The sequence below is a fragment of the Microcaecilia unicolor genome, chromosome 6, assembly GCF_901765095.1.
Source record: "Microcaecilia unicolor chromosome 6, aMicUni1.1, whole genome shotgun sequence".
In the NCBI taxonomy this organism is placed as follows: Eukaryota; Metazoa; Chordata; class Amphibia; order Gymnophiona; family Siphonopidae; genus Microcaecilia; species Microcaecilia unicolor.
Window position 1 is genome coordinate 309,644,181 of NC_044036.1, and position 144,179 is coordinate 309,788,359.

Below are 144,179 nucleotides of genomic sequence, written 5' to 3' on the forward strand. Positions count from 1 at the left end.
GTATCAGATTGTAAGTCCAGAAAGAAGAACGGCAGAAATAAACATTGACCGTCAAAATAAACACTTTATTAAGGGGTCCTTTTACTAAGCTGCGGTAAAAGGTGGACTGCGGTAGTGTAGGCACGTGTTTTGGGCATGTGCGGACCAGTTTTTACCGCATCTGCAAAAAAGGGCTGTTTTTTAATGGGACGGGAAAAGGGCATATGGTAAAACTGCAACCAGCATGCACCTAAAACCGGCCTGAGCCCTTAAAGCCACTCATTGATCTAACAGTAAGGGCTCACGCGCTACACACTCGGTGACCGGTCAGCATGCCAACTGCTGATTACCACTGGGAACGCCGTGTGTGGTAGGAAATAAATAAAGAAATCATCCAGGCATTATGGGTGTGCAATAAATCTGAAATTACCACCAGGGGGACGCAATAACCTGGCAGTAGTCTCATTTTGGTGTGCGCTGCACGCACATAGAGCCTAACGCAGGGGGTTTCAACTCATCCACGCAGATGCCCCACTCTATATGCTAAACCTAGTAGACCTTCCGCCCAGAAACGTCAAAAGATCGGCCCGCAAATTTTTAAACCTGAACCTCCCCAGTTGCAAAGGAGTGAAGTACAAACAAGCATATGCCACGACCTTTGCATACAAAAGTACACAGTGCTGGAATGCACTACCCAAAACCCTAAAAACCACGAACAATCTAACCAGCTTCCGCAAAGCTTTGAAAACGCATCTCTTTAACAAAGCTTACAAAAGTCTCCACCAATGATACAACTCTTCCCCAATTCACCCAAACACACCTAAACACCTCTCATATAATCTACCCAAGCTTCCGCCCAACTACCACCTCTCTTACCTCTGCTCTTGATCAATTGTATTTAAATTAGGCACTGTCTTTATCATAACCTACTCTGTAAGCCACATTGAGCCTGCAAAAAGGTGGGATAATGTGGGGTACAAATGCAACAAATAATAATAATAATAATAATTCCATCCCCTTAGCTTAGCCAGTCTAGTTTTCAGGATATCTACATTGGATAAGTCTGAGAAAAATTTGCATGCATTGCTTCTGTTATTTGTAAATGCATCTCATGCATATTCAATGTAAACCTGAAAACCAGGAGCAGTTAGAGGGTATTTGAGTGCAAGCAGAACTTCTTTGCAGGGGCTACCAGGGTACTGTGTACTGGCATCTTTTCCACTGCCTGATAAAATTGACCTATAGTCCTCTAATCATAGGCGGTCATTGGTCCAACTGTTTGGGGAGGCTAAAGGGGGCAGGATTAGGGGTGGGGCCAGGGGTGGAGCTTAAATCCATAATTGTCTGATAACACACAGAAAAAATAAATAAATAAAAATAAAAGTCACAATTAATACCTTTTATTAAATTTAGATATTAGATATGTATCATATGTCAAAGAATAAAGTGGTTGCTCAAAGCATATACTAACCACAATCGCTCAACTACAAAACACTATGCACAACTTTGTGCAAAAACACACTCAGAACCTTACTGTACCATAAATATTACACTGGGCAGAACCTAATACACCAATATACCACCCATACGGAAAATGCAGACCGTCAACAATATGAAACAAGGATCATAATATCACAATTCTCATGTAGAGCCACAAAACATCCTAATTTATGTTTAATGTGGGATAAAATGCCATACATAAGTAAATAAATATAAACATTTAATGTTGAGCACCTGATTCTCAAAGTGGACATATTCCAAACACTATAATGAAAATAAAATGATCTTTTCTACCTTTGTTGTCTGGTGACTTTGTTTTTCTGATCATGCTGGCCCAGTATCTGATTCTGCTGCTATCTGTCCTCTTAACTCCATTTCCAGGGCTTCCTTTCCATTTATTTCTTTACTTTCTGCCTTTCTTCTTCATTTCTTGTCCTCGCTCCCCTGCCCCCCCCCCCTCCAGCCATCCATGCCCACCCATTGATTCTCTCCTCTCCCCTGCCCCCCTCCAGCCATCCACACCCACCCACCCATTGATTCTCTCCTCTCCTCTCTGTTCCTGGGCAGATTTTCTAACAGGAGCTGCTCATCCAATCAGAGAGCTCTATTTGAATGCAGATTAACATACAGACACTCTAATGGGAATTTTTAGTCAAAAACACTAGCTAAACCCTTCGGTTTTGGATCAAAGTTCACATTTTTGATCAGAGCCATGCCCTAACATTAAGGCTGTAAACATTTCCAACAATTTTTCCCCTTAAATATGCAAATGAGAACCTCCCAAATATGGACAAATTTGCATATGGCTTGAGCAAATTTGAGTACATAGCATACCAATCCCACTTCCTAGCGCCTAAATTCTGCAATTAGATTAGATTTAATGCAAATACTTTTAAAACTTATTTTTAGCACTTTTAAAATTTCAGGGGTCAGTGCAAGTCTCTTTGGTGTGAACTGCTCATGTGCAGGAATTCATGATCCTAGTTAAATATCTCCCTGGCAACCCAGGACACCTCCAGCCAACCCCCCTGCTCTGCTCTCCCAGCAGAAAGATAATCAAATTAAAACTGGTTATACACAAGACTTTCACTGCCTGCAGCTGCTGCTATTTAACCCCCCCCCCCCCCCCCCCAGAGCAGCAGGACTAGCAGGAGAACTACTACTACTACTATTTAGCATTTCTATAGAAACAGCTGATCCATCCTAATGTGGCTGGGGAGGCATAGCCTCACCAAGCCTCTTATACCGGTTGCCTATGCCTCTAATATTAATGAAAGAGCCCTAACGCTGAACACCCCAAATGCAAACAGAAAGAACCAAATTCTATAAATAGCACCTAAAAAAACTGGCACTGAAAAAAACATGCCTAGTGCTGTTCTATAAACCTCACCTAAAGTTAGGTGTGGTTTATAGAATACGCTTAGCGCCTGTCCTCATGACTAAACTTTAGGCACAACCATTTCCACCAATGAAAACCGGGTGTAAATGCCTGTGGATCAGATGTATTCTATAACAGTGCAGGTAATTTTTAGGAACACCCACAACCTGCCCATGCCCCTCTCATAGCCATGCCCCCTTTTATGATCTGCACATTAAATACGTGCACCACTTTATAGAATGTATTTAGAAAGTTGCGCTCTTAAATTCTAATTAGTGCCAATTAGGTATGTGGGTCAGGTGGTGGCTACAGGGGGAGGGCAATGCCCTTCTTTCACTCTCTGTCAGGAATCGTGGAGCCTCCCTCAGAGCTTCTTATTCTCTTACATCCAGCTTAGGCATTACCCCTACTCTCTAAGAAACTCTGATAAGCAGTTTCCATCATTTAACTCTTTGGACATGGAGTTCATCATGCAGATGCCACATGAACATAACAGGCTCTCTAGGTGGTATAAGGTGGGCAGGAGTTAAAACCGTCTTCTTCTTTTGCTAAGCTGGCTGGATATTGGCGCTTTATGCTGGGGACAGAGGTGACATTGCAAGAGTTATCCCACTGCTTTGTGCTGGCCTTTAAGGTAACTCCTAATGTGGGACTGCATGAAATATAACTTAAAATACTGCACAATACGTACCTCACCAGATGTAGGGGTAAGGTCATGGGATTGTGGGAATCAGAGGAATTTAGTAAGTGTTCAGGGAGTAAGGGAACTATTGTGCATCATTTTTTGGAGTGCAATACACTGCAGGTATTCTGACGTGGAGTACTTGCCATATTGGAGAGGGTTGTGGGGGCTTCCCTGGAGTGGTCTTATGGGATCGTCAGATTCAGAATTGGCAACGCAAGGAATGTCTCCCTTTCAATGTAAGTTTATTCTCCTAGCTATAGTTCTGGCTAAAAAAGTTATACTGCAGTTATACTTGGTGGACAAGACTCCCCCTCCCCTTGTTAGATGGTATGCTAGTATGACGCAGATGGCAGAATGGGAGAGGGGTAGTGTCTTCAACCCTTCCAGGGGACCTTCCCATCCTAGTAGCCAACTCTGGCAGAGGTGCCAAGAGCATTTGTCGCAAATATTTGATAAGTAATGCTGGGTTGCGATAATCTGAGTTGTAGTCTAGCCTCAGGGGGAAGGAGGGACGGGAGAGGGGGTTTCAGTGTGTGGGTGGGGGGGGGGGGGGGGGTTGGTGGTTTTGGGGTTCCTTTTGTGGGGTTCTTTTGGGCTGGGCTGGGTTGACATGGGGCTTCTGGTCCCTAAAAATAAAAAAAGGCCAAGAGAGAGCATATGTTATGAGTGCTCAAGTGTTTATCAGCATTGCCGATCATATGTTCCAATAATTTTATTGGTTCGGTTACAACTGGTGGTAGCACGCTGTGGTAGTATTTTATGGTATTGTTAGTTTATTGGCAATTTATTTTTTTTATTACATTTGTACCCCCCACTTTCCCACTCATGGCAGGCTCAATGCAGCTTACATGGGGCAATGGAGGGTTAAGTGACTTGCCCAGAGTCACAAGGAGCTGCCCTGTGCCTGAAGTGGGAATCAAACTCAGTTCCTCAGGACCAAAGTCCACCACCCTAACCACTAGGCCACTCCTCCACTGTTGCTACTATTTCAGATTCTACATGGAATGTTGCTATTCCACTAGCAACATTCGCAACATTCCATGTAGAAGTCGGCCCTTGCAGATCACCAATGTGGCCGCGCAGGCTTCTGCTTCTGTGAGTCTGACGTCCTGCAGGACGTCAGACTCACAGAAACAGAAGCCTGCGCAGCCTTCTACATGGATGGAATGTTGCTAGTGGAATAGCAACATTCCATGTAGAATCTCCAATAGTATCTATTTTATTTTTGTTACATTTGTACCCTGCTCTTTCCCACTCATGGCAGGCTCAATGCGGCTTACATGGGGCAATGGAGGGTTAAGTGACTTGCCCAGAGTCACAAGGAGCTGCCTGTGCCTGAAGTGGGAATTAAACTCAGTTCCTCAGGACCAAAGTCCACCACCCTAACCACTAGGCTAAATTTCCATGTCTGAGTTGTATTTACCATAATGTGAAATGTGTTCTCCTCTTGTCAATAAAAATATTTTCAAAAAAAATGGGGAGGTGCAAACTATAGCTCATACATAACAGCTTAGCTCTTGCACAACGTTGGAGACATGGGCTACAGAGGCTGAACTGTCCAGACAATAATCCCTGGATTCTATAAAGCGCGCCTAGAGATCTGCGCAGAAATCCAGGCATTTTCTATAATAGTGTGCATAACTTAATTAGCTTAACAAGCTAATCAGTATTGATAACAGCACTTAACAAGCAATAATGAGCTCTAATTGGTAATAATTAGAATTTATGCGCACAGCTCACTGAGGGGCCCTTTTACTAAGCCGCATAAGCGTCTACACACGCCCAACATGTGCCAAAATGGAGTTCCCATTCGACTACCGTGTGAGTCTTGTGGTAATTTCATTTTTGGCGCACATAGGTCATTACCGCCCGGTTACCGCGTGAGTCATTACTGCTAGGTCAATGGCTGGCGGTAAGGTCTCAGACCCAAAATGGATGCGCAGCAATTTGATTTTGCCGCACGTCCATTTTCAGCAAAAATTTTAAAAAGGCATTTTTTACAGGTGTGCTAGAAAATGATTCCGTGTGCGCCCAAAACACGCGCCTACACTACCACAGGCCATTTTTCAGCACACCTTAGTAAAAGGACCCCTAAGCATTTTCTGTAATGAAATGTGCCTAAATTCTAATGTGTTCAAAAAGGGGCATAGTTATGGGTAGGGAAATGAGCATTTTTGGGGTATTCAAAAATTTACATGCGTAGTTATAGAATATGGCCCAGTGCACGTAAATCTATGTCAAGGGATTTACCCCACATTTTTGTTGGTGTAAATGGAGGCATGTAGTTTTAGGCGCTGGGATATCAATTAAGTATATTCTATATACCGCGCCTAAATCTAGGCACGGTATATAAAATACGCTTCAGCAGAAATGTTTACCGCATGGATGTTTTAGGCGTCTTATATAGAATCTGACCTTAAATGCAGAAAAAATGTATTTAGCATTTGTTAAGTGATTACAACATGTTAGCTTTGGGAATCGCTAATATTTTTGTATTTTGCACACTGGAAGTAGTTCATCATTCTAAGTATAATTAAGCTCTGGAATTGATTGCCAGAGGATGTTATGAAAGCTGCTAGCTTAGCAGGCTTTAAATGAGAATTTGGACAAGTTCCTGGAAGAGAAATCCATAACCCATTATTAACGGCACTGCACTGCACTGCACTGTTTGTGTTTCAGATTTTATAGTCTTTTTGGCATCTTTGTGCGGCTTTTTTTTTGTCACGCTTGGGTTTATAACTTGTGTGGGGACTCCTGGGGCGGGCGCTCTGGCTGAGACACGGTGCTATGTCGGGTCAGTATGTGCTATGAAATAGACTGAATGTGACTACCACCGTCTTTCTGGTGTGTTCGGATGTGTCCTGCTGGACCACATTACTCCATTGTTTGACAAGCTGTATTGTAGAAAAGCATTAATTAGATTGTAAGCTCTGTTGAGCAGGGACTGTCTCTTCATGTTCAAGTGGACAGCTCTGCGTACGTCTAGTAGCGCTATAGAAATGATAAGTAGTAGTAGTAGTATCATATCTGTGTCATTAGAATGTTCTAACGTGTGCTTATTAGATGTTTCATTAGTATTATGCTGACATCATATTATATCTCTGTTATTTGAATTTAAGTTCTGTTAAATGTTTATGTTTTTGATCCTGTTTCATGATAATCCTATCATTAGGTTTCAATGTGCTGTTTTCAAGTTTTCATTTATTGTAATTATGTTTATACTTGGACATTTTACTATTGTTATGCTGTTATCAAAATTGTAAGTTTTATGTTAAACGTACCTGCTGTACACTGCCTTGGGTGAATCTCTTCATAAAGGCGGTTAATAAATCCCAATAAATCAATAAATAAGGAGGACTTGGAGGAAATCCACTGCTTCTTCCTGAGTTAAGCACTATCAAATGTATTTACTCTTGTGGAATTCTGCCAGGTACTTGTGACCTGGATTGGCCACTGTTGTTAGAAACAGGAACTGGGCTTGATGGTTCTTCAGTCTGTCCCAGAAAAGCAATTCTTACGTACTTAAATGCATTTCTGTTTCTCTGATGTTGTTCTGCAAGCAGAATCCAGGTTCTTAGTGTTTCCAGTTCAATTTTTTGTGTTCACATTTTTAAATTTTCTTTGACATTTTAGTTTCTTATATGGGGTAATTTATTCTGCATTTGGTAAGACTGTCCATATTTGGCATGGGTGCCTAAAATGTTTGCCTGTGGGCACCGAAACCTTAAGTCCAGCCCTGGTTACATATATTTTATAATGGCAACAGATGTGCCTATTGCCTTATAAAATATTTTCTCTAACTCACTCTGGGGTCATCGATTCTCTTCTCTAGGTGGCTATTTTAGAAGCTCTATTCTTGTTTTGAACATCTGAAAATCAGTGTTTAGATGTTCATATTGCATGGGCATCCAAACTCCGATTTTATAAAGCCATAAAATAGATGTCTAAGTTTGCAGTACATCCATAGGGCAAGGAGGAATGTTCAGGGCATGTTTTGGGTGGGACTAGGATGCAGCTAAAATATTTACCACAAACTCCAATTTCAGAAAGGGAAGGGAGATCCATGTCCTAAAAGACCTGGTGCTTGCCACATCCACCAGGTTACAGAAAGGTGCTCCAGTTGAGTAATTTTTCACTGGAAGGATTGTGAGAAGTGACAGTAGGTATTTTCCTGTCCCTGAAGATTTACAATTTTAAAAAAGAAAAAAGAAAATTACAAAGGGCTACAGTGGGATTTGAACCAATGTCCTCCAGATGGCTTTGTAGATAGTCCTCTGCTACCACAAATACATCCATGCCTATTGTTTTGCCCGGTTCATAGTTTGGGGCAGTGACCAGGGGGGGGGTGTCTTGGGGGTCTGCCCCCCCCCCACTTTGGGCTCAGGCCCCCTCCAAACCTGCAGCACCCCCTTAAATGGCTGGTGGGGATGCTGAAGCCCCACCAGCCAATGAAATGAACTGCCCATGCCGCTCCTTGCCTCCTTGAGCTGCTTCTGTAATGCAGATGTCGGGACTTCTCGCTCATGCTCCATTCACATGAGGACTGAGCGTGCTCAGGGAGTCTTGGAGTTGGTGGCTGGAGGCACACCTCCGACTTCCGCATTACAGAAGCAGCACAAAAAGACAGGGAGTGGCTCAGGCACTGCATTTCTTTGGCTGGTGGGCCTCTGGCATCCCCCCACCAGCAAATGTATGTTTAACCAGAAGCGGAGCCAGGATGAGCCAGGTTGATGGCGTGGGGGAGTGAGAGCAGACTTTCGCCAGCGCACATTTTCAGTGCAACAGGACGAAAAAAATAGGCACCGGCAGAACTCCATCTGGGGAAGCGGCCGCTCCTCTGGCGCCCCACCTAGCATGTGGGAGGGGGAGAGGAGGAATGTATTGCCCCCCCCCTCAGTCTACCCCTGCGTCCTCCCCCCAAAAAAATAAAATTGGAGGGCTGGCTACACCTCTGGTTTGGGGAACATTTCAGTTTGTAAAATGAATGTTCAAGCTGGATGTAACCAGAACTTAGGCGTCCTTTTATCAGTATTTGTATATATGTTGGCAGATCCTGTTCTGAAATACATGAGAGATGGACATCCTTATTTTGAGTTGGACATCCTTTCTAAAATGCTGCTGCTAGTCTCATGCTTCAGGAAGACTTGCACCTGCATTTTCTTGCTGCTTGGCAGCTTTTCTCTTGTGTCCAGTGATTCTAGTGTTGTATGATATCAAAGCCTCTTTAAATGACTGCATTTGTGACTGAAACTTTGCTAATTGTCTCTCCTATGATGACTGTCATGCATTTTATCAGGTGCTTTGCCATTAATCTGATATCATGACAAACTGAGCAATTATACCAAGTGAACAAAACCACAAAAGTGGAAAGAACAACAGTGTCCCACGAAGTCACAGGAGTAGAAAAGGACTGGGAACAGAATCAGGCTGTTGAAAAAACAGACCAAAGGTATCCAGTGTAGATGTAGAATTTATTAAGGGATGACTCAACATGGTACCTTCATCAGGAGTCTCGGTCAACGTGTCAAACAATCTATTTGGACAATATCTTCAAAAATAAACCTTTGAAAAAATGCGGCCTTTAGAAAGACCTTTGTCGTAAGAAGATATCGTTAATAGTAGAGATTCTAGGTGCCACTGGTATGCATGCATGGGACACACCAGGCCAGTCTGGTTTTCATGATATCCACAATGAATATGCATGAGATAAATTTGCATGCACTGCCTCTGTTGTATGCAAATTTATCCCATGCATATTCATTATACTCCAATGAGATTCCACATTTTCACTCTAGTTACTACATTTTAAAATCTCTTCTTAGAAAGTAACTACATTATATAAATATTAATTCTTTTTTATTAGTATCAAAAATATTTTAAACCATTACATTTTAAAATTTTTCACAATACTACTACTACTACTTCTATAGCGCTACTAGACGTACACAGCGCTGTACACTTGAACATGAAGAGACAGTCCCTGCTCGACAGAGCTTACAATCTAATTAGGCCAGACAAACAGGACAAACAAGAGATAAGGGAATATTAAAGTGAGGATGATAAAATAAGGGTTCTGAACAAGTGAATAAAAGTTAGGAGTTAAAAGCACATAATAATGCTACAATGCATTTTACCCGGTCCTCCTACTTACCCTAACTTTCATATCCACACTTCTAACATACCTCTTATGCATTCTTCCACATCCATACAATTCACTTTAACTCACATAAACAACTTTTCATACCATAATGATGTTAGAAGTGGTTCTAAGACTAGCATTTAGTTTGCTGGGGAAAGCATACTGGTATTTCAACAACAGAAACATTAAACTTAAATATATGGCTATTTTTATAAGAAGCACTTCTGAAGACTGTTCTTTAACAACAGCAAGGAACCACAGAGGGAAAAACAGTAAACAACAAAATTATTTAAGAACTGTGTTGTGGTATTACAAGCAGTATTATCTGCATGGGATATTTCTGCATTTCTTCAAGTTGTTTATGTGAGTTAAAGTGAATTGTATGGATGTTGAAGAATGTATAAGAGAAGTGTGGATATGAAAGTTAGGAGGACTGGGTAAAATGCATTGTAGCATTATTGTGAAACATTTAAACATTTAATGGTTAAATTTTTTTATACTAATAAAAAGAATTAATATTTATATATTGTAGTTACTTTGTAAGAAGAGATGCATATTCATTGTGGATATCATGAAAACCTGACTGGCTAGATGTGTCCCGAGGACTGGGTTGAAATCCCTGCATTAAATTTGTGTGCAGCATTATAGAATTAGGGAGATCCACTCAATTTGCCTGCTGGGATTTACTCCAGGTTTCAGCTGGGGTAAAACTTGGTGCCCAAAGTTGAGCTGGATTCGGTGCTACTACTACACACTTTTCTATAAAGGGAACCTATCCTTAGGTGCTCTTTATAGAACGTGATTTGCACTGATATTTTGGAGCATTGTAGCCTGAATTTAGCCCAAAGTGACTGAGGACAGTTGGCCAGAGAGGGCTAAACATGCTTCCTTACTTTATGTTTTGAATGCTTCCGTGTAATGAGCTGCTATTAAATAACAACGCCTTACAATGTTTTATGTCGAGCAGGCATGCATTTTCTATGACATAAAAAGATATATTATCTAGAAGGGAAAGATTGAAAGTGAAAGTAGAAAGAAATCCAGACCGAAGTGCAGGCAGCAGACAGCAGACAGCAATTTCTACTGTAACTAGAGACACGACATCACCCTCAGTGTGTTCCCGAATGTGATGCCTTTAAGGTGAGTGTGTTAGAGAATTTCTGATTCGGAAGCAATGTTACTGCTTCTGCCTCTGCTCCCTGTGACTCTGTAATTCACCTGCTGCCCCGGTTTTGGGTTCTTTTAGAATGTCGAAGTTCTGAACGCGGTTTAACAGGGACAGTGAGATGCCCTCTGTGCCTCTGCAGTGGTTTTAAAGAACTATTCTACTGTCTAGGTGCTAAATGAAATGTTCAATCATGCCATTTCTCTTGCGAATTCTTGTCACTTCAACTTGCAAAACGTGTTGTGTGTTCATGTCAGTTCTAAGTACTGTGGGCAGCGATGTTCTTTTCAGGAAGGCACACGCTTCAGTTTCTGCAGGTCCTTCTCCCTTTTAACAGTCCGAAGTACACTGGCTGTGCCGTACAGAGATAAGATGAGGAAACGAGTTGTAGGAGGTATCTTTTTGTCGGACTCAAGTCAATACACCTGTGGCTAGCTTTAGTAAGATTTTGTTGTTGCTTCTTTTTGTGATTTGGTGTGTGTGTGTGTTTTTGATTTGCAGAGAAGTTATTTGACGTTTGAGCCCATAGGGGCAGCCTGGTAGCCCCCACTGCTCTTGCAGATTTTACTAAATAAATCAACAATCACAGTCCCCTGCTAAATATTTTCTGCCTTAAGGGTTCTGGTTGGGATGTGACTTGGTAGCAGAGTGGTTTTTTAAGTCTGTGTGTGTGACTTCAGAATGATCTTCCTGAGTCTTATCTGTCTAGTGGCAGAGAGGACACCTGCTGCCTGTCTGGGTTAAAAGTGACCAGAGGGATACTACTACTACTACTACTTATCATTTCTATAGCGCTACTAGACGTTCGCAGTGCTGTACACTTGAACATGAAGAGACAGTCCCTGCTCGACAGAGCTTACAATCTAATTAGGACAGACAAACAGGACAAACAAGAGATAAGGGGATATTAAAGTGAGGATGATAAAATAAGGGTTCTGAACAAGTGAATAAGGGTTAGGAGCTAAAAGCAGCATCAAAAAGGTGGGCTTTTAGCTTAGATTTGAAGACGGCCAGAGATGGAGCTTGATGTATTGGCTCAGGAAGTCTATTCCAGGCATAAGGTGCAGCAAGATAAAAGGAACGGAGTCTGGAGTTAGTGTAGGGAGAGATAAGAGTGGAGAGGTACTGAGGAGCTGCAGAGTGAATGCACTTGTAAGTCAATAAGAGGAGTTTGAACTGTATGCAGAAATGGATAGGGAGCCAGTGAAGTGACTTGAGGAGAGGGCTAGAAGGGATAAAGAACTGGAGCTGGAACATAACCAGGAGATACCCAATGGCGGGTTCATAAATACTAGTGGGGGGGTTGTTGGGAGGGGGGGGGGAGGAAATTCAATGTTGCCTTTTGGGGGGGGAGAGAAAGAAAATGGAGAGGTGCTGTCAGATCCCAGGATGGGAAAATCTGTACCATACTACTACCACCGAGGGGGGAGGGGGAATTGTCCCCAGGGAAAATTGTACTAATTTACTATGATAATATACCAAAAAGCACATTTTATAAAAATTTTGTTAACACAAAAGAAAGACAAAAGACTGTTACTATGGCCTATTTGAAAGAGAAAAGTTAGATGCAAGACTTTGAAATGGATACAGGATATTTACTCTGATCAGCTGTTAATTTATTTCTCAGGCAATAAAGTTTTCTAACCTTTGGTATCTCTGACTTGCTTGACTCTCTCTCTCTCTCTCTCTCTCTCTCTCTCTCTCTCTCTCTCTCTCTCTGATCAAGAACAGTATCTAAAGAAAAAAGAAAATACATGAACTATTCAAATTATCCAAATAATGATACTCAAGTCCACGTGGAGGGGCATAATCGAACGAAAACGTCTATCTCCATGGGCGTTTATCTCCGAGAACGGGTCCGTGAAGGGGCGGACGAACCGTATTTTTGAAAAAAATAGAAGTCCATGTTTTATTCGACAATTTGTGAGCTGGGCATTTTTGTTTTTCAGCGATAATGGAAAATGAAAGCGCCCGGCTCAAAAATGAATAAATCCAAGGCATTTATTCATGGGAGGGGCCAGGATTCGTAGTGCACTGGTCCCCCTCACATGCCAGGACACCAACCGGGCACCCTAGGGGGCACTTTTACAAAAACAAAAAAAAAGGTAAAAGAGCTCCCAGGTGCATAGCACCCTTCCCTTGTGTGTTGAGCCCTCCAAATCCCCCTCAAAACCCACTGCCCACAAGTCTACACCATTACTATAGCCCTAAGGGGTGAAGGGGGGCACCTACATGTGGGTACAGTGGGTTTGGGGGGGTTGGACGACTAAGCATTAAGCAGCACAATTGTAACAGGTAGGGGGGGATGGGCCTGGGTCCACCTGCCTGAAGTCCACTGCACCCCCTAACAACTGCTCCAGGGACCTGCATACTGCTGCCAGGGAGGTGGGTATGACATTTGAGGGTGAAAATAAAAAGTTGTGAAACATCATTATTTGTGGTGGGAGGGGGTTAGTGACCATTGGGGGAGTCAGGGGAGGTCATCTCCGATTCCCTCTGGTGGTAATCTGGTCATTTAGGGCGCTTTTTGGGGCCTTATTCGTGAAAAAACAGGGTCCAGGAAAAGTGCCCTAAATTCTAGCTACACACGCATACTTTTTTTCCATTATCGGCGAAAGGCGCCCATCTCTGTTCGGGTGATAACCATGCCCCCGTCCCGCCTTCACCACACCCCCGACACGCCCCCGTCAACTTTGTACGCTTCCGCGATGGATTTCAGTTGAAAACGTCCAAGTTCGGCTTTCGATTATACCACGTTATTCGTTTTTGTGAGATAAACGTCCATCTCCCGATTTAGGTCAGAACTTGGGCGTTTTTCTCGTTCGATGATAAGCAGGATAATATTAGGTTTCGAGATAATCAAATTGAGGAAATAGTAGGAAATCAAATTCAAAGTATATGCACCTAAGACTAAGGACAAACAATTTTATATTTAAGCTATTTCAACCCTTTTCGAGGCAACAAATGATGCCAATTGTGAAGGATCCATAAAAACATATTTAAGTGAATTGTATCGAATGATACATTTACAGGGAAATCTTATCTGGAGAACAGCCGGTTTCAGTAACAAGAATTGTTTCCGCCTTTTCTGGGTCTCTCGTGAAACATCAGGAAACAGGTTAATTTTCAGTCCCAAGAATAATTTATCCTTGTTTTCGAAAAACATCTTAAAAAGCCACTGCTTATCAGGCAGTAAAGCCACAGTGGCTACCAACGTTGCTGGCTTGGCTTGTTCTGTTTCAGAGGTTTCCAGTAAAGCAGTCACATTTAAATCATTTTTCTTTTTGAGGAATATAATATGCCTGAGTAAAGCAGATTCAGGAATTCCCATAATTTCAGTAAGATACCTCTTTAACATATCAATTGGCTGTACCATTTTTACTTTGGGGAAATTCAAGAATCTTAAATTGTGATTTCTCATATGATTTTCATATAGTTCTGGTTTCTTCCTCAATGTCTCTAAGTCTTTTAGGATGTCCGTTTGTAAATTTACCAAATCAACAGCATTCTTTTCAACAGTATCTATATGAGTTGCCAAGATTTCACATCCACTTCTGTTTCTTTCAAATCTTTTTTTTCAGTTTCTGTCATCTTTTTAGTTAACACATTATATTTTTTATTTGTTTTTTTGTTACATTTGTACCCTGCACTTTTTCCCACTCATGGCAGGCTCAATGCGGCAGGCAATGGAGGGTTAAGTGACTTGCCCAGAGCCACAAGGAGCTGCCTGTGCTGGGAGTCGAACTCAGTTCCTCAGTTCTCCAGGACCAAAGTCCACCACCCTAACCACTAGGCCACTCCTCCACCTGTAGAAGTTTGTATTGAGTTAGAGATCAGATCCCAAAGGGATTCTAAAGTTACCTCTGCCGGTTTCTGCATGAGGGGTATAATCGCTCCACCTTCTGGCTCCTTACACTGCTCTGTTCCTCTTTGCTCCGCAGCGCCAAAAGCAGGAATATGTACCTCCAAGGTCTCTATCTGGTTCCCAAAAAGGGAATCTAGATGGTTTCCCCCTCTCTCCTCCAAGTTGTTCCTGAGCCTCTCTTGACGGCGTGCCTTCTCCGCTACGTGGCGGGAACCCCGTCAATCTCACGGAGGGGAAGCTGGTCATCTGCGGCTGTGGAGGGGGCACCCGTGGGTCGGGGCTCAGCGTAACATCAAGCCCAGGAGCCGCTGAAACCTCCTCAACAACGCCGGCGGCTCCAACGGGTCCGCTCCCAACCCCCATGGCTTGTTCTCGGGGCCTCGCAAAAAGGTCCATCGGGCCCGAAGGTAATTGGGAAGGTGTCAGGGAAGCTCGAGTTGGCGCTCTCCCACGTCTTTTCGGCATTGTGTTACAGGTAATAGCGAGGTCCACAAGCGTCTAGGTGCTAGTTGCCCGGAACCGTACAAGAAAATTTCTATGGTGTTAAAAATCATTTGGGCCAGTAGTCAAAAGCACTTATTCGGTGCACACTATTTAATTTATTTATTTATTTGGATTTTGCTCACACCTTTTTCAGTAGTAGCTGAAGGTGAGTTACATTCAGGTACACTGGATATTTCTCTGTTCCAGGAGGGCTCATAATCTAAGTTTGTACCTGAGGCACTGGAGGGTTAAGTGACTTGCTCAAGATCACAAGAAGTATGATCTGGAGATACTTTGAGGGACTTCTAGAAATATTTTTTCTTTTGCTAGAGTTGGAGTTCAGCTCTCCTGTAGCAAGAGATGAAAATAATAGCAAACTCTTTAGACTAATATCAGTATGTGGCAAAATCTAAAAATAAAACTTATTTGCTTCAGGACAAGGTGATTTTTTTTCCAATTAGTTTTCTTCTAATTCCTGATGCATTTTCACTCTTACATTCTATGATGATAAATTTCTTTTTGCAAAATGCAACCTGTCTGAGATGTGGGGCTGATGACTGCCCTGGGCCTGGAACCTGGAAATGTCTGTCAGGCCACAGTGCGGTTTTTACTGTCAACAGACAGTGCACCAGGAGAGAGAGATGGGAAGTAGGAGAGTATTGCTCTGATTTCTGCCACCCCGAGGCCTGCAAAAAAACCCTTAAGTGCTATAAAATTATCAGGTTGAGGAGGCTGGGGGGATGAGCATGCTGGAGTCAGGCTGAGGAGGGGAGAAGAGAATGCTGGGGTTGAATTGGGAAGGGCTAAGGCCATGACTGGGGAGGAGAGGAAAGAATGAGGGGATAGAACTGGGACCTGAGATGGAGGGAAACTGCTGAGAGATGATTTTTGTACTAATTACTTCATTAGTAATACTACACTCTATTACTAACATGGAGAGCTGAGCCCGCCCCTTTTTCGATACCCGCTGTCCCACCAACCACCCATCACCCTCAATCATTTGACCAGAATGCCAATTATAGAACCATAATAAAAGTCACTAAACAACAGGAATGTGGAAAAAGTAACCAGTTGCAGCTTCGTTTATTATAAACATGAACAAAACAGGTTTGGAAAAACATACACTCACACCCGAGGTGAGGTAGTAGAATTGCAAACTGCAACAGTTCGTAGCCCCTGCTCATAAGGGGCTACCTGCCATGACAGCTAAGCAGTGGCGTAGCAAGAAGGCAATTTTTGGGCGGGCCAACAGGTTGGGTGGATGGGCACTAGAGAAACACCTGCCACCTGATATGCCCTGCCTATGCCCCTACTCCTACCGCACACCTACCCCACTCCCAACAACTTCAATGGGAGTAGCAGTGCTGGCCTCTGTGGCCGAAGGCCACATTGAGAGCTAGGGGAAATATAAGAGGGTGCACGCTTCATCCTCCACTGAGCCACGGTCCACCAACACACGATAGGCTTCCCTTAAATATGCCGTAAATATTACAGTGGGGCCCTAAAATATCAATACATCTATCAAGAAAACTGAAGAAGCCAAAGTACTATAGAATACTACATAGAAAATTGATGCTCATAGCAGTGGCGTAGGAAGGGGGGCGGTGGGGCGGTCCGCCCCGGGTGCACGCTGCTGGGGGGGGGGGGGGTGTTGTCTCCGCTTGTTCACTGCTCTCTCTGCCCCGGAACAGGTTACTTCCTGTTCCGGGGCAGAGAGAGCAGGGAAACCAACGGAGCTGACGCAGCTCCCAGCGACTGCACTCGGGGCGGAGCGGTACTCCCGCCCACCCCCCTTGGTAAGACTGCGCTCCAGGGGGGGGGTGCACGCCGTGCTGCACCCGGGGGGGGGGGGGGGGCGCAGCGGTGAACTGCCCCGGGTGTCAGCTGGTCTCGCTACGCTTCTGGCTCATAGAATACTTTGGTCACACACAGAGAACACAAATACAGAATAAGTGACCACAAACCCTAAATAAATTAAATCAAAATCCCAAGAGGCCAGACCTTGCATTTAGCACAGCACAGAGAAATACAAAGAGATACATTTTCTCCTATACTGTGCAAAATCACATGCAAGAGACAGTGTTAGGGGAGGTACAATTAGGGCAACTGCGTTTGGCTCCCTAGCCAAAGAGAACCCCAGTCCAGCTGGAAGCTGAAGAAGGTGCAGCCTGTTAGTTAGCTTTTGTGTCCCCTCCCAAATTTCTGCCTTGGGCCCCAGCCATATCTAGCAGGATGTACATTTTTGAAATCTGACATATTCTAGTCACAAAATAGAAAAATAAAATTCTTTTTTCTACCTTTTGTTGTCTGCTCATTTTATTTTTCAAGTCATGTTGGTCCCAGGCTCTGGTTTCTACATCCTTCTCTTAACTCACTCACCAAGGTCTCATGTGCATTTGATAGTTCCATTCTCTCTCTCCATGTCCACTATCCATCTTCTTCTATCTCTGTACCTCTATCTTCCTCCATGTTTAGTATCTCCCTTTCTCTGTGTCCCTATATTTCTCTGTCCAGCTTCTCCCCTCTCTTCATCCCCAGTGCCAATATATCTCTACCATCTCTGACCCTACCCCATCCAGCTTCTCTCCCTCTCACTCCCTCCCCTTTCCAGCATCTGGTTTGGTTGCTTGATTCCCTGCTTGCCCACCCACCCACCCCACCCTCTCTTCCTCCTTCACACTGTAGGTTTAGTATGTGTTCCCTTTTCCTTCATCCCTTTGGTCTAGTATCTCTATTTCCCTTCCTTCCCATCTTGTGCTGTACCAGCAGCTATCTCCCTTCCCTTCAGCCCCCTCTTGCTCCCACATCCAGCAGCTCTCTCCCTTCCATCCAGATCCCCTCCTCCCCTTCCTCCAGCAGTTCTCTCCCTTCCATCCAGTCTCCTCCTATTTCTCCCAGTCCAGCAGCTGTCTTGCTTCTCTCCAGCCCCCTCTTCCTCTGAAGTCCAACAGATCTCTCCCTTCCATCCAGTCCCCTCCTTCTCTTCCTCCCATGTCCAGCAGCTCTCTCCCTTCTCTCCAGCCCCTTCCTCCTCTTCCTCCCCTGGCCAGAAGATTCCATCCAGATCCCCTCCTCCTTTTCCTCCCACATCCAGCAGCTCTCTCCCTTCCCTCCAATCCTCTTCCTCCCACAAGTCTGGCAGCACTATCCCCCCCCCCCCTAAGTCCAGCACTTCTGCCTTCCTCCAATTCATCCTGCCCCAATCCTCCAATTCATCCTGCCCCAATCCAACACCCTCGCTGCCTTTTCTCCCGTGGCTCCGGGTCCGACTGTCCGGGAGTGTTGCCTGCCTCAAATTCTGCTCCTCCCTGCCGCTGCCTCGGTCCCTGCAGCATTCTTTATTGGCCCATCGCCGGCAGCGCTGCAATTCACACAGGCAGCTCCGCTCCCCTTTGCCGCGTCCATCCGGCCCTCTCTGATGCACTTCCTGTTTACGTAGAGCCAGATGGATGCGGCAGAGGGGAGCGGAGCTGCCTGTGTGAATTGCAGCGCTGCCGGCGATGGGCCAAAAAAGAATGCTGCAGGGACCGAGCCAGCGGCAGAGAGGAGCAGAATTTGAGGCAGGCAACGCTCTCGGACGGCCGGACCCGGAGCCGTGGGAGAAAATGCAGCGAGGGATGTTGGGTTGGGGCTAGTTAGAGTGGGCCTCGAGCTAAAGTGGCTGGGCCTGGGCCCGTCCAGGCCCGCCCATGGCTACGCCCCTTTAGCTAAGTAGCTGTTTACTACTACCTTTCTAGGCTCCACCATGTGCAGCTAGGACCTGGGGAGCAGGCTTGGCCTTCCATGAGAATTAAGCAGGTTACCAGACCCACAATTTGCTTTAATTTTCTCCACTTGGTGAAAATTAGTGTCCTCAGCTTGATGCATCCCTACCACTACAGGCCACATTAGCTTGGGTGAACCTTAGCCCACTAGGGAAAGAGAAGGTACCGGTGTATAATATGGAAAAAAAACACCTTGGTTATACCACAGTAAGGCGGTATATCAAGAAGCCAATAAAAACAATAACTATGACCTGCATATCCTTACCAAATTGCCAAAGGAACAAACCTGCTCTCCCTCACCCACCTACGAATAATGGTCAGGCAGGTGGGAAAGCCACCTCTGAGGAACAAACAGGCCCAAACCTCGGACGCACAGCTTTAAGCAAACTCTCAAGACCGGACCCTAGCCTGCAACTCACCAAACCAGTATGGAAGAATCCTAGTGCCAAGAGGATTTGAAGGTAAACATTCTTCTCCTGAATGCTACCTTATCCTGCTAAGGATCTTCTACTACAATTTGCTTCTCCTCCCCCTCCCATTCTCTTTCCTTCTGGTCCAGCCTAATTCCTGCTGTGTCTCTCACTAATGGTTATGCCACCCCTGAAACAACCCAAAGGCTACTCAGGATCCAAGGGGGTGGCACAGCCCCCTGTTAATGGGGTGCTCGGGACCAGGCCCTTGCGCTTAAGCCTTCTTTTGTAAGTGATTGTTAAACATATCTGGGTCAATATTCAAAGTGATTTAACTGGGCAGAAAGGCTCTTGGCTCATTAAGTTGCTGGTTTGGGATTAGCCACTCATTTTCAAACTTAACTAGTGAGTGCCGCTGAAAACGACAGAAAATCGGCTATTTTGGGGGTGTTTGGAGCAGGGGCGTCGCTGCTATGGGGCCATGGGGGCCTGGGCCCCCGTAGATTTTGCCCTGGACCCCCTACCGACGACCCTCTTGACCCCCCCCCCCCCCCGCCCGCTCGCTCACCGTCGCCTACCTGTGCTGGTGGGGACAACGTCAGACATCAGACTTAGAAACCTGAAAGGAAGGAAGAAGACTTTGGCTGGCAGGGGATGGGGTCCCCCGCCAGCACAGGTAGGCGACGGCGGGCGGGTGAGTGAGCAGGGTGGGGGGTGTCGGCGATGATGATGGCGCCAGCAGTGCCGGGGGGGGGGGGCTAAAATGTGCCCCTTCACCTCGGCTCTGGCCCCCCCTACCGCTGAAGGTCAGATATGCTCCTGGTTTGGAGGCAGAGTCACCACTTGGCTGATTAAGGGCCGATATTCAGCTCTTAACCAGCCAGGTTAATTGCATAAATAGGACCATGTAAAAGTCAGTCCCATCTTTATGTGTTTTTGCCATAGTTGATTTAAGGGTCCTTTTACTAAGCTGCGAGAAAAAGGGCCCTGTGGCAGCGGTGGGGGCTGTTTTTCCCATGAGCCAGGGCCCTTTTTACCGCAATGGGTAAAAAGCACCCCCCCCCCCTCCAAAAATGGCCATGCAGCTACTGTCAATAAAGACCTTGTTCAGGAAGACACTCATTGTGAGAGGACTTTTTTGGATCCACTGTGTGTTTTGCCTTTCATTGGTTTTCCTGTGGAGAGTTCACCTTCTGTGGGTGTTTGCAAGATAAATCTTACCATATGGCCATGCGGCGGGGAACACTTACCGCCACCCATTGAGGTGGCAGTATGAGCACCTGCAGCAACCCGGTGGTAACCGGGCAGCATGCAGCAATGCCTGATTACCACCGGGTTAGTGCTGCACTATAAAAAAAAATGTTCACAGCATGCCAGAAATGGCGCACGCTCGAGCTGGAACTACCGCCGATGGCCATTTTGGGCCGGCTGTAGTCCCGAGCTAGCATGCAGTAAAAAGGCCCCTATGAGCTGAATATTTATTTATTTATTTATTTACAGCACTTATATCCCACAATTTCCCACCCAAGAGTAGGCCCAATGTGGCTTACAACAATCTACATAATCATACCAGTGGCGTAGCTACGTGGGGCCTGAGGGGGCCCGGGCCCCCGCAGATTCGCCCCTGGCCCCCTGCCGACGACCCCCCTCCTGCCACCAACCCTCCCCCACCATCGCCGCCAGCCCCGCTACCGCATGATTTACCTTGATTGCTGGCGGGGATGCCCAAACCCCGCCAGCCAAGAGTGTTCTTCAGCGCTGGAGTTAGTAAACTCCGGCGCCTTCATTCAAGAAAGTTCGTCTGAAGGATCAGCTGGTTTTGACGCCTTACGTCCTGCACCGTGCATGTAGCCCCGTGCAGGACGTAAATGCGTCAAAACCAGCTGATCCTTCAGACGAACTTCCTTGAATGAAGGCGCCGGAGTTTACTAACTCCAGCGCTGAAGAACACTCTTGGCTGGCGGGGTTTGGGCAGCCCCGCCAGCAAACAAGGTACTTCATGGGGCAGGCGGCGACGGCGGCCGAGGGTTGGTAGCGGGAGGGAGGGAGGGAGGGGGGGGGAGTTTAAGAGTGTCGGCGCGATCGAGCGGGGGAAGGGGGGTTGCCGGAGGGGGGGAGGCGGCTTAACAGTGCCCCCCCATCTCGGGCTCTGGCCCCCCCTCCTGGCAAGGTCTGGCTACGCCCCTGAATCATACAGCAGGCAAGGTCAAAACAGTTAATGTTCTAGATGTATAATGGGAAAGGACAGAAGCGAGATGAAGAAAAAGAGAAGAAGCAGAGGTGGTAATATGACAGCGGGGAAGACAGTTCAGAAGTTAGAGGTGCCAGACGGTAGTGGTGTGTACGCTTTGCCAAATAGAAAGGTCTTGAGGCGCTTTTTGGAGGTAGGATGATCAGTGGTGAATTTCACTAGCTTAGGTAGATCGTTCCAGAGATGGGCACTAGTGTAGGAGAAAGTTGATGCGTAGGTTCTTTTGTATTTAAGTCCAGAATATACTGGGTAATGGAGGTTTAAGTACGATCGTGCAGACCTGTGTGAGTTCCTTGGTGGCAAGTTGATCAGGGTGTCCATGTATGCTGGGGCTTCGCCGTAGATGATTTTATGTACTAGGGCGCAAATATCCCACTTAGGGGTCCTTTTACAAAGGTGTACTAGCTTGCATGCCTTTGCGAAAGGACCCCTTAACTAGCTGTGCTTTGCCAGTTCCACAAACCCAGAAATGCAATGCTGAAGCCTGGACATGGTCTTGCGTTGAATTTCTAGGTATAATGTCGGCAGCCGTCCTTTCACTTCATTTGAAAAGCAGGAGTGAAGATGCCAGAGAGCTCTGAAATGGAGCGGAGGTTGATTAGATTGTTTTTCCAACCCAAAAAATGTTCTCCATCCCCTGTTCAAATTCACCCAGTGCTTTTTATGGAATAAAATGTCTTTGTTCAGCCATGAATGGGAGCCCAGAGCAAATCTGTTTCATTAATTTTTAATTCACTGGGTCTTTAAAAAATTATCCAATTTCTACAGGGATACTTTCAGCCATTTCTGATTTAGGACTTTGCATTACAGTGCATTATGGCGCTTGCAGTCCTGTTTCTTCCATTTGACATTCTGAACTGCAGGCACTGTGGAATGATATAAACACAACCAAGGAGTCCTGGGCCAGGACGTTTTCTTGTAAGAAGTTGAATCTCTTAGCAGTTCTGGATGTGTAAAGTTAATTTTGTTCAGGAAATTATGAATGGAGTATCTTGACACCCTTGAACAAAACAAGGCTGTCTCACACTTCTCCAGTGATACAAAGCCCAGTGATTACTAATTTGGAGGTCATCGTGCATTGACAACAACACCAAAAGCAAGTTACAGCTGATGTACTAAGCAAACAGCTTCACAAAAACACCTTTACATAGTAAAACCCACATTGTGTGAAGAGATAAGTTACTTTTGTATATCAACCCAAACAAAACTTGCAAGGTTAAAAAAGTGAATATTTGCATTGAATCACTTGTTTGAAATTGTAATAGTGACATGCCACAACAGGTGAACATGATGATATCACGTCATAACTTTGGCAGGCTCTTAATAGATATATATGTATTAATACTAGGGATGGGCACCCAGATCATTTTTGTGTCATTTTCTTTTCATTTTTTTCTTGCTCTGGAGTGAATGTCATTAATAGTGTGCACGTTTCATAAAGTGCACACTATCCCCTTACGAATATAAACTCGTGTGCACAATTTTACACTTGTGGGTCAATGCTTAGAACCAAACGCTGGTTCCGGAGGCGATTAGTGCCAGACTAGCCCCCGCAGCGCTCACATTAATGAGTGCAGAATGCTCAGAGGCTCTGGCACGAGAGACAAAGTGCACGCCAAAGATTAGGGCAAATAGCATACGTAGTCAAATGGATGTTAATGAGGTCATTTCCTCTTCCCTCTCAATGCTTAGAGAACAGCACACAAAACAAAGCCGTCCTTACTGCTGAAAAAAATAACGGGGCCCTTTTACTAAGCTGTGTAGGCACCAGTTCGTGCCGAACGCGCTCCGAATTGGAGTTACTGCCCGGTTACTGCGTGCCCTTGCCGTAGTTTCAATTTTGGCATGTGTCCGCAAAATATTTTTTATTTTCTGGCATGCGTAATGGACGCGCGCCAAGTGGTATTTGACATGCGTAGGTCATTACCACCCGGATTCTTTACCGCTAGGTCAATGGCAGTAAGATCTGAGACCCAAAATGGATGCCCAGCAGTTTTGATTTTGCTGCCTGTGCATTTTCGGGCAACCAAAAAAAGGCCTTTTTTACAGGTGCGCTAAAAAATGGATCGGTGCGTGCCCAAAATTCACGCCTACACTACCGCAAGCCATTTTTCAGTGCACCTTTGTGAAAGGACCCCTCTGCCAGCTCAGAGCAGGCATTAGGATGTTTGAAGAGAGGATTTCTCATGGTTATTTCCTTAAAATCTACTGGTTTTTATATAATTCTGAAGCCTCTAAAGCGCTGGTAGTGAGAGACAAATGTATGTGAGTCAAATCGAACCCAAACGTAAAAGCACACGTTGGTACCTGTTTCCTGCATTTAAATACAAGCCTTCCAAGTATAAAAAAAATTTAAACGCTTATATTTAAAGGTACAGAAAACAAACGTCAATGTGTGCTTCATTTTCTGGTTTGCTGGGTGCATGCGCACAGGAGCTGAACTTACCATGAAACACTTTTGCACATTCACCAAGCACTTCCCCCCACTTGCTTTTGCTTTCACAGCGTGCATTTAATTTGAATATCATTTCCTTTGAACATTGGCGACCTAGGTTTCTGAGATGTCCCAGTGGTATGGGTTCTGTACCGTTAGCTTACCGCAGGAGTTCTGAGCGTCGGCCCATTAGCATGCAAAGTTGTGTGCACAAGTTATAGAATTATGTGTGTAACTTAATTTAATAATTAGCTTCTAATTGGCATTGTAACATGGTGTCAGAATTATTGAGCAGTATGTCAATTAATTGTGCTGAATCAGATACAAATATATAACAATATAAAAATACAATTTTAAAAGACTCATTGAAACTGCAACAGGGAAAGTGATCTGAACCTCAAGCCCCCCTCGTTCCCCTCCCTTTTTCCTGGGAACTTCTGATAGCAGGGCTAGTCAATTACAAACACTTAACAGAGACAAAAGGTACTGGCTTCACAGAGATAAAACTTCCTTCTCCTCCCACCTGAAACAAAGCATGACTAGGTGGATGCCTGAAGGCTCATCAAGACACCTTCGAAAACGAAAGACCCAAGAGACAGAAAGTCTGGAGAACCCATTGAAGACAAAGACTTCAGAGGAAAACCATAAACAAGGCATTTGCTTGTCAAACCATTTGCTAGTTACCTCAGATATGTATATCTGCCCCCTCCCATCAGTTATCAGACATGAAGACACCAGGGCATATGCAGAAAGGAAAGACTTATAATGTGATCATGTGAACAGACTACATTAACCATAATGCCTTGCAAATTATCCAGTGCAAACCAGGAAGCAAATGCACACAGGACATGCACTCATATTTCCCTGCAAACAGACTGTATAAAAAGCCTGGAAAAGCCCAGCTCTCTAGCTTCTTGGGAATCTGCTCTTGGAAATCTGCTGCTCTGGGGACCTGCAGCCCACATGCCTGCTGTGAGGACCTGCCTCTGCCTCTGCCTCATGGCTCTTCACTGGACCACAGCATGCTCTACAACAAAGACTGTTCTGTAAGTTATAACTTCTGATTTAAAAACCTGCTACCTACTTTAAGCACAGATTCTCTGTAAGATCTCTTAAAAGAACTATATCTCGCTTGTAACCTTATTTATATGATTGCATTAATCATATTGTAACTTAATAAATCCTTTTGAAGCTAAATATATATATTCTGTTCTTTACCCATGCTCTTAGATCTAGTAATGCAGGTTAATGTAACCCAATAAATATACTTAATTCCTTTTATTAATTGCAATTGTGAATCTTGTTGCTTTAATCGGCAACTGGTGGAGAATTAGAAATTATAAATATAGCGAGTGCTCTAGCTATCCCCAAGTATGAGGCAGAGGCAGGTCCTCACAGCAGGCAGGTGGGCTGCAGGTCCCCAGAGCAGCAGATGGTTAATGTAGTCTGTTCACATGATCACATTATAAGTCTTTCCTTTCTGCATATGCCCTGGCGTCTTCATGTCTGATAACTGATGGGAGGGGGCAGATATACATATCTGAGGTAACTAGCAAATGGTTTGACAAGCAAATGCCTTGTTTATGGTTTTCCTCTGAAGTCTTTGTCTTCAATGGGCTCTCCAGACTTTCTGTCTCTTGGGTCTTTGGTTTTCAGAGATGTCTTGATGAGCCTTCAGGCATCCACCTAGTCATGCTTTGTTTCAGGTGGGAGGAGAAGGAAGTTTTATCTCTGTGAAGTCAGTACCTTTTGTCTCTGTTAAGTGTTTGTAATTGACTAGCCCTGCTATCAGAAGTTCCCAGGAAAAAGGGAGGGGAACGAGGGGCTTGAGGTTCAGATCAGTTTCCCTGTTGCAGTTTCAATGAGTCTTTTAAAATTGTATTTTTATATTGTTATATATTTGTATCTGATTCAGCACAATTAAGTGACATACTGCTCAATAATTCTGACACCATGTTACAGCATTAACAATCAATTATTGGTTATAATTGGCACTAATTACCAGTTACCTATCTGCCATTATTGGGATTCTAAAAATTTGCACACAAAATCCATAGCCCAAAGCTGCAAGGGGGTGTGGACCTATGAAGGACATGGGCGGGCCAGGGGTATACATAGCACTTGTATGCATGGCTTATAGAACACTAATAGTCATGTGTCTAACTGACACCAGTTAAGTGCAAGTCTTTACACCAGTCTTTATGCAAGCATAAGTGCTAAAGTGTGTGTTTTACTAAGACACGCTTACGTTTTTAGCGCACACTAAAATTGTAGGCGCTAAATGTTAGTGATGCCCATAGGAAAGCATTGGCATCTCTAACGTTTAGCGCACCCACAATTTTAGCACGCACCAAAAACGTGAGTACACCTTAGTAAAAGACCCCTTTAGTTAGGCAAATAGCTTAGGACTTACACTATTAATGCTATAACGTCATTTATATGTGTAATTGTTGATATAGAACTCATCCAGTGCCTAAATTTAGGCCACGTGTAGAGAATTGCCCCCTACTTGCAAAAAGTGTGCACTCTTTCCTGATACTGCATGCATTCATGAACCATCGTGTATGCATTCGCTAGCAGGAAGAATGCATAATGGGAATTGGCGCTAAGTACAATTCCATAAAGGATGTGTGCCCTTATAGAATCATGCATAGTGATGATCTTTTCCAGCATACATTTTTTAGTGCCATTTATAGAATCCAGCCCTGATTGTATCTGAATTCAAGAAAGCCTGAGACAAGCACAGACTCTAATAAAGAGGAAAGGATTATAGAGTTTAGTAGTTACTATGGATCAGGGGCATAGCCAGACTTCGGCGGGAGGGGGGTCCAGAGCCTGAGATGAGGGGGCACTTTTTAGCCCCCCCGGTGCTGCCGACCTCCTCCCCCTGCCATTTTTAACCCCCCCCCACCCACCATTTTTGACCTCCCCGCCACCACCACCTTTGACCCCCCCCAGCGCCAACCCTTTCGACCCCCTCTTCCCGCCACCGACAACCTTCCCCCACAGCCGCCGTCGGGTACCTTTGCTGGCGGGGGTTGGGTCCTCTTCTCCGGCGTGGCCGCATTGCTGATCTGCAAGGGCAGGCTTCTGTTTCTGTGAGTCTGACGTCCTGCATGTACAATGTGCAGGACGTCAGACTCATAGAAACAGAAGCCTGCCCTTGCAGACCAGCAACGCGGCCCCGCTGGAGAAGAGGACTTCGGCTGGCGGGGGTTGGGGACTCCCGCCAGCAAAGGTATTCGATGGCGGCGGGGGAGGGTTGGCGGCGGGAGGGGGGGTCAAAGGAGTTGGTGGCAGGGGAGCCAGGGCCACATCTATGGGTGTCCATGCCCCCATGGCCCCACGTAGCTACGCCCCTGCTATGGATGAGCATACTGGATAGGCTATATGGTCGTTATCTGCTGCCATGTTCTATATTTCTATGTTTTTATGTAAAAATAGAAATTAAAAAAAGGTGTGAACCTGCTTGTGTCCATTCAAGGCAGGAGATTGGTTCCCCACTATACACATAAATATTGCAAGCTTATGGGTGGTTGACATACCGATGATACAAACAGGGAGGCTTTTAGACACAGTTTAGATTGAAATAACTGCTTGATGGGAAAATGGCAAAGTCAAGGCGAACATTTCAGGTTGGAGCAAGACAAATGCCTAAACTCAGCAGAAAACTGAAATTTCAATGCCTGAGGCATGATTTAGAAGTAGGTCACAGAACAGAGTTCAACAACAACTCACCTCTTCATATTTATTCAAACTGTGCAGATATTGTTCCTTGGCTAAAGATATCTATTGCAGGACCCAGGTCAGATGAGTAATCCATTTAATTGAGTTTATTTATTTGATTACTTATTATCTGCTTAACGATATTAGTTCAAGTCATAATTAACACAGATATACAGTATGTAAAATTTCCAGATTCTGTATATGGCGCCTAGATTTGTACACGCAATTCTGGTTGTATTCTGTATTGCTAGCGCAACTTAATTATCTTAACAAGCCAATCAGCACCGATCATTGCCCATTAACAAGCAATTAACACTAATTGGCATTAATTATAATTTACGCGCAACACTGTCTAAGCATATCCTGTGAAATAATGCATGTAAATTCTAAGGCACATAGTTGAAAAGGGGACATGGCCATGGGCATTTATAAAAACTATGCGCGTTGTTATAGAATACACCCGGTCCTAATTTTGGTGTCGGCATTTACACCAAGTTTTACTTGGCATAACTGCCCATAGCTAAATTTAGTCACGTGGATGAGCACTAGGTGTATTCTATAAACCACACCTAAATTTAGACGCATTTTATAGAATACACCTAGGTGTATTTTTTTCGGTGCTGATTTTTCAGGCGCCATATATAGAATCTAGCCCTTAATGGGAAATTCTCCTATGAATTAGGTGCGCTCATTATGTACTGTGTTGATTGTGTACTGTGGCTCCCTGTCAAGGATCGAATCACCTTTAAAATCTGCTCCATAGTTCACAAAATTCTCTATGGTGAAGTCCCGGGCTACATGACTAAACTTATCATCATCCTACCACCCAGGAATGCATTAAGACTATACCGTTCGTACCTAAACCTTCATTACCCAAGCTGCAACAGTCTTAAGTATAAATCCACATACGCTTCATCCTTCTCCTTCATCAGCTCACAACTATGGAATGCTTTGCCTAAAACTATAAAAACCATCCAAAACCATCTAAATTTCAGGAAGTCTCTTAAGACCATCTTATTTGGAAAGGCCTACCCCAAGGACTCTGCCGGGGTCTCCACTGCTTGATATGCATCAATTTTACGACAATTTTGGACACATCCACCCGTCCCTCCTCTCTCCTGGTTTCCCTGTTCCTTTCGTTCCTTCCCCATCCTCTCCATTATTTCTTATGTAGGTTTTATTTTGTATTAGCTTAATTTACTGGATTGGCGTTTGCCTTTGCGGTGTGATGTAAGCCACATTGAGCCTGACGCAGTTGGGAAAATGTGGGGTATAAATGTGATAATAAATAAATAAAATAATTAGCAGGTATATATGGATAAGCAAGCCTTTTAAAGTTATGAGGATTTTCAGCAGAGGCACTTACACGTTCTCAGGGACCCTTTTACTAAGCTGCATAGGTGCCTATGTGCGCGCAGCGGGCGCCAATTCAGAACTACTGCCCAGCTACCGCGTGGCCCAGGTGATAATTTCATTTTTTATGCGCGCCCACTACACATGCCGGAAAAAATATTTTATTTTCTGGCGTGTGGCGCTAACCATGCGCTGACTATTACCGCCCGGTTAACGTATGAGACCTTACCGTTAATTGAATGGGTGGCGGTAAGGTCTCAGGCCTAAACTGGACGCATGCCAATTTTCACCCCCCCCCCCCTCAAAAAACACCTTTTTTGCAGGTGAGCTGAAAAGTGGACCTGCATGCGTCCAATACACGCATCTACACCAGCACAAACCAATTTTTGGAGCACCTTAGTAAAAGGACCCCTTAGTGACTAAAAATCCACTACTATGTTACTATGATACTCTCACATAACTTTAACCAGATTTCATATCCATTTAAAGTTACATGATGCGGACTTCCGGTGACGTCATGACCGCGAGAGGTTGAGCACATCGATCTCTCCGGCTCCTATCCTCCCTTTGAGGCCGTTAAACGGTGCAAATAGGACCCCAACTCGCAACAACTAGCGAACCGGCGACTCCTCGATCAGCTGGTCAATTTTTCTAACTCTCCGGTGGCGAAATGACGGCGAAAAACGCCCCGAAAGACAGACTCCGCGCCCGGGTAGGGGAAGAGAAAATGGCGCCGCCCGCAAGCCCGCCCGGCCCGACGGTTTCGTCCGCATGGATCGCGGAAATTACAGCGGAGATGACAGCGGTGATGGACGATCTCTTGAACCGCCGGCTGGCCCCTATTGATAATAAACTTGAACGGGTACAAACCCAACTCACAGATCTGTCTAAGGACTGTGCTGCTTTTCAATCGCGGGTCAGCGAGGTGGAAGACCGCGTCACGGTAATCGAAGGCGCGCAGAATCAGATGCAGGAAAAGCTGCGGGCGCTTGAAGATAAAGTCGAGGACCTTGAAAACAGGTCCAGAAGAAATAATATTAGGATGGTGGGACTCCCGGAGAGTATACAAGAACGGGGCCTGGAGACCTTTTTGGCCCGGTGGCTGGCTGAGGAACTACAACTCCCAGAAGCCCTGGGTCCAATTCACATTGAGAGGACCCATCGGCTGGGGCAGAAGGGCACAGGAACTGGTAAGCCCAGAGTAATCATTCTGCGATTCTTGGATTATGCGCAAAAGCAAGACATTTTTCGGCGACTCAGAGCAGGGAAATCATTGGAATACGAGGGGCTGCCGGTTCGGTGTTTTCAAGACTATTCTGCAGGTGTGGCAGCAAAAAGGCGCCAATTTTCGGCAATATGCTCCAAGTTGTTCCAGAAGGAGATACGTTTTGCACTGCAATACGCGGCAAAGCTGCGAATTACTCACAATGGAGCATCTAAAATTTATGAAACAACAAGCGCAGCCCAGGAGTTCTTAAAGCAGTTGGACGCAGCCGCACCAGAGGATCGCTGAGAGAGGAACCGAGATATCAGCTGCCGGCAGCAGACCGGAGAGAGGAGCGACTGTGAGAAGAGGAGTTGGTATATAAATATGTTTTCTACAGTGCACAGACAGGAACACTGAGGTTTAAGTGTGGTTGGAAGCACTGTGTAGAAGCTCTTTACATGTTATAGTTCCAGGTTCATGATGCGTGGTTGGGTCTTTGAGTGCCATGGATAAAATTTGTTGGGAATTTGTATTGGCTTTCGGAGGGAGGGGGGAGGGACGTAGGAAGTGATGGTCCCAGTTAGTGGGTCCGAATACAGGGAACAGGGGAGGGGTAGGGATGGGGGGAGGGGGAGTATGGGGAGAGGGTTAGAGGGACGGAGTGGGTTGGGGGGGGGGTGGGCAGTGGGAGCCATTTCAGGCCTAAGTTACCGGGGAATAATTGTAAAGGGACAGGTCTCCCAGAACATTTTGAAGACAGGATGTAGGAGTCGGTGGGGGGCTTCATTGGTGGGCAGAGGACAGAAAGAGGTACAGGATCAGGCCTACGGCCATCAACTGGATAGGAGAACATGAACTGAGGGTGGGCAGAGGCTGGGATGCCCCCCCTCAACAACATCACAGTTATTTGGTATAAGTATCATCTCACTTCAGCTAGCAATATGGTACAAATTGTAAGCTGGAATGTAGGAGGGGTAACGTCACCTATAAAATGGTCCAAGATTCTGCAGCAGCTAAATAGACAACATGCGGATATCGCTCTTTTACAGGAGACGCACCTGTCACGGGTGGAACATGCTAAACTATGCACTTGGTGGGTGGGTGACTGCATAGCGGCGCACGCGCAGGGGAAAAAGGGAGGTGTTGCAATTTTGTTCCGTAAAAGCATAGCTACAGCAATCTGTCCACTCTTAGTGGACCCCGCGGGGCGCTATGTCATTCTGGAAGCCATAGTGGGCAAACAAAAATTGTTATTATGCAACATCTATGCTCCCAACAACTATGACAAACGGTTTTTTCAGCCCGTGATAAATTTTCTCCTTAAGCAACCACATGCAGAGATCATAGTAGGTGGTGACTTCAATGCGGTCTGGGACCCATCAATGGATAAATCAATGCCTAGCACCTCTGCGACCTACTACAACAACAAAGGCTTGTTGAAGTTGAGCCAGCTGTTAGATCTGACGGATGTTTGGAGGGTGCTTCACCCGGATGTGAAAGATTATACCCACCTTTCGCGGGCTCACTCAACTCAATCCCGCATTGATTATGTTTTAGTCTCCCGGAAGATGTTTGGGGAAATTTTAACAGCGGAGATTGGACCTTATGTAGTGTCAGACCATGCATGGGTTCGAGTGGAGTGGCAGCCCCGGGGCCAGGTCAGACGGGCTAATAGGTGGCAGTTCCCCATAGAGCTTTATACAGACCCCATATTAAAGGGACGTTTACAAGCTGGCTGGGAAGGCTATGTCACACACAATCAGGCACATAGGAACGACCCAATTCTGTTCTGGGAGGCAGCTAAGGCCGTGCTACGTGGGGAAATCATTAGTCACGCTCACCACGTTCGGACATCGAGAGATCGAGAAATATTACGATTGAGTAAACAACTCTGCAGTGCGAGGAAACGGTTCGGGGAGACACATGCGGCAAGCCATAAGCAACAAGTGCTCGAATTACAAACAGCATTGAACGAACTCCTACACGGGCGCGCTCGGAAATCGCAGATTTATTACCGCTACATGCTCTATAAACATGGGAATAAAGCGGGCAAATTGATGGCCAGACTCCTTAAACCAAAAGGGGGAAATAGGAATATTCTTACCCTTCGGGGACAGAGGGGAGGCCTTACAACTTCCGATAAAGATATCTGCAACATTTTCCAGTCCTTCTATAAAGATTTATACACCCCCCCAGAAGATGTGGGCCTTGATAATCAGATGTATTTGAATAATCTCAATCTCCCTAAGTTTACACAACAAGAACGGGATTGCCTTAACCAATTAATTACGGAGGAGGAGGTGTCCCTGGTAGTTGCTCAGAGCCCATTGTTAAAGGCCCCCGGACCGGATGGTCTACGCGCAGAATTTTATAAATTGATGGGAGCGGGAATCATATCAGATTTAACCAGATTTCTAAACCGCATGATAGACTTAAAGGCAACGCCTTCCGACCTAAATAAGGCGCAAATAATAGTGCTGCTTAAACCGGGGAGAGACCCGGTAGAACCGGCATCATATCGCCCCATATCGCTGTTGAACTACGACACCAAGTTGGTGGCTAAAATCTTGGCCAATAGGTTGGCGAGGCTGCTGCCCCGCCTCATACATGACAGTCAAGTGGGCTTCGTAGGAGGCCGGACAGTAAGTAAAAATTTGAGGGCAATTCTGACATCCTTAGAACATAGCATGTGCAAGGGTATGGCGTCACTGCTAGTCAGCTTTGATGCCGAAAAAGCCTTTGACAAGGTGCATTGGGCCTTTCTTTTTGATGTATTGGAAAGCTATGGTTTCTCGGGCAGATTTGTAGAGGCGATCCAAACATTATATGCTAACCCGAGCGCCACGATGTGGGTTAATGGGGTGGAGTCATTGAGTTTTCCTATTAAGAGAGGGACCAGACAGGGCTGCCCCCTATCCCCACTCCTTTTTGTTCTGGTGTTAGATCCCCTTATTAGGGACATATTGGAGAACCCCTTGATCAAAGGAGTAAGATTGGGCGCCCAGACATTTAAAATTGCAGCCTTTGCAGATGATCTTTTGGTACACCTCACATCCCCAAAAGTGTCGCTAGAAACGTTGTTAGAGTCTTTCCAAGAGTATGGAGATTACGCGGGCTTTAAAATTAATTTAGACAAGTCCGAAGCCCTGGCATCCTCGGTAGAGTGCAGAGAGGATTGGGGGGGATGATTTCCCTTTACGGTGGGCAAACCACTCCTTTAAATACCTTGGTATTAAACTCACAATGAATACCGCAGAACTGCAGCAATTAAATGTCAAGGCCCTCTTAGATTACACCAGACAAAAACTAGACTCTTGGAGGGGCCTACCATTGTCCTTGATGGGGCGCATACACTTGATCCAGATGGTGATCTTCCCGCGCTGGCTATATGCCTTGCAGACGCTGCCCATCCGCTTGTCGAAAAAAGATTTGAAAGGTGTAAATCACTTATGGTGTCAGTTTTGTTGGGCTGGTAAGAGGGCAAGAGTACGACAGGCTTTGTTAATAGGCGGTTGGAAGCAAGGAGGCATCGGCTTCCCGGACCTATTTTTATATAACCAAGCATGTCTTTTACGACACGTGAGAGATTGGCTTCTCGAGACGCACTACTATACGCCCACATCGTTTGAGAGAGCCTATTTCGCGCCGCATGATATGATTGCTCTATTTCATCTATCGCGTGATAGAATACCTCCTCACTTCAGACGAAGCATATTACTCCACCCTCTTCGAGCAACATGGCAGTGGTGGGTTGGGCAATTGGGGGGACATCCAAGTGTCTCTGATCAAATCCCGATTGTAGGGAATGCAGCATTCGAAGCTGGAATGGGTAGTTCGATATTTGGAGGCTGGGGACGGAGAGGCCTTACGAAATTGGAGCATTTGCTGCATGAAAATGGGGACTTAATACCATATGAAGCTTTACAAGTTAAGATAGAATCTGACTGGGGGACTAGATTTGCCTACATGCAACTTAAACATTATATGCAGACATTGAATCAGGCTGCCTTGGGGGGACGTTTGGGAGAAAAGATTCGAGGGTTTTTCGAGGACCTGGCGTCCGAGAGGCACACGATTTCTGATTTATATGGAGCCCTGGTCCGGGGGGGGACCAATAATAAAATATGAAGGTATTAAACTAAAATGGGAGCAGGATCTTGGGACTTTCTTGGCGTCCTGGGACATAGCGGCTTCACTGAAGGGGATCCGACAGTTAGTTAAGGACGAAAGACTGAGAGAATGTGGCTACCGGGTGATCCTACGGGGTTACATGACCAAGAAACAGCTGGCTCATATACAGAGGTCGGAGAGTGCTAATTGCTGTAAATGTGATGGCGGCCCAGGCTCATTTTACCATGCTCTCTGGCAATGTCCAAATGTGTGGGCATTTTGGCAACGTGTCCGTGGTTTTTTGATAAAGCTGGGCAATAAAATCCAGGGAACCGACAGGCAATTTTTGCTGGATCAATCTAGAGCTTTTGCCCCTCTAAAGGCGCCGGCGGCTCATTTGTGTAGGAAGTTGTGCTTGGTGGCTCGCAAATGTATTATGCAATACTGGACTTCCAAGGAAGCTCCTGCATATTGGCATTGGAGAAACCAGGTACATCTTCTGGCCTCATGGGAAGCTCGTGACGCTAAAACATCACCCAAACGCAGAAAGCAATTCCTTCAAGTATGGGCCCCTTATCTGCAAACACTGAGTCCGAGAGGGAGAAGCTTGCTCGTTAACACCAGTTGAGGGCCCCAGAGGTTTGTTCGAGACTCCTGCTTAGCTAGGGAAGACGGGGAGGGAGGGTGATGGGTAGGGATGGGGGGGGGGATGGAGGGGGGATGGGGAACATCTGGTTTTGCACTTTGTAGTTCACTGGGTGCAGTGTTGGTATATTAGTTTGGGCGGATGGCGAGTTTTGATTGTTTTGTGATATGGTTACATAGTGAAATGTTTAAAGTTTCTGTACTACAGATTGGCGCATAAAAGAACTGGCAGATACTTATTTTTGTATGGAAACAGCTTAAGTAACTGGAAAAGTATTCGTACGCTACCCGTAAGTAGTTAACGGGTACAGGTGCACAGTGCACAAGTGATGATGGTTCGCACAGAGGAAGAGTGTATAGGCAGGGGGCTATCAGACACAAGGCCCTTTTGCCCTTTGCGATGTATTCTCTTGACTGTATTGGATATGGTGTCACAGGTCTTATTATGTAATAGCCATTTCCTTTTGTGTACAATGTTATATAAACCTCAATAAACAAATTTGAACATAAAGTTACATGATGCCACTGAAAACTGACCTCATGGTTTCTGTTCTGAGTAAAGAAATACTAATTTTGTATAACTTTGAAAAATTAAGAGGTTGGGCCTAGGATTAATGAATTAAATGTCTTTACCAGGCATTCAAATAAGCAAAAGCACTTTATTAATGTGGAAATAGTCATTGGGAAGAATGCATACTTTGTATATTGATCTCTGACAGAGCTTCTAATGTATGTCAGCAGCATAACTGAATGAAATAATTTCTTCTGAAGGTTTCAGGTATGGGTGGGGATGGAATGGATCTTAGCTGGGGAAAGGGGGAGGGAAGGGTTGGATTCAAGTAGGGACAGACGGGGATGGATGAAATTTCTGTCTCCATGCAACTCTGAACTCTGCACGAGCTAAGGGACCTTTTTACTGAAGTCCAGGAAAGTTTTGTACTCATAATGCATTAGATGTAAAAGTTAACATGAGCACTGCTTCCCTGCACAAACTAAGTATTGTTATCTTTATTTTTTTTTTAAGTTTATACATGTGTGTTTTTTTCTAAATTACCAGTTACATTTCAGATTCCTTACATGACATATCAGAGGTTTTACAAAAGAACATCCATTAGGTTTGAAAGAAATGAGCAGAAACCTGAAAATCCCTCAATGTGTTTGTACAAGAAGGTTTCAAAAGATGCAAAATGCCTCATGTGTCTGAAATGTATGCATGTCGTAACAAGAAACTGGCCAATATTCAAAGCCGAAAATAATTGCTTGGTTGCAGCTATCCAGTTATCCTCGCTGTTAGTGCCAAACTTAAAGCTGGCCATGTTGGGGGCATTCTGGGGGCGGAGTCCAGTTAGGTCCTGATATTCAGACCTAACCAGCCAGGTTTAGGGGTCTTTTTACCAAGCTGTAGGAAAAAGGGCCCTGTGCTGACGACGGGGGCCATTTTTCCTGTGCGCCAGGACCCTTTTTACCGCAGTGGGTAAAAAGACCCCAGGCACACATGGCCATGCGGTAAGAGAACTCTTACCGCATGGCCATGCGACAGGGAGCCCTTACCACCACCCATTGAGGTGGTGATAAGGGCTCCCACGCTAAGCTGGCGGTCACCGGGCAGTGCACGGCAATGCCCGATTACTGCAAGGTTATCGCCACACAAGCCATTTCTGGGGATTTTTTTTCCCACGGAAATGATGCATGCTCGGGGCTGGCGGCCGCATTGGACCAGCGGTAGTCCTGAAAGAGCAAGCGGTAAGCCTGCATTGGGCTTACCGCCGCTCAGTAAAAGGACCCCTAAGTGCATAAATAGGACCACATAAATAACTGTCCTATCTTTGGGCCCTGTTTACTAAGCCGCACTGTAGGTGCGCTAACTTTTTAGCGCACACTAAAAATTAGCACGCACTAACACTAGAGACACCCATATGGGTGTCCCTAGCATTAGCACGTGCTAAAAAGTTTGCATGCCTGCCATGCGGCTTAGTAAACAAGGCCCATGTGCTAACCGACGGTTGGTTAAGTCTGAATATTAACGTAACTGGTCATGCGCTCACCGGCTTTAGAATCAATGGAAATTCAATGTCGAAGCCCGCACAAGGCCTGACATTTAATTTCCAGTTTTAGTGCTGGTGGTGGACAAAAAACACAGTCCACTATCATCTTGAAAATCAGCCAGAAAGAGTTTAAGGTCAAGATAGTGACATATGTTTGTGGTTTAAATGGAACAACTATATCAATTGTTTAATTTTTATCATGTATAACATAAGGCAGCATGAAGTTTTCACTCTCTATTGATGTCCAGGATGCATTCTGTTTATCTATTTTAGAGCTATTTTTAAGAACACGTGTACATAAATAGTACTTTTTCATTCCTAATTCTTACACTTAGATTATTTTTATGTATTAGAGATTTCAAATCATCCTTTACGTCAATGACCTGAAGTGCCCTATGGATCTCCTGCAGCGTACAGCTCTGTGTACCCTTCTTCTTCAACTTGTCCGTTCTGATCATCATTGCCAAAACTGGTTACGCAAAAGTGAGTGTAATCTTATCATTTCAACCTATCCTCGTTGAAGTTATCCCATTATTTCTTGTAATACAAAAGCCGTCCTGTCATGAGTTGCACCAAGTCAAACAAGTTCCACCATGACAGTTGGGACAGAGATCTCTCATCCCTGCTACCCACAAGTAACAAGCCATGAACAATTCATGGGGCCACCACAGGTGTGACAATTTCAATGACACAACCTAAACAGAGTGAGGCCACCAGCACCACTCCTGGCCATCTTAATACGATGGAGGGTTAAGTACCTTTGCCCATGGCCAAAAGGAGCCACCAGGGGATTTGAACCTGTCCATCTGACCCTTTGCCTACTCTAGAAGGCAAGAAGTAGGGAGGGTTGGCTCTTCTCAAACAACGGAGGAGACGTATTGATGGCTAAAAAGTCTTTATTAGAAAGTATCAAAATCGACTTGACACAGCAGCCGTTTTTCGGCGCCTAAGCGCCTGCCTCAGGAGTCTTATGATGTATGGCTGATTATGAAAAGAGGTAGTCTTATCAAATCTCTATACACAAAAGATATCAATCTAACCCCGAGGAGCAAACGTCCACGTCCCGGTACAAATTGCAAGTACTCCCACTTTCTAGGCCTTTGCCTACTCTAACCATTAGGCTACTCCTCTTCTTCTGAGACAGAATTGATTTTTTTTTAATGCAATACAATACTTATGTTCTGCAATATGCCAAGAATCTAGTTCAGTATGGATTACGATAAAAGAAAACCAGTGATTTCTGGGAAGACACAAATTACAACAAAATTTAAAATAAAAAAATCGAAGCAACCCTTTTACCAAGCTGCGGGAAAAAGGGTCCTGTGATGGTGGCAGGGGTTGTTTTTCCCGCGCGCCAAGGCCCTTTTTACTGCAGTGGGTAAAAAAGCCCCCAGCACACATGGCCATGCGGTAAGAGTAACTAACAACTCCATTAACTAGGAAAAATCCTTACATAATTCTCCTGGGGCTGCATATGTTAATACTATATTTAAAACATTAGATCTCATAATTAAAACTTCCATTCCATCAATTGCAATACCTTTCTCTTTCTTTAAATTCAAACTCTCTATATATACTATTAAAACCCCTCTCCCCCCTCACCCAGTCTTGATTGAAACTGAGCTATATATCCCGCTGAATAAGTTTGATTCATGAATACCAAGTCTTCATTGGTTAACCAAGACTCTGTAATCAGATCAGAAATTATTGGTAACTTATTCTAACAGACCTGGCATTGATTAATTGCAAATTCAAACCCATTTTCTTCTTCTGCTGAGTTATCATACTAATTCTAACATTAATCAATTCTCTATGTATATTTCTCCTCTTATCTGTAAGAGAGATTAAATCCCCATATCTGCCCCTTCCTACTAACACTGGAATCGTAGCAAAACACATCTTTACACTACTTCAGTCTCCTAATACAAACAAAATACCTAATACTACCTAAAATCCACAGCAAAGCCGCATGAAGGGGCGCACAAAGGAGCTCTTTGTTGTGCTCCTTCGTCAGTGCAACAGAGTCGGCATGCCTTCCTCCGGCATGCACGCCTCTGGTACATTGCTACTCCCTATGTACTCTAAATGCTTCCACTAAGAAATGGATCCTCAGGAGCTTAGCCGAGATTGGGTGGCAGAGCCGGTAGTGGGAGGTGGGACTGGTGGTTGGGGGGCGGGGAAAGTGCTGGGCAGACTTATACGGTCTGTGCCCTGAAAGGGACAGGTACAAATCAAGGTAAAGTATACAGTTTATCTTGTTGGGCAGACTGGATGGACCGTGCAGGTCTTTTTCTGCCGTCATCTACTATGTTACTATATGTTATTGTCACCAGGGGGCGGAGTCACATTGTCCTGGGGAGTAGCAGCTGACTTGCACAGATTGGTCTCACTACAGATTTTCCTACTGCAAGATGTTAGTTAGCATCTCAGGATCAGTTCAACAAGGCAGGTGAATCACTCTATCTGGCGCATTGCTGATCCCTATGTGGGTACAGTAGGTTTTTGGTGGGTTTTGGGGGGCTTTCACTTTCCACCACAATTGTAACAGGATGGATTATGAACCTGGGTCCCCTTCTCCACAGTGCACTGCACTGACCACTAGGCTACTCCAGAGACTTGCTTGCTGCTCTGGCTATAACATCTGAGGCTGTCACAGAGGCTAGTATGTACTGTTTCTTTTACATCTTTAGGGGGTGGGAGGGGGCCAGTGACCACGGGGGGAGTAAAAGGGGGGTCATTTCTTTATTCCTCCGGTGGTTATCTGGTCATTTATGGCACTTTTTTGTGGCTTATTTGTTCTAAAAGCAGGTCTAGCTCAAAACATCTTATCACTGAAAAAGTCTAGGTGTTAGGGACGCCGAAATCCCACCCTTAACACACCCCTGACATGCCCCCTTGAGATTTGGATGTACTGCAGGCGAACAGCATAGAAAAATGTCTGGGAAATGGATTTTGAAAATACTGATTTGGACATTTTTGTGTGAAAAACATCCAAATGCTGCTTTATGCCACTTTTTAGATATTTTTTTTTCTTTTGAAAACAAGCCCCATAGGCACCAATGTGTTTTTTTTTAAAATAAAGAACCAGCACAAATCCTTCTGAAAGTGCACCTAGATTCAAGATGTGGACATTAAATCTGCATGGCAATGCCCGATTACCGCAAGGTTATCGCCACACAAGCCATTTCTGGGGATTTTGTTTCCCACGGAAATGATGCATGCTCGGGGCCGGCGGCCGCATTGGACCAGCGGTAGTCCTGAAAGAGCAAGCAGTAAGCCCGCATTGGGCTTACCACCGCTCAGTAAAAGGACCCCTAAGTGCATAAATAGGACCACATAAATAACTGTCCTATCTTGAGTTTGCTCTCAATATTGGGGTGCTCAAGCACCTACAGCACCCACAGAGCTGGCTCCTCTGAAATATACACGTACACCTCAACTGCACCCAAGCACTGTGTGGCCTAATTTTATACATATACACATTTTACACATGTAAACCAGTGTTTTACACATGCAAATGGGCTCTTATAAAATGAGCTCATGCTTAACTGTACGGCAGCAGCGTAGCCAGACCTGCCATTTGGGCGGGCCCCGCATTAACCTGGGTGGGCTGTTCCCAACCCCACCCCTACACAGTAATTTTAAAATATTCCCTCCCCCCCCCCCCCCCGCCCCGGCATTTTCTTCTGTCTCCCTCGGCCTACCTTGGCAGCGCTTTCTCCCTTCGCCATCCCCTCCCTCTCTTCTGACGGCTCTCCCCGTCCGCGTGGTCTGTTTATTTTTAGTCCTTGAAGGGCTGTTCTCCCTCCAGCACCGCACCGGCGATTCCGATAGCCTTTTGCCAGCGTGGCGTGTGTCGTCGGGGACGGGGCCTCTCAGGCGCATCCTGAGGTGGGATGCGCCTAAGGAGAAGCCCCGCCCCCGACGATGCACGCTGGCAGAAGGCTATCGGAATCGCTGGTGCGGTCCTGGAGGGAGAACGGCGCTTCAAGGACTAAAATTAAACAGACCACGCGGATGGGGAGAGCCAGCAGAAGAGGCAGGAAAAGATGGCTTGGGTTGGGGCTTGTTAGGGTGGGCGCTGGGCGGGCCTGAAGGAAAAGTGGCTGGGCCTGGGCCCGTCCAGGTCCACCCATGGCTACGCCCCTGCTGTACGGATTGTGTAAGACCCAGTGTGTATGTCAGTGGCGTAGCTACGTGGGGCCAGGGGGCCTGGGCCCCCGTAGATTTGGCCCTGGACCCCACTCCCAATGACCCTTTCGACCCCCCCTCCCGCTGCCAACCCTCCCCCGCCGTCACCATGGGCTACCTTTGCTGGCGGGGGACCCCAATCCCTGCCAGCCGAGGTCCTCTTCTTCCATCAAAAGGCTTTGTTCTGTTTTTGACGTCTTGCACGTTGTACGTGCAGGACGTCAGACTCACAGAAACAGAACGAAGCCTTGTAGATCAGCTGATCTGCAAGGCTTCGTTCTGTTCTGTGAATCTGACGTCCTCCACGTACAAAATGCAGGACGTCAGAAACAGAATGAAGCCATGCTCGGGAAGAAGAGGACCTCGGCTGGCGAGGATTGGGGACCCCCGCCAGCAAAGGTAGGCGACGGCAGCGGGGGAGGGTCGTCAGCAGGAGGGGGGTTGTCAAAGGTGGCGGTAGCGGGTCGGCAATGGGGGGGGCTAAAATGTGCCCCCTCACCTCAGGCTTTGGACCCGCCGAAGTCTGGCTACACCCCTGGTGTATGTATACAGAAGGTATGCCTGGGATACAGTTTGGATAGAGCATGAGCAGAGTCACAATTTATGCTCACCAGTCCATACTTTACACACTAGCATAATATTCACACCTTCAGTCTAGGTGTGCTTTCTGCAAGATTTATGGTAGCATTTTATAAAGAAACACAGAGGCCTATGTGCCATCATAAAACAAGCTAATAATAGGCACCTTTCTGTCCTACTAACCTAGATGACCTCTTGTAAAATTACCTCTAAAAGGTTTATAGGACAGAAATATAGCTATATAAGGTCATATTGCCCTTATTTAACAGTCTGACCCCTAGTAGTGATACTAAGAGATTACCGTTAGGGTCCATGGCAGCCATTTTTGAACCCCAGGCCATATGAGCAGGAGTAAGTGGGGCTTGCATTTGCTTCCACTAGGCACCAGGGACCTTGTTAAGACCAGGGATGGGAATTAGGGGGGTAGGTGGTCTACCCGGGGGGCCTCAAGGTGACAGGAGTTTGTTTTTCTAACTAAAAGGCACGTGAAGATGATCATATATGTTTGATGGTTAAGATTATAAACCCTGTGGGATGGGGCTTCGAAGGCCAGCAGGGGTGATTAAGGGGAACTGAGCCTGGGGGTGATCAGAGGGGCTAGACCTCATCATTGGCACCTTCTTCTTAAGGCAGACACTTATGTATGCCTCAGAGTAGATGTAAAAATGCCAACATTGTTTATTCTCTTTGTAAGATGGGTCGAGGAGTAGCCTAATAGCAGAAGCGGAGCCAGGTTGACGGCGCGGGGGAAGCGAAAGCGGAGTTCCGCCGGCACTTGCACACATTTTCAATGCAACACATTGAGAAAAAAATAGGCGCCAGAGCTGGCAGAACTCCTTTTGGGGGAGCGGCCGCTCCCCTGGCACCCCCCCTGGCTACGCCACTGCCTAATAGTACAGTGGCCTGAGAACCAGGGGAGCTAGGTTTAGCTCTCATTGCAGCTCCTTGTGACTCAGGGCAAGTCACTTAACCCTCCATTGCCCCAGGTACAAAATAAGTACCTGTATATATGTAAACAACTTTGATTACAGAAAGGTAGTATATCTTATCTCATCCGCTTTCCCTTATGTGTTAGGCCTGCCCTAACCACTCCTTCTCCCCACTTCCGCCACACTACGTGTAAATAGCTCCCCTGTTAAAATGACGTTTACATAGGTATACCAATCTACACTTGTAAAAGCTGCTTTTTACACATGGGGATGCTTCTAAAAGAAGGACCTCAGGAACCTATGAATCCTTCTAAAATTGAGCCAAAATAGGTGCTTCTTGCCCTACTGTTCTAGACAGCCTGTTATAACATTACCCTCATACTGTCCAGTTTTAAACTGTGTGTGTATGGTATCTCAATGGGACATAACCAGTGGTGTGCTGGAGCCAGCTCGCACCGGCTCACGAGAGCCGGTTGTTATTTTTTTCATAATTTTGGGAGCCAGTTGTTAAAGTGGCTACTTTAACAACCAGCTCCCAAAGTTTGGGCTCTGGTCCCCACCTGGCAGTTTCAACGGCGTCCCCTGTGGCTTTGGGCATCTTCTCACACCGTCACATGCAGCACTTCTTCTCTTGTTTCTCCTCCTGTCTCCCTCCCTCCCTCCTCTCTTCTTTAGCTTCGCGTGAACCCGCTTTAACACTGCCCCTCGGGGGCGGAACACGCTGAAGGAAGGCCTCTGGGATTGGCTAAAGCAGCCTGTTTCTGCTGACGTGTTAACATTGCTTTAAAAAATTAAACGGAGAAGACAGCGGGCAAGAGCAAGAGGCAAGGAAATGTGAGGGGAGAGAGCAGAGAGGTGCTGCTTGGGGGGAGGGCAGGGGAGAGAAGAGAATCGCTGGGTATGGATTGCTGGAGGGGGGGGCAGGGGAGCGATGAGAATCGATGGGTATGGATGGATAGAGGGGGGCAGGGGAGAGAATTGATCATATGGATGGATGGAAGGAGGGCAGGGGAGAGGAGAGTTGCTGGACATGGGTGGATGAAGGGGAGGGCAGGAGGGGAGAGGAGGGTTGCTGGACATGGGTGGATGGAGGGGAGGGCAAGGGGGAGGGGAGGGCAAAGGGGAGAGGAGGGATGCTGGACATGGGTGGAGGAGAGGGAAGGGAGAGAGAGAAGAAATGCTGGACATGGATGGAGGGGAGTGAGGAAGGAGATGAGATGAGGGAAAAGGAAAAGGAGAAAAACACATGGATGAAGAAAATAGGCAGAAGCTGGATCCACTGGACAGTCAAGTCTGCGGAGGACCCAGCTTTTACTTACGGATGTAGGGCACGAAATGAAAAAGAAAGGCAGAAAGTAAAGAAATAAATGGAAAGGAAGCCCTGGAAACGGAGTTAAGAGGACAGATAGCAGCAGAATCGGATACTGGGCCAGCATGATCAGAAAAACAAAGTCACCAGACAACAATGGTAGAAAAAAATCATTTTATTTTCATTATAGTGTTTGGAATATGTCCACTTTGAGAATCAGGTGCTCAACATTAAAAGTTTATATTTATTTACTTATTTATGGCATTTTATCCCACATTAAACATGAATTAGATTGGAACCTGGGATCATTTAATTTTTTTTTCCTGGAGTAATGCATTGCCCCCCCCCCCAGGGTCTCTCCCCGGCTATAGCCAGCTCTGCAATTTTGGGGGGGGGGACGCAGAGGTGGACCGGGGAGAGAGCCTGTTGTTAAACATTTACCAGCACACCTTTTTCTTTCCTCCTTTTGGTTTCATATTGATTCATTTGTTCAAATTTCCTGTTCATCTCAGTTTAAACCAAGAGGTCATAAGCCTCTTGATTCTAACGACTGACACCAATTTTGTTTTGTTCTTTGTTTTTTTCTAGGTCATTTATCGTCCAAATTAACCTCTGAATGTCACAGTTCCGTTAATGTGACTGGCAATGCCACTTTATTCAGCCACAGACCTGGCCCCTTCAAAGATGTGATAGTGTACTACTGCAGAAACGGTTCTGAATCAACCTCACATGCGGTTGTCTTTAATATAAGTCATAGAGAATATTTTGAAAAGATAAAAGGAATTACTTATTCAGATTATTATCCAATAGCAAACCTCAGCATCAAACATGTTACAAATGAGGATGCAGGAACATACGTATGGTTCATTCACACTGTAAACGATCATGGATATGTACATTCTCTCCTGGATGTTGGTAAGTTCAAGCTTAAGATGCAGGCAAGTATAGATGATATCGTGTCTGGTGTCCATAAGCCATTATTAAGATGGTCTTGGGAATATCCACTGCTTATTTCTAGGATAAACAGCATAAAATGTATTGTACTGTTTTGGGATCTTGCCAGGTACTTGTGACCTGGATTGGACACTGTTGGGAAATAGGATATTGGGCTTGAAGGACCTTCGGTCTGCCCACATATGGCAACGCTTATGTTCTTAAGTTCTTATGAGATTTTGCCTTTCGTTTTATCGAGGCAGAGAATGAGACAGAAAAGAAAGCAACAACAGACCAAGAAATTAAAAAAAAAAGCACAAGCTTTAAAAACAAAGCCAACCTTATTTACAATATACATTGAGGGGTAAATTCAAGAAATGGTGCCCAAAGGTAGCTAGAACAAATACATAAGGGGTAGCAAACTTTCAAAATATCCCCAAAAGAGCATGAAATATGCAATTTGCTAACAAGACGCTCTGGTTCCACCTCCTGAAGCTGGAATTTGTTCATGTTCATATAAACAACAAGGGTGACCCACTATTGAGGCAAACAAATATATGTGAGAATGAAGCGTGTTGTGTTTGAAGGAAGGAAGAAGCCTCAAGGAGCTCCAGACCATCAGGTCTAAAGAGCTAAGAGCGATCAATGTGATCTGTTCCTCATCATTGATGGAAAAAAACGGAGTAGCCCAGTGGTTAGTGCAGTGGAACATAGAATGTTGCTACTAGTGGAGATTCTGTTGCTACTATTTGAGATTCTACATGGAATGTTGCAGGACGTCAGACTCACAGAAACAGAAGCCTGCGCGGCCGCATTGCTGATCTGCAAGGGCAGGCTTCTACATGGAATGTTGCTAGTGGAGGAGTAGCCTAGTGGTTAGTGCAGTGGACTTTGATCCTGGGGAACTGAGTTTGATTCCCACTGCAGCTCCTTGAGACTCTGGGCAAGTCACTTAACCCCCCTCCATTGCCCCTAGTACAAATAAGTACATGAATATAATATGTAAACTGCTTTGAATGTAGTTGCAAAAACCACAGAAGGGCGGTATATCAAGTCCCATTTCCCTTTCCCTTCATGTAATATATAATGTTCAACTCTAAAAAATGTGCCAAAACGTGCAAAACAACACCCCACTAACTTCGAGTGACAGGTGCTCAAATGTTTACAAGAGCATACTCATTTCAAAACTTTAGGGTAGAGTAGTTAGCTTCAATACAGTCGTCTGCCCTGCAGTCAAATACTCCACTCAAAACGATCCCCCAGACTGACGTTGGCCAGCATTTCGCTCCAGCTTAGATGAGCTATGCTGCTTCGAGGTCCACATAATCGAGGCTGCAAAGAGAAGAAACATCTGCATAACAACTGCATTCCAAAAAAGGTTCATCACATATTAAGTACTTTGTTCTTACAAAAATGACAGCATCTCAGCTAAACACCGCTGATCGACAACACTGCAATCCAAAAAATGGCGCCCTTATTAAACTCAGCACTTGAAGAGAGTTCCTATATGCACTGCAATTGTAGCAATTTGAGGAGCTGATATTGGGAAAAGATACCTCTTCAGTCGCTAAGTACTTGTGGGACTTTATTTTTATATAAGTCATGAACTACCAGTGGTGTGTGTTGGAACTTCGGGGATTTGATGTGGATATTTTTGTTTTTTGATTACTAAAACAGTCTGTGTGGGTTTTGGCTACTTTTCTTCATTTTTTTTTAGTTAGCAACTTTTTTTCCATTTTTGGAGTTTTTCTGTTGCTCTTTTTTTTCTGCGATAGATAATTTAGAGGGGCCAGTGATAATATCTGGGAACCCTTTTGGGGATAGACTGACAAGTTTGGTCAGACCATTGCTCTTTGAGGGGTCCTTTTACTAAGGTGCGCCGAAAAATGGCCTGTGCTGGTGTAGACGCGTGAATTGGACGCTCCCTGGTCCATTTTTTTGCTCGCCTGCAAAAAAGGCCTTTTTTTGGCCGAAAATGGACGTGTGGCAAAATAAAAATTGGCATGCGTCCATTTTGGGCCTGAGACCTTACCACCACCCATTGACCTAGCGGTAAAACCTCATGCGTTAATCAGGCGGTAATGGTCTATGCATGTACAATGCCGATTACCGCCTGGTTAGCGTCGCACGCCGTAAATTTTCCGGCGGGCTTAGTGGGCACACATAAAAAATGAAATTACCGCCCGGGCTTCGCGGTAGCCAGGCTATAGTTCAAAATTGACGCACATAGGACGTGTGTACATGCCTACGCGGCTTAGTAAAAGGGCCCCTGAGTTTTGAGACCTTGTTTGTTTAGACATCTTGTTAGCAAACTGCATGCTTCGTGCTCTTTTTGTCCTAAAGGTAGGCCAGGAGGATTCCATAACGGCAGTTGTGCGTGCAATTACAGTTATAGAATACTAGCGTTAAGTTCGCTTTATCTTAATAATAATAATAATAATAATAATGTGGACTTGACCATTTCCACCAGCCAAAGGTTGGTGTAAGTGCCCTTGTCTCACTGTAAGCAGTACTCCAGCAATTTGTGCTGACTATGCAGGATTAGCGTGGAGGAGCAGCAGGCAGAGAACCCTCAAAACCAGGGTTCCAGTCTTGCTTCTCTTATTTGATGCTATTTGTGACTTTGGACAAATCACTGAACCCTCTACTGCATCAGGCACAACCTTAGATGGTCGATTCACACCTTCTAGGGACAGGAAAATCCCCACTGTATCTGAATGTAGCTCGCCTTAGACCACTACTGAAAAGGTGTGAGCTGTATCCAAAATCCTTTCCATTCCCCTGATTAGATGTGCAAAAGTATGCATAAATATTGTACTTTCTTCTCATGTACTAATTCAGTTTGATGATAATCTGCCATCCGTACAAAGTTCTCCTTGCTTTCTACAATGGCAAACCAGAATGTCTTCACATAAACTACTAAGAATCTGGATGAGTAAGGCCATACTGATTCAGATTTGTTTCTTCAAGTCCTGTTGGAATGTTTTGCTGTATCAGATTGTTGTAGGCTATAGCCACTGGCCATAAATGTTCCACAACAGACTGTATATGTGTGTAGGGCAGTGGGGTGGAGAGGGGAGGGAACGACGACTGTAAATTCTAATGATTTGATAGGAATATGGATCCCTGTCCATTATAACACAAATGTTTTTCTCTCTTTTTTTTAAATTCAGAATGTGAGACTCCTCCCCCCAACGGTAAGTGAGAAAATGTTTGCAGTTCAACCGAATGCTCTTCCAAGGTTAGGGGACAGTGAACCATGATGCATGAAACATGTAACACCTATGATTATTAAACAAAAGATGGGGTTTGTCACTCTCCAAAGCTCTTTAGTTAACCCATTAGTGCCCAATGTTCCCATATTTGTTCCCACATATGGGAACATTGGGCACTAATGGATTAAGCTAATAGGCGACAGTGTTTTCCGTATAGCTAATGACCATTAGTTAAAAGTACTGCTGTCATCTGTGAGAAGTAGGAAATGTGTTTACACATGCAAATCAGCCTACACCAATAAGCAGCAATTTTAAAAGAGGCACTGCTTATACATATATGCCAATAGCTTGCACAGCTTTCAAAAGGTCATGCTATACAGGTATTCTGTATTTTACCATGTATATATTTCTACAAATGTCCACACCAAGTGTCATGCATAACTGTCAGCTAAATTTTTGCTTTGAGGTCATTAGAGGAATGCTGAAGGGAAGAACTGTAAACTTAAATATGTAATCTAGTAAAATACTAGAGATGGGCAGCCCAAAACGTTTAGCTTCATTTTGTTACCTGTATCCCTCTGGATTCTGTAGAGGTCTCTCAAAGTTAGGCACGCAAAATTTGGGCCTAGATCCCAGATCCACGTGTAAACTAATTAGCCAATTATGTGCTAAGAATTGTGTTAAAAAGCATTTAATTGGCACTAATTAGGAGTTACGCATGGATCTATCCTTCACACCTAAATTTCATAGCACACAATTCCAAAAGGGATGTGGCAATGCGAGCGGCATGGGCAGGTCAGGGGCATTCCCAGAATTTAGGCGTGATGTTATAGAATACCTGCATTTGTGCGCCTAACTACCATCAGTTGGACGCCAGCTTTTACACCAACCTTTGGCAGGCGTGAATGCTTGCGCCCAAAGTAGGGAATAAACTGGGAAATTTTATATATGGTTCTGAAAAACATGCTTAGTGTTACTGTATAAACCTTGCCTAAAGTTAAGCACAGTTTATAGAATACGCGTAATGCCTGTCCTAGGACTAAATTTAGTTGCAGTCATTTATGCCAACTAAAACCTGGAGTAAATTCCCACACCTAATAGGCATGATTTGGGCATATTCTATAACACTGCACGTACATTTTAGGAATGCCCATGACCTGCCCATGCTCTTTCCATTGTCACGCTCCCTTTGAGATCCGTGTAGTAGAATTTATGTGCACTACTTTATAGAACACGCTTATGTGCACTACTTTATAGAACACGCTTACCAATTCTAAGTAGTGCCAATTAGTCCTGATAATTGCTTGTTGGCAATTAAGTTGTGTGCCCAAATCAACTACGCATGCAGATTTGCGCATGCAACTTTACTCGCCATTTATAGATTCTGGGGGAAAATGCATGCTAAGCTAGTATTTTCTAAAGGTCGTTCCGTGCAGGGCATTGTCATTGTCTCTCCCTACGCCCCCCCTCGAGTACTCTGTTCTGTAGATAAATCTCTCGTCTGTCCCCTTCTCCTCTACTGCTAATTTAAGACTCCGTTCCTTTTATATTGCTGCACCTCATGCCTGGAATAGACTTCCTGAGCCTGTACGTCTAGCCCCGTCTTTGGCCGTCTTCAAGTCCAAACTCAAAACCCACCTCTTTACCACTGCTTTTGACTCCTAACTCACTTGCCTGTCCTTTTATCCTCACCTCTTTAGTCCCTTACCCTTAATTGTTTTGTCTGTTACCTGTCTTATCTGGATTGTAAGCTCTTTGAGCAGGGACTGTCTTTTTTGTCTATGGTGTACAGCGCTGTGTATGCCTTGTAGCGCTATAGAAATGATAAGTAGTAGTAGTAGTAAGAGGGTACACTACTTGCAAAGAGCGCGCACTAGGATTAACGCTGTTGGCTAATCCCATGTATTCCTCTATTGGTTCTATGCCATGACAGATGTGCCATTATTAACCATACCCGGGTGTTCACCTAAAGGTCTGGCCAATGAAAAACTGACCAAGTATCAGATGTAGAGCTTTAGCCTTGGTACACGTGAAGGAAATAAAGAACACATTAGCATGGTGAACAGAAAGCATCTCTAATGAGTTTCAAGCTTGACATACAATTTATAGCAGTGGGATTACCCTACGCATATTGGCATCATTTGTTTTGGGAATGGCAAGTCAAGGGGATCCACGCCTTCCACAAAAACACCAATTCCAACACACAAGGCTGCAAGCGAACAAATTCCAAGAAACCAGCCCAATTCCTTGTTTGGGCTCGTTTCTTGGAAGTTGTTCATGTATCATTTGTTTTGGGGATGGGCCTACAGATGCTGCTTTCATTGCAGCACCTATGAAGAATGAGTGAGTGCCGTAGCATCTCTGGTCTAGGCCCAAGGCAAACAAGGACATCAGTTAAACATTAGAGAACTGGAAGCAGGAGAAGGTGAAGCCATTCTCATGCAGCAATAGGAAAAGGAGTTCTAGGGGTTCTGTTTGGTCCCAGGGGATAAGCATTTACTGAGGTTGCATACTGGGCATGAATTCTGTCTGTCTGGAAGACTGTGCAACATTAAGTTGTTGGTCTCCTTAGCTCACTGCTCTACCATAGACACCTGGATAAGTATTATAACACTTTTGCCCATGTGATCCCTTTGAGCCCAGTTTTAAATTTCCTTTCTCCCTTCCTCTGAATTTCTATGTCTAATCGTATTATCCCTGCTCCTCTCATTTGTTATGTGCCCCTCAATTCTGTATAGCTGATGTTTTAGCTCTGTCTGATAACTGGAAAAACCCTGTCCCCTGTGCTCCACTCACCTCTTCCTATTTTTGCCTCTGCCCTGTATGCCAGAGTAGCCAGTTATCACCCACATTGTAGACAGAATTTGTAATAGGTCTGTGTCATCTATTTCTGCAGGTAAACCAGTGTTTTACCAGTGGAACTGTGCAGATAAACTTATGTATACAGTGGTACTGTGAGGGCAATTCTGTAACAGGTGCCACCTAAAGAGACTAGTTATGGCACCTATGTCAAGCCTATTCTATAAAGTAAAGTAAGTGCCGACATTATTTTATAGAATTCTAGTGCAAGTGGCCAAATTGCACTTACACCAGCCCGTGCCTAGTTGTGAGCTGGAACTCACGTAATTATAGTATTGAATAATTTGCACACCTGCTTGTGCACTCTGCCCATGTGCCGGCCAAACTCTGCCCACATGCATGCCTACCAACAAAGTACCCACCATCAAATCATGGCACATAATTTGCTGATAGTCCATGTTCTATAATAGGGGCGTAGCCAGACTTCGGCAGGAGGGGGGGTCCAGAGCCCGAGGTGAGGGGGCATATTTTAGCCCCCCCCACCCCCGGTATCGGCACACCTCCCCTGCCACCGCCAGGTACCTTTCCTGGCGGGGGTCCCCAACCCCCACCAGCCAAAGTCCCCTTCAGCACCGGTCTCCAAGTCCAGCGCGTTCGCTGATCTGGATTCTGTTTCTGTGAGCCCTGACATCCTGCACGTTCCTACATGCAGGACGTCAGGACTCACAGAAACAGAATCCAGATCAGCAACGTGCCGGAGACCGGTGCTGAAGAGGACTTCGGCTGGCGTGGGTTGGGGACCCCTGCCAGCAAAGGCACTTGACGGCGGCGGGGGGGGGGGGGGGTAAACAGGGGTGTCAGGGGTGTCAGGGCTAAATCTGCGCCCCCGTGGCCCCACCTAGCTATGCCCCTGTTCTATAAGAGGTCATTTGTGCATGTAGGTGGCAACTTAATGCACATAAATGACTGAAATACCACCATTTATGTTCCTGCCACCTAAACCTAGGTGGTTCCTTACAGAATTTCCCCCTATATGCATAAGTTTACCTGCAGTAAGAAGAAACATTCCTGAGGTGCGGCTTGGGAGGAACTTGAATGTACACGCATACATAAACTTAGTGCATCACAAAAAGTTCAGTGTGCATGTGCACACTAAAAAAAACATGTATGCAGGTGCTGAAGAGAAGGGGATAACAAGCACCTCATATAACAGACTAGCAAACAATTTCAGTAACCTTGGCCTTTTCTTTTTTGACTAGCACTACCAACACAAGCACGACTTGTTACGAATTCAGAGCATCGAATGATTCCATATCACCTATTACTTGTTGGTGTGCTGGCCATTGGCGTGATATTATATCTAATTCGGCGATATAGAAATTCACGGCTCGGAGCTCAAGGTAGGTGACTCCTTACATAAAGCCTTCAAGAGGTATCATTTCTACATGCAGAGTCAACGCATCTCAGGTTTTAAAATACGAGACTGTAGGGATGTGTAGTCCTTTCATGTCACTACATTTCATCTGTTGTTAATAGTGTCCACTATTGAAATATCATGTTTACTCCTCTCCAATAGTGTGCATTGTTTACAACATTGGCTCTGAAATGAAAATTTTTTTAAAAATAGAAAGAAAATAAAACATAGAAAAGAAAATAAGATGATACCTTTCATTGGACTAACAATGCATTTGTTGATTAGCTTTCAAAGGTAACCCTTCTTCTTCAGATCAGAAATAAGCAAATGTTGGTAAATAACAGTATATATAAGTGAAACATCAAAGCATTCCAATGACAGTCTCACAGGAAGAGGGTGGGGTGGGTAAGGTGAGAAACATGGGAGCAGAGTGAATGAGAAACAGGAGAAATGCATGGTGATAAGAGGGTGGCAAAGCAGTAGAATTTTATAGTTTGTAATGGGCTAGAAAACCCAGATCTTTGTTAAGTCCTGTCTGGTGGGTGTCAAAATATTTAATCATTTTGACTTCAAAGGTCTTGCGTTCCTGTATTGTTTTAAAGTTTCCCTTAAGTATTCTCACCATAAAATCATTAGTACAGTGTTCTGGTTTTGTAAAGTGCCGTCCCACAGAGGTAACATCCTGATTGGCACTGGCATTTTTCACATGATGTCTATGTAAATTAAATCTCTTCTTTAGCATCTGGCTTGTTTCTCCAATATAGCACCTTTCGTCACACTGTTTACATTGAATAATATATACCACCTTGGAAGATGAGCATGTGAAGGATTCCTTTATGTTGAATATTTTTCCTTTGTGAATGATCGTGGGATCCTGTGAAATGTTTTGGCATAGTTTGCAGCTGGCTATATTGCAAGGATGTGTGCCATTCTTTTCTTTTTGAGTCTGTGTTGGGAGCTTACTTCTAATTAGCTTGTGTTTAAAGTTGGGTGGCTGTCGGAAGGCCAGCACCGGTGGCCATGAGAATATGTCTTTCAGTAGTTCATCGGTGGGCATGAGAATATGTCTTTCAGTAGTTCATCCTCCTGGAGTAGTGGCTGTAAATCATTTATGATTCTTCTCAATTTTTCTGGCTCTGGGTTGTATGTCACTACTAGGGGGATTCTGTCAGTGGCTTTCTTTTCCTTGTACTGTAATAGGTTTTCCCTGTGCTTATGAGTGCCAGTGGTGTAGCTACGTGGGGCCACAGGGGCCTGGGCCCCCTCAAATTTCCTCTGGGCCCCTGGTTTTGCTGGTGGGGGTCCCCAACCCCCACCAGCTGAAGTCTTGTCCAGTGCTAGTCTCCAGCGCCGCCGCATTGCCTGGCCTGCTGTTTCTTCCCCCTCACGTTCTGCACGCTCCTTTTAGTGATACTGAACATGTACGACACTTGCCAAAGTATGTGGGGCGGCGGAGAAGCAGCAGGGAGGCAGGCCAGAATGTGCCCCCCCCCCCCCCCACACACACACTTTGGGCTCTGGACCCCCCCCCCCCCCTCACACACACACACACACACACATCGAGGCCTGGCTACGCCACTGAATCTAATTCTCTGGTCACTCAGTCAAATAAATTAATTAATAAGATTTATCTGACAAGACCTGCCTCTAGTGAAACCATGCTACCTTGGGTCCTATAATCCATTGGCTTCCAGAAACCTCTCTATATGTGCGGTTACAGAGGTTAGACAGAATTCTGCCACATATGAACACATGTGTGAACATTCACGCATATATGCTAGTATTCTAGATATTTGTGTGTAAGCCATGACTAAATGTTATCAGTTCTTTAGACAATTATCCCCATCAATCCCCCAGTGGTCACTGACCCTCTCCCACCCCCTAAAAGGTGAAAGTGACAGTACATACCAGGGTCTATGACAGCTTCCCATATAATGGGCATTCCTCTTAGAGCAGCAAGCAGGTCTCTGGAGTAGCCTAGTGGTCATTGCAGTGGACTGTAGAGAAGGGGACCCAGGCCCATATCTCACCCTAACTAGTACACCAATGCTGGAAAGTGAAAGCACCCCAAAAAAAAAACACAAACTATCTACTGAAACCACATATAGGTGACTCCTGCAGGCAGGCATAAGGGCTATTGTAGTGGTGTACAGCTGGGTACAGTATATTTTTGTTCTATTCCTGGAGGAGGAGCCTAATGGTTAGAGCACCTGTCTTGACATCCAGAGGTGGCCGGTTCAAATCCCACTGCTGCTCCTTGTGATCCTGGACAATTCAGTTAACCCTTCATTGCCTCAGGTACAAACTTAGATTGTGAGCCCTCCTGGGACAGAGAAATATCCAGTGTACCTGACCGTAACTCACCTTGAGCTACTACTGAAAAGGTGTGAGAATCCAAATAAATAAAAATCCAATAAATAATATAAGGGGGATGCGATATGTACCTGGGACCTTTTATGTGAAGTTCACTGCAGTGCCCCTTAGGCTACCCCCACTGTTCTACTGGGATGTCTGTGTCTAGCAGGGGCGTAGCTACAGGGGGCCACAGGGGCCTGAGCCCCCGCAAATTATGTCCAGGCCCCTGGTTTGGCTGGCGGGCGTCCCCAACCTCCACCAGCTGAGCCTTCTTCAGCACCATCTCCGGTGCAGCCACGTCCCTGCCCTGCTCTTCTTGCTCCTCCTGTCCTGTGCACGCTGACGCTCCTTTACGTGAAACTGAGAAGGAGCGTCAGCGTGCACAGGACAGGAGGAGCAAGAAGAACAGGGCAGGAACGCGTTTGCACCGGAAACGACACTGAAGAAGGCTTCGGCTGGGGGGACCCCCACCAACAAAAGTATTTGCAAGGAGAGGGGGGTGTGAGGAGGCGGTGGTGGGGAGGTGAGGCGAAGCGAAGTGAGGCGTGGTGGTGGGGGTCACAGCGGCGGCGGGGCGGCACTCAAAATGTGCCCTCAACCTCGGGCTCTGGACCCCTCCCACCATAAGGTCTGGCTACACCCCTGGTGTCTAGTCTAGTAAGACTGCTGGCCCCAAACATCCCAATGGCTTTTTTTTTTTTTTTTTTGCGTGTTTCACTTGGATGTTTTTTTTTGTTTGAGAATAGCCCTAAATGAAAGACATACTGAGCACAAAAAAAAATCTAAATACGGCGATTTTTGAACCAAAAATATACACATTTTTTCTGGTTCGAAAATGACCATGTATGGCTCTGAATTTCTGGACATATTTTTCGCAATACATCTAAAATCAGATTTGGACGTCATATCAAAAATCCCCTCCACACCTCTCTACCTCTTCTCTTGAAAGCAGAGGCGAAAGGACTTTGCACTGAAGAAGTTAATGTTGTGCAAAATTATCTAATGGGTGGAATGCTTTGTTATAATCTTTGTGGCTCTGGGCCAGTCACTTAACCCTCCATTGCCCCAGGTACAAAATCAGTCCTTGCATACAATATGTAAACCGATTTGATTGTAACCACAGAAAGGCAGTATATCAAATCCCATCCCTTTCCCCTGCACTAATCAATTTCCTCTCTAGTGCATTCAGTTCCTCATGATCAAAAGCAAACTCTGGCGCTAGAGGCTGTTAACGCCATACTAGCGCCAGAGTTTGCAGCCGACCCATGATCAGAGCCCTCGAGCGCCTGAAACAGCGCACTCGAGGGCTCTCAGCGCAAGTAGCATGCAAATGCATGCTAAACAGGGCTTCTAGCGCAATTAGCTTGCAAATGCATGCTAATTGCCGCTTAACGCATTCATCCCCAATGATCAGCGACCAGCGCACCAAAGATTGGGTCGCTGGCCGCAGCAAAATCAACGCCAGCTCCGAGCTGGCGTTAGATTTTGCGGATCATTGGGGAGGAATGGTGAGCCCTGTCCAGCATGCAGTTGCATGCTGGCAGGCCCCCCTTCCCCCCCAAGGCAAACGCGAACGGGGGGCTGGAGGTCCGGTGGACCTCCGGTCCCCCCGACGATCCCCCCCCCCCCCATGTTCACGGAGGGCTGGAGATCCGGTGGGTCTCCAGACCCCGAAACCCCCCAGAAATCGTTGATTGGCCCCAAATCCTCCCACCCCGGCGTTGTCCTTAGATTCCCTGGTGGTCCGTGGTGTGCTGTGGTGTCATCCCGGCCCCCCTCCCGGCCCCGGAAAACCCCCAGAAATCGTTGATTGGCCCCAAATCCTCCCTCCCCGGCGTTGTCCTTAGATTCCCTGGTGGTCCGTGGTTTGCTGCGGTGTCGTCCCGGCCCCCCTACCTTTTGTTGGAGGAGGGACGCAGCCTGCCTGCCTCCCAGTCAGTCGACAGCCAAAATGGTGGTGCCCAGCACCGCCCACTGCATCCTGGAATGCACTGGGCGGGGCTACAGACCATGTAAGGGAGCGATTCCCTTACATGGTCTGTAGCCCCGCCCAGCGCATCCCAGGATGCAACTGGCGGGGCTGGGCGCCGCCATTTTGGGCGTCGACTGACTGGAAGAGGAGGGAGGCAGGCAGGCTGCGTCCCTCCTCCAACAAAAGGTAGGGGGGCCGGGAGGGGGGCCGGGACGACACCGCAGCAAACCACGGACCACCAGGGAATCTAAGGACAACGCCGGGGAGGGAGGATTTGGAGCCAATCAACGATTTCTGGGGGGTTTCGGGGGCTGGAGACCCATCGATCCTCCAGCCCCCGAAACCCCCCGTCCGTGGGTGGGAGGGTAGGACATCATTTTTCGGGAGGCGGCCACTTAAGGATTGGGTTCGGGGGGGGTGGGGATGCTGGAGACCCACCGGACCTCCAGTCCCCCCCCCCCCCCCCCGGTCGCTGGGCGGGAGGGTGGGAGACGGTTTTGTGGCGGCGGCGCCCTCGTTGTTCGGCAGGCATGCTGTTTGACAGGTTTGGGCGTTTGACAGACCAGACCTGTCAAACAAGTGCGGGAGGATTGTGCTGAGCGCATGCTCGGCACAATTCTCCCGCACTTTAAACATGATAATCAAAGATAATAGCGCTGCTTAGATTTGCATGCATTATCTTTGATCATCGATGCAGAAAAGCCCTGCGCTGTCCTGGTGCTATTTTTAGGGCGCTGTTTGGAACAGCGCAGGGCTTTTGATCATCTGGGCCTCAGTGCAGGCTAATTTGAGTAATTACCAGCTGACACTCACTGAAATATCAAAGGAGCTTCCAGGATTTGTAGTGGTGGCTAGATGGGTCCACTTGAGAGCAAGCGTCAGAGTTATTTTGGCACTTAACAAATTTCACAAAACATAATGTGTGTATGTGTGTGTGTGTGTGTGTGTGTGTGTGTGTATATATATATATATATATATATAAGTAACGTGCAGGCTGTACACACAGGTTCACCTTGTGAACGTTGCCTTCAGGGGATCATAATCTTTAAAAGGTATCTCCATGGATAAAACAACATTTTCCACACTGAATTTGCCTTTTCTAATCTTGACCAGGGGATAGGAGCCTAAACATATGTACAAACACCTCATATATGTAAAAGATTTTACAAACTGGTGTCTAGAGGGAGCAGGAGGGAATTCCCACTTTTATGGCCCTGGCATCAAAAATGGCTGCCCTGAACTCCAGCAATAATCTTGCGGTATTCCCACTAGGGGTCAGGTTGCCCTTGTTCCTCCTACTGCTAGAAACCAGAGAACCTGTGTGTGGTGATTGAGGGATGGGGGTGGGAGGATCTACCAGGGGAGGGGGCCTCATTGGGGTTCATCATTGATAAGGGGATCAGTCGGGGGTTCTTCTTTCTGGGGGGAATCGGATGTTTATGTTTTATCATTGTTATATCACCTTTCCATAGTTCAATTAAAGTGGGTTACATATTCTATACAGGTATTTTCTTTATCCCTAGTGGGCTCACACTCTAAATTTTGTACCTGGAGCAATGGAGGATTAAGTGACTTGTCCAGGGTCACAAGGAGCTGCGGTGGGAATCAAAACTGGTCCTTCCAATTCTCAGTCCACTGCCCTAACCATTAGACTACTCGTGAGTGGGAGAACTGGATGAGGCCAGCAGGGGTCATCAGGGGGATCAATGCCTGAGAAGTGATCGGGGGGGGGGGGGGGGGGGCGGAAGGGGAGGGCAGACCTTAGCATTGCCATATGCCCCTTAAAGGAGGCAGATACTTGCCAGGGGGCACGAGTATTGTCATGGATTCCCCTTGTAAAATGGTGAATCTACATCAGTATGTTAGACCCACCAAATCTACTCCCTGTCCCTGCCCCTGATAGGCTTCCTGGCAATTTGACCATCACCACATGTAAATAGCCCCTTTCTAAAATGGCTTTTACACATATATGCCAATCTGCACCTGTAAAGGCTGTGAGGATGCTTATAAAATAAGGGCCAAATGTGACCTATTTTCAGCTCTACAATGCCAGTTAGTAACATGACTGGTTGGCCTTTTCCTGTTTTAATTCATTTTTCTCAACATTATTTTCAGGTCAAATCTCTGAAAGCCCTCCTGTATATATGATAGGTAAGATACCAAAAATATTCATTCATTTATTTATTTATATAAACCTAACCCATATATCTGGCAAGAAGGTAATCTAGGCGATTTACAGAAGAAATCCACCTGCCAACCCCAGCAGTTTGGTGATGTGTAATGGTGCTGGGCATTTTGGTTTACCTCACACAGATACCAGAGTCGTACAGCTTAACCCACAATCGCTGGTGCCGTGATATATCACTAAACCAGTAGGGTAGGAGCAACTGGAGTTCCTGTGAAGAATAGCTCATGGGGAAAGAAAATGGGGAAGAGGATGGGGACAGTGACAGGAGGAATCACAGTGGGAGAGAGATCAAAGTGAAACAAATTGAAATTAAACACAGCTTTCTGTTCATTTTTCTTTAGTTTTATTAATAAAAAAAAAAATAGGAAATGTTATTTCCAATGAAAATAAATTCATATAAAATTAACAAAGTACCCCTATTGTTCCATAACAGAGAAACTACTACAGAAAATGGCTGAGCTCTAGCACAAGCCCTCTGGCCATAGCATTCAAGAAATTCACAAGGTCACCCTGTCTAATAGAGGGAGCTATGATTGAAACATTTAAATACCTACACGGCATACATGTGGCACCCTGACATAATAGCCCTGACAAAATAGCCCCCTTAACAAAATAGCCCCCTAGAAAAAAAATGCAGTGCCATATTCTGGGCAACCTGATCAGGCCCTTTTGTCAGGGGGTTAATTTGTCAAGGGCTATATTGTGGGCAGGCCGTTTTAATAGTGGCTGTTATGTCAAGGGCTATTATGTCGGGAACTTTTTTTGTTTGGAGCTTTTTTGTAGGGGGCTATTTTGACCGGGTACCCATAAATGCACAGGAGCTGGGCCTATTTTAATAGAAAGGAATGTCTAGAATGAGAGCTAATGGTATGAAGATGAAAGGGGATAGACTTCTTCACAGAAAGAGTGGTCGATGGGTACAAGAGGAAAACTTTATTTTTAAATTGGAAAATTTTAAAAAATATTAAAAATTATGGACCAATGATGACTGTGGGCAAATATGGCACAACATGTGCTGGAATTATGCAATTTTATTTTCTGAAGGTCCGTGACAGCAATATGTAATGACTGGTGATTTCCTTGTACTATTTACTGTGAAAAGAAAGAATTATAACTAGTTAACAGTGGATTACAAAGTGTTCATGCAGCTTGTAATTTTAATGCTGCTGGGATTGTCTTTTTGGTATTGATTAACGGTCCCAGCACTGCTAATTTTGTCCGTCTAATATTGATAGATGGATAGTGACAACATTGAGTCTGTTTTCCAGAAAGCTATCCAGATAAATTTAGGGGAAAGCCTTTTTGCTGTCCTAAATGGATCTGGATATCGGTCTATACAGGATCAATACTGTTGCTCTCCGTGTAGTTCAGTAGCATGCTCATGCTCAAACCTGGCAGGATCTGGACAGGCCAGCTCAAGGCAAGATGCTGCCTCAGGCAGAGCTGATAAGCCGCTCACCCGCCTCCTTTTTGTGGAGCCATATGGTAACCCGATGCCCCCCCCCCCCCCCCCCAACCAGGTGTTTTACCTCATCATGGTTATAACAAAAGAGAGGGAACGAAGTACAAACTAAAGTCCAAACAAAAAAAACAGCACCATGGGCCTTTAAAAATGGAACACATTTGGATACAGAAAGTGAAAGTGCCTTGGTGCTTTGTAGCTTTTACTATATGAGACGTGGGGTAAGGAATAATATATTGTAGAGGAATATATTCGAGTTATTCCCCAAGTTTTCCACGTCATCACTGTGACCCCTGACGCAGGTGCTAGTCACCGAAACACGGCCCGTGTCGGGTCTTTTTGTCAAGGCTCATTCATTAAAGAACTGTGTTCCATTTTTAAAGGCCCGTGGTGCTGTTTTTTTTTTTTACCTCATCATGGTGACATTCCAAACCCGGCAGTGGCAGCCATTCCCATACGCTACCTTGCCACCGGCCAGGGCCGTGCCTAGGGTCTCTGGCGCCCCCCTGCAGACTATCAGTTGGCGCCCCCCCCCCCCCCCCCCCCCGTCTAGCATAAAATGCCATAAATAAGTAAATAAATATAAACTTTTAACATTGAGCACCTGATTATCAAAGGGGACATATTCCAAACACTATAATGAAAATAAAATGATTTTTTTCTACCTTTGTTGTCTGGTGACTTTGTTTTTCTGATCAAGCTGGCCCAGTACCTGATTCTGCTGCTATTTGTTTATTTTAGTTACATTTGTACCCCGCACTTTCCCACTCATGGCCTACATAAAGAGGTGAAAAAAAATCCTTGGTGATCTCTCTATACAAATACAGCACCATCTCTTAACACCTGCAGATACAAAAAAACCACAAACATTTCAATAGTCCATGGTTATGAGCTCTGTGGGCTCCTGCAAGGGGGGGGGGAGGGGTTGCGTTTTTTTTGTGTGGATGGAAGCAAATAATACTAAAAACTCCCCGCCCCCTCAGGAGGCAGGTTGCAAACAAAAGACTCTACCCCAGGCCAGGAAGGATCTTGAGTCTTTACAGCAACCATTTAAAAAAGCGTTAATAAATCAGAAATCTGAGTCCTAGAGCAGAGCCCCTTCCTACCCGTGCTGCATAAACTTGCTGGGCTGGCAAAGCATGCCCTTGTCAGCGTGTGCATGCTGCTGCAGTTTTAACTCACCTTGTGGGTCTCAGCTTGACTTCTTTTTGTTGTCCACAACAGCAGGGACACAGTTTGTCACTCAGGTCCGTCCAGTGAAGTCTGCGTGCAATCCACAGCTCCAACCCGTTGAAAACCGGGAAAACAACCAGGTCTCTTTTTTCCCTGGTCTGTGGAAAGTGCATTTCTTTTGGCCAGCTTTACACTCGAAGGGCTGCTCCAGCTGGATGTTCCTGACCAGATGGCGACCAGAAGCAGCCCTCTTCTCCTGCCCCTCGCTTCTGCCCTGCAGCTGTTTGTAAAAGAAACAAATTTCCTTCTCCTCGTCGTCTTCGTCAGGCCTTGCTTCTCTCACTATATTCCGCCCTCGCGGAAAGAGGAAGTTACCTCAAAGGAGGGCGGGACATAGTGAGAGAAGCAAGGCCTGACGAAGACGACGAGGAGAAGGAAATTTGTTTCTTTTACAAGCAGCTGCAGGGCAGAAGCGAGGCGCTGCCTGCGATGCTGCTTCACCGATTTCTCTTTAACAGCAGGGTGGTGGCAGGAGACGAGCAGCGGGAGCGGAGCATAGCACCCCCCCCCCCCCCCCAGTGACACCCGGGGCAGACCGCCCCGACCGCTTCGCCCTTGGTATGCCACTGAAGGCAGGGCTGCTGTCGGGGTCCGGAGGTAAACGGCGAGGGTAAGCATGGCACGGCGGCGCCCTCCAGAGGTCGGCACCCTACTGCCATGCTTACCTCGCTTACCGGGTGGGCACGGCCCTGCCACCGGCACCCGCCTCTTCCCTTTACTGTGGCTGCCTGAGCGAAACAGGAAGTTACTTCAGGTGGCTGCAGTAAAGAGAAGAGGCGGGTGCTGGCAGCGGCAGGGTAGCGTATGGGAATTACTGCCGAGTTTAGAATGTCACCGTGACGAGGTAAAACGCCGCAAAGCCGCCCCCCCCCCGAGATGCCACTCCTGAAGAGTGCTGCCTGAGGCCCCCCAACTCAGGTGGCCTAATGGTCGGGCTGCCCCTGGATCTGGATACTGCTGCAGTGGTCTTGAATGATTTTCAGTGAAACTGTCCATATAGGGCTACATTCAGTAAATGGAGCTCAAAAATTAGCGCTGAAAAAAATTGGCACTCAAAGATGAGCGTCCATTATAGAATAGCATTGAGTACCAGTTTCGGCATCCAAGTTTGGGTGCCAGGACTTATGGCTGCTGAAACCATGTAATTCCCGGCATCCAATTTGAGTGGACTGGACAACCCCAGTATTCTATAACTGCATGCAAAGTTTAGGAATGGCCCCGATTCGCCCATGCGTCTTCCATGGCCAAGCCCCCTTTTGGGTTGCACGCTATATGATTTGGGCACACATTTTATAGAATAGGGTGTAGCAACACATGAGCACAAATCTAAACTGGTGCAAATTAGCATCCAATTATTGCCACTAATTGGTTCATTAGTCAATTTAGCTGGGCGCACATCTTGGATCAGTACCCTACTTTGGGCACCATATATAGAATCTAGGGCAGTGATGGTGAATCTATGGCACGCGTGCCAGAGAGGGCACGCAGAGCCCTCTCTGTTGGCACGCGTGCCGTCGCCTCAGCCAGTTCCAGCCCCCCTGCCCCGCCCTCCGAGCACCAGGGCCCACCTCCGAAATTTAAAAGTCATACCTGGTAGGGGTTAAGGCGGCATCGGCAGCAGCAGCAGTGGTAGTGAAAAGCGTGCTGACTCGGCGCGCCTTCAGCCTTCCCTTCTGTCCCTCATTTCCTGTTTCCACAAGGGCGGGACCACAGAGCTTGAGAGACAGAAGGGAAGGCTGAAGGCGCGCCGAGTCAGCACACTTTTCACTGCTGCTGCTGCCACCAACGCTGCCTTAACTCCGACCAGGTATGACTTTTAAATTTTGGAGGGGGGGGGCCCTGGTACTCGGATGCCGGGAGGGCGGGCTGCTCAGGAAAAGCTTTTGTCTGGAACTGGGTGGGAGGGAGGGAGAGGGGAGGGGGGACCCTGGCCCTGGAACTGGGAGGGAGAGGGGAGGAGGGATCCTGGCCCTGGAACTGGGAGGGAGAGGGGAGGGGGAATCCTGGCCCTGGAACTGGGAGGGAAAGGGGACCCTGTGGAACTCAGAGGGAGGGGGGATCCTGTTGAACTGGGAGGGAGGGGGACCCTGGAACTCGGGGGGAGGTGGAGGGGGGACGAGGGGGAGAGGGTTTGTGGACAAGAGGGAGAGGGAGGGGGATGAGGGGGAGGGGGAATGGCACTTTGCGATAAATAATTAGATTTTGGGTTGCTGTTTGGGCACTCGGTCTCTGAAAGGTTCGCCATCACTGATCTAGGGGATAGTGCCAAGAACCATTATGCAGACAGCTTCTTGCTGTGATCAGGACAGGATTGGGGCAGAAATTTGGAAGGGGGCCCCAAAGCCCACCAACAGGCTGTATATCCTTCAAAACTTTGGCTGGTTTGGAGTCCCCTATAGCATGGAAGCCCGGGGGAAGTATCCTGTTTGCACCTCCTTAATGTTGGCCTTGTGTCTGGGTAAGTGCCTTTGACTAGTGGGGCCAAAGAATTGAGAGACTCCAATGGCCGTGGAGAACCAATTCCTACTGCGATACGCAGAGGCGTAGCCAGACCTCAGCGGGAGGGGGGTCCAGAGCCTAGAGTGTGGGGGGCACATTTTAGCCACCCCTCCCCCACCCCTTCCGACCCCCGCCGCCACCGCTGCAAGGTACCTTTGCTGGCGAGGGTCCCCAACCCCCGCCATCTGAAATTTTCTTCAGCACCGGTCTCCAGCGCGCCGCGTTCGCTGCTGATCTGTGCTTTCTTGAGTCCTGACGTCCTGCACGTTCCTTTAAGTGAAACTGAGCATCCTCAGTTTCACTTAAAGGAATGTGCAGGACGTCAGGACTCAAGAAAGCACAGATCAGCGAACGCGGCGTGCCGGACACCGGCGCTGAAGAAGGCTTCGGCTGGCGGGGGTTAGGGCCCCCCTCTAGCAAAACCAGGGGCCCGTACTAAATCTGTAGGGGCCCAGGCTCCCATGGCCCTACCTAGCTACGCCCCTGGCGATACTTGACTGAAGACGAACTAAAACTGATGTCTTACTTTAAAGTTTCTGATTGGCTCAATAGAAAGCACAGCTTCAGCCAAACAACAATGAGCCAAAGGGTGAACTCTCAAGTGTTAGGACTAGGTCTGTTTTACATGATACCCCACTAAATAAGCATGAGGTATATTTGAGTCCAGTAGAGGCAGAGAATGCAAATGTAAGAGCAAACACCAAAATGTGGCTTTGGAACCTGATCTATCAGACACAGAGACTCTTGAGTGGAGCTTGAATTACAAACTTATTAGGTGAGAAAATAATGACATTCACAGCAGGCACATATCATGTTAACCACATTTGTGGCTAACCACACCGTTTCCACATGAAACTAAAATCCTGTAGTAAATCTTAAAGATTCTAAAATCAGATTGGCTGAAAGTTGCGCTTTAGAGATAAAACTTCCTGGGTTTCAATGCAGTTTTGTGCATTAATTTGCTTCTAGATCATTTCCAATTTGTATTCTCTTTCATCACGCTGTAGCCCCCCATGTAAAATGAACATGTTGCGTGGGAGAGGGTTGATATACAATGACTCTACGATTATATCCATGAACTGTGGCAATTGATGTTTGGCATGTTCTGCAAAATTGTTTATTGCTTCTCACCCAAAGGGTTTTTCTTTTCTAGTGAAGATTTATAATCTGAATCATTTTCATTATTATATTGGATCCTGTGGATTCCTTTTTTGGGGATATGGTAACATTGTTCCGGTACCCTGCTAAAAATGTTTTTAAAAAGGGCCCAATATTTAGGGCACAGTTGTCAGCGGTCAGACAGAGCTTGATCCAGATATTCAATGCAGGGCCTAATCTGGGTACTGGCGTTGAGTATTTGGGTCTTGCCTTTCCACTGGAAGTTACCCAGGTGCCAGCCGATATTCAGACCGGTACCCAGAAAACTTAGAACTGAAAATTGCCACTAACCAGTTAAATCCCGGCTTTACCCAGTCCCCATCCTCAGACTGCCCTGGCACTAACCAGATACTGCTATAACGGTCTCCCCAGCCAGTTATGGGCCCCAAGATCCGGAGATCATCCAGTGTGACTTAACCAGGCAGACGTCTCTCCTGCGCGGTTAAATCATTTTAAGTATCGGGTTCAGAGATGTGTACCCTATGTGCAGTGTGAATTTTAGATTGCAGGACAGTTTTTAATGTTTTGTTAGGATGTATTCATTAATGAAGATATTTTGTGTCTGAATCATGGATTAATAATTATACGAAATCACATTTTTGTTGATAAAGAGGAGGGGCATTCATTCAGCTCTTTAAAAACCTGAGGCTTTATAATAAGAGCAAAAATGTTTTAGGATGTTAAGATCACAAAGTGAATGCAATATCTGCTGATTAAACAGAGTAATAGATAACTTCTGGTTACTGAGCACTGATCTTCATCAAAGATTTGATTCTATCTTTTTGCAGAACGTCAAGGACTCCGTGAATCTGAAGCCTAGCACCCAATAAGAAGAGACATTTGTCATCAGAAAATACAGATCCAAGCACATTGCATCACTTAAGAACATAGCTGTGACAATTGTCTCTTTTTTTAAAAATGGAAACTTGAGGGCTGAAGCCCAATGGGTAGCCATAATGGTTGGGAGATTAGTGGGGGTGCTATTGTTCTAGCCATCCAGGGTGCTCATGGTGGAGGGGGGAGGGAAAGAATGGGAGAGGACTGCCCTTAAAGCAGTTCCTGATCATAACTTTGGTTTGGGCGCGGGGGGGGGGGGGGGGGGAGTGGAGGAGTGGCCTAGTGGTTAGAGCACCAGTCTTGCAATCCAGAAGTGGCCAGTTCAAATCCCACTGCTGCTCATTGTGACCTTGGGTAAGTCACTTAACCCTCCATTGCCTCAGGTACAAACTTAGATTGTGAGCCCTCCTGGGACAGAGAATTATCCAGTGTACCAGAATGTAACTCATCTTGAGCTACTACTGAAAAAGGTGTGAGCAAAATCTAAATAAATAATGTATAAACTAAGGTGGGACCAGCACTGTTGTGTTGGAGGATTAAGCAGGAGGAAATCTATTCTGCAGGTTTTAGGAGGTAGCTAATATATGATAGTAACATAGTAGATGACAGCAGAAAAAGACCTGCACGGTCCATCCAGTCTGCCCAACAAGATAAACTCATATGTGCTACTTTTTGTGTATACCTTACCTTGATTTGTACCTGTCCTTTTCAGGGCACAGACCGTATAAGTCTGCCCAGCACTATCCCCGCCTCCCAACCACCAGTCCCGCCTCCCACCACATTAGATTTTATTACCTTGCATACTATTACCATGACTTATTAATTTTCCTTGCTGATTAAATCACTTCTATGTCTCAGATTCTGAAGTCTTTTCCTCCACTAAATCACTGAGGCCCCCTTTTACCTAGGCACGCTTATGTTTGTAGGCATGCTAAACATTAAAGACGCCAATACATTCCTACATTGTAGCGTGCCTACAATTTTAGCGTGCGCTGAAAATGTGAGTGCGCCTTAGTAAAAGGGGGCCTGAAATTGTAAATTAGAATAAACAGGAGGTAATATATACTTACTCATTATGGTACTATTACCATGGTCAAAACGTAACATGCACATGGCAGAAATTACTGTACATTGCATAGGAGCTGGTTCTGTGGGTGCTGTGAGTGCTTGAGCACCCCAAATATTGAGAGAATTCCTTGTATTTGTCCAGGAAGGAGTCATTTCCATTGGGCTTAGCACCCCCAATAATTGGCTTCTATGATTGAGTAATGCTTTACAGTGGGCATTAACTCATCAATATTCAGCCGGTCAGCCCGGATATTCAGTTAACTGGCTAAGTTGAAGATAGCCAGTTAACTTTAAACCAGCCAAAGATGTGGCCACTTACAATAGAAGTACACCGCCTTGAGTGAATTCCTTCAAAAAGGCGGTAAATAAATCCTAATAAATAAACATTGCTGGGATAAACACAAAGGAATCCTGTTTAGAAGGAGTGGTTGCATGGAATCTTAGCGGAGATTGGGTGGCGACAAAAGAAAACAGGAGCTGGGCAGACTTCTACGGTCTGCGCCCTGATCGTGACTGAATAGATAGGGATGGGCTGGAGTGTAAATTTTAAGGGGCTTCGATGTTAGCTTCAGAACTTAGTACAACGGTCTGTGCCCTGAGAAAGGCAAGGACAAATCAAACTCAGCTATACATATAAAGTATCGCATACCATGTAAAATGAGTTTATCTTGTTGGGCAGACTGGATGGACCGTTCAGGTCTTTATCTGCCGTCATTTACTATGTTACTATGATATAGCCAGTTATCCCCTAGGCTCTAATTGGGATTATTCACCTGGGATTAACTGGCTATGCCCCACTGAATATCACTGGAATAAGTACCATTTAACCAGCCAGGCACTCTTCCTTGCCGGTTAAATTATTTTGAATATTGGGGGGGGGGGGGGGGGGGGTCTATTGCCTATGTTCAGATTGCTCTTGTTGTACACCGCCTTGAGTGGATTTCAGGGAAAAGGTGGTAAATAAATCCTAATAACTAACTAAATAAATAAATCAATATTCGGTGCCAGTACTGAGGGGTCCTTTTACTAAGGTGCGCAGAAAAGGGGGCTACACTAGTGTAGGTGCGTGTTTTGGGCACGTGCAGATCCATTTTTCAGTGCACCTGTAAAAAAAATGCCTTTTTAAAATTTTTGCCGAAAATGGACATGCGGCAAAATTTAAATTGGTGTGCATCCATTTTGGGTCTGAGACCTTACCACCAGCGGTAAGTTCTCTCACGTTAACCGTGCAGTAATCAACTACGTGCGTCAAGTCGGATTTACCGCCCAATTTTCACCTTGCGGCAGAAAATAAAATATATTTTCTGGCACGTGTAGCGGACACACGTAAAAAATGAAATTACCGCACAGGCCATGTGGTACCCATGTGGTAACTCCAAATTGACGCACATTGGGCATGCGTAGGCGCCTACACAGTTTAGTAAAAGGGCCCCTGAATATTTGGGTGTTTGGTGGCATCCAGATATTCAGTGCTGTATCTGGATAGCTAACAAAGCATAGTTTGACTGAATTATGGGCAATCCAACATGTCTGGTTAGCCATCTGGACACTGGCATTGAGTATCTATAGTGCTTGGATACTTCCAGGTCCGCCCCAACTCCACCCCTAGACTGTGCCAGCACTAGCTGGATAATCCCATGGTGATCAGTGCTACGTTTCTGTGGCACTATTTGGTTAAGTGCCACTAAATGTTAGTGGTTGGGTAGGCCAGTGCAATTTAACCAGGCAGGAGCCAGTCCTGCCAAGGTAAATCATTTCAAAGATTGACTCTTAAATTTTGAATAGACTCAGGCTAAATATTTATAGTGCAGTTTTACTCTATTGACGCCTAAATAAATGAATGTTGTATCCAATAAACCTATTTCAGAAACAGCCAAAGTTCATAGGATAAAAGTCACCTTATATTAAGTGATTCAAAACTGTGTATATAATTTGTAATATTTTGTAAAGCAATTGTGAAAGCTTCAATATTTTCAAAAGACTCAACTGAAGGATTTGTTCCAAGTCATTAGACTGATAATGTGATGCAGGAGACTCAGGTACAAATAGCTGAGATTCACACAATAATGTAAATTTTGTACAGCTGTATAGATTTTTACAATGCTTGTTTTACCACGTTCATTTTTTCTGTCCCAGTTTTTGGGGGTAGGGAGGGAAGATGCTTTGCTCCTCACACCCACCCCCCCACCCCTCCTGTTTTCCAGTAATGGCAAGGGAGAAAGGTGTTCCACTCTAGAGGCCAACCGAATTTTGGTTTTGGATTTGGCACCAAAATCCAGGTTCAGGTTTCTGCTGAAAATGCCAGTACATTTTAATCAGAAACCGAAACTCTCCCCCCCCCCCCCAGCCACAATCACTCTCCGCTCCCTTGGGCTGCCTGTACTCCCAACCATCAGAAGGAGTACCCCTGGCAGAGACCTGAGCTCCCCAGGGCCACCTGACCTTCCCCTAGGCCTTCCCCAGGCCTACCCTATTGACCCTGGTGCAGCTGCTCAATGGAAATGCCACAGAAACTGCTGCGGGAGGTCCCGGCAGCCCTTTGAGGTTGGTATCAGCATAAGCAAGTGCAATCTCAAGTCACTCCTGCTTATGCTGGTGCCAATCTCAAAATGGCTGCTGGAACCTCCTGCTGCAATCTTGCAAGGCTTCCACGAGAAATCTCGGTGGCCATTTCCAGTGAGCAGCAGGACTGGGCAGGAACGAATGGTCTTTGTTCCTGCCCCCAAAAGACTACTAGACCACCAAGACTTGTTCCGGTAGGCCTGGGGATGAACTACAGGGGAGGGGGATCTCCTCTTCTGCAGTGGGGGAGAGGGAGGTGTCTTCCTCCAGGAGGGTTGGGCAGTCTGGCTGGGCACAATGGTTTTGGTTCCACCCAAAACGGAGCAGTGAATTTCGGCCATGGATTCAATTTCAGTTGGCATCTACTCCACTCTTCCCCCCCCCCCCCCTCTAGTCCTGCTCTCTGTCGATGCTGGGGTGGGGTGAGGAGCTCTATTCCCCCCCTCCAATCTTCTCCTGTTCAGCAGCAAATGCATTCAAGCATTCAGCACATGGCCTGCAAACCCATACTCTCAGCACAGGACCTATAGACAGTGCTCCACATCCTCTTCCCACTTGTGTCAGAGGAGAGCGTGAAGCACGATTCATAGAGCCTGTCCAGTGCACAAGGGTTTGCGGCCCCTGTGCTGAGTGTTTAAATTGTGCTTTTTCTGCTGCTCTGCGACCAGGCCAGAGTGAGGCATGGCAGCAGCAATAATACTCCAGCACCAGCCACCTATCTGAAGTTATCACCAGAGGCGGTTGCCTATGCTACCTGTAACTAAATCCAGGCTTATATAGGTATTTTTCTTCATTTTGAATTAACAGTGCTGTTAATACAGTCCATTAAATTTTTGTTTTTTTCACCAAAGTTTGTTATTCGGAAGTCTATTTGTATTCCATTTTTTCTTTCAAGAGAGGATAAACTACTGTTTGACTTTTTAATATCAGTTGCATTAAAACTAATAATCTCACATAGGAAGGATAATTCTCAGGTTAATGTATATCTTTGGTGGAATTGGATTTTAATGTACAAGAAATATGAACAGTTTATTTCTTATTCCTCTTTAAGACCACCTGTCAGTCTTAGAAAATGGAAAATGTTAGATCATGCTCTTTCACTTGCTACTTAGTAGTGTATAGCGTTGCTTGTAAATCTCAGCTTTGATTTTTGTATAATATACTCATATTCTTGCTTTGATGTTTAGAATTGTTAATTGTGTAATTGAAAAATTTAATAAAAATAATTTTTAAAAAACATTTTGGATGTGAATATTTGCGTTTGGATTGGCATCACTGTAAAAGATAAGTGAAGAATTTTTCTTGAGATGCCAAGTTCTATCCTGTGGAACTGATTTTTGTAAACGTAGAAAAATAAGCTCCATCTCTGGCCGTCTTCAAATCTAGGCTAAAAGCCCACCTTTTTCATGCTGCTTTTAACTCATAACCCTAGTGGTTAGTACAGCGGACTTTGATCCTGGGGAACTGGGTTCGATTCCCACTGCAGCTCCTTGTGACTCTGGGCAAGTCACTTAACCCTCCATTGCCTTAGGTACAAATAAGTACCTGTATATAGTATGTAAACCGCTTTGAATGTAGTTGTGAAAACCACACAAAGGCAGTATACCATTTCCCTTTCCCCTTTCTCTTACTCATTTGTTCAGTACCTGTATTTTATCATTCCCACCTTAGTGATTCCCTTATCTATTATTTGTCCTGTTTGTCTGACCTAATTACATCGTAAGCTCTGTCGAGAAGGGATTGTCTCTTCATGTTCAAGTGTACAGCGCTGCGTATGTCTTGTAGCACTATAGAAATGATAAGTAGTAGTAGTAAGACACTAAGGGGCCCTTTTACTAAGCCGCATAAGCGTCTAGGCATGCCTAACATGCGCCAAAATGGAGTTGCCACCCAAGTACCGCATGGCTCTTGTGGTAATTTCATTTTTGGTGCACATCCAATACGTACATCTGAACAATATTTTTTATTTTTGGACACGTGCCAAATGCAATTTGATGTGCGTAGGTCATTACCGCCCATATTCTTTACCGCTAAGTCAATGGCTGGCGGTAAGGTCTCAGATCCAAAATGGACAAGCAGCAGTTTTGATTTTGCCACACTTCCATTTTCAGCAAAAAATAAAGGCCTTTTTTATAGGCGTGCTAAAAAAATGGATCAGCGCACGCCCAAAACCCACACCTACACTACCGCAAGCCATTTTTCAGTGCACCTTAGTAAAAGGACCCCTATAAGCAGTGGCGTACCAAGGAGGGTGGTGAGGGCGGTCCGCCCCGGGTGCACGCCACTGGGGGGGTGCCGCGCACCTGTCGGCTCCGCTCGTTCTTTGCTCCCTCTGCCCCGGAACTGGTTACTTCCTGTTCCGGGGCAGAGGGAGCAGGGAACGAGCAAAGCTGACAGGCGCGTGGCACCCCCCCCCCCCCAGAAGGTAAAAATGCACCCGGGGGGGGTCCCTTCACCGGGGAGGGGGGGGTGCATCGGCGATCCGCCCGGGTGTCAGCCATTACTACTACTACTACTACTACTATTTAGCATTTCTATAGCGCTACAAGGCGTACGCAGCACTGCACAAACATAGAAGAAAGACAGTCCCTGCTCAAAGAGCTTACAATCTAATAGACAAAAAAAATAAATAAAGTAAACAAATCAAATCAATTAATGTGAACAGGAAGGAAGAGAGGAGGGTAGGTGGAGGCGAGTGGTTACAAGTGGTTACGAGTCAAAAGCAATGTTAAAGAGGTGGGCTTTCAGTCTAGATTTAAAGGTGGCCAAGGATGGGGCAAGATGTAGGGGCTCAGGAAGTTTATTCCAGGCGTAGGGTGCAGCGAGACAGAAGGCACGAAGTCTGGAGTTGGCAGTATTGGAGAAGGGAACAGATAAGTAGGATTTATCCATGGAGCGGAGTGCACGGGAAGGGGTGTAGGGAAGGACGAGTGTGGAGAGATACTGGGGAGCAGCAGAGTGAGTACATTTATAGGTTAGTAGAAGAAGTTTGAACAGGATGCGAAAACGGATAGGGAGCCAGTGAAGGGTCTTGAGGAGAGGGGTAGTATGAGTAAAGCGACCCTGGCGGAAGACGAGACGGGCAGCAGAGTTTTGAACCGACTGGAGAGGGGAGAGGTGACTAAGTGGGAGGCCAGCAAGAAGCAGATTGCAGTAGTCTAAACGAGAGGTGACAAGGGTGTGGATGAGGGTTTTGGTAGAGTGCTCGGAAAGAAAGGGGCGGATTTTACAGATGTTGTAAAGAAAGAAACGACAGGTCTTGGCAATCTGCTGGATATGAGCAGAGAAGGAGAGAGAAGAGTCAAAGATGACCCCAAGGTTTCGAGCTGAGGAGACAGGGAGAATGAGAGAGCCATCAACAGAAATAGAAAACGGGGGGAGCGGGGAGGTGGGTTTGGGGGGGAAAATGAGAAGCTCAGTTTTGGTCATATTTAATTTCAGGTGGCGTTGAGACATCCAGACAGCAATGTCAGACAAGCAAGCTGAAACTTTGGTTTGGATGCAAGGTGAGATATCAGGGGTAGAAAGGTAGATTTGGGAGTCATCAGCATAGAGATGGTAGGAAAAGCCATGGGATGAGATTAATGAACCAAGGGAAGAAGGAACGCCACGGCCTATAAGTTGGTTAGCAGTTTGTAAGTTGTAAGTAGCTCCTTTTTCAGCAGTGTTTTTTTCTCCTCATTGAGGAGTTGTTTCCTACTGCTGTTTTTGCAGTTTACCACAGAAGCCGATGAGAGTTAGCCCTTTTGAGGTTTTAAATTGTAAAAGTCTATATGACTTTCCACAGCCAGTTAAATCTTGTTTGTAATTAAATAAATAAGGCTCAATTAGTGTTTTCTCTCTTAATTTTTAGAGTACAATATTTTCATTAGAATGCACACAAGTAATCTCTTTGGAGAAATTGCCTCCACGAGCAGAATGTGAATTTACGATGTTTTTGTTTTGCTCATTTCTGCTTCCTTGGCAGAGTTCCCTGATTATAGCCCAGCTGGTTAAGATTAGGCCTAAGAGTGGTTAATATTAACTCTAAGTGTGGTTTAAAGATTAATCATCCAAGTTATTTACCTTTTCAAATGGTACTAGGATTGAAGACAGGGATGGATTGTCTTATCAGACTATTTATTTATTTATTTTTATTTATTTTATTGCATTTGTATCCCACATTTCCCACCTATTTGCGGGCTCAATGTGGCTTACAATACATTGTATTAATGGAAGTACAATTTGTTACAACTCGATTGTGATTACATTGTTATGCATTGAGTTTAAGACAGAGTCTACGTATCGTTAAGAGAACAGTACAATGGAACAAAACATTGGAACAAAGGAAGAACAACGGATACTGATAGGACTATAGAACAATAGCGCAAAAAACTTTCGGGTATAGCATTTTACCTGTAGATTAAGGTTTAAGTATGTTAAAATGAGAGTACAGATGAGAATATGTTGATGTATTACTAACAGTGTGCGTAGATTTCATGTGTTTTGATCCTTTCGATAGATATTTTTGAAGAGATGAGTCTTCAATAGTTTGCGGAAGTCGGTCAGCTCGTTGGTCGTCTTCAGGTTACGTGGAAGATTGTTCCAAAATTGCGTGATCATATAAGAAAAGGTTGATGCGTGCATCACTTTGTATTTTATGCCTTTGCAATTTGGGAAGTGGAGGTTCAGGAAAGTTCGGGATGATCTTTTAGCGTTTCTAGGTGGTAGGTCTATTAAGTCAGACATGTAGGCTGGGGCTTCACCATGAATAATTTTGTGGACTAGTGTGCATACTTTAAAAGTGATGCGTTCCTTGAGTGGGAGCCAGTGTAGCTTCTCTATCTGATAGTCTATAACCCTCCCCCCCCCCGCCCCCCATGGATGAATCAGCAAGTCAACATATGAGAGGCAAGGCAATGCAACCCTAGCAGTTAGGCCACATTCCAATTGACCAAACTACAAAGAGTAGAGTACAGGTTTCTATATATCAAAACAAAAAACACCCACTCCAAAACGTCAAAAGCTAAAGATAAATCAGTGGAAACTTAACTGAAAAATTTAAAAAGGAAGGAAAAAAGCCTCAGAACACTAATCAGAGCACCACAATACCAGTGCTTTCCGTATTCCAATCATTGGCTTAAAAAAACCTTCCTGAGAAATCTTTATTCATTATTTTTTTATTTTTTTATTTATTAGGATTTATTTACTGCCTTTTTGAAGAAATTCACTTACGGCGGTGTACAGTAAGAATAGATCACATAAGCAATAGACAATTACAGCAGTAAAAATATTCAAATAACAATACAAAGTATGACATGGTATACTACTTACAATGTCAGCACAATACATAATAGAACATTTTAAAAGACAGCGCAGGGTATAAGCAAAGAAGGAGCATATAGAAAATAAGGTGACTAATGTAAAGAAAGGCGCACATGAGGTCAGAGAGATGGTTAAATATTATCTCAGCTAGGGTAGGAGGTGATAAACATGTCCTGCTGCAGTATGTGCAGCCCGTGTCACTCCTTGTGTATCTGAGTGAGACTAACAAGCAGTGGTGTGCTGGAGCCGGCTCGCACCGGCTCGCAAGAGTCGGTTGTTAAATTTTTTAACATTTTGCGAGCCAGTTGTTCTGCAGGGCGAGCTGGCGCTGATAAATGAGGTAAGCATGGGAGGAGGGCGCCACAAGCCATGCTTACCCCATTTACCTCACTTCCCACCACTGCCCTCATTTGCCTGCGCCGCCCTGGGGTTTTAAATCTTTTTTATTACCTCCGTTCGGCTATGTCATTGAAAGCCCTGCCCGTCTCTATCCTTCCCTTCATGAGTTCGTTCCATCAGAGTCCCGCCTTCTGACGTCATTTCCTCTTTCCACAAGGGCGGGACTCTGAGGGAACGAACTCGAAGGGAAGGCTAGAGACGGGCAGGGCTTTCAATAACGTGGCCACTTCGATGGAGGTAATCAGGTGAGCAAGGAGAATCGCTGGGTATGGGTGGCTGGAGGGGGGGCAGGGGAGAGAAGAGAATCGCTGGGTATGGGTGGCTGGAGGGAGGGCAGGGGAGAGGAGAGTTGCTGGACATGGGTGGATGGAGGGGAGGGCAGGGAAGAGGAGAGTTGCTGGACATGGGTGGATGGAGGGGAGGGCAGGGGGAAAGGAGGGTTGCTGGACATGGGTGGATGGAGGGGAGGGCAGGGGGAAAGGAGGGTTGCTGGACATGGGTGGATGGAGGAGAGGGCAGGGGGAAAGGAGGGTTGCTGGACATGGGTGGATGGAGGGGAGGGCAGGGGGAAAGGAGGGTTGCTGGACATGGATGGAGGAGAGGGAAGGGAGAGAGAAGAAATGCTGGACATGGATGGAGGGGAGGGAAGAGTGAGGAAGGAGATGAGATGAGGGAAAAGAAAGAGAGAAGAAAAACTGCACATGGATGAAGAAAATAGGCAGAAGCTGGATCCACTGGACCGTCAAGTCTGTGGAGGACCCAGCTTTTACTTACAGATGTAGGGCAAGAAATGAAGAAGAAAGGAGGAAAGTAAAGAAATAAATGGAAAGGAAGCCCTGGAAACGGAGTTAAGAGGACAGATAGCAACAGAATCGGATACTGGGCCAGCATGATCAGAAAAACAAAGTCACCAGACAACAAAGGTAGAAAAAAATCATTTTATTTTCATTATAGTGTTTGGAATATGTCCACTTTGAGAATCAGGTGCTCAACATTAAAAGTTTACATTTATTTACTTATTTATGGCATTTTATCCCACATTAAACATGAATTAGATTGGAACCTGAGATCATTTAATTTTTTTTCCTGGAGTAATGCATTGCCCCCACCCCCATGCTCTCTCCCCGGCTTTAGCCAGCTCTGCAATTGGGGGGGGGGGGCGTGGTGGACTGGGAGCGCAGAGGTGGACCAGGGAGAGAGCCTGTTGTTAAACATTTACCAGCACACCACTGCTAACAAGTTAGTTACTTCTTTCATTATAGGCCTGGTTGAAGAGCCAAGCTTTCATCTGTATGCCAAAAATAAATCAATGTGCGAAGCTTTTTCCTAAAGCGTGTCCAAATGTATTACTCAACACAAAGCACTTTTTTTCCTGAAAAATAATGTTCAAAAAGCAAAAATTTATTTTTATTAAGCAGTAGCACCAAAATCAAGAGCTTCCATTTGAGTCACTAAAGGTAATTCAGCACCAGGTATGGTTAAGCAGGAAGACACCTATTTTGGCACTTTTTAAATGAAGACACGGCACCTATGCGACTTCATAAAATACTAGCATAGCTCATACAACAAGCACAATAGAGCCTGAATTCAAGGCATGGACATAAATGCTAGTGCATACTTGCATTCATTGTGAATCCTTCTACACTCTGCCCAAACTCCACCCCCTGTGCATGCCTACCATATATGTAAGATAACAAAAGAGGGCAAAACAGTACACAAAACACAAGCAACCAAGAAAGAAGCACTACTGGGCATTCAAGACTGAGACAAACAGGAGTTCTTCTATTCTGGAAGACCCAACATGGGCTGTGTTTCAGCGTAACGACACCTGCTTCAGGGGTCCAAGGCGGTGTGAAAACAGGTTCCTTACAGTAGTAATGTCTCCCACTTAGGCGACTGTTAGTATTTTCAACAGCTTACTGTGTATAGTTGGAACCCTGAGGCAGACGTCGTTATGCCAAAACACGGCCCATGTCGGGTCTTCCAGAATAAAAAGACTCCTGTTTGTCTCAGTCTTGAAGGCCCAGTTGTGCTTCATTCTTTGTTTATCGTATATGTAACCCGTGCACAAGCAATAGGTGTTCTAGGACGTTAACACTAGTCTCCATCGAGCACTGTGCGTACTTATAGGTGTGACCTAATTTTATAAGAGGATTGTTTAAATCTAAAACAGGTTCATAAAATTATCTTTTAAAACTGCAGGGGTTAGAGGACAAGAGGCATTAGAATCTCTCCCAGCCCATGGTCCTTTACTCTGTTGACTTGAATGAGAAGCAGCACCACTCCTGGGTTAGATCTGCAAGACGCTGTTTAAAACTAAAAGGAAACCGGAAATGACATTGCACAAAAAACTTTATAGTTCCGAACAAACTACAATATTGTTAAGACCTGGGTAGTGAGCCCTTGTGCCACAACTGAGCACGGTAGAAGAAGGGCAGCGCCGTACTCTGTCAGGCAGCTGGACAACCCCTAGCTTCACCTGGGAAGCATCCACTGTTCCCCGGGAGTTGAGCCCCCAGTTGCGGGTGGCCACCAGGACTTCAGGATATGGACAGGGTTGGACAGCCACTGACCTGGCTGGCGGGTAGTCGAGAACAGTCCAGGGGTCTAGGCAGGCAGCAACACAGCGGGTAGTCGAGTTCAGTCCAAGGGTCTAGGCAGGCAGTAACACAGCGGGAAGTCAAGTTCAGTCCAAGGGTCTTGGCAGGCAGCAACACAGCAGGTAGTCAAGTTCAGTCCAAGGGTCTATCCGGAAAGCAAGTAAGCAAGTAGGCAGCAAAGCACACGATATCAAGCACCAAACCTCTATAGCAATAGAAGCCGAAGCGAAGACTGAAAGCGACTGCAGTTCTTAAATAGTTCCTCCATCAGCAGTAACTCTGAGCAGCTGGAGAGAATGATCCAGATTGGTGGCCGCTGGAAAAAGGTGGAGCAGTGGCGAAAAGGCGGCCAATCTCACACTATCAGGGCTGGCGAGTGAACCGCGCCAGAAGCAAGCCCTACTTCCGGAACACCAACAGTCCGCGTGGCTGGCCACCACAGCCATTACAATATGGCCTCCCAACATCAGCATGGCCGGCCTATCATGACCATGATCGGCTTGGCATGGCCGGCCATCACGAACGGACCAAGCAATGGCATGGCTGGCCATCATGACTGGACAGAGCAAGACTGCCGCCGACAGCCCGAATGGCCGGCCACCGTTACCGAGATAGCGCTCGGAGGTGAACCGGCCGCACGGGCTTCACTGCAGGTGAGGGACGTAACAAATTTACTATTCCATTCTATGCAATCATTCAACCCAATGGGCTCAACTACTTTTAATTCAAAGATCCAGTATTCCATCGAAAGTCCTCAAATCTATAGTTCTCAGCTATACAGTGAGAGACCATGGGAGCAGAAATTGTTTTAGTTTTAAGGTGGCTGCAGTGTCTTGCAACAGTGTCTTGCAACCTCACCCTTATACTCCGAGTGGTGCATCCCACATAAATCCTATTGCAAGGGCACCCAATTTATGACAGTTTGGCGCCCAATTGATAGTATTCTATAATGTCACGCCTGCGTACATCTAGTAGTCTACAGAAATGATAAGTAGTAGTAGTAGAAGTAACTTCTGGAAATGCCCCCTGATCCACCCATGCTCTTTTGGAGCTGCATGTTATGAAATTTAGGCTCACATTTTCTAGAGTAATGCATAGGGCAGATGGGCCCATTGACTTAGCAGTAAGGTCTCATAAGCATTGCCATGCTGGGACAGACCAAGGGTCCATTGAGCCCAGCACCCTGTCACTGACAGCGGCCAAAAGAACAAGCAATTTGTCCCGCCAATCCTAGAAATACTGTATTCCCTCGTCCATTCAATAACATTCTATGGCTTTTTCCTCCAGGAAGCCGTCCAACCCTTTTTTGAAGTCCACTAAGTTAACCGAAGAATGTGACAAAGAAAATGTTTTTTGCAATGTGGAAGCTAAAAAGAGTGAAGCCTTTTTTCCCAAGGGAAGTATTCCGTATGCTAGTGCAATCATTAGTACTGAGCCACCTGGATTATTCTAACTTCATTTTCGCAGGATGCAAAGAAAAAACCATTAGAAACTTCAGACTGTACAAAATACCACAGCTAAACTCATATTCGGAAAGGCGAAATATGAGAGTGCCAAACCCCTCAGAGAAAAATTACATTGACTTCCACTAAAAGATTGTATTACTTTCAAGATTTGCACCTTAACCCATAAAATCATCCATGGAGAAGCTCCATCATACATGTCAGACCTAATTGACTTACCGGCACGAAACATCAAAAGTTCATCACGTACCTTCCTAAACCTCCACTACCCTAATTGTAGAGGACTCAAATACAAATCATTACACGCATCTACCTTCACATACCTCTGCACAAAAGCATGGAATAAACTACCGAATACTATAAAAATAACACGTGACTTGACAGCCTTCAGGAAATTATTGAAAACGCACTTGTTCGAAGAAACTTACAATAAGAATCCTCCTTAATGACATGATTATTCTATATCTAAACTAACCACTTACTGATCTCTCTGAATTGATTATATTAGTCATATTATTATTATTGGTCATTATATTTTACTGCTTTTTATTATGTGTTATGTAAATCATTCTACAGACCTATCTTCCTTATTTCTTACATAGTAATATGTTAAATTAGAACAAACCTCTTACTCTGTTCATAATTATACCTTTTGCAATAGAATGTAAGCCACATTGAGCCTGCAAATAGGTGGGAAAGGTGGGGTACAAATGCAGCAAATAAATAAATAAATAAATAAAACCTCCTTAACCACCTTTTCCGGCAGTGAATTCCGGAGTTTAACTACGCGTTGAGTGAAGAAAAATTTCCTCTGATTCTTTTTAAATTTACCACACTACAGCTTCATCGCATGCCCCCTTGTCCTAGTATTTTTGGAAAGCATAAACAGATGCTCCACATTGACCCATTCCATTCCACTCATAGACCTCTATCATATCTCCCCTCAGCCACCTTTTCTCCAAGCTGAAGAGCCCCAGCCTCTTCAGGCTATCCTGATAGGGAAGCCTTCCCATCCCCTGTATCATCTTTGTCGCCCTTCTCTGCACCTTTTCCAATTCCACTATGTCTTTTTTGAGATGTGGCGACCAGAATTGAACACAATACTCGAGGTGCGGTCGCACCATGGAGCGATACAACGGCAGAATAATATCCTTATTTTTGTTTTCCATCCCTTTCCCAATGATGCCCAACATTCTATTTGCTTTCCTAGCCGCAGCAGCACATCGAGCAGAAGTTTTCATCGTATCAACGATGACACCTAGATCCCTTTCTTGGTCCATGACTCCCAACGCTGAACCTTGCATGATGTAGTTATAGTTTGGGTTCTTATTTCCCACATGCATCACTTTGCACTTGTTCACATTAAACGTCATCTGCCATTTAGACGCCCAGTCTCCCAGTCTCGTAAGGTACTTTTGTAATTTTTCACAATCTTCCCATGATTTGACTACTTTGAATAACTTTGTGTCATCAGCAAATTTGATTACCTCACTAGTTACCCCCATCTCTAGGTCATTTATGAATATGTTAAAAAGCAGAGGTCCCAGCACTGATCCCTGAGGGACCCCGCTAACTACCCTTCTCCATTGTGAATATTGACCTTTTAGTCCTAATCTCTGCTTCCACTGGCCACTTACTACGTGTTTTGGACCCATGCCAAAAATGGAATTACTGCCCAAGGCCCATGGTAGCTGGGCGGTAGTGCCAATTTGACGCACATTGGATGCGCGTAGGCACCTATGTGTTTTTGTAAAAGGACCCCTTAGGCACCTAACTTGTTAAATACTGTAAATTATACACCAAAATGCAGCACTTACAAGCTTACATTTACACCTGCCTTTTACCTGGCATAAGTGATGGTACCTACATGTTGGCGAGCAAATGCCAGATTCTATAATTGAATCTGGGCATTCAGAGGCTGTTATAGAATTTGTGCTCAGTGCCCTGCATTTTGGTACCCAATTTTGAGTGGTCTTTATAGAATAGCCCCCTTAGTGTACTTTGAGGTCACAGAAATGGCAGGATGCCACCAGCTTTCAAGTGAACAAAAACCAAAGCCTAACACACAGAACAACAGTACAGCAGAGGAAATTATTCACTTAAAATGTGTTTTGTTCACATTTAAGCCTTTGCCATGTTTTCTGGAGCTGCAATTCCATCTTCTGTTTCAAGTACCTACTAAGATTGTTACTATGTTACCGTGTAAGCTCTTTGGGGCAGAGACTTCTCATGGTGATATTATAAATAATAAATGTATTAGTTGATAATCTTTTGAATTTTTATATTTATTTATTTAATTAATTACCTTATGCTATAAATATGAATGTTTTTTTATTTTCAAAATTAAATCATACAGGAATACAATGAGCATTACCTATGAAGGAATCACGAATCACAAATCCCAAAAAAGAAAAAGAAATTCAATTATCACATACATAATACCACCCCCCCCCAAAAAAAAAAAAAGAAAGGAAAAATGGAAGAAAGAAATAACAGAGGAATAAAAAAGGAAAGTGTTAACAGCCTTACACTATACATAAATAAATAAATAAATAAATAATAAATCCACCAACTAAAGGATAAATATGATCTTCCCTCTGGGACTGCTCTTTGACCAAATCTTCATATGATGACTGAATCAACTCCTACAGTTGTGTAGGATTTAGAAATCTAACTGGGTTTCTACTGGGAAATTTCAGGATGAACATTGCCCTCAAGTCTAGGTCCTAACAAGAAATTCTCTTCCGTTTCACTGGGTCCTTGGGGAAACATCAAGAAATACATTAATCATCTGACAATGAAAAGGGGTCAGTCTGTTAAAGTATCAGATCCAATTGCTGCTCAAAAAGTCACAAAAACTGTGCCTCTCAAAGCAGGTCTCTTGTACAGAGGTTTCTAAAACGATAGTTAAATTTGCAGCCAAAGGAGCCTCTAAAGACTCTCCGAAAACATTTTTAAGAGATAAGAGAATATAATGAGCCTTTACCATAGGGAGAAATTCAGTATGCAGGTGCAAAACATCCAGAAAATATTGTTTTCACATCTCCAGTGCAGAAATCATATAACAATAATGTGGATGTTGTATATAACCCGCTTAGATGCATATAAATAGGTAGGATTATAAATGAAAAGAACATTTATCAACATTATCGAATGCTGTCTAGTGATATAAAAATCCAGCCCCAAATTTTTTATGTGAATTTTCACTTTCTTCAGGGTTTAAAAACAATTTTCTTTCAGGAGCAAAATCATTAGTAGTGCACACACTTTATGAAAAAAGTCCTATTCGCAACGTGCAATCACTCTTCTAAAATATTGCACACACTTTAGAAAAGACTTTTTCCTGCGACTACTGCCATGTGCCATCAGATCCACTGCCTTCCCAGGATTGTGGTGGCAGTGGCATCAGTAAAAACAACAGGAAACTGTGTGCAACCTTTCCCTGCATGCACTGCTGCTAGCTCTGCCTGCTCTGCCCCCTCTGTTGTAAACTTCTTATGTCAGAGGGGCAGGACCAGAGGAAGGAGGTTTCGGCCTCTGAAAGCTAGTCAAAAAGTGTATAAAAAAAGAAGGGTATTATTTTATTTTTATTTTTCATATTTCTTTATTGAATAAAATGTAGTCTTTCTATCACTAACATAATTTAGTATGTACCAACCACCCATAATCAAGAGTGATAGAAGACAAGGCTACGTATATGACAAATACAGCTTCTTTATTTCTTTTTCAAATACAGATACAATTAATAATTTCTCATGGGAGAACAGCTCTGCTATACAAAGGTATTATCTGAACCCGTCTCTCCAAAGTAATGATCTGGATCAGCTGTTTATATACCCCTATGCCAGACAATGCTTCACATTACTTTAGCACTTTTCTTCCTCAGAGATCATTCTGTTCTATGTTCTCACCATCTATTTTCCCTTAAGTTGCTAATATTAGGAGACATCAACCTCACCTAGAAGACTCAAACTCAGCCAATGCATGAGAATGCAAGGAATTTCTCCAACTATGGGGATCTCAAATGGCCACACATGCAAGCAACCCACGTCAAAGGGCACACACTTGACCTCATCTCACATAAACTGACCACAGACCAAAACTTAACAATAACTGATATTAAATGGACGGAAAAACCATGGACCGATCACTACAAATGAAACCTATCCCTAAATGGGCAGAAGAAGAGCTTACACCATACACAAGAACACGCAACCTACAGCACAAGAGGCCAAATAGACTCGAAACATTCTGGCAACAAATATACAATAGCGAATGGACAACACAAACGGACTCCATACACTACCTCACTAACTGGGACAAAAGATGCAGAAGCGTACTAGACGGAATAGCACCCTTAGAAACAAGAACATCATGAAGACATATCTCAATACCATGGTTCAAAGACAAACTGAAAAAACTAAAAACACAATCCAGGAAACTCGAAAGAGCATGGAAAAAAATAAAGGACGAACACACGCTCAACGCTTGGAAACAATTACAAAGAAAATACAAATATGCAATAAAACAGGCCAAAAGGTCATATTGCAGATCCAAAATAGGACCAGACTAAAAAGGCACGAAGAAAATATATCAACTAGTAAACAAACTACTAGATACCATCTTGGTCACCACAGCCAACACAGACATCCCCTCTGCAGGCAAACTTGCTAAATATTTCAATGAAAAAATTATAAATCTACGTAACACACTTCCTCTCAACAACACTGATATCGAAAACTTCATCAATAGTCTGGACCCAACCCTTGGAGAACACCCAGTGGACCAAACCTGGTCAAACTTCGCTCTCCTCACCACCGAAACAGTTTCCCAGGCGATTCATAAGTTCTCTGCCACTCACTGCAAATTGGATACATGCCCTAGACACCTAATAAAATCCGCCCCCGACCGCTTCATAGCAGACCTCACATCCCACCTAAACTACTTACTCCAACAAGGTCTCTTCCCTAAGGATAATGGCAACATGTTACTCACCCCAATTCCTAAAGACACCAAGAAAAAGACAAGCAAACTCACCAATTACCGCCCAGTAGCATCTATCCCACTAGCAGTCAAACTGATGGAAAGCATGGTAACCAAACAACTCAGTGATTATATAAACAAATTCTAAATCCTACATGAATCACAATCAGGATTTCGCCCCCTCCATAGCACTGAAACAGTACTCATTACACTCTTGGCTAAATTAAAGCAGGAAATAGCAATAGGTAGAAGCATACTCCTCCTTCAATTCGACACATCTAGTGCATTCGACATGGTAAACCATAACATACTACTAAGACTCCTAGATTACTTCGGTATTGGTGGAAACATACTTAACTGGATCAAGGGTTTCCTAACCACTAGAACGTACCAAGTGAAATCAAATTCAAACATATCATCACCTTGGAAAGCCAAATGTGGAGTACCTCAAGGATCACCACTATCACCGATCCTCTTCAACCTAATGATGACACCACTAGCCAAGGCCTTATCCAACCAAGGCCTCAACCCATTCATCTATGCAGATGATGTCACAATATACATACCTTACAAACATGACCTGATGGAAATCACCAATGAAATCAAGCTCAACCTAAACATCATGAACTCATAGGCAAAAGCATTTCAACTAAAAATCAATACAGATAAAACACATTGCCTCATCCTCTCATCCCAATACAACATGAACAAACCCACAATATAAACACCCCTAACTGCACCCTCCCCATCTCAGACAGGCTGAAAATCCATGGTGTTACTATCGACCGCAACCTCACACTTGAGAGCCAAGTTAACTCTACAACTAAGAAAATGTTCCACTCAATGTGGAAACTCAAACGTGTGAAACCATTCTTCCCGAGGGAAACATTCCGCAGCTGGATACTGTAATCACTCCCCCACTCCTGAGTCAAGTTAACTTAGCAATATGTTCTGGTTCTGCTGATGATAGTGGTCGTGGCCGGCTTCCGAGAACATATTAACCAGGAGTGGAGAAATGACACAAAAAAAACTAACCACGTCTCACGTCCTCGAAGGGGGAGAGAGGAAAGAAAGCTAAATTTTAGGATTATTCCCCTATTCTTGATAAGAAACAACCAAACAGTTTATAACTCATGAAAGATAAACATTTAATTGTAATATTTCCTTCTTCAATTACTTTTTTTCTTTAGAACAAACTGTAATTCTCAGACATTTATAACTCTACTGAATTTAAGTAACAATGTTTCTTACCCTCAACCCAGCCTTTTCCCCAAATTTCAGAATATAACTGTATCAAGATGAATTTGCAACAAAACTCATTTGTTTTTCTTTATGTTCCCACAGGATTACTCCAACTCTTCATTAATCAACCTCTATCAGATACGTATCTCCTTGTTACCTCTATTAATTTACCCTCTCAAAATTGTAACATTTGTTTTACTTTAAATTCTTTAGTTGTTTTTCATATATGTATAAAGAATTTGATGCTTTGTGAACCAATTTTTTGTTTCTACAGGACCTTCATCGGCCCCTCCTCAGGAATTAAGGACTCGATCTAATCATCCGGTAAGTATTTCTCCTCTTGTTAATGGTTGTTCAAATATCACTTAGCTGTGCCAGAATTATTCAGTCTCTCTGGCAGCAAGAAGTGAAGCTTGGCTTGCTTGCCTGAGGGCCCAGGAAATTTTCCAGAAGTCCGGTCTCCAGGGTTCCTCTTCCTCCTACACCTTACTTAATAAAATAAAATGGGAGGCAATACCCTATCTCCCTATCCTTATAGAATACCCTCTTCTATGTGACATCAGATTTAGGGAATCAAAGACTGTGGCCATGTACTAACTAAAACAAAATGTAAAAAAATACCCTTTCCTTCCAAAACCTATGCTCACTTGGTTTCCCTGTTCTAAAAGGAGCGGCTCAGGAACTCACTCACACTATTTCTTCTGCAGGGCCTCACTCAACATTCTCTTTCACAGAACATTCTATCCTTTAACCCCTTACCCTCTCACACCTTATTAAGCACTCATACTTAATTTCACCAATGTCAGGACCTTAGCTCTGCAATCCTAAAGTGTCACTGTATCTCACACATCAATTCATCTTGTTACTATTCAGCCTCCAGCCACACAACTAACAAAATGTAGCTATCTTTCAAAACAAATAAAGAAATAACACTTTACCTTCAAACACCCACACTCAGAGCTCACTCTTTCATTTCAAACACTTCCCAACTTCTATTAGTGATTTAATTCCTAACTGAACAGTCAATCAGTCCTGGCACAAAGCATCATACAGCCTCTCACTCCCTCAGCTTCAGCTCCTTCTGGCAACTGTATCAGGGTTGCCAAGCCAAGGGAATCTCAGCTTGAGCACCAGTTATCTCCCAGCCAATAAAATTATCCCTTAGAATTCCTTTTTTTTCCCCTCTGGTCCTTGGAATTCTAACTGACTTAGCCAAGTCTCCATTTTCTTTTTACTTTTCCCCCATAGGAATCAATGTAAAAAATGAAATTTCTTTTAAAATTAAATCCTAACTTACCCCAAACTGTACCAAAATCTCTATCACAATTAAGCCCCTCACTCCCCCCCTGAATCATGTTTTTATTTTTCAAAACTAATTATTTTTAATGTCCGCATCACCATTTTCTAAAAAAAACACCATTTAAACATCCCGAATTAAATTAATTCCTATTTCAAAAATTAATTTAACTCTTTCTGCTCCTCCACCATCGAATTTAAAATTTTAAACCCCAAAATAGACCCTTTTTAGCCCCCTCACTGAAACCCCAATTTCAAACCGTATTTCACAAATTTAAACCCCCCAGAAAATATTAATAAAATTCCCCGAACCCAAAACTACAAAAAAAAAATTAAAAACCAATTAACCCTTTCTTTCCCAGAACCAAAAATCCCAAAACTCACAATAAAAAAAAAAACTAAATAAAGTTTTGAGTCACTTGACCCCTTACCTTGTTCCTGTAGGTCCCTTGACATGATGACCCCCAACAGATCCGGTCCTGACGAATTCTTCCAAAAAACGGAGCAAAAACAAGAAAAACCTCAAAAAGCCAGAAATCCCTGGAACTCCGTCTGGGCCCACTTAAAAATCAAGCCCCAGGCCTCAGTGAGGCCTATCAGAGCTCCATGGACGGACGCTGCGCATGGCACGCATGTGCACGCTGTGTCCTCCCCTCCCCCCCTGGCAGGCTAGGCCACAAGTCAGCCATTTCCCTGCCGGGAGCCTGACTTCTCTCTGCATCCTGCATCCCCCCGCGATCACGGTCGGACACGAAGACACAGTGCTTCTCCCCCTCTGAATGCTCGGAGTGTCCCGGGCCACCACTGCCAGCTGCCACCAGCCCCAAACAGGCCCGAAGACCCCCAGGATACCCGGGCTTCCCCGGACCACTATCGCCGGCCACAACCGGCCCAAAAACGGGGCCAAAGACACCGGCAATGCCCAGTCCACCTTGCTATGGCCGAGGACGTGCCCAACTGTCCCCGGCCCTCAGAAAACAGTGATGGCCTCCAGCAGCGCCTCTCCGGGACCCTGTCTCCTGCAGTGCCCCTCCCACTGACCCGCGACCTCATCCCGGGCAGCCCATATCACCACAGCCTCTGCGGCCCTCCTTGAGTCCCCAAAGATGCCCCCCAGGTAAAAAATTTATTTTACCCCTAAATTACAATACAATCAATGGTACTAAGCCATGCAGACTACTACAACGGAATTTATGCGAGATGCAAAGAAAAACTCATAAAGAAACTCCAGACCACCCAAAATACAGCAGCCAGGCTTACATTTGGAAAAGCATGATTCGAAAGCGCCAAACCCCTCAGAGAAAAACTACACTGGCTACCAATCAAAGAACATATTGCTTTCAAAATTTGCACCCTGGTCCATAAAATTATCTACAACGAAGCCCCGGGATACATGACAGACTTCATAGACCTACCAATAAGAAACACAATCAGATCAACACAAACTTACCTAAATCTCCACTACCTTCCTGCAAAGGACTCAAATACAAATCAACCTATGCATCCAGCTTCTCCTACATAAGCACATAACTGTGGAACTCACTACCAAAAGCCGTGAAAACAATGTATGACCACCTGAACTTCTGGAAATCACTAAAAACCAACCTGTTTAAAAAGGCATTCCCTATAGACCCAAACTAAGTGCCTAAACCCTGCAACACAACAAAACCAAAGCTCGAAATAGACTCTGCACAACTCTTCCTCCCTACGACCCCCCAATGTGTCCATATATATCACATGAACCTTATTCGACTAAAACTACTCATCGTATTTGTTTCTATATCGGAGATGACGAACGCCTCTACTGTACAATGTAAGCCACATTGAGCCTGCAAATAGGTGGGAAAATGTGGGATACAAATGTAACAAACAAATAAATAAATAAATCCACAATCTCCTGTTTATTTACACTGGCCTCCTTTTCATGGCTGCTTGGACGCAAGAATGTCTTATCAGATCATGAGTCTCCGGCTAACATGCTAATCAGCTTTTGCCTTTTTACTCTGTCCAGTTTCACAGTGCCTTTTCGCTTTGTTTCAAGATGCACACCCGTGCTCATTATTTACATTATTAATTTAGTGAGTGAAATATGTCCGTTTTTGAAATTATATCTGCCATCTTTGTTTTTTACAAAGTACAGGAGCTCATTCATCCTCTTTTCTTTTTTTTTTATAGTGTTGCACTGTATGCAGAGTCTGGCTTCCTGAAGGTTCAGAATAATTTTTGTCTACATATTTCTATTTTCATTTTATAGTTATTTTTTCTGTACTTGATGAAGGTCTGTGTGTGAAAGAGATGAGGTATTCTGCAAGCACTGAATATCTGTTTAGGACTGATCTATACTCTGGCACGTTTAGTTTTCTCAGTAAGTGTACTGAGCCAGTATCCACTGCAATGTTTACATTTTCCTAGGTAGGCCTCTGTTGTGTGACTTCTAGAAGTTAGTGCTATGGTGGTATGATAGAAGTGATTAATTGGTCCTGAGTGACTTTTGTAGGGTATTCTTGGATTCAGATTTAGCTCATGCCTTTCTCGGCAATAACTCTAGATGAATTACATTTCAGTACAGTAGGCATTTTCCTATCTCTAACTTTGTACCTGAGGCAATGGAAAGTTAAGTGACTTGTCCAAGTGGCAGTGGAATTTTAACCCTGTCTTTTCTGGTTCTGAGCCTGCTGCTCTGACCATTTGGTAGAGATAATACATAGTCCAAACCAAACATGTTTGGTAACTCAACAATAAACTAAAGGCCAGAAGATCTGAAGCGTGGTAGTCATTTTGGTAATCTGCCAAAAACAATGATAAACAAATCATCATATGGCCTGCCAGTAACCACAAAATTTCTGTTAAACTGCTGCCAAATATCATTATCAATTACAGTCACAATCAAATAATCTTTCTGATTAGTAGCCCTTATCATAGCAACTCATTCTAAGTCATCAAGATGACTCATTCAGTGTAACAGCTGTGTTTTATTAGCCCTAAGAGGAAATCATCTGGGGGGGCTTGCTTGCCCATCTGTCTTCAAGTCACTGAAGTGAAAGAGGAATGCAACAAACCAAAACAGGAATCAGCTGCAATTAAGAGAGCTTCCAAGACTACACAGCTTCCAACCAATTTACCACCACCACAGCCACAGATAATAAATCAACCCAAGAATAGATGGGTTGTAGTACTACTACTTACCACTTCTATAGCGCTACAAGGCATACGCAGCGCTGTACATCACACACGAAAAGACAGTCCCTGCTCAAAGAGCTCACAATCTAAATAGGACAGACAAACAGACAGAACAACTAAGAGGTAAGGGATAAAATGGTACAGGGCAAGTGAGTAGTGGTTAGGAGTCAAAAGCAGTGTCAAAGAGGTGGGCTTTCAGCCTGGATTTGAAAACGGCCAAAGACGGGGCTAGACGTACAGGCTCGGGAAGTCTATTCCAGGCGTGAGGTGCAGCAAGATAAAAGGAACGGAGTCTGGAATTAGCAGTAAAGGAGAAGGGGACAGACAGGAGAGATTTATCCACAGAATGGAGTACCCGAGGGGGGGGCGTAGGGAGAGACAAGAGCGGAGAGGTACTGGGGAGCGGTAGGGTGAATGCACTTGTAGGTCAGTAAGAGAAGTTTGAATTGAATACGAAAACGGAGAGGGAGCCAGTGAAGTGACTTGATAATGTGAGCATAACTCTGGCAGAAAATGAGTCGCACAGCAGAGTTTTGGACTGATTGAAGAGGAGAGAGATGGCAAAGTGGGAGGCCGGTGAGAAGCAGGCTGCAATAATCTAGGCGAGAGGTGATAAGAGTGTGGATGAGGTTTCTGGTAGAGTGCTGAGAGAGGAAGGGACGGATTTTGCTGAAGTTATAGAGAAAGAAACGACAGGTTTTGGTAATCTGCTGAATGTGAGCAGAGAAGGAGAGAGAGGAGTCGAAGATGACCCCAAGGTTACGAGTTGATGAGACAGGGAGAATGAGAGTGTCATCCACAGAAATAGAGGAATGGGGAAGGGTGGGTTTAGGGGGAAAGATGAGAAGCTCGGCCATGTTAAGTTTCAGATGAGGTTGAGACATCCAGGCAGCGATATCAGAAAGGCAGGCTGAAACTTTGGTCTGGATGTTAGTTGAGATTTCGGGGGTAAAGAGGTAGATCTGGGAATCATCAGCGTAGAGATGGTAATGAAAGCCATGGGACGATATTAGAAAGCCAAGGGAAGAAGTGTAGATGGAGAATAGGAGAGGACCAAGAACCAGTGGCGTACCAAGGGGGGGGGGGCGGTGGGGGTGGTGTGCCCCAGGTGCACGCCGCTGGGGGGTGCCACGGCGCGCGCCTGCTGCGAGAGTTCGCTAACTTCTCTCGTTCGCTGCAGCTCCCTCTGCCCCGGAACAGGTTACGGTCTTTGGCCGTGTCCGCCCCCCTAGGAACGCCACTGCTGAGAACAGAACCCTGAGCTACACCGATTGGTAGTAGGATAGAAGTGAAGAGGATCCACCAGAGTGCGCACTAAATGTGCGAAGTGAGAGGTAGGAGGAGAACCAGGAAAGAACAGAGCCCTGGAATCCAAGTGAAGACAACATCACCTGTGTTTGGTGAGCTTTGACAATTGCTTGGGGTTTTGTTCTTCTGTGGTAGCAGTAGCTGAAGTAGATTATGACCTTTGACACAGAGGCACACACCCTCCATATCCTTGTCCCTACATATGGTAATTATTCTGCTGTACCGGAGCATTATGATGCTCAGAAAACTGAGGTGGATCCAGAGACAAAGAAAGTAACTCACTGCAAAAAGTCATCCCCAAAGCACTAACAAAACAGAAAATTAACAGAAAATTCTTGCTGCTAGGGGGCTCCATTATGAGGCATTAACTTGGGACAACCCAACAAAGTGAAATGCCTTCCCGGATCCCAGGGGCGGACTGACAGTGATCTGGGCCCCTGGGCAATAAGGATCATTGCCCCCCAGCGCCAATAGGATAGAAATGGGCCAGGTCCAAGTCCTGCCGCCTTCCAGACTGCCCTGTTTGAAAGAAAGATGCATATGGTCTAGGAATCGGGATTCAGGAATGAGAGGGGCAAAGCTCTGGGACTGTGTAGGTGGAACATGGGGAGAGGGGCATGATGTGTGTGCTTGAATCTGCTGGTCCTGCTATCTTTTTTCATTTCCTTCTCCCCTACCGTTTACACTCACGCTCTACTCCTCTGCAGACCCTCCCTTAGCAGATTGGTTTGGGGTTAAAATCTAATCATGGCAGCTCTTGGAATACTTTTTTAAGCTGCCAATGCCACTGACCGTTCATAGCGTAGTCCAGCTGCTGCAAGTACAGCTCAGCCTCTGGATACCTCAATGTCTCCTTTCCTCTTTGCAGAGGCACCGGCAGCTACATTGGCCATCTTCCGCTGACATTGGAGCTGTCCCTTGCCGTGGCATGCCCTTATAGAAGAAGGAAGTTACATCAGAAGGGGACGGGCCGTGGCAGAGAGAAGTTCTGGCATCATTGGCAGATGATCTAATAGAGCTAAAATGGACTTCAGTTTGGTCCTCTGTTCATCATTGGCCACAAAAACCTTAGATCTAAAGATGATTGAAAGATAAGTTTTCTTTTACTTTGTATTAATAATATTGAGTGTAGCCTGTGTCGTTTAAAATCTAGATGGATGCAATGAGAATGTTAACACCATTGCAATAAGAGTGATTTCGACAATTAGCTACCCGTCTTTAGATCTAAGGTTTTTGTGGCCAATGATGAACAGAGGACCAAATTGAAGTCCGTTTTAGCTCTATTAGATCAGTTCTGTGAGGCCATTTTTCCTTTGATAACATTATTAAAATTGAGTGCATTTTCAGTTTGTGGAAGTTTTGAGTAATTGATCTTGCAATTGAGCACTTCTACACCCTATATTTTGTACATATATCATTGGCAGATGGCCAATGTGGAGGAAAGCATGCTTTAAGCCATTACCTGAGTGTGTGTGTGTGGGGGGGGGGGGGGAGGGGGATGTTCGGAGACAAGAACTGGGGATGGAGGGGAGAGAGGAATGTTGGGCACTTGAGAGGGAAGTACTGGACCCCTCTGGGACCTCAGGCACTGCCCGGTTGCCTGAATGGTCACTCAGCCCCTGTCAGATCCTCAGTTAGCAGGAATAACAATCCAGGGCTACCGAGAGACAGAACCGGTCCCGGGGCAGGGTTGTTGCCCCCACTGCTGTCCCCTCCACTCGGGCTGCCGCCGCCCATGCCTCTTTACTTTCCTACATCTGCTCCTCCCTCAGTCTGTCACTCTCCTGCATGCCAAGACCTGGGTTATCACGTTAACACAATCATCCAGGTCCCAACACACAGGAGGAGGAGGAGAGAGACGAGCCCCAGGATTGTCACCGCTGCCACCCTCCTGATCGCTGCTGCTCCTCCAGGTTGCTGCTGCTGCCACCCTCCGCAACTTGCAGAAGAGTCTTCCTCCAGCGCTGCACATCTTCACTCTGCCGCGTGGCCTTCGCCTGTGGCCTGCTTTTTCTGTTAGTTCACGCATGCGTGACCTGAGGGGAAGACAGTGAAGAAGAGCAGCACTGGAGGATGATCTCTACTGCTTTTAGGTCCCCCCCCCCCACATCCAGCCTCCTGTGTCTGCTCCTAGGGGTCCTCCCCTCTCTCCTGCTCCTGTAGGGACGCGATCACCTGGGTCCCCTCAGAAACAGTAGAGAGAGAGAGAGACCCCAGCACCGGGCCCCTCTTGGAGGCCTGGGCCAGGGGAATTTTACCCACCCCACCCCAACCTCCCCTCTTGGCACCCTGGGAGGATGCTTGGTGAGAAATTCAGGAAATATGTTTCTCAGCATTTAGACTAGAGGGTGGAGGTGACAAACGGAAACAGGGGCATTCAGTCACCCACCCCAAAAAATGCACTAGCATGACAGCAGTGGGGAAGATAAAGTTAATCATGTGAAAAACCATCTTAGCAACTCATTCATCAGCAATAAAGTGGAAGGAGAAGCTAGGCAAAATAAAACTATACAGACGATAAGAGCACCAATAAAATATAGCTGGAAAATGATAAGCACAAACACTCACAGTCTAAATAATAAGCTTCAGGATTTGTAGACATCCAAAGATGTATGAAATAGGAGGTAAAAGGCTGATAAGCATGGTTCATGAGGGAGACCTTGGTGAGATATTGCCTGAGGATTTCAAGGCAGCAGAACAATTTAATTTAATGTAGGCGTTTATAGTCCTCTTAACCATCAAGTTCAAGAGAGAGTACAAATCAGTCTGTAAAGCAACATTATACAATAAAGCTATAGTTTACATTGAAATGATAGCTTAAAGTGAAGCAGTTTGAGTAATACATTAACAATGAAAATATCCAAACATTAACTATGGGGTTTGTTTGGGAAGTATTCTTCACTCAATGTGTAATTAAAATTGAATTTGTTGCCAGAGAATGTGGTAAAAGCAGTTAGCTCAGCGGGATTTAAAAAAGATTTGGCTAAGTTCCTAAAAGTCAATAAGTCATTATTAAGATGGACTTGGGAAAATCCACTGCTTATTTCTAGGATAAGCAACACAAAATCTGTTCTGGGATCTTGCCAGGTATTTGTGACATGGATTGACCACTGTTGGAAACAGGATTATGGGCTTGATGGACCTTCAGTCTATCCCAGTATGGCAATGCTTTTGATCTTACGTTCTTATTGTAAGCACTGAGAGGGTGGTGGAATGACCTCCTGAGGAAGGTGGTGATAAAAACAAATTGTGCCGGAATTCAAAAAGGCATGGGATGAACACAGAGGATATCTAATTAGAAAATGAATGATATAAAAGACAAAACTTAAAGAGTTGCATATGTGTTTGCATGACAAGTGGTGCTTAGATGGCGACTCTGGAGTCTGGATGCATCAACTAAGGCCAGTACTGGGCTGGCTTGTTCGGTCTGAGTCCTGCATATGGCAACCCAGATTAGGATGGGCCGAAGAGAACTTTGATGGATAATCCAGTGGTTTGGAACATGAGGACAGTGCTGGGCAGACTTTTACGGTCATTGTCCTGCAAATGACAAGACGGATTTGGATAGGCAGAAGTGGGCTTTGAAAGGACAGAGCCAGGTGGACTTCTGTGGTCAATGTCAATGCAATTGATGTGTTACAAAAAGAGCTGTATGTAGAGTAAAAAAAAAAAAAATGATGTGATCGTGTTATTGCAGGGCATGTTATATCTGGGTTCCACTGTATGTTCCAGTACAGCCTCTCAGTTATGGATGTTTCAACGCCATACCGTCCTGATTGGTAGTACTCAAAATACTGGTTTGATGCTGAAGTACTTTTACCAGAGATGACAGGAGTCGGAATCTGATGGATTATCGCAGCAAATCATTGAGCTGAGAAGCAGCCTAATCCATTGCAGTATCAAATATGCTATCAAATTAGTTTTTACATGAAGATTTTCTTGTAAAGTTGACTATCTGTAGATTATAGGCAGGGTAACAGTCTTGGTTTTAGGTCATGGCATTCATACTGATACAGGTCTGTTCGCCCGGTTGAGCTCTCAAATTAAAAATTTAAAAATAGCTACATCTCTCTGGATCCCATGGGGTAAGACCAGAACTGACTCAGCTTATACCCTGGATGTGGAGTCATATAATCGCTCTAGTTAGAAGAAACATCTCTAGCTGTTTAACTATTTAGAAACTCTAAATCCCAAAGATTACTCTACCAGTGGAGGAGTGGCCTAGTGGTTAGTGTGGTGGATTTTGGTCCTGGGGAACTGGGTTCAATTCCCACTGCAGGCATAGGCAGCTCCTTGTGACTTTGGGCAAGTCACTTAACCCTCCATTGCCCCAGGTACAAATAAGTACCTGTATATAATATGTAAGCTGCATTGAACCTGCTATGAGTGGGAAAGTGTGGGGTACAAATATAACAAAAATAAATAAATGTCCCAGAAAAACCATGATCAAGTACATAATATCATGTTCATTGTTAATTTAAATCTTGAATTGAGAAGTGTGACTGTTGGGCAGACTGGATGGACCATTCAGGACTTCATCTGCCGTCACTTACTATATTACTATCAACACTGAGGATTTGGTACTAATATGGTGTTCATCCAGGGACCCTTACTATTATTCATCTTTCTGTCAGCTCTATAGACTCCTCCTCTTGGTTCCCTGTTCTATGTTTGCAGATGTTATCAAGTCATCTGGTTGGGAATTCATTTGCAGTCCGCAGTATTTATGAAAAAGCCATGTTTTTAGACGTCATAGGTAGTCCACTGTTAATCTGACCTTTAGTGGTAGTGAATTCCATAGTTCTGCCCCTTACCTAGCAGCATCATAATTTATTGGGAGGTATGAGTCTAATGTCAGCTAGTGATTTCAGCGGTCTACTTCATTGATAGATTTTTCATAAATGATTGTAGGTATTCAGGGGCTGTTCCATACAGGCATTTGAAAACCAGGGTGAGGAGTGGTGAGGCCCCATTTAGAGTACTGTGTGCAGTTCTGGAGACCGCACCTACGAAAAGATATAAACAGGATGGAGTCAGTCCAGAGGGCGGCTACAAGATTAATAAGCAGCCTTGAACACAAAAAATATAGGCACAGGCTTATGAACCTCAACATGTATATGCTGGAAGAGAGGAGGGAGATAGGAGACATGATAGAGACATTTAATATGTCAAGGGCATTTATGTACAGGAAGTGAACCTTTCTCAACTGAAGGAAAGCTCTGGAATGAGGGGGCATATGACGACGTTAAGAGGGAATAGGCTTAGGAGTAATCTAAGAAAATATTATTTCACAGAAAGGGTGGTGGAGGCGTGGAATGGCCTCCCGGTGGAGGGTGTGGAGTTGAGGACTGTGTCAGAATTTAAAAAGGCCTGGGATAAGCCTGTGGGATCGCTTAAGAAAAGGAAGAGCTAGGAGTTTCAGAGGATGGGCAGACTGGATGGACCATATGGTCTTTATCTGCCGTCATGTATTTATGTTTCTATGTTTCTTTCTAAGTTCAACCCTTGCCTTGCAGGGGAGCCAATGTAGTTTCAGTAGCAATAGGGTGGCATGTTCCTGCCATTTTCCTCCTCCTATTAGCTTGGCTGCTGTGTTTTCTACCACCTGAAGCCTCCGCATTTGTTTCTCTGAGAGGCCTAAATATGTTAAAACCAGCGCTTGCACAATGATCTGAAAGTGTTTTGCATCCAGCAGATATTTGGTATGATGAAGGAGTTTTAGGGGTCCTTTTACTAAGCTGTGGGAAAATGGGCCCTGTGGTAGCGACAGGGGCAATTTTCCCCTGTGCCAGGGCCATTTTTACCGCAGCAGGTAAAAAGCCTCCCAAAAATGGCCACGTGTAAGATAGCCCTTACTGCGTGACCATGCGGTGGGAAGCACTTACTGCCACCCACTGAGGTGACGGTAAGGGCTCCCATGGTAACCCGGCAGTAACCGGGCAGCACGATGCCCGACTATTGTCGGGTTACCGCCAAGCTAGAAAAAAATTAAAAATTTCCAGAGTGCCGGAAATGATGTGAGCTCAACCTGAAACTACCGCTGGCGGCCATGTTGGGCCTGCTTTGTAAAAGACCCCCTTAGTTAGCAAAAATATTTGCATACCACATTGTTTATTTGTGTTGCCATTGTTAGGTCTGAGTCTAATTTTACCTCTTTTTTAAAGAGTTATAATGGATTCCTCTAGTGTGGGCTGCAGAGTGGGTGGACTGAGTGATTCATTTCCTAGCCATATAATGTTAGTTTTGTCTGGGTTTATTTTTAAGTCCAGGGTGCAATGTGACAAGGCAGTGGCCATAGCCCGAAGGATGCTAGGCTAGATAGAGGCATAACCAGGAGAAGACAGGAGGTGTGAATGCAACAGTACGAGTCACTGGTGAGGACCCACTTGGAGCACTGTGTTCAGTTTTGGAAGTTGTATCTTCATAAGGACATAAAAACAGTTAGAAGTGGTTTAGAGGATGGTGGCAAAAATGATATGGGGTTGGCTGCAAAAGATGCACGAGAAGAAACTTGATGACCTGAATATGTTTACCCTAAAGGAAAAGAGGGATAGGGCAGATATGATACAGACATTTAAATACTTGAATGGTATTGACATACAACAAATATTTTCCAGGGAACAGGAAGCAATAGAACCAGAGTACATAAATTTAGGTGGCAGGGTGGCAGGACTCAGGAGTAACCAATGGAAGTACTTTTCTCACTGAGAGGGTGATGGATGCCTGGAATGTCCTCCTGGTGGAGGTGGCAGGAATAGAATTCAGTACAAAAATTGACAAAAACAACTGAGGCTCTAAAATTCTGATAGATATAATCAAACATATAAACGGCAAGTGACCGACTCGCAAATGCGCAGTAGAGATTTCCCTCTCTGTCCCGCCCCTGCGTCAATACGTGATGACGAGGGCGGGACAGAGAGGGAAACTGCGCCACCGAGGTTACCGCACCCGCCCACCCGAGGTCACCGCTACTGTTACCCCCCCCCCCCCCACACACACACACACACCCGGCCCGGGCCCTCTCTCCGCTACTAAACTTACACATCCATTCGCCGGAACGCAGCATGCACATCAGCTGAGCTGCCATCGGCCTTCCTTCCCTGCCTGTGTCCCGCCCTCGCTGATGTTACATCACAGGAGGGCGGGACACATGCAGAGAAGGAAGGGCCGATGGCAGCTCAGCTGATGTGCGTGCTGTGTTCCGGCGAATGGATGTATAAGTTTAGTAGCGGAGAGAGAGAGGGCCCGGGCCGGGTGGAGGGATGGCGGCGACTCCGGGGGGGTGGGGGGACGGTAGCGGTGGTGACCTCGCGGGGAGGGAGGGCAAAGGAAGGAAGGAAAACCCCAATACCAGCCCGTTTTTACGGGCTCAACTGCTAGTAATAAAGTAAATGAAGAATCCAGGAATGATACAAAGATACATGGTATTATTAAAAGTAAAATGAGGAAAAGACCTCAAAACACTTGAACGCCTACTACAATTTCGGCATCTTTCACTGGGGGTTATGGTAAACTTGTACAGCGCTGCGTAACCCTGGCAGCGCTATAGAAATGCTAAGTAGTAGTAGTAGTATTCATCACAGGTCTAAAAAACAGGTCTGGCCGCCATCGGGTGTCAGTTAAGCACTCGACTTTTTCTACTATTTTTAGAGGCCAAGTGCATAGTTGCTTTTGCATTGTCAAAGGAGAGTGATTTTTGTGCCGAAATTAAAATAAGAATGAAGAAAATTATTTTAACAAGGACAAGTAAATAATAAATTAAATAATGCAATAAAACCTAAAAAAAAGAGTGCTATGAGGTTTTTAGACCTGTGATGAATACCATAACCCCAGTGAAAGACGCCGAAATTGTAGTAGGCGTTCGAGTGTTTTGAGGTCTTTTCCTCGTTTTACTTTTAATAATACCATGTATCTTTGCATCATTACTGGACTCTTCATTTACTTTATTATTTTAATAGAAGTCAAAAGTGTTGTTTTGGTTGGACTGCAGCTGCCCCCAGAAGATGCTGCCCTAGGTGACTCCCTAGTTGTGCCTAATCGTTGTTTTGCTTACGGCTCGGTTCCAAGTGGATTAACACATCAACCATAATAGTTTGCTCAGAATGTTTACCTTATGCCCTGGACCAGTGGCAGCGAATGAGATTAGGCACGGCAAAACACCGAGACGGCATTTTCTTAGTATTTTCTATTTCACCATAAGTTCTTTGTACTTAATCCTAGCAGTTAGGAGAGAAGCACACGTGGGCATTTTCACAAACACATCTTTCACCCGTGGAAGGCTGCCATTGTAAACACAATAAAAATGCATGAAACTGAAACTGGTCAGTGAGTTACAAGAAAAGCTAGTCAATTGTATTTGATTCTAATAACTAGCGTTTGGTCAGCTGTGTTTCTTTTTCTCTGCAAAAGGACTGGCTTTAGCCAAGTGGCGACACACACCATTTGTTTAAATATGCACATGGATTGATTTATACTGTAAAAAATACACAAAGCAACTTTCAGTACTATCAGGGCTGGTGTTAAGCATTCAGGAGCCCAGGGAGTGTAACATAGTAACATAGTAGATGACGGCAGAGAAAGACCTGCATGGTCCATCCAGTCTGCCCAAGATAAACTCATATGTGTATACCTTACCTTGAATTTGTACCTTACCTTGAAATTGTACCTGTCTTTTTCAGGGCACAGACCGTATAAGTCTGCCCAGCAGTATTTCCCGCCTCCCAACCACCAGTCCCGCCTCCCATCACCGGCTCTGGTACAGACCGTATAAGTCTTCCCTCCCCTATCCTAGCCTCCCAGCCACCAACCCATAGGCGCCCGGTATAAGAGGCTTGGGGAGGCTAAGCCTCCCCAGCCAGGCGAGTGGCGCCGTGAGTGTCCCCCTCCCTCCCCTTCCGTTAATGGGCCCAAAGCTGGCCTTCAGCCTATTCTCTTTTAGCATGAGACAGGTTTGGGGGCCCCTATGGTATGGAGGCTCAGGGCAATTGCCCTGTGAGCCACCCCCTAACGCAGGCCCTGAGTACCATTCTAAGAACCGAACATTTTATCCTAAATGCAAAGACACCCTCAAAGGGAGGGTAATTTTGAAAGGAATTTCCATAGGTAAAGCAGATCTGTGTGCACAGGAATGCCTATGATGTTATGCCCAATAGGTGGGTACACAGCTGTTTGAAATGTGTACTTTTGAATATCCAAGCACACATATTTTAACTTAGAAAAATTGTGCATTCAAAAGCAGGTATAAATGAAAGTGCCCAAGAATAACAAAGAAAAAAAAAACTTTGCAAAGTCCAAACAAAACAAAACAACAGGAAAGGTGACAAAAAAAAAGGAGTCCAAATGATGATCGTGTATAGGTGTAATGCTTTATTATACTGAGGAAGCAACATTACACAAATTCGTGTTTCGTCTAAAAAACCTTCATCAGGAGTCTGATTTCACAACCTCATTTCATAGTAAGCCGAATTCAGGGGATCTGCACTTAATTTATGTGTGAGGATTTACACTAGGTTTCAGTTGGTGTAAATCCTCATGCCAAAACTTGGGCGCGGATCCCGGTACTATGTGCTATACTATCAATGGTGCCCAAATTGGAGTGCCATTTATAGAATGGCACTCAGCGCTCATTTTTTGGGGGCGCCCATGTTATTGACTCTAGTCCATTATGCATGTACATGTTTAGAATAATGACCTATACATGAGTATGGGTACACATAAATGTGAGTAAATTGCAAATATTCTGCCTAAGCACTATTCTGGAAATACCTGCTTAACTTCCATAGTGCTTATTTGCAAGGGGGGTGTTCAGAGGGGGAAACATAGACTGCATGTAGATGGAGCTTTCACTAAGGGACCCTTTTTACAAAGGCATGTCAAAAAGATGTCACTGAGAACATGCTCTGGTATCAAACATCAATACAAGCTTGTATTGATGTTTGATACCGGCGCACAGAAAATCATATTTTTTTGTAAGAAGCGCGGTGCTCTTTGAACTGAACGTATCTTCAACGAAGGTGTAGGAGCATGTTCTCAATAACATCGGTTTACTATGAAATGAGGTTGTGAAATCCTGATGAAGGCTTTTTAGCTGAAACACAAATTCATGCAGAGTTGCTCCCTCAATATAATAAAGCATTACACAAAATAAAAGTGAACAATTTTCCTGAGGTAATTTTCAAACTGGAAGCATGTGCACACTTTGGCTTTGAAAATTTGACCACATTTGCAGAATTCTAAAGATGCACATACATTTCACTTATATGCACAGGTATAAAAATGTCCCTTCAGTTGGCAGCGTGATCAATACACAATTGTTGGCAGTCTTGAAAAGAATATTTATTTATTTATTTAATTTATATTCCACTTAAAAACTAAGCAGAGTACAATAAAACATACATTAAAAAATACATACATCAAAACAATATACATCAACACATAAATATCAAAAATTGTCAGAAACCTAGTTTCTTTCCATTGCTGAACTTCAACGTAACTTATTTTTGCTCCTGACTCCTAAGTTTGGGGACTAATGAATTGTCTTTTAACATACACTGTCTTCCACAAAATACTTTAAAACCATAGCTTTATTTCTATTTCTTATAGGTAAGAAATAGAAATAAATCAAATCATAGAAAAGAAAATAAGATGATACCTTTTAAATTGGACAAACATTTTTTGATTAGCTTTTGAAGGTAATCCTTCTTCTTCAGATCGGAAAGAAGTTTTACCTTCGAAAGCTAATTAAAAACTGTATTAAGTTAGTCCAGTGTTTCCCAAACTGTGTGCCGCGGCACCCTGGTGCACCACAGCGAACTCTCAGGGGTGCCGCAGCAAATCTTGACCTCCATCTCGCCTCCCACAATCCAGCATCAATCCCTACTTTCCCCTCCCACATGTATGGAATCTGCCACTTCCTGCTTCTTCCCCCACCTCTGCTGCAGGGCTTGCAAATTACATTTTCAGGCTGACCAGGATTCACACAGGCACTGCAAGGCCCAGCCTTCGTGTTCCTGGCAGTAATCGGCAGTTGGCACGCTGGACGGTTACCGCATGGATAACGTGTAAACCTTTACCGCTAAGTCAATGGGTGGTGTTAAGTGATCAGGCCATAAATAGACGTGCACTGGTTTTCATTTTGCCGCATGTCCATTTCCTGCCCCCCCCCCTCAAAAAAACATTTTTCCAGACGCGTTGGAGAAACGGTCCAATACATGCACCCACACTACCGCAGTCCACTTTTTGACATGCCTTTGTAAAAGGGTCCCTTAGTGAAAGCCCCATCTACATGCAATCTATGTTTCCCCCTCTGAACACCCCTCTTGCAAATAAGCACTATGGAAGTTAAGCAGGTATTTCCAGAATAGTGCTTAGGCAGAATATTTGCAATTTACTCACGTTTATGTGTACACATACTCATGTATGGGTCATTATTCTAAACATGTACATGCATAATGGACTAGAGTCAATAATGTGAGCGCCCAAAAAAAATGAGTGCTGAGTGCCATTCTATAAATGGCACTCCAATTTGGGCACCATTGATAGTATAGCACATAGTACTGGGATCTGCGTCCAAGTTTTGGCATGAGGATTTACACCAACTGAAACCTAGTGTAAATCCTCACACATAAATTAGGTGCAGATCCCCTGAACTCTATACTACTGCTTACATTTTTAGTGAACACCCTTGACCCGCCCATTCTCCTTCCATGGCTACTCTCCCTTTTAAGTTGTGCGCTAAGGGAGTCTTTTACAAAGATGCGCTAGTGTTTTCAATGTGCGCTAAATATTAGCACGTGCTAACCATGTAGATGCCCATAATATTCCTATAGGCATCTACATGGTTAGCGCACACTAATTTTTAGCACATGCTAAAAATGCTAGTGCGCCTTTGTAAAAGGGGCCCTAAAAGATTTAGGCGCGTATCTTTACAGATGTGCGCATAAATCCAAATTGTTGACAATTAGTGCCAATAATTGGCTCGTTACTCAGTTAAATTGTGCACACTAATTGGGTGCATGCCCAAATTTGCACATACAGTTTTGAGTGCCATATATTAGAAGTATTTTAAACTAGCAGCAGAACTCGGGAGGCAAAAACGGAATGGGGCACTGGGCTCACGACCCAATCAAACTTCTGCTCCACATATCATTAGCTACTAGAAAGCTTGGTGGGCAGAGCAGAGGATTTTTTTTACTCCTCTCCCCCCCCACCCTCACCCCCACCCCAACCAAAAAGGTGTTCTGCTCAGTGGTGTAGCAAGGGGGGCTGCCACCCGGGGCAGTTCGCCATTGCACCCCCCCCCCCAGGTGCAGCACGATGACACCCCCCGACCCAGTGCCTACCCTCCTCAACTCCGTCCAACCAGCTCCTGCACCCTACCTTTAAAGAAATCTCAGAAGCCGTGGCGAGGCGAGACACAGTGCCTCGCACCTGCATGTAAAAGAAGTGTGGATCGTCTCATCGGGCCTTCCCTCACTCTGTCTGTCCCGCCCTTGCGGAAATAGGAAGTTGCGTCAGTGGAGGGCGGGACAGACAGAGTGAGGCAAGGCCCGATGAGATGATCCATACTTCTTTTACATGTAGGCGCAAGGCGCTGCACCTCACCTCCCCACGGCTTCTGAGATTTCTTTAAAGGTAGGGTGCGGGAGCTGGTTGGACGGAACTGAGGGTAGGCACTGGGTCTGGGGGTGTTGATGTGCCGAGGGGGGTGTCATCGTGCTGCACCCGGGGGGGGGGGGAGCTGGCAGGGAGCACCCCCCTTGAGCTGACACCCGGGGCGGACCCCCCCCCCCCCCCTTGCTATGCCACTGGTTCTGCTATTCCTGCCAGAACTCCACCAGGCACTAGTGTAGGTGTATCAACAAATATGAGATATGTATTTAGCCCACCTAAAATCCTGGCAACATTGTTGTTTAAAAATTGCAGCTTCTTCATATAATCAAGCTCGAATTACCATCATCAGAAATGTGAAAAATGGACCAGAGAAATTCCATTCTGGTTCTAGTTTGAGTGAAATTTCTACATTCACTTGGGTAGTTTTTCAATAATCTTCCCAGCAAACCGGAGGAAAATCCAATTGATAGGATGCAGATTTACTGATTCATGGGAATGCACATTGACTTTGGTTCCTAAAGATCCCAGGAACCGGCCAATTTATTTGAACTTTGATACAGATTTGTGGATTATTTGAATTAGTAGCAGTTTTTCTTCAGGAAACAGTTCCCTGATCGGGATCCACAAATCACCTTACCTGGCATAAGTGATTATAGTACAACAGGTCAGGTGATTTCCTTGTAATGCTGTTTTTGTAACTGATAAAGTATCTAGTTTCAGAGATTAAATTCCCTGTGTCAAAAATAAAAGTGAAAGGAGGAGAAAAGTTCATGACAAATCTTGGAGCACTCTCCTAAAAAATAGCTGGAAAAGTTATGGGCAGGGTTGGGGAAAGCTGTAAGATTTAATCTTGTGGGTAAGACTTGGGAGAAGTACAAAACATTAAGGCCTAGAGTTACCAGTGGTGTACCGAGGGCGGGGCGGTGGGGGCGGTCCGCCACAGGTGCACGCTGCAGGAGGGGTTCAGGGAGCAGCCGTGCAGCTGTCGGCTCCGCTGGTTCCCTGCTCCCTCTGCTGTTACTTCCTGTTCCGGGGCAGAGGGAGCAGAGACCAGTGGAGCCGACAGCCACGCGGCTGCTCCCAGCACCCCAACAGGTAAGAAGAATGCACCCAGGTGGGGGGCTTGGAGGTGATGCACTGGGAGGGACACTGCACCCAGGGGGACGGACAATGCTGCATCCAGGGGGGTGCACAGCTGCAATCCGCCCCGGGTGGCAGCCGACCATGGAACGCCACTGAGAGTTGCTAAGTAGTCCTTGATTTAGTGCGTCCTAACACGGGACTTTCCCGCACACTAAGCCCATTTTCACTGCAGCAATAAAATAGGGATTTTTCTATTTTTTAATGCAGGTTGTGCACTTACTCCTGTTTAGGAGGCATTAAGGAGGTCTTTTACAACGGCACACTAGCATTTTTAGTGCATGCTAAGTTTTAGTGCACGCTAAATGCTAGAGAAGCCCATATATTCCTATGGGTATCTCTAATGTTTAGTGCGTGCTTAATTTTAGCATGTGCTAAAAAAAATCTAGCGTGCCTTTGTAAAAGGACCCCTAAATGATCCCCCATTAACACTGCATTGACCAGTTAGTGCGCGAACAATGTGAACATCTAGGGGGCCTTTTACAAAGGCACACTAGCATTTTTAGTGTGCGCTAAGTTTTAGCACACCCTAAACGCTAGAGCAACCCAAGTGATATGTGCTGGTGATAGACCCTCTAAGTGGCTGCGGGGTAACCCCAGGCAGGGGCTAGGTGTTTCATGGCACACTCCATGCGTATACTTTTACAGCTTCTGTTTCATGGGTCACTGCGTGCACATACAGTTATCACTGTAATTTGATGTTCTAGTCTTGTATCATACACTTTTCAAGCTCTTATGTTCTCTCATCTCCATTATATATGTGCAATCTGCATATATTTTTTTTATGCAGTATAGATAAATTCTACTACAATCAGCCTCTGGAGACCAGTTTGTTTGGTTTGGCCTACATCCTTCCCTACTCCTTCAACTGGTTTAGCTCCTTCATAAGGAACTTCTCCTTGCACCCTCCTCCCACCAACTGGGTCACAACCACCTCTGGGCGAGTCTCCCGCTCTCAAATTATCCCCAGTGATTTCTAGGTTACTGGGGCCACACTCCCATTGGTCCCACAGTTCCCAGAAAGCACAGGCAGAGGTAATAAACAATTGTTTTTTGTCTTAAAAATATATTGAACAATGAATGAAAAATGTGCAATCAACAAACAATAACAGGTAACTGAAATATGAATAAATTATAACACTAACTAAACATTTGTTTACTTTCTAAAAAGTACCTGGGAAGATCAGGACATATAATTCACCAAGCCTCAGCAAAGAGATCTGTCTCTTTTTTCTCCCTGGCTAAGACTGGAGGCAAAACCAGTACACTCTAAAGGAAAAGCCCAATCAACAAAAGATTTCAAAAAGATACTGCCGCTTGCTTCCTGTTTGTGTTAAACTAAAGAACATTCAGGGGTCCTTTTACAAAGGCGCTCTGAAAAATGGCTTGCGGTAGTGTAGGCACGGGTTTTGAGCATGCGCCGATCCATTTTTTATTGCGCCTGTAAAAAAGGCGGCAAAATGAAAATTGTCACGTGTCCATTTTGGGTCTGAGACCTTACCACCAGCCATTGGTAAAGACTCACATGGTAGCCGGATGGTAATGACCTACGCACGCCAAATGCCACTTGGCGCACATCCGTTATGCATACCTGAAAATAAAAAATATTTTTCAGACGCACGTATCGGATGCACGCCAAAAATAAAATTACCACAAGATCCACATGGAAGTTGGGCAGCAACTCCATTTTGGCACGCATTGGGTGCACGTAGATGCTTAAGCGGCTTAGTAAAAGGGCCCCTCAGTTCTCTGTAACAGTTTTACAGCAAAGAAATACCATCTGCTGGCCAAATAGGAGAAATACACTTCAGGACATAATTAAGGCAGGAAAATATCCAATACATTTTACACACTGTTTCTTCACAGCCTGATAAAACATTAATAGCTTAGAGAAGAAAATGGGGTAGGGCAGAAAGTAACATAGCAAAACTGTTGTTTACTCTACTCTACTCTAACAGTCCCAATTTGTTCTCTGAAGAGCACAGTCCTTAGTAAAAGGGTCCAAATAGTGGAGACAATATTTCCTGATACAGCCTTTCTCCCCAAGACTGACAGTGTGGTTTTCAGCAGATCCACACTGAGCATCCTGGAGACAAATGATGCATAGAATGGAGTTAGTACATGCAGGTCTTTCTCGTGCATATTCATTGTGGTGGATTCCCAGCACAAGTTTGGAAAGCCTGCCCTAACACCTAGACCAGCGATATGGGAGGCAGGAGAGAAGTGACACATACATTTCATTTAGAAGAACTTCAGGCAGGTGGTCCGGGGAGACGTTTGGAAATGAAAACGTTGGTAGGGGTGTCCCAGTCCCAGCTCTCCAGTACCAGAAGCTGGGTGAGGTGACATGCCAGTGGCGTAGCCAAGGGTGGGCTTGGATGGGCCCCAGGCCCACCCACTTTGGGTTCAGGCCCACCCAGTAGCAGCATACCTATGATGCCCCACCAGCCGAAAACTCCCAACAAGTGTCCCTCCTGCATACCTTGTAAGCAGCAGATCTTCACCTGCAGTGACATACATACTGCTCGCACCGGACCCACAGCCTTCCCTCTGATGTATTTCTGCCTAGGTGGAAACAGGAAGTTGCATGAGAGGGAAGGGTGTGGGGCCAACATGAGCAGTGTGTATTAGTTGCTGCTGGCTGCTGGTGAAAATATGCTATTTAAAAGGTATGCGGGGGAGGGGGGATGTTTGAGAGACCATATGGCATGCAGGCGAGAGAAGGAGAGACCAAATCACCTGTGGGATGGGGCGAGGTTCTTCTGCCCACCCATCTTGGGCCCAGGCCCACCCAAAATTGGGTGTCTGGCTACGCCCCTGTGACATGCACAAGAAACTGGTGGACAACAAGATCTGTTAATTAAGTTTATGAAACTGTGACTGTACTGATTGATCAAGAGCCGAGGCACTGTGTCTGTTTCCTGAAGGGCTGAGGGGGGAGGGGGGAATGCTCCTTCCAGTGTTTTCGCTCCTCCTCAGTCAGTGATCGCGTGTAACCGTGTCCAAAGTGAAAGCAGAAGTGGAGCTGAATTAATCAAAACAACCAAATCGTACTGGCTTTCACTGGCTGTGCAGGTGCTGTCGACGACGATTCTGAAAGCGATGTCTGAAGCGGGGTGCACTGTTACGATTTTGCCAGGGACATTTTACAGCGTGGGAACGTCTTTTCTTGCAGGGGAAGACGCTTAAAGGTACGGTACGAATTTCTCAACAGCTGACTCCGCGGAACTTTTGTTTCGTTCGTCGCTTTGTCACATCAATGCCTGACAGGTGTAACATCGCTTCTTGTAGCCACCGAAGCTTGCTAGTTTAATGATGGGATGTGGATCTCAAGGAAATTATTATTATTCTTATTAAACATTTGTATAGCGCTACCAGACGCACGCAGCGCTGAACGAACACCTGACATAGAGAGACAGTCCCTGCTCAATAGAGCTTACAATCTGAAAATAATACAGACAGACTTCTCCCCCCCCCCCCCTAATGGACCTAAAAGTAGTTGCTCCAGTTTGGCATTTCTGGAATGTGTGGCTATTACGTTTCTTTTTCTGAAATATACGTATAAAGTTAACAATTTAAAATAAGTATTTATTCCATGGAAGAAAAGGGAGGGAGGGGGGAGATGTAGCCAAAGAGGTTGAGAAACGCTGATCTCTCCGAGGCTTGTCATGCACCAGCCTGCGTTGGTCCTGGGATGCGTGTGCATGGTCAAACAAATCTGCTTGCTTAAAAACAGATTTTCCTCAACTTTCGGGCATTTCTTTGGGTTGGTTTGATCTACTTGATTTATTAGAGGTTGGTTGCATGTGTGCAAAAACGTATAAATGTGCGTAATGAAACTGTACACGATTTATAGATATATACGCACACGTCACTTTAAATTTCTAGACAGCAGCATGAACTGAATGTACACCCCTATGATTTAGATTTTGTAACATAAAGGTAATGCATTACCTGCTTAATTGCGGTTAGTCATTTAGTCATCACCTTTTTGGGGCTTCTTCTGTTGCACTGCACTGGATCTATGAACAAATTCACCAAAGATAACTTTGATCCTGGGGCAGTGGACTTTGATCCTTGGGAACTGAGTTCGATACCCACTGCAGCTCCTCGTGACTCTGGGCAAGTCACTTAACCCTCCATTGCCCCAGGTACAAAATAAGTACCTGAATATATGTAAACTGCTTTGAATGTAGTTGCAAAAAAACAGAGAAAGGCGGTATATCAAGTCCCATTTCCCTTTATCTGTAGTGTCTGTATTTCCGTTACGACCAACATTACAACCGGACACAAAGGGCAGACGTGACTTGTGTGAATATGTCTTTTAATTTGCTTCCTATTTGAGTTTGTAGTAGTCGCTTTATTGAGATTGCTTTACTGCTGAATTTTAAGTTGTGTTCGCTCTCTCTTGAGAGCAATATATCCAATCATTTTGATATATCTATGAAAATATATACATTAAAAAAGATTTTTTTTCAATGTCTAACTTTTCGTGCTGCACAGAAATGTCTAAGAGACGGTCCCTGCTCGTTGCAGCTGATAATCTAGTTAAAACAAACAAGACTCACAGACAAAAATACATAGGAGATTTTGAGTTATTGGGGAGCCTATGACTGGGTGGGGGGGGGGGGGGGAAAGGGTGACTTACTGGTAGAAATAATTGAGGGACAACTTGAATTGAACAAAGCAGAAAGGAGTAAGGCTTTTTGGGAGTTATGTAAAAAAAGTATGGTGGATAGCTGTCTTTCTGTGGTATGATTTCGATTAGCAGAACCTAAATGAGTTTCAATTTGCAGCTGAGAAGGGGCGCAGGAGTGAAGGTTGATGTTATGTACTGAGAAGAATTTTCTATGTGTACAAAATGCTCGGTGAGAAGATAGTTAAATGATTTTCAAGAGTAGATTGATGTTATTTGTAGTAATCCTATCTAAATATGCTCATGATATCAATTTGTACAATATCATTTTGCTGTAAGCCAGAACACAATGCACGGCTTTGGACATTTTTTTTGTCTGAGTCTCCAGATGAAGCTGCCGCGCGAGACGGGTCCCCGTCGGGACCTCAGTCGTATGGAAAATCAGCTGTGCATTGCAAATTAAGCTAAGTTGCAGACTTTCTTTGCTCGATTTCGTGGATGAGTATATAGTATAATAAAATTGAAAATTGTTTAGATCCGCTAAACGTTATTTTCTGAGGCAGTTTTGGGACCCATGATTAGAGATGGACCAACTACACTTATTGAGTACTAGAATTTGAATCAGCAAGGTGTATGAGTTTGGGTGGTTATGAGGTCGTTTTCTCCCTATTTTTCAAAGAATCATATTTTTGTGAAATAAGGCTTTAGAAATCAGACTTGGTTCCTGCAATTGTGCAAGAAAATTATATCGTAGAAATTATCAATAGAAATCAAACAAAATAAAACATGGAAAAGAAAATAAGATGATACCTTTTTTTATTGGACATAACTTAATACATTTCTTGATTAGCTTTTCCAATAAAAAAAGGTATCATCTTATTTTCTTTCCCATGTTTTATTTTGTTTGATTTCTATTGATAACCTTAAGAGTGGACTAACACGGCTACCACACTCCTCTACTTATCGAAATTGAAACCATGAGCATATTTAGATAGGTTCTACTTAATTGATGGTATATTGATCCTGAAGGTTGTATTTGTAATCATCCTACTTGGAAGTTGGAGGGGGAGGGGATGGAATAGATGAGCTCATGAGATCCTGTTCAGTTCTGTTTATCTGTTTATGGTTCCCATCAGGTGAAATACAGGTGCCTCAACTTAATATAGGAAACCTTTTACTAAGGCGCTCACGTTTTTAGCACACGCTAAAATTGTAGGCGGACTAAACGTTAGACCATGGGCATGTCTAACGTTTAGCACACCTACAATTTTAGCACACGGTAAAAACATGAGCGCGCCTTAGTGAAAAGGGGCCATAATATGTCACAGGATGCCAAGGAGAAGGGGTTTTCAGTATCTGCTAACTGATTTATTTTTTAAAACTGAACAAAAGCAAGAGGCACTGCAACCTATCATGTCCATTCATGCATGCAGAACTCAAATATATATTTTACATTCCAAAAACCCAGAAATTGTTGTTTAGCTTAAAAATACCTACAATAATTTGTTTGTGAACCACCTTGATATATGTTTTGAAAGAGCTGCATTACTCAACAAATTCTCAGCCTCATAAAGAAAGACAAAGAAAAGAAAATGCTTCAGTCTACAAGTTTAGGACCAGAACTGCAATCAACAATAAATCCCAATGAATAAATAAATAAATATGCACAGATATAAACACAATTACACCTACACACTCAAATATGTATATACAGAAATACACACCCATGTATATTTATCTTATGACTATAAGGTGGGATATCAAATATAAACACACAGACATGCACACGCACACACACATGCAAACACACACACACGCATGTGCACAATTAGACATACACACACATACATGAGTGTATGTGGGGCCCTTGTACTTAGCCGCATAGGCGCCTACGTGCGCCTATGCACGCCTATGCGCGCCAATTCAAAACTACCACCTGGCTACCGCATGACACAGGCGGTAATTTCATTTTGTACATACATCCAGTAGGCATGCTGGCACGTGGCGCTAACCAGGCAGTAGTCGGCATTGTACACATGCTGACGATCACTGCCCGGTTAACATGTGAGACCTTACTGCTAAGCGAATGGGTCTCAGGCCCAAAAATGGATGCGCGCAAATTTTCATTTTGCCGTACATCCATTTTTGGCCAAAAAAAAGGGCCATTTTTGCAGGCACACTGAAAAATGGACGTGCACACGTCCAATACACACGTCTACAACAGCACAGGCCATTTTTCAGCACCCTTTCAGGCTTATTTTCGAAAAAGGACGCCCGTCTTTTGACACAAATTGGAAGATGGGCGTCCTTCTCACAGTGTTGCCCTAATTGGCATAATCGAAAGCCGATTTTGGGCGTCTTCAACTGCTTTCTGTCGCGGGGATGACCAAAGTTCATGGGGGCGTGTTGGAGACAAAGCAAAAGCGGGACTTGGGCGTGCCTAACACATGGGCGTCCTCGACCCATAATGGGAAAAAAGGGCATCCCTGACGAGCATTTGGTTGACTTTACCTGGTCCTGTTTTTCTTACGACCAAGCCACAAAAAGGTGTCCAAACTGACCAGATGACCACCGTAGAGAATTAGGGATGACCTCCCCTTACTCCCCCAGTGGTCACTAACCCCCTCCCACTCAAAAATAATCTTTCAAAATATTTTTCCCAGCCTCTGTGCCAGCCTCAAATGTCATACTCAGCTCCATTACAGCAGTATGTAGGTCCCTGGAGCGGTTTTACTGGGTGCAGTGCACTTCAGGCAGGCGGACCCAGGCCCATTTCCCCCCCCCCCCCCACCTGTTATGTTTGTGGTGGTAAATGTGAGCCCTTCAAAACCCACCAGAAACCTACTGTACCCACATGTAGGCGCCCCCCTTCACCCATAAGGGCTATGGTAGTGGTGTACAGTTGTGGGGAGTGGGGTTGGTGGGCTCAGTACGCAAGGTAAGGGAGCTATGTACCTGGGAGCAATTTTTGAAGTCCACTGCAGTGCCCCCTAGGGTGCCCAGTTGGTGTCCTGGCATGTGAGGGGGACCAGTGCACTACGAATGCTGGCTCCTCCCATGACCAAATGGCTTGGATTTGGTCATTTCTGAGATGGGCGTCCTTGGTTTCCATTATCGCCGAAAATCAGGGACGACCATCTCTAAGGATGACCATCTCTAAGTTCGACCTAAATTTCAAGAATTGGGCGTCCCCGACCATATTATCGAAATGAAAGATGGGTGTCCGTCTTGTTTCGATAATACGGGTTTCCCTGCCCCTCCATCGGGACATTTTGCGAGGACGCTGTCAGCAAAACTTGGGCATCCCTTTCGATTATGCCCCTCTTCATGTTTCTATGTATACTTTCAGAGTATATTCAGAGAAATGTGCTTAGACATGCCATATACTAATATAAATACAAAGTCAAAATATACACATGTACATAAAGAAGCCTGTTCACTAAGAGGTCCTTTTTACTAAGGTGCACTAATGGATTTAGTGTATAATAAATTAGTGTGCGCTAAATTCTAAGAGGCCCATAGGTAGAAAATGGGCTTCTTAGCATTTAGCGCACCTTGGTAAAAGGTTATGCTCATTATCTTGTTTTCATAAATAAAGCCCTGTATCACCACATAAATCTGTCATATGAAAAAGCTTCCAATGCCGGGCAGACTTTTACTGTCTGTGTCCTGCAAATGATGACAGATTTGGATAGGCTGGAACGTAAGGACAGTGCCAGGCGGGCTTCTACAGTCTATGTCCCAGAAAAACCATGATCAGGTATTTTATATCACATTCATTGTTGGTTTAATGATGAATTGATAATGTGGGTGACTGTTGGACAGAGTGGATGGACCGTTTGGGTCTGTATCTGTTGTCACTTACTATATGTATCACAGAGGGCGAGTATTGAAAATCAAACATTTTCAAAATAATAGTTTGCTGCAAGCTCCTCTGAAACCCAAAGACTGTATTTCTTCTAAATAATTGTGTTACAAGAATAAATAGATCTGTTTCATAATTATAGGCTATTAATTTAGAAAGTGAAAGTGCTTTGATATAATGACCTAGTTTTTTTTTCTTTTTGGAGAGCAATAGCCATTCCCTGCCAATTAATTACAAAATCTTCACAGCAGGGCAAAGCTTTTCGAGTGCAGGAGTGGCCTGGTGTTAGAGCAGCAACCAGGGAAGCAAGGGTTCAAATCCCAGTCCTGCTCCTTAAGATCTTGGGCAAGTCACTTAGGGCCCCATTTACCAAGCCGCGTTGGTTCCCACGTGCGCCCGACGAGAGCCAAACTGGAGTTACCGTCCAGTTACCACATGGTCCGTGCAGTAATTTAAATTTTGGCACACGTCCGCTACGTGCATCTGAAAAATATTTTTTATTTTCAGGCACATGTAGCGGACACACGCCAAGTGGCTTCTGACGCGCATAGGTCATTACTGCTCAAATTCTTTACCGCTTGGTCAATGGCTGGCGGTAAGGTCTTAGACCCAAAATGGACAAGCTGCAATTTTGATTTTGCCGCATGTCCATTTTTGGCCCCCAAAAAAGGGCATTTTTTTGCAGGCGCGCTGAAAAATGGATCTGCGTGCGCCCAAAACCTATGCCCACAGTACCGCAAGCCATTTTTCAGCGCGCCTTTGTAAAAGGACCCCTTAACCCTCCATTGTCTCCAGGGTTTACAGCCCAAAAGTTATTGTTTCTCATGTCGTTTAAAGAAATTTACATTTTGTTCATTTTTTAAAAAATTATTATTTTTATTCATTACAGGAGCAATAGCGATAGTGCTCCCTCCTAAGAAGACTGCACATTCTAAAAGACATATGAAAAAAGCCCCTGAAGGATATTTTTTTTTTTTGGGGGGGGGTTCTGTTTTAGGCAGAAAGCACAAATGACAATTGCAAAGTATCAGGGGTAATATTCAAATTAGAGCCAATTAATGTCAATAATTAACAGTCAATTATTGATAACAGCTTGTTAGCTAATTGTGCGCAGTTTTGGGTGCCAAAATGTGAGTGTCAAATACAGATTCCAGGGGAAAATTATGTGCTAAATCCGCGCTAACTGGTGTGTAAAGCTTTGCATATTTTATTGCCTCTAGATTCTAAGCCCTTCAGAGACAGGAAAATACTTGCCACGCCTGAATGTAACTATAACTGAAAAAAGGTGTGAGAAAAGAATACAAAGTCTCATCCCCTTCCCCTGTCTCCTTTTATATGGAGCTCTCTGGTAAACACCCAGGCACTGCGTACACTTATCCATTTTTTTGGGGGGGAGGGGGAAGAATGAATAGGAAGATAAAACAGCTTTTGCGTATGATAGATTTATGTAAATATCATGTTTTATATAGTGCATATTAAAAGTCTGCAGGACTTACAGGGGTCGTTTTACGAAGCTGTGGCAAAAGGGGGCCTGTGCAGCAGGGGTGTAGCCAGACTTCGACAGAAAGGGGTCCAGAGCCCAAGGTGAGGGGGCAGGACGTCAGACTCACAGAAACAGAAGCCTGCGCAGCCTTCTACATGGAATGTTGCTAGTGGAATAGCAACATTCCATGTAGAATCTCCAATAGTAGCAACATTCCATGTAGAATCTCCAATAGTATCTATTTTATTTTTGTTACATTTGTACCCCGCGCTTTCCCACTCATGGCAGGCTCAATGTGGCTTACATATTGTATACAGGTACTTATTTGTACTGGGGCAATGGAGGGTTAAGTGACTTGCCCAGAGTCACAAGGAGCTGCCTGTGCCTGAAGTGGGAATCGAACTCAGTTCCTCAGGACCAAAGTCCACCACCCTAACCACTAGGCCACTCCTCCACTGTTGCTACTATTTGAGATTCTACATGGAATGTTGCTATTCCACTAGCAACATTCCATGTAGATGTAGAAGTCAGCCCTTGCAGATCACCAATGTGGCCGCGCAGGCTTCTGCTTCTGTGAGTTTGACGTACGTGCAGGACGTCAGACTCACAGAAACAGAAGCCTGCACAGCCTTCTACATGGAATGTTGCTAATGGAATAGCAACATTCCATGTATCCATGTAGAATCTCCAATAGTATCTATTTTATTTTTGTTACATTTATTCCCTGCGCTTTCCCACTTATGGCAGGCTCAATGCAGCTTACATGGGGCAATGGAGGGTTAAGTGGCTTTCCCTGAGTCACAAGGAGCTGCCTGTGCCTGAACTGGGAATCGAACTCAGTTCCTCAGTTCCCCAGGACCAAAGTCCACCACCCTAACCATTAGGCCACACCTCCACTCCAGGGTTGGCTTTCTAAACCCATTAAGAGGTCTCCTGAATATTTTTTATTTCTTGGTAAATCCCCAGGCCTTACCACATCTCAGTCACTGCTGGTTCGACATGCTATGTCTGCTGCTAGAGTTACATTAGCTGCCTATTGGAAGTCTTCTCAGGTTCCTTCTTTGATTAAGTGGTTAAATAAGTTGTGGTATATTTGTGAAATGGAAAGATTGAGAGCTATTCGTGGTAAAACCTTATCTAAGTGGGAGGTGATTTGGGAACCTTTTACTTCAAATTGCTCTTTTTAATTACAGTATACAGAATCTTAAGATGTAATGTGATGTTTTTTGTTTTGTTTTTTAGCGAGGGTTGAGTTTTTGTTTCATTAAATCTGTATAAATTATAGAAGCTACTAGTTTGTGTTATGATAAGTATTTTAGGGACTTGTGAATTATTGTAATTTTATTGCTGTTTACTTCTATTTGTATAAATTGTTGTAACTGATATCTTTTTGGTATGTATCTTGTCTCTAACCGTTTAATAAAGACTTCTTTAAATTTCAAAAAGGCTGAAAAAAGAAATGTCCATATGGTAAGATTGCACTTACCGCGTTGCCATGCAGGGGGGGGGGGATACTTACCACCACCCACTGAGGTGGCAGTAAAGGCTTCCGCGCCACATGCTGCCCAATTACCACCAGGTAACCAATGTGGTAAAAAATAGGGACCTGTTTTCATTAGCGCCACAAATGGTGCATGCTGGGGGTGGAGCTACCCCCACGTCCCGGTAGTTCCGGATTTCCATGCGGTAAGCCCTTATTTGTTTTCCTTTTTAAGGACAATATTTGGTGACAGTACCTGACACTTTAAGTGAATGTATTGTTGAGCTTTGCACGTGTTGTACCTTTTGAAATAGGAAATGTAGTTCCAGTTTTGGACAAATATTGAGGAAGGGTATTTTCAGCCGATGATGAGGAATTGATCACTCAGATCACTATTAGGTCTGCAGCTCTTTGAGGCTTTTTCCTTCCTCACGGTGTAATGTGCTGTTCTTCCACATATTTTTTGTTACACTAGTGGGTCATTGTTTCTTATTTATTTTTTGGTGGTTGAGTGACTCCGCATCCATTTATGTGTGTGTATAGTGTAATGTTTAAATAGCAGGTGTTATTATTATTATTATTATTATTAGCATTTGTATAGCACTACCAAACGCACGCAGCGCTGAACACCTGACACAAAGAGACAGTCCCTGCTCAAAAGAGCTTACAATCTAAATAATACAGACAGACAAGACAGTTACGGGTGAGGGAAGTAATGGGTGAGAAGGAAGGAAGGAAGGGACAAGGGGAAGGCAATTGTGGCTAGGAGCTAAAAGCAGCAGTGAAAAGGTGGGTTTTCAGCATAGATTTGAAAACAGGTAGAGATGGAGCTAGACGTATAGGTCCAGGAAGTCTATTCCAGGCATAAGGTGTATCTCTGTATCCCAGAAATACAAAAAGGACATAGATTCCCAATGGTTTATTACCCCAGGTAAAATGTAGGGCTTTCTATTATTTATATTCAATATATTTATTCTGTTATTATTATATAAACCACTCTGACTTGTCTGACAAATAGGGTGGTATATCAATCTAGATTTATTGGTTATATAGTAACATAATAAGTGACGGCAGATAAAGACCTGAGTGGTCCACAGTCACACTCATTATCAATTCTAGATTAAATCAACAATGAACGTGATATTATATATTTGATCATGTTCTTTCTTTGGTGTTTCTGGGACATAGACCATAGAAGTCCGCCTGGCTCTGTCTTTATGTTCCAACTACTGGAGTTTCTGTCGAAGCTCTCTCTAGCCCATCCTAAAGCAGATCGCCATATGCGGGACTCAGACCGTACAAACCAGCCAAGCATCGGCCTTAGCTGATACAGCCAGAGCTGCCATCTAAGCGCCACTTGACATGCAAATACATATGCAACCCTTTAAGTTTTATGTTTTTTATAGTATTAATTTTCTAATTACAGATCCTCTGTGTTTATCCCACACTTTTTTTGAATTCCGCCACTCTCTTTTTTCTCCACCACCTGATAAACCTTTCTTGCTTAAAAATTTTAACTTGAACTGTTATTGTCTTGTTGTTGACAGGTCTGAGTACATCCCATGGCTTCACTGCGCTGTGTCGTTCACTGCTTCCTGCTCATGTTCATTACGTCCTCAGTTTCTCAACTTAAGAGTGAGTTCTGTTTTTCTTTTCTGTCCTGTTCCCTCCATATATAGAGGGGGAGGGGCTATGCATACTTTATCACTTCATTAGATTTGCTTTGGGAGTGTCCATTTTCTTTTGTTTCAAATTGTTTTCTCATTTTATTTTGTCTTTAGTTTTATCATGCAGTACAGTACTGATATGAGGTGCATGTTAAAAACAAATCGGCTGATATTCAGCCAGCGACAGTCATTGTTTTCTTAAACACTAATCGTCACCAGCTAGATTAGCCCCTGATATTCAGTGCCAAGCCATGTCCGGGCACCGGCACTGAATATCGGGGGCTAATTTCACAGGCTTGGTCAATATTTAGCTGGGACCCACGTAATCTTTTGTAACTTAAAAAAAGGTTTCTCAATACCCCTCCAAACCCCCTGACAAAGCCTCCCTGCGTCCCCCAACCTTCTCTCTAATCCCCCCCAAGACAGACCCCACTCCCTGCAGTCTAGGTAGGTCCTATGGGTCTACCTTTGCTTTCTGGTGGTCCAGTGGGGTCGTTGGGGGCAGGAGCAAAGCCCCCTCTCTCCTGTCCCTTGTTTTTTTTTTATTATTTTATTTATGACTTTTATACAATCTTATTATACACCTATATAAGTGACAATATACAGAATTGGAAAATATATTCCTAAACTATATAAAATATATTAACTAGAAAATAAATCCTAACGACCACAATATTTAGGATATTTGATCCAAGAAGGAAATAAAAAAAAAATTATCTGGAAATAACTTTCCAGTAATATAGCAGTTCATCCAGGTTGCTTATCCTAAGCTACTGTATCTTTCAGTGCATTATCTGGAATTAAACAGTCACATTAACCTCTTCTTCACTTAATAAAAATTATTCTAATTGCTTAGGGTCAAAAAACTAAAATTGTTTAGTTTGGAATAATATACGACATACACAAGGAAATTTAACTACAAAATTTGCACCTATCGCCAGAGTCCTCGCACGTAAAGCTAAAAAAGCCTTTCACCTTTTCTGTGTTTCCCTAGACAAATCAGGATAAATTCTTACTTTAGACCCCAAAAAGATAGAATCTAAATGATGAAAAGAAAGTTTCAAAACTGCATGTCTATCCATTTCCAGGGCAAAGGAGGCCAACATAGTTCTTTGAGTTATAACCTCTAACAGAGGATTCCAAAAAGGATGTAAGATTTATTGCTTCTCCTCCTTGGGGATCAGTCTTTCCTGGTAATTTATTAATGTTACTTTGTAGATAATACGCCCGAGTTATGGGTGGCAATGAATCTTCTGACATACCTAAAATCTCTATCAAGTATTTTTTAACCATTTGTATAGGTGTAATTAAAGGTGATCTAGGAAAGTTAGTTAGCCTCAAATTAAGTCTCCTGGATTGGTTCTCCAAATATTCTAAACAGTGGCGTACCAAGGGGGATGGTGGGGGTGGGTGCATGCCGCTTGGGGGTGCCGCGACGCGCGCCTGCACCGAGTTCGCTAACTTGCTCGTTCGCTGCATCTCCCTCTGCCCCGGAACAGGAGAAGTCACCTCAGTCACCCCCAGTGGTTTGTACCTCTCCCGAAAGCGAAACTCGAAAGGCATATGGAGCTCAGTGACAGCTTTGGGGAGAAATAGATGTCTCCGTTTCTAAAATGGCAGGACATAACGATTTACGTTTCAGCATAAAAAAGGTCTAAGATGCCATTTCATAAAATAGACCTTAATGTGCATGATGCCACAGAAACATTTATATTCCTGTGTCTCCTCGCTCATATTTTAGACATCCATTTTTCTAACATGGATGCTCTTTCTACATATAACTGGCACATGACTGTCTGTTTCACTGTTTATTTGAGAACAGGATCTACAGTCGGCAGATCTTGTTCCAAAATAGTAGGGGAACTTCAGATGTCCCGACTTGAATGTCTATATTCTGATTTGCAATAAACACTAAATCAAAATATTAGTTCTTTAAAGAATTGTGACCAAAAACCTCTCTTTTTATTACTTTATATGTCTTTTCATAAAATACATAAGTATATAAGTAATGCCACACTGGAAAAAGACCAAGGGTCCATCGAGCCCAGCATCCTGTCCACGACAGCGGCCAATCCAGGCCAAGGGCACCTGGCAAGCTTCCCAAATGTACAAACATTCTATACATGTTATTCCTGGAATTGTGGATTTTTCCCAAGTCCATTTAGTAGTGGTGTAAGGACTTGTCATTTAGGAAACCGTCTAACCCCTTTTTAAACTCTGCTAAGCTAACCGCCTTCACCACGTTCTCCGGCAACGAATTCCAGAGTTTAATTATGCGTTGGGTGAAGAAATATTTTCTCCGATTTGTTTTAAATTTACTACACTGAAGTTTCATCGCATGCCCCCTAGTCCTAGTATTTTTGGAAAACGTGAACAGACGCTTCACATCCACCTGTTCCACTCCACTCATTATTTTATATACCTCTATCAAGTCTCCCCTCAGCCGTCTCTTCTCCAAACTGAAAAGCCCTAGCCTCCTTAGTCTTTCTTCATAAAAAGGAAGAAAAACCCTCAAGAAACCAAATAGGCTTAAAAGTCAACAATGCTTTTTTGCTTCATCATAGGCAAAAAAAAACCTCCTAAAACTGACATGTATGTGCTATTATTCTTAGGTAATTATGGCAAATTATTTAACAATGTAAAAAGCTTTACTTAACTTGCAATCAAATCTGTTTCTCTCACAAGGAACTGACGTTGGGGGTCCCGGGGTCCAAATTGATATCACTCTATTTGAGCATAGCTTAGACTCCCTCCCCAGCTACGCTCAAATACAGACACCCTCCCTCCCCCAAGCCTACCTTTGCTCTCTGGTGGTCCAGTGGGGTCAATGGAGACGGGAGCAAAGCCCCCCCCTCTCCTGCCCCTTGCCGCTGCTGGTTCTGCAAGAGGTCGCTACAGCTATTTGGTACTGGCAGCAACAAGGGACAGGAGGAACGCCAGCGGCTGAGATCTAAGATGGTGGTGGTTTGAATACAGCACCGGACGAGTTCAGAGCTGTGAAAAAAAAAACGCCACTCAAGCGGGTTCCTCTCCTACCACCAAAATGGGGAAAAGGAGAGGCAAAGTCAGGGAGAATCCCTCAACCACTGGTGGGACTCACCAACTTCACCAGGTGGCTCTTGAACAGTTTGGAGTCACGCCGGGTCCCAGGCTGGCTTCTACTCCTGCTATCAATGCAGGTGCAACTGCATTTGCTAACAGCGCAGACGGGGTCTCCCTGAGCCCCGTTGAACGTGCGGCTCCTCCTCAGCCCAGACCGGGAAGTATGGAGACAAGTCTTGCGGGTCAATCTCCACGACGAGACCAGAGCAAGCAAGGAGGGAATTTGCCCCTACTTAGTGGGAGAATAAACACCAGCAGAATGGAGGAACAAACGGTGATATTTGAATTGGTCCTATCTTCACAGATAGTGAATACATTGGAACAAACTGCCCGTTTTTTCTTTGGAGAGATTGGAAAAACCAGCCGTAGTGACATTAGAGTCACTCTGGGATTTGACTTTTACTCTGCAGTCTTCTTTACAATCGTTGATATTTAAAAATACTAATGTAATTAAAACTCTTTCTGAGGCTGCTCTTATTCAAACACAGGCAATTACTAAACAAGCCTTGGAAGTGAAATCACTAACTGAAAGAACTCAGAAAATGGAACTTGTGGGTCAAACTCTGCTGATAGAGAGGAATTTCACTTCCAGATGTTTAGAATCAGTGGCGTTCCTGGCCTGGATGGCACCCGGGGCGGATCGCCGATGAGCCCCTCCCCCGCTAAATGAAACCTTCACCCCCCCCCCCCCCCAGGTGCACGCCGCTGGGTGGGTGCCGAGTTCGCTAACAGAAACATAAAACATTAATAATGGAAAACTATATAACACAATAAAATTTCGAAATCCCACAGAACTAAAAAGTATAGTAAAAAGTATATAAATACGTAAATTTGGCTACAAATGCCATATATACTAAGTATAAGTAAACAGAAAAGTTTATTTGATTTATTTATTTATTTATATGTCGTAAACTTTTCTGTTTACTTATACTTAGTATATATGGCATTTGTAGCCAAATTTACGTATGTATATACTTTTTACTATACTTTTTAGTTCTGTGGGATTTCAAAATTTTATTGTGTTATATAGTTATCATCTTATATATATATTTTTTTATGTAATTATGTATGTCATTTATTTTGTAGCCCCTGAAGCAGCCCTGTTGGGCGAAACACGGCCTGTGTCGGGCTAATTTTCATATACATTCTGATTGATTTTCATTAATAAAAGATATTTTGTTTTTCAACAATCTGCTATGTTTGTTTTCCAGCATTAACCCGGTGGTAATCACTGCCTGGTTACCGTGGGAGCCCTTACCGCCACCTCAATGGGTGGGAGAAGTGCTCCCCACTGCATGGCCATGTGGTAAGAGTAATCTTACCGCATGGCCATTTTTTAAAGGGTTTTTCTTTACCCACTGCAGGAAAGGGCCCTGGTGCATAGGAAAAATGGCTCCTGCCACTACGGCAGAGCCCTTTGTACCTGCAGCTTGGCAAAAGGACCCCTAAGTACAGAAAGTCACTATTTGCAGGTGGAGATCTGCCCCATAAGAATAGAACATAAGAATAGCTATACTGGGTCAGACCAATGGTCCAACCCAGTATCCTGCTTCCAACAGTGGCCAATCCAGGTCACAAGTACCTGACAGAATCCCAAATAGTAGCAAGATTCATACGACTGATCCCAGGGACAAGCAGTGGCTTCCCCATGTCTGTCTCAATAGCAGACTATGGACATTTCCTCCAGGAACTTGTCTGAACCCTTTTTTTTAACCCAGATTCACAAAGGAACATGGTTTGCGCATAGTGTGGGGCGTGGCTTGGATGAGATTAAAATCTATGCATGCATTCCCCCTAACACAGGAATACACTCATATGGGTAAAAATGTCCACATTGAATGTATACACTAGTTCAAAGGCGCATACGGGTTTTACAGAAGTGCTTGTTTCAGCCAGGGCTTTACATGAGGGATTCAGAGAATCATTCTCCTAGTTTCTGTTCTCCTCCCAAACGAAACCTAGTAATATCGGAGCTTTTCTACTTAATTGGTGACGTTTGCATGTGCAGATTTGTAAACTGGGGCACTACACTTCCGTGCGGTTTCATCCCTGCATGTGCCAGCGTGTACCTATGCTCTCCTGCAGGCAGTATAGAAAAGGCTCTGTGTCGGCACATTCTTTTCTGAAATATGATTGGAACTGAGTTATGTCTTAACCTGTAAACTCATCCAACAACTAGGAAAACAACCAAGTTTTAAGAAATTCATAAGTAGGTCACAAGCAAGCCTTATAGGAAGGTATCGCCTACAGCTGGTTTATTGACCTCATTTCTATGTATTTGAGCAGAATATTACAGAAACTATGTGGTTTCAGATATGAAATTCCTTTGAGCCACCCATAGCTGTGAATTTTTTGAGCAAGTGGAAAACTTTCTTTTTTAAACAGAACTGTCAAATTACCTGGAGTATTGTGTTCAGTACTGGTCGCCTCATCTCAAAAAAGATATAAAGGAATTGGAGAAGGTGCAGAGAAGGGCGATGAAAATGATAAAAGGGGTGGGACGACTACCCTATGAGGAGAGGTTAAGACGGCTAGGACTTTTTAGCCTGGAGAGAAGGCGGCTGAGAGGTGATATGATAGAGGTTTACAAAATAATGAGCGGGATAGAGCGGACAGATGTGAAGCGTTTGTTTACACTTTCTAACAATAATAGAACCAGGGGACACAAGATGAAATTAGAATGTGGTAGGTTTAAAACAAATCGGAGAAAGTTTTTCTTTACTCAGCGCGTAGTTAGACTCTGGAACTCATTGCCGGAGAAGGTAGTGACGGCAGCTGGCCTTGCTGAGTTTAAAGGGGGTCTGGATAGATTCCTGAAGAAAAAGTCCATTGATCGTTATTAAATTTGGGGTTTTTTGCCAGGTTCTTGGGGCCTGGATTGGCTGCTGTCGGAGACAGAGTGCTGGGCTTGATGGACCTTTGGTCTTTTCCCAGCGTGGCGGTGCTTATGTGCTTATGTGCTTCTACTATGGTGCGCTGAAAAATGGGCTGCGCTAGTGTAGGCGCATGGTTCAGGCAAGCACAGATCCATTTTTCAGCGTTCCTGTAAAAAAAAAAGGCCTTTTTAAAATTTTTGCCGAAAATGGATGTGCGGCAGAATAAAAATTGGCGCGTGTCCAGTGGCGTAGCAAGGGCGGGGCGGTGGGGGCGGTCCGCCCCAGGTGTCGGCGGGTGGGGGGTGCTCCATCGAGAGTCGACAGCTCTCGTCTCCTGACTCCGGCCGCTACCCTGCTTTTTTTTTAAATCCATTGCAGCGACGCAGGCAGCGCTTCCCGTCTCCCTATGAAGGAGAAAATCGTGTCGCTGGCGTCGGGCCTTCCCTCGTTGTGTCCCGCCCTCTTCTGAGGTAACTTCCTATTTCCTCGAGGGCGGGACACAACGAGGGAAGGCCCGACGCCAACGACGCGATTTTCTCCTTCACAGGGCAGACGGGAAGCGCTGCCTGTGTCGCTGCAATGGATTAAAAAAAAAGCAGGGTAGCAGCAGGAGATGAGAGCTTTCGGCTCTCAACGGAGGGGGCACAGGACGGGACCGGCTTGGGGGAGGGGGAAGCTCAGAAGGGAGAAGGGGATTGGGGAGGGTGAGTGAGCCTAGAGGGGTGCTCAAGGGAGAAGGGGATTGGGGAGGGTGGGTGAGCCTAGAGGGGTGCTTAGGGGAGCAGGGGATTGGGGAGGGTGGGGGAGCTTAGATGGGTCCCTGGGTGCTCAGAGGGGAGAAGGGGATTCGGGAGGGTGGGGGAGCTTAGAGGGGTGCTCAGGGGGGAAGGGGATTGGGGAGGGTGGCGGAGCTTAGAGGGGAGAAGGGGACTGGGGAGGGGAGTGCTCAGAGGGGAGAAAGGGTCTGAAGCTGTAACTGGGGTCTGACAAGGGGGCAGGAGGGAAAATGGATCCATGCCTGGTGCAGGTGGGAGAATGGGTCTGGGGCTGAAAAAGGGGGATGCAAGGCATGTGGTGGATGAAGGGGGCTGAAAAGAGCGGGCAGAGAGAGAGGGGACAGACACTGGATGGAAGTGGGGAGTGTGAGGGAGGGCAGACCCTGGATGGATGGGAGAGGGAGGGCAGACGGATTGAAGGGGCAGAGAGAAAGGGCAGATGGTGGGTGGAAGGGGGAGAGAGAAAGAGGGCAGACTGGGGCAAATGGTGGATGGAAGGGGCAGAGATAGAGGGCAGATGTGGATGGGAGGGAGATGGCAGACTGGGGCAGATGGTGGATGGAAGGGGCAGAAATAGAGGGCAGACAGTGGATGGAAGAGGCAGAGAGAGAGAGGGCAGACAGTGAATGGAAGGGGCAGAGAGAGAGAGGGCAGACAGTGGATGGAAGGGACATTAGAGAGGGCAAACACTGGATGGCAGAGAGCGAAGACAGATGCTGGATGGAAGGAAGACAGTGAAAAGAAGATGAGGAAACCAGAGACAACAAACTGTAAATAAAATATATATTTTTATTTTTTTGCTTTAGGATATAGTATTGTAGCTGTGTTAAATGTTTATAAATAGAACATTTAAATAAGGTAATCTTTTTATTGGACTAATTTTAATACATTTCGACTTAACTATCAGAGAAGAAAACCCCCTTCCTGAGGTCAGGATAGGATACTGTAACAGCACTATACTGTATTGACCTGAGGAAGGAGATTTTGGCCTCTGGAAGCCAAATGTATTAGTCCAATAAAATGGTATTATTTTATTTTCTGTATTTGCTTTATTTCTATTTGTTAATTTGTAAAGTGGTGATTGGTATTTGTTAGTTTTTTCAAATTTACATCTGCTGTCTTTATATTTTGCACAGTACTAGGGGACAGTTTCTGTTTCTGTGGTGTTGCATTGTATGCAGAGTCTGGCATCTTGGGGGTTCAGTTTAATTTTTGTCTAAATAGAAAGTTTATGATTACTTATTCTATAGTGGATTAGGATGTATCTCTGTTTGTGAAAAAGACATGGCTTTCGGTTGGCATTGACTGTGCAGGTTTGATGATCTGTACTAATCTGTCTGTTTTCGTTTTACAATAGGTGTTTAAGATGCTTTCCTTTTCCTTGTGTGACTCGTACAAATTACTGTTTATGGTATGGTATGGTAGAATTGCTCTGAGTGTTTTGTATTCTCGGTATGCCTAGTACTGGATTTGGGGGGGGGGGGGGGGTGTTAAAAAAATGACCGGCCCCGGGTGTCAACTACCCTAGCTACGCCACTGCGCGTGTCCATTTTGGGTCCGAGACCTTACTGCCAGCCATTGACTTACTGGCAAGGTCTCTCGCGTTAACCATGTGGTAATCACCTAAGCGCATCAAGTCGGAGTTACCGCCTGATTTTCACCGCGCCAGAAAATAAAATATATTTTCTGGCATGCATAGCGGATGCACATCAAAAATGAAATTACCACACGGTAGCTGGGCGGTAACTCCAAATTGACGCATGTTGGGCACGCGGAGGCACCTACGCGGCTTAGTAAAAGGGCCCCTCAGCTCCATGAGGGCTGTTGTAGGCCAGATCTAGATTTCTGACAACTTCATTCTGGTACGTGTAGCATTAATCTAATTGGATTCCATAAGAAACCACAAGCACAACCATGCATTGAGATTTAAGATGAGAACCAGGATTAGCCCAAAAATATCTCCCAGCAGGAACTGGGTAGCTTGGCAACTCTGTTTAAAATTGTGAATGTGAGCAGCTGGGCCTCAAATAGGTATTGAGAAGCTCTGGTAGAGGTAAGTGATGGAGCCTCTGAGTATTAAAGATGAAGAAGACTTGTTAGTGACGCACATGGGGTTCTGGGGTACTGTCTGATCTATAGGGTATTAATAAGAAGATTTTGTCCCTTTCTCTGCTTTTTCCTTCTCACATAGGTTCAACAAATTTTCACTGCCCATCCCTTGTAAATGTAAAAGTCGGTGACTCAGTTCAGCTGATCTGCTATGCTTCTGATGATATTTGGAATGTGATTGTGTATGACCCTCTGAATGGTAATGAAAAAATCATCGATATATATGAAAGCAAAACTGTCAGTGCTGATAAGAGAATTACCCTAGAGATTGGGAAGGCCTCACCGCCATACAAGTTCAGCGCCGCTCTTCATATCAGCAGTGTGAACATTTCCGACGAAGGCACCTACATTGTATTTCTTGAAGCAGCTGGGGGTCATGAACGATCAAGAATTGAACTGAGAGTTGAAGGTAAGGTTAGAGACTAAATTTAAGAATGAAAAGACACAAAAGGCTGATGCGCAGATGTTGTGGGCAACTGTGCGAGTTATGCAGGCAAATCTCTGTTTTTGCAAATCTCTATTTCTGCTCATGACTAAGGAAGCCTTGTACTAAAATGCTAAGCACTAAGGGCACCTTCAGTTAGGTATCGGGACACAGCGTGCTAAGCGTGGATTCTATAACGGCAATTACGCATGCTCCTGCCACTGTAGAATACCAATGTAAGTCCGTATATATGCTCCTAACTTTAGACATCATTACTTATGCCATGTCAAAGGCTGTAAGCAGTTAAGTGCATAAATGCTAGTATTCTGTATCATGCGTTCATAACTGCTAGCCACGCCCCTGACCCGTCCATGCCCTTCCCATGGCCATTATCAGTTTGATATTAAATTAATTTGCTTCTACTAAAGCTTAGCTCGAGTTGTCTGCAGCAGGGCCCATAGGAATAAAATGGGACCTTCTGCAGATAACTCAAGCTAATCTTTAGTTAAAGACCCCCTAACTCTTGGCAGGTACCGCACGCTCATTTATTTATTTTTAACATTTTATATTTTGCACTTATCTGAAAATTCTAGGTGGATTGCAACTCAAATTCATAAAATGAAATCAACAAACATGACAATGAGTAAACAAACAGTAAAACGATACAGATACAAATAAATACACTAGTCCTGCTTCAAACGGTCTCTACAACAATAATGGGGAGAGGGGCCGCGTAAAATTTGTAGTTATTGCGTGGAAAAATCCCATGTTAAGCCACAGCAACTGCAAAATTTACTGCGCTTTTGAAGTATTCTGGGTCATGGTTTTAGTTTAGCTGGATACCACTGAATATCACTGCTATCTGGTTAAACCTATTCAGCTAAGTTTGCCCACGTAGTTTACAGATCTAAATATGTCTTTAACCCATTAGTGCCCAACAAATATGGGAACATTGGGCACTATTGGGTTAATGAGGTATATTCAGTGATAGGTCTTTATTGGTTACTAGTAAAAATGGCCCGTTTCTGTATGAAATGAAACAGGCGCTACCAAGGTTATTCCTCCCCCCCCCTCACTCTCTCCCTCTGTCCCCTCCAAGTTCCACGGCCCCCTTTCTTCCCTTCCGATTTCCAGGCCGTCCTCCCTCCCCTCTCCCACTCCCCTGCAACTCACCACTTTGTCCTTAAGTTTCCAGGTGTTCTGTAAGGGCCTGATTGGGGGTGCTGTTTTTGTTTTTTGTTTTTTTTACAGGTGGTGCATTCCCCCCCTCCTCTCCTTTGAGTTCCAGGCCCCCGTCCCCTCTCCTCTGAGTTCCAGGCCCCCCTCCCTCTCTCCCTTCCTCTCTCTCCTTCCCTCTGTCCGTCCTCCGAGTTCCAGTCCCCCCTTCCCCGAGTTCCAGACCCCCCCCTCCAAAATCAGCACCCCCCTTGCTCAGTCTCACAGACACGTCCTTGCGATGCCTCCACCCGTGGCCCTCCCTGACACTGGCCCCGCCCATCCCCCTAAGTGCACGTCACCCCCCCTCCAAAATCGCCAACCTCCCCCCTTCTACCCTCACCTCCCCCCCTCTTACTGGGGTCCTGGCGGCAGCAGTGAAGGGCGAGCAGCAGGCTCGGCGAGTCAGCAGCCTTTGCTTCTCTTCGCTCTCTGCTCTGTCTCTGATCCCGCTCTCATTTCCTGTTTCCGCAAGGGCGAGACCAGAGTCAGAGCTGAGAGCGAAGAGAAGGGAAGGCAGCCGACTCACCGAGCCTGCTGCTCGCCCTTCACTGCTGCCGCTGGGACCCCGGTAAGAGGGGGGGAGGGGAGGGTAGCAGAGGGGGGGTTGGCGATTTTGGAGGGAGGGCGACATGCACATAGGGATGTTTCTGCCCGTTCCCGCTGTTCTTCAACTGTCCGCTGTTCTTTTTGCCGGTCACGCACTCCCCGCGTCTCTCACTGGGATCGTAACCACCTTCTGATGTCAGGCAAGCAGGGTTCTAGTGCTGGCCAATGACGTCAGCAGGTGGTTATGATCCCAGGTAGACACTTTCGAACGTTAACGGAGCAAATTATTATATTAGAAGTCTAGGAGACCCCAGGAGGCATATTTTCAAAGACTTACAAAGTTCATAGTAACCCATGGAACTTTGTAAGTCTAAGTGCTTTGAAAATGAGCCCCAGAGTTAAAGTTGTCTGGGAAAATATTCAGATAACGTTAATGATCATGGAAGCAGGGGCGTATCTGCGTGGGGCCACAGGGGCCTGGGCCCCCGCAGATTTTGCCCTGGCCCCCCTCCCGCCGCCAGCCCTCCCCCGCTGCTGTTTCTTACTTTTGCGTCCGCTTCCTCCTGCGCCTTTAAAATTATTTCTTCAGCTGGCGGGGGACCCCAACCCCCGCCAGCCAACCCGAGGTGACAATTTGCAAGTTCTTTCTCCGCCGTGGCCAACATGCTGGAGTTGAAAGCGTCTGAATCCAGTTCGGAGTCTGACGCCGCAGGGCTGGCAGCGGGAGGGGGGGTGGAGAGAGTCGTTGGTGGCAGTGGGGGGGGGGGGGGGGTCCGGTAATGGCGGAGAGGGGGTCGGTGGCGGCAGGGGAGGGGGTAAAATGTGCCCCCTCCCTCTGGCTCTGGCCCCCCCTACCGCCGGAGGCCAGATACGCCCCTGCATGGAAGCACCAAACATTTCCCTATAGAAAGCAGGTAAGAGTTATCAAACAGACCTTAGGGGTCTGAGCGACTGAGGGCCAGATGCGCAAAGCTTACTATGCTATTAACATTTGCATTAGACTGGTTTTAGCCTTCTAAAGGTACAAGGAAGGGTGCAAGCGGGGAATGGAGGTGTTCACATGCGGGGGGGAGGAAGGGGTCCGATTCACTAGACTACCAGGGAAAATTTTTAAGGGGGGAGGGGGTAGACAGGGTCCACTGGACCACCAGAGAAATTTTAAAAAATGAAAAAGAGATTTGTGGGAGATGAGGGTTCACTGGACCACCAGGGAAAAATTTAAAAGCGTGGGGTTGGTGCATCAGGGCTGTCAAAAATGCGTTTGACAACTCGGATTCGCAAACAGCGAGCGATGGACAAAGGGGAATTTGCATGCGATCCCCTTTGTGCATGGCTCGCTGTTTGCGATTCGCTAAATGTTTGTGCTTCAGATCCTGAGTAGGCCTAAAATCACAAATGACTGTATCAAAGCCAGACATGAGAAACAAGTTTCACAGGGTCTCAAAGCCAGGACAGCTTATCTTTAAAACACAGAAGCTGGTGGTGGTCTCAACTGCCATGTTGATCTTTGGTGGTACAGTCTAGGTGTTATCAACATATCTCTGTTGGGCACCCAGTATGTCTCATCAGTTCTTATCAGAGATAGGCAGACTTTGGTTCTCACAGGGAAAACGAGCGCTATATGCTCAGGGAGGAAGCATGGTTTAAGAGTGTAGTTTGCTAGCAAATATTTTTTTAAAGCATAGTGTTTGAGTTATTTTCTATTTGAAAAAGTTAACTCTTTCCCTTCCATTCCTCTGTACAAAGACTACTCTGCCGTTCTGATCCTATGGAAAACTGATGATGACTTGGGACTTTTACATTTTTGTGGTAAAATTGGGCCTATCCTCCTAATTTGTTAGGGCTTATTTTCCAATCTGTAATTCTTTTTTGTTTGTTTGCTTCACATTTCTTTTCATACAGATGTTTAAATGCTTATTAATGCATGCTATTATTTATTTATTATGTATTTATTAGGATTTATTTACTGCCTTTTTGAAGGAATTTACTCAAGGCAGTGTACAACAAGAATAAGTCAAACATAAGCAATAGACAATTACAGCAGTAAAAATATTCAAATAACAAAACAAAGTATGGCATAGAGGGGCATAATCAAATGGGGTGTCCATCTTTAAGGACGTCCATATTCGAGAACGTCCCCGCGATGGGGCGGTACAAAACGTATTTTCGAAAAAGATGGGCATCCATCTTTCGTTTCGAAAATACGATTTGGATGGACCAAATGCCATGGATTTGGTCCTTTCTGAGATGGGCGTTATTTTTTTTAGCGATAATGGAAACTAAAAACGACCAGCTCAGAAACGTCTTAATCCAAGCCATTTGGTCGTGGGAGGGACAAATGTACAACACTACCATAGCTCTTAGGGGTGAAGGGGGCAACTACATGTGGGTACAGTGGGTTTCTCCCATTTACCACCACAAGTATTACAGGTGGGGGGGATGGGCCTGGGTCTGCCTGCCTGAAGTGCACTGCAGTACCCACTAAAAGTGCTCTAGGGACAAGACTTGTTGCTGCTGTATAACCTTGGCACAGCAGTTCACACCTGAAGACTAATCTCACTGAAAACGTCCTTTATTTGAATAAGCACGTTTATTCATAGTTAACTGCAGATCAGAGGTTGTGCCCCACTGGGAACGAGTCTCCCTGGTACTGAGATTAGCAGTAGGTCCGAGCTGGCAGAATGGTGTACAATGCCCTCTTTCATCAACAGTCAAGGTAAGAACTAAGTGCTGTAACATTGCTAACACATGGAAGGGATCTAAAAGTGTCTTACACAAATGGCCACTACCTCATGGACTACCGGAAACAAAACAGGGCACACTCTGACCCTGTAAGTAGAGGGAAAAGCACCATGGAAGTAGAGCCTACCAACTACCAACATCATGAGCATTTAACCCAAGCTAGTGGAATCACGGAGCCCAATACCCTACACCCACCACAATGCTTTGCTGATGTGATTCTGCAGTGCCCATAACAGAAAAGGTGTCACACTCACCAGAGGATAGAACACATTCTGCTGTCATGGAGGAGGGTACGGCATTTGAGGCTGGCATACAGGCTGGGAAAAAAGTTTTTTTAAGTGGGTTTTCTTTGGTGGGAGGGGGATAGTGACCACTGGGGGAGTCCGGGGAGGTCATCCCCGATTCCCTCCGGTGGTCATCTGGTCAGTTGGGGCACCTTTTTGGGAATTGGACCTGGAAAAAAAGGGTCCAAATAATGCGGACCAAATTCTCATCAAAAACGCCCTTCTTGTTTCGATTATCAGCTAAAGATACCCATCTCTCCTCGGCCGATAACCACGCCGCAGTCCCACCTTCGCCATGCCTCCGACATGCCCCCGTGATCTTTGTTCATCTCTGTGACGGATTGCAGTTGAGGACGCCAAAAATCGGGTTTCGATTATACCGATTTGGGCGCCCACGGGAAAAGGACGCCTATCTCCCGATTTGGGTCGAAATATGGGCGTCTTTCACTTTCGATTATGAGGCGGATAGTATACTACTTACAGTGTCAACATAATACGTAATAAAACATTTTAATAGACAGCATAGGGAATAAGCAAAGATGGAACATATAGATATGTAAGAGGAGTTAAAAATAAAGGAGGAGATTCTATATATGGCTCCTAAAAATTCAGCACTGACTAAGCGTATTCTATAATCGGCACCTAGGTTTAGGCACCAATTATAGAATATGTTTAGTTGATATTTCAGCATCAATATCTACGCACATTCATTTGCGCCAACGAAAAACAGGTGTAAATCTCAGCTTGTAGATTAAGGTGCAGTGGGCCATATTCTATAACTAGGTGCCTAAATTTTGGAACGCCTATAAAATGCCCATAACCATGCCCCTTTTTGCCTCCACACAGAAGAAGTTTGCACATCGTTACAGAATACGCTTAGTGAGTTGTGTGTCTAAATTCTAATGGATGCCAGTTACTGCACATTATTGCTTGTTAAGTGCTGTTATCAACACTCATTAGCTTGTCAAGCCAATTTAGTTATGCGCGGTGTTATAGAATCCGTGACGATTTTAGCACCTAAATCTAAGCACACTATATAGAGTCCGGGGGAATGGGACTAATTTAAAGAAAGTTGCATAAGAAATCAGAGAGGTGCTTAAATATTCTCAGCTGCTACAGTATGTCCATCCAATGCCACTCCTTGTGTGTGCGAGACTAGCAAGTTAGTTAGTTCTTCCATTAAAGACCTGATTGAAGAGCCAAGCTTTCACCTGATTCCTGTAGTAGAGATAGTCTTGTGTTAAGCAAAGTCTTTCAGGGAATACATTTTTGAGTTTGGGAGTTACTCCAGAGAAGGCTCACTGGCAAGTATCACATTTTGTAATCTCCTTTTGGAGCTCTGAACCCCCTAACATGCTTGATTTTCCTCCTGACTCCACCCTCAAATAAGTCCACCCCCCCCCCCCCCCCCCCACACACACACACACACACAGGCCCCTTTCCACATCTCAGCAGGCCCTCTGGGCCTACTCAAAACTAGAGGTCATGGCAGCTATTTTTAATCTGGATCTACCAGAGGTAGGAATGAGTGGGTTTGTTCCTGTCTGGACAACCACTAGACCATCAATTATGTTAAGGTAGGCCCATGAGGGATGGGGTTTTGTAGGGATGTGGGAGGTGGGCCCAGAGGGAGCCGTTTCCAAACCATGTTCTGGAGGGAATCGACTCTTGGTGGTGGTGGAGATTGGACTATGTTGTAGGTGGAGTCATGTTGGGAAGGTTGGACCCACCTTGATCCAGCATCCCTTTCTTCCCACTTTGCTACAGAACCAGCCGCAACCCCCAACCTCCTTACAGGTCAGCCCCAAGCTGAAGTCCTACAGGGCACAGACCCATGCTGATGTGCTGCAGTGTCTCCCCCCCCCCCCTTCGACAGGAAGTGTGCCTCGGTGGGGAAGGGGAGGCAGGACACAGCAGTACTTCAGCACAGGCCTGTACCTAGGGCCTACTGAGTGCTCACTCTTGGGACCAATGTGCAGGGCTGCTCCCCCCCCTCCATTGTGCCACCTTAGGTGATTAGGTGGTCCACCTAGTGATGAAATGAAGGACAGCTTTATGGAACAGCTGGTGCAGGAGCTGACGAGAGAAGGAAAAATTCTAGACTTGGTCCTTAGTGGAGTGCATGATCTGGTGAGGGACGTTATGGTACTGAGGCCGGTTGACAACAGTGATCATAATATGATCCGTTTTGATATCAACCTTGGAAGTCAAATACGTTAGCGTTTAACTTTAAAAAATGAGACTATGATAAAAATGAGAAGAACGGTGGAAAAAAAACTTAGGGGGACAACTGAGAGGGTAAAAACTGTACAACAGGCATGGACACTGTTCAAAAATACCATCCTGGAGGCCCAGGCCAAACATTCCACTAATTAGAAAAGAAAGACGGAACTCCAAAAGACAACCGGCCTGGTTGAAAGTGAGGTGAAGGAAGCTATTAGGGCTAAAAGAAATGCCTTCAAAATATGGATGAAGGAACCATCTGAAAATAACAAGAAGCAGCATAAGGAGTGTCAAAGCAAATGCAAGGTGCAGATAAAGAAGGCCAAGAGGGCTTACGAAAAAAAGATAGCATTAGAGGCAAAAAAACATAGTAAAAACATTTTTCGGTATATTAAAAGCAGGAAGCCAGCAAAAGAATCGGTTGGGCCGCTGGATGACCGAGGGGTAAAAGAGGCAATCAAGGAAGACAAAGATGTAGCGGAGAGATTGAATGAATTCTTTGCTTCGGTCTTCACCGAGGAAGATTTGGGTGGGATACCAGTGTCGGAAATGATATTTCAAGCAGACGAGTCAGAGAAACTTACTGACTTCACGGTAACCCTGGAGGACGTAATGGGGCAGTTCAGCAAACTGAAGAGTAGCAAATCTCCTGGACCGGATGGTATTCATCCTAGAGTACTGATAGAACTGAAAAATGAGCTTGCGGAGCTACTGCTAGTTATATGCAATTTATCCTTAAAATCGAGCGTGGTACTGGAAGATTGGAGGGTGGGCAATGTAACGCCAATTTTTAAAAAAGGTTACAGGGGAGATCCGGGAAATTATAGACCGGTGAGTCTGACGTCGGTGCCGGGGAAAATGGTAGAGGCTATTATTAAAAACAAAATTACAGAGCACATCCGAGAACATGGATTACTAAGACCAAGCCAGCACGGCTTTTGTGTGGGGAAATCTTGCCTGACCAATTTTCTTCAATTCTTTGAAGGAGTAAACAGCATGTGGACAAAGGGGAGCTGGTTGATATTGTGTATCTGGATTTTCAAACGGCGTTTGACAAGGTACCTCATGAAAGGCTACAGAGGAAATTGGAGGGTCATGGGATAGGAGGAAAAGTCCTATTGTGGATTAAAAACTGGTTGAAGGATAGGAAACAGAAAGTGGGGTTAAATGGGCAGTATTCACAATGGAGAAGGGTAGTTAGTGGGGTTCCTCAGGGGTCCGTGCTAGGACCGCTGCTTTTTAATATATTTATAAATGATTTAGAGATGGGAGTAACTAGCGAGGTAATTAAATTTGTTGATGACACAAAGTTATTCAAAGTCGTTTACTCGCGACAGGATTGTGAAAAATTACAGAAGGACCCTACGAGACTGGGAGACTGGGCGGCTAAATGGCAGATGATGTTTAATGTGAGCAAGTGCAAGGTGATGCATGTGGGAAAAAAGAACCCGAATTATAGCTACGTCATGCAAGGTTCCACGTTAGGAGTTACGGACCAAGAAAGGGATCTGGGTGTCGTCGTCGAGAATACACTGAAACCTTCTGCTCAGTGTGCTGCTGCGGCTCGGAAAGCGAATAGAATGTTGGGTATTATTAGGAAAGGTATGGAAAACAGGCATGAGGATGCTATAATGCCGTTATATCGCTCCATGGTGCGACCGCACCTTGAGTATTGTGACCAATTCTGGTCGCCGCATCTCAAGAAAGATATAGTGGAATTGGAAAAGGTGCAGCGAAGGGCGACTAAAATGATAGCGGGGATGGGACGACTTCCCTATGAAGAAAGACTAAGGAGGCTAGGGCTTTTCAGCTTGGAGAAGAGATGGCTGAGGGGAGACATGATAGAGGTATATAAAATAATGAGTGGAGTGGAAACAGGTGGATGTGAAGCGTCTGTTCATGCTTTCCAAAAATTCTAGGACTAGGGGTCATGCAGTGTAGTAAATTTAAAACAAATCGGAGAAAATATTTCTTCACCCAACGCGTAATTAAACTCTGGAATTCATTGCCGGAGAACGTGATGAAGGCGGTTAGCTTGGCAGAGTTTAAAAAGGGGTTAGACGGATTCCTAAAGGACAAGTCCATAAACCGCTACTAAATGGACTTGGGAAAAATCCACAATTCCAGGAATGACATGTATGGAATGTTTGTATGTTTGGGAAGCTCACCAAGTGCCCTTGGCCTGGATTGGCCGCTGTCGTGGACAGGATGCTGGGCTCGATGGACCCTTGGTCTTTTCCCAGTGTGGCATTACTTTGGTAGGGCAGGCGCTGACTGAATGGGCTGTGTTTATCTACATAAAGGGGTTTTGTAAATTATACCCAGTATGCTTGTTATAGTCTGATTGTGCTTTTCCTTAAGCAGTGGTGGTGGTTTTTGTGGTGAGACACCTCTCCAAGAAAAGCGGAAATGAAATACTTTTCTCAGCTGCTGCTTCTAGGTTTGTCTAAGTTTTGCAATTAGCCAGTGCATTTCTACTTTTGAAAGACTTCAAATTAACTATATATTTTTTATTTATTTACTATATTTAAGTAAGAAAAACATACATAATTAATAAAACATAAAATCATGACCAGCAATAAAAATGATGATAATCAATACATTTCTCCAACTAACTAAAAACAATTATAATATCCTTCATTCCACCCATAAAAGCCTTCAAAAATGTGGGTTTTCACACCGCAACTTGGAGCTGGGCCATTTGGTAAAGAGACAACATTGTTTGGTTCGTTACATCAGGATATTTTCATCCCAGACTTCTATAACAAATGATGTGTGAGAATGGCTTGGTGGGGAAGGTGAGATGAGAAGGCCTCACATTATTATAACCAAGAGAAGTGATGTCATAAGTCTTTGTTCATAATTATTCCTCTTTTATTATTTAACATAGAAACAGAGAAATTCATGACAGATAAAAGCCATAGACCTGATATTCAAAAGATTTATGCTCCTAAATTTCAGACCCTTTTCTTTTATTTATTTTTTTTTATTGAATTTCAAAATAATACATTCACAATAATAAATGTATAGAAATCAGGAAATACATCCAAAAGATTAAAGAACCATCCATTACATTTCCATGGATTTTCAAAAGAATATCTTTCTTACTTAGTCCACTATAAACGATCAAGATACAAGGTAATGATCATAGGAAACAAAAAGAGTAGAAAAACTCTTACAATTGACATAAGGAGGACAGAATCACAAGTTTGCCTGCGGTTTCAATTCCCTACTGATGCCTCCAAGGCTTGAAGATCCCTGCTTTCTTTACTTACTAATAGGAGCTTCAATTTTTCTGGATCAAAAAAAACATAATGAACGTTACCAAAAGAAACAAGACATCTGCAGGCAAATTTCAACTTAAATGATCCTCCCAGGGAGAGAGAGAGTTCGAGGCCTAAGCCCCAAAAATTCTCGCCTTTTCTTTTGTGTAGTTTTGCTGACGTCAGGAAAAATCTGTATCTTTGAGCCAAAAAATTGAGCTTCCCTAAATTTGAAGTAAAGGCGAAATATATTATTTCGATCCGTCTCGAATGCAAAGGATACCAGGAGAGTAGTGCGTTCAGTTATAGTCTCTAATGATGTTTCAAGAATTTGAGTAAGATTTAAATCTGGAGCAATCTCCAGATTTGTTTTAATTCCAGTGATATAATAAACTTTAACGATCGGAGGAAAAGCTTCTTTTGGAATCTTTAAGATTTCTAGGAAATATTTCTGTAACATCTCTATTGGAGGTAATAAAGGGCTTTTAGGAAAGTTTAAGAATCGCAAGTTGTTTCGTCTAAGTTGATTGTCCAAAAATTCTACTTTCCTTTGGTCCCTTTCTTTCTCCATAAGAACATTGTCAACTAGAGTTTGTAGTTTTTTAATTGCAATAGAATTTAACTCACTTTTCTCCTCTTGCTTCGCCGTTCTCGACTCCATTAGTTGTTGAGAATGTTTAACATCCTTCATTTCAGCAGTCAATTCAAATGAAATCTTTTGCAGGGAAACATTCATTGTCTGGATGGCATCCCATAGGGTATCCAATGTAACAGTTACTGGTCTAATTAGTTCGCCGAGTCTCGCTGGTGAAGGCGTCTGAATGGAAGCGGGTACACTCTCCACTCTTCCCGCCTTGCGCTTAGACGTCGCCGCGTCTGGCGTCGAAAATCCCACAGGGCCGCTGCCAACTTCAAAACTATCCAGATGAAGTTCTCCTGTAGGGTCCGTCTCTCCACCCGGTCTCGGCGGCGCAACTCTATTAGGCGGGCTCAGCGATATCGCCTCCGCGCCAAGTTCTCCAGTAAGCTGTTGTTTCGGAGATCCAACCTGGGCAGAAACTTGTGGTCCCAACGTTTGTAGCCCAAAGACTTCTAAGGTAGGTTGTTTTAGCGATGTGGTATCCCCAGTGCTAGAAACGGCTTTAGCACCGATCTTTCCTTTCCTCTTAACCATAATTGAGGTAGGGAAAGGAAAAACGCCAAGCAGACCTTCTCGTGTCTCAGAGCCTCAAAACGCAGCTCCTCCCATGGACGCCATCTTGATCTTCAGACCATTTTCTAAACTGCACTAAGCAGGGGCGTAGCCAGACCTCGAGGTGGGAGGGAGTCAGAGCCCAAAGTGGGAGGGGGGGGGGTGGCACATTTTAGTCCGCCTCCCTGATGCCGCCGCCACTCCCAACCCACCGCCACTGCTGCACATACTACTACAGAAGCAAAGGCGAAAAATTAAAAGCAAAAGTAGAACTTGAAAAGTGTCCCTTTATTTAATACAATGATTTTGTTTGTTACATTTGTATCCCACCTTTTCCCACTTATTAGTAGGCTCAAAGTGGCTTACATAGTTCTGGAGAGGTGGTTACAGACTCCGGTGTGAAAAAATACACTATAAGGGTACTATTACAGTGACAAGTACAGTACAGAAATTATGACCTAGGGGTAGAACTTAACCATTCCGTTCACAGCTTTTTGTTTTTATGTAAAAAAAAACCATGAACAGAATCCATATTATTTGGATTCTGAAGGGCAACTCCATCTGCCCTCTTCACTCACCTAAAACTGAATAATACAACATTAGCATTTCGAAAAAGAAATTAGGAGCTCCTTTTACAAAGCAGCAGTAAGCCCAACGCGGGCTTACCGCTTGCTACAAAGCAAGTACTGCCAGGCTACCGCAGCAGCCTGGCGGTACTTCCCACCCCCAGTGCGCCATCATATCTGGTGTTACAAAAATATCTTTATTTTTGTTGCGTCGGTGTGTACCCGATGGTAATCTAGCACCGGGTTAGCATGGGAGCCCTTACTGCCAACCCAGAGTTCATTTGCCGCACAGCCATTTCTTTAAATAACCAAAGACTTGCCTTTTACCCGCTTTGGTAAAAGGGGTCCTCGGTGCAAGTCAAAAACACGCACTAACACCAGCACAGGCACCGTTTTGCCGCAGCTTGGTAAAAGGGGCTTTAAATTAGTCTCAGTCTGGACTAAAACTGGATGAGTCCCAGAATTCATACGACTTTTGGGTAGTTAGGTTTCAAAGGAATGCCTTAATTAGATTGATGGAATGAAACCAGCTTATTTTCGAAGTAGATCGCCGGCCATCTTCCGACACAAATCGGGAGATGGCCGGCGATCTCCTGAACCCGGCCAAATCGGTATAATCAAAAGCCGATTTTGGCCGGCGCCAACTGCTTTCCGTCTTGGAGCCAGCCAAACTTCAAGGGGGCATGTCGGTAGGGTAACGAAGGGGGGACGGGGCGGGACTAGGGCGTGCTCACGAGATGGCCGGCTTCGCCCGATAATGGAAAAAAGAAAGCTGGCCCTGACGAGCATTTTGCCGGCTTCACTTGGTCCCTTTTTTTTCAGGACCAAGCTTCAAAAAGGTGCCCCAACTGACCAAATGACCACCGGAGAGAATCGGGAATGACCTCCCCTTACTCCCCTAGTGGTCACTAACCCCTCCCACCCAAAAAAAAATATTTTTGCCAGCCTCTATGCCAGCTTGAAATGTCATATCCAGCTCCCTGACAGCAGTATGCAGGTCGCTGGAGCAGTATTTAGTGGGTGCAGTGCACTTCAGGCAGGTGGACCCAGGCCCATCCCCCCCACCTGTTACACATGTGGTGGTAAATGTTAACCCTCCAAAAAACCCCAAAACCCACTGTACCAACATGTAGGTGCCCCCCTTCATCCCTAAGGGCTATGGTAGTGGTGTACAGTTGTGGGGAGTGGGCTTTGGGGGGGATTTGGGGGGGCTCAGCGCCAAAGGTAAGGGAGCTATGTTCCTGGGAGCATTTTATGAAGTCCACTGCAATGCCCCCTAGGGTGCCTGGTTGGTGTCCTGGCATGTCAGGGGGACCAATGCACTACAAATTCTGGCTCCTCCCACGACCAAATGCCTTGGATTCGGCCAGGTTTGAGATCGCCGGCATTAGTTTCCATTATTGGTGAAAACCGTTGCTGGCCATCTCTGACATTTGGCCGGCCCCAACCTTATTATCGAAATGAAAGATGGCCAGCCATCTTTTTTGATAATACGGTTCAGGATTGCTCTTTGCGGCACCGGCCAAATAGATGGCCGACCATCTATTTGGCCGGCGCCATTCGATTATGCCCCTCAAAGTGTGTGCAGGGGCTAAAGGGGCAAAAATGATGATAGGGATGGTACGTCTTCCCTTTGAGGAAAAGCTAAAGCGGCTAGGGCTGTTCAGCTTGGAGAAAAGACGGCTGAGGGGAGATATGATAGAGGACTGTAAAATAATGAGTGGAATGAAGAGGATAGATGTGAAGCGTCTGTTTACTCTTTCCAAAAATACTAGGACTAGGTGGCATTCGATGAAGCTACAAAGTAGTAAATTTTAAATGAATCAGAGAAAATTGTTCTTCACTCAACGTGTAATTAAACTCTGGAATTCATTGCCAGAGAATGTGGTAAAAGCAGTTAGCTTAGCGGGGTTTAAAAAAGGTTTGCAGGGCTTCCTAAAGGAAAAATCCATAGACCATTATTAAAATGGACTTGGGGAGAATCCACTTCTTATTTCTGGAATAAGCAGCATAATATGTTTTGTACTTTTTGGGGATCTTTCCAGGTATTTGTGACCTGGATTGGCCACTGTTGGAAACAGGGTGCTGGGCTTGATGGACCTTCAGTCTGTCCCAGTATGGCAATACTTATGTACTTATGTCTTTCAGTCCCATACAGTAACATCAGCATGACTCAGAATCAAAGTGCGGTTTTTTGTGAGGCACAAGGAGGAAGCGTTGAAGGACAGATTCACTGGTTTGACGGCCATCAGAGAAACTGGACAAAGAGTGCAGAGATGATAAGTAACAAAATGGAAAATGGCCGCTTCATGCTTACCAGCGTTCTGCACCTGAAACCGTTCTCCATCATGGAAAAGTACTGCTGTACCGTTGTGTACAGGCTGATGGGGAACACCGAGGAGATGAGCTCCTGTATCAGCACCAACGGAAAGTCTCAAGGTCAAGGTAAAACTCTTTTGCTCTCTGTCATTTTCATGTTCTGTACAGTTAGGGAAACTCATCAAACAGCTTGCTGGTTTCCCAGATTTTCCAGGCTGTGGTTGGATGCTTTGGAAACACCACAGAGGAATATAACTGGGCAAAGAAAACTAAACTTAAAGTAACGACTTTAAAAAATGAAGCATTTTTGAACTGCACAACCCATTGAATTTATGTAAATATAATTATACTAGTAAAACATGCCCGTTTCTTGCGCAAATGAAACGGGCGCTAGCACGGTTTCCTTCCAAACCCCCTACTCACCCCTTCAGCATTCTGAAGGCACTGACCGGCATTGTTGCGGACCTTGGCACGCCACCTTCAATCTGCTTTGTCGTGGGTTGTGAAGCCACTGATGCCATTGCTCCGCCCTCAACGTCATCACGTTTGACGCGAGGGCGGGGCCCCAACACTGTTTTCGGTGGCTTCACCACACACAAGGCTTCGAACCGGAAGGAAGTGCCCGGAGGACCTGACAGTGACGTCAGTGTCCTCACAAACGTTGAGGGTGAGTTTGTGTTATAGAGGATCTAGGCATATTTTGGGTGGGGCAAAAAAATACAGGTGCATTCCCCATTTCAGAAGAGGAATGCTGAGATCAATGTTGGGATTTAAAACTGCTCCTGGAGACATCTGTTTTGTGCAACGCGTCACTGGAGGAATTAATCCCCCAGTAATTTTTGTCCCTCTTGAAAGTGATACCGGCGTATGTCATCAGGTGTATATTATGTGATAGCATGGGAGAACAAAGCTGTATATATTTCTTAAATAGCAAACAACCAAGATCTGCATCAGAAGTGATGCAAAAGAAAACGGATCCCAGATGAACTGCTCCAAAAACAAATTCCCTTTATTAAAACAATCACCCGACGTGGTCCATGTTTCGCTCACTCATGGGCTGCTTCAAGGGTACAATAACAAAGGTGGGAATGCTAAAGGATTCGCAATTCCAACTAAAATATGCAAAATGCTCAGCAACACAATGCTCACAGCAGTATCGTCACCCATGCGTTGAAACTCTCTGCTTAGTGGGTAGCGGCATCTCAGAAAGTAAATAAAATGTTAGGAATTATTAGAAAAGTAATGGAAAACAAAAATGAGAATGTTACAATGCCTTTGATTTGTTCCATGGTGTGACAGCACTTCAAATATAATTCTGGTCATCACATCTCAAAAAAGACATAGCAGCATTAAAAAAAAAAAAAAGTAGAGAAGGGCGACGAAAATGATAAAGGGGATGGGATGACTTCCCTATGAGGAAAGGCTGAAGTGGCTAGGGCTGGTCAGCTTGGAGAAAAGATGGCTGAGGGGAGATATGATAGAGGTCTATAAAATAATGAGTGCAGTGGAACAAGTAGATGTGAATCACTTGTTTACTGTTTCCAAAAATACTAGGACTAGGGAGCACGCAATGAAGCTACTAAGTAGTAATTTGTAAAACAAATCAGAATAAAATATTTCTTCATTCAACGGGTAATTAAACTCTGGAATTTGTTGTCAGATAATGTGATAAAAGCAGTTAGCTTAACAGGATTTAAAAAAGGTTTGTATAGTTTCCTAAAAAAAAAAACAAAAGTCTATAAGCCATTATTAAGATGAACTTGGGAAAATCCACTTCTTATTTCTAGCATAAACAGCATAAAATCAGTTTTACTATTCTGGGATCTTGCCAGGTTCTTTTGAACTGAATTGGCCACTGTTGGAAACGGGATACTGGGCTTGATGAACCTTCGGTTTTTCCCAGTATGGCAGCGCTTATTCATTTATACTTTGAATACTTTGGCATAGGAGGAAATGTCCTGAACTGGTTCAAGGGGTTCTTAACCATGCGCTCGTATCAAGTCACATCAAATTCAACCACGTCCAAAGCATGGACACCT

General features: G+C 44.8%; 2 protein-coding genes across 2 annotated transcripts in view; both read left to right on the forward strand.

Annotated features, from left to right (window-relative positions):
* The first annotated feature begins 10,668 nt into the window (after window positions 1-10,668).
* LOC115473298 lies at window positions 10,669-66,451 on the forward strand. Its single transcript, XM_030208137.1, has 7 exons — window positions 10,669-10,821; window positions 37,493-37,622; window positions 44,736-45,062; window positions 48,254-48,277; window positions 52,354-52,494; window positions 58,951-58,986; window positions 66,164-66,451. Exons 2-7 carry the CDS (start codon window positions 37,535-37,537, stop codon window positions 66,193-66,195), a joined length of 648 nt encoding a protein of 215 aa, XP_030063997.1. The 5' UTR covers window positions 10,669-10,821; window positions 37,493-37,534; the 3' UTR covers window positions 66,196-66,451.
* Window positions 66,452-108,442: 41,991 nt separating this feature from the next.
* LOC115473297 overlaps window positions 108,443-144,179 on the forward strand; it is a 43,659-nt gene continuing 7,922 nt past the window's right edge. The window contains exons 1-4 of the mRNA XM_030208136.1: window positions 108,443-108,560; window positions 118,381-118,468; window positions 127,446-127,772; window positions 141,970-142,266. Coding sequence (XP_030063996.1) covers window positions 118,396-118,468; window positions 127,446-127,772; window positions 141,970-142,266 — 697 coding nt within the window. The 5' untranslated portion in view covers window positions 108,443-108,560; window positions 118,381-118,395. The remainder of the gene's footprint in view (window positions 108,561-118,380; window positions 118,469-127,445; window positions 127,773-141,969; window positions 142,267-144,179) is intronic.

Bases quoted from the DNA above. Each gene is read 5' to 3' on its own strand.
- LOC115473298 (XM_030208137.1), top strand. From the start codon at position 37,535: ATGGATCTCCTGCAGCGTACAGCTCTGTGTACCCTTCTTCTTCAACTT. The intron at 37,623-44,735 runs GTGAGTGTAATC...GTTTTTTTCTAG, and splicing joins CCAAAACTGGTTACGCAAAA to GTCATTTATCGTCCAAATTA. The intron at 45,063-48,253 runs GTAAGTTCAAGC...TTTTAAATTCAG, and splicing joins ACATTCTCTCCTGGATGTTG to AATGTGAGACTCCTCCCCCC.